We start from the raw sequence: 139,602 nt of genomic DNA on the forward strand, positions 1-139,602 counted from the left end.
CCATCCTCCCTGTATCCAACCATCCATTCACCCAAGCGTCCATCATCCACTCACCCTCCCAACCATCCATCGATTCCTGTGCCCCGCTCACCCATCCATGTATCCACCCACCCACCATCCGCCCAGCTATCTGCCTCCTCATCCCCACGTACAGAGATCCAGTGTTACACCTGTGCATATTCAGGCCCTTCCTCAACACGCAGCACCACCTGGGCAATCATTTCCCACTAAATGGCTAAATGTGCCCATGAATGAATCAGTTGACTTTGTCTGGATCATTCTGCAAACACGCTGCGAGGCTATTCTTAGTTTCACTGTGGAATAGATCCAAGGAGAGAGAATCATTTATTTGTCCGAGGCCTGCGTCCCCGGCTTCGCTGGGGGCTCGTGCTCCTCAGAGACAGAGCCAAGTTCTTGCTGCAGATAAATCACAGCCATAGTCTGTGGAGCCAGCACAGACCCTCGTCGTGTAGCTATCGGTTTCGGAGGAAAACAATTAGATTCCGTGAAGTATCCATGACTTCACGGGCCAGAGCTGCAGCGCCGGCCACATGTAATTATCACAGTGATGGGAAAGTTATGGCTCGTGAACAGCGCCCAGGAGCGGGAGGCTCTTCTCCCGGCGCGGTAGGAAATTGGAAATGGCGGGTTGCAATGCTGAGCACTATTCCTCGTTGCATCCCGGCCCAATTTCCAGCAATTACAGAACATTCCACCCTGGAAACTCAGAAAATAGAGCCGCGTTTACCCTGTCAGGCAGACAGACATTCGAGCGAGGCTGGGATTCTCTCTCTCCCACACGCTGCTCGTTTCAGGATGCCTGGAAGGGCTCCCGGCTTTCCGTTCCGTTTTCCATTTTCTTTATTTCAATACAAGGCAGCGCTAGATTCTCCTTGTTCTCAGGACGCCCACCGCATGCGCCTCCACCCAGGGCCATGCCCCGGCCCTCGGCTTGACCCCCTCCGCCCCTGGCCGCGTGGGCCGGGCCCGCCGCGGGGACTTTCCGGTCGTGTCTAGCGCCGGTGATGCGTTTCATCCGACCCAGCTGGAAACTCACGCCCTCCTCTTTGTGCCCAGTCGCCTGAATTCCTCCTGCAATTCCTGCTGAGGGTCGGCCTGTGCCTTTCCCGGGCCCCTCGCCTCGCCGAGTTCACCAGAGCACGGGCCCCCGGGTCTCTCTGCGCCGCTGCCTGCAGCCCGGGGGGTGTTCCGCGGTGTGTTTCTGCAGAGCATCCCCTGTGTTGTCAAGCCAGGACACTGCACTGCCTGGAGTGAGTCAGACGCGCGAATCTCAGACCCACCGAGGCTGAATCTGCCGGGAGCAGACGCCGCGTTGGCAGCGAGGGCCCTTCAGAGCGCGCGTCCACCTGGCAACGGGCACATGAAAGGGGCGAGCGTGTGGCTTCCTCACAGAGCCCCAGGCGCGCTTTGAAGAGCCGCCACAGAGCCGCGTTGTTCCTCCTGCCCCAGACCACCTTGGGGCTCGGGATGAGCAGAGAACAAAGGCAGGAGAAGGATAAGAACCGGCATCGCCTGGAGATCAAGAAGCGGGTTTCGAGCGCCCGCCGTGAATGCACGGGAAGGCGGACTCGGAATGAACACGCCTCGTCTCGCCTCTGAAGACCCGACACTCCGCGTGGACGCGGGGGTCCGTCGCACGCCCAGGAGGATACTCAGGGAACAAAAGCTCGGTCCTTGCAGGCGGCAAGTGCCGGCGGCTTTGAGGAATCTGCATCCCACGGCCCTCACCTGCCCCACCGGGAAGGGGCTCAGCTCAAAAGGGGGTGCATGTTACAGGCTTTGAGCCTTCCGGGAGCCCCGGCTACAGTCACCCTGGTGATCTACACCCTCTCCGTCCATGCCAAGTGCAACCAGCTTTGAGGAATCTGCATCCCACGGCCCTCACCTGCCCCACCGGGAAGGGGTTCAGCTCCAAAGGGGGTGCCCATTACAGGCTTTGAGCCTTCTGGGAGCCCCGGCTACTGTCACCCTGGTGACCTACACCCTCTCCGTCCGTGCCAAGTGCAGCCCAGTCTACATCCCGGACCCATCGGAGTCCCAGCTTATAGTATCTCGTAACAACGCCTGAGCCCGGGACCCAGAGGGTGAGGCCACGGTTGCAACTTTGCAATCGGAAACTCAATGAATAATCGGGCCCCTGAGCAGAAAAAGAACCCAACCTGCAAGCCATGAGGGGGAGCAGTGGACACAGAGGTGCAGTGAACTCTGGGGGGGCCTGGGTTTGCCTTGGCTCCGCATGAGGACCCGAGGGGGTTCTGCTTGTTGCCAATAGTTTCCACCTACAAGGCAGCGTGGCCAGTAGAACTCCCCGCGCGGCTGGAGTTTGCCTCCTACAAAAGAGAGGGGTGCAGGCTCAGGAGGACCACCGTCTTCGGGGACACACAGGAGGCCACCCCTCCGCAAGGTGGTCCCCGCACGCCGGCCCCGCTCTGTCTCATCAACCCGGCGGGCCGCGGAGCTCAGCGGTGCCGGAGCCTGGAGACGCATGGTGGGGAGACATGGAACGGGGTCCGGCAGCAGCTGAGCACGCGGGGGTGTTGGGGCCTGGATTCCAGCGATGCCAGCAAGGCTGGTCCTGGTGGCTTTGACTTGAGGACCCGAGGAACCCGGGGACAGTCTCCAGCTGGACATTCCGGCCGCGGAGGGCGGGGATTCTGCAGACACCTGCCGCCCACGGAGGCGCCGGTGCGTCTCCAACGTCTCCTTGGCCAGGAGCGCGTTGCAGGTAAGAGCAGCCGCCCCGGCTTGGGCGTTGGCCAACCAAGCAGCGTCTCGCTACCAAACTGCTCAGGGGCGGTTTGCAGAAACGAGACCTTTGTGCCTCGGACGTTCGGTTGGGAGGACGTTCACTACCCAGGGAGCTTGTCCACTGCGAGGGTGTGGGCCGGCCGGGCCTGCGGGCCGGGGAGGGCTGTCGTATCAACCCAGGCCAGAAGGAACGGGCGGGCGGCCGCTGTTGTAGTGACCTCCTGAGTGAGGGAGCCGCAGGGCTGTGGCTGAACACGCGGCGGCCGGCGTGGCTGTGGGCTGAATGGACGGGCGTGAGCCCACACGGGGTAGTGACCCACTAACGGCACGGCGGCTCCGGAAGCAGGTCAAAGACGGCACGACGGGCCTGGTGAGAAAATAGAGCACAGAGATGAAACTAGAGAGGCGGGCAGGATGGGGGTTGAGGAAGAGATGGCTCCCCTTTCAGGGGTGAACCCCGACTTTCAGAGACCCCCGCAAGGACAGCAATCACCTCCAAGAGGGACTGGCGAGCACACGTAGCGGCGTCCCGCAGGCGTCGGCCGCAGCAGGAGGGATCCTTGTCATGATCCATCAAGTGCACCGCTGCGGGGAGCAGCAGGGAGGCGGGAGCGTCTGCTGCGCCCTGGGGGTCACTCCCTGGCCGGCCGGGGATCGAGCTCAGGCCGTGGCAGCCGGAGACTCGGCCGCTGGGCCACCGGGGAGGCCTGAGAACGGCTTCCTCTGACTCACGACTGCGTTTTCTCGAAGGCCGTGGTGCCCGAATCCCCCCGAAGCGCCATTCTTCCAGTCTCGTGAAAGGCGGCGGTAAATAATTCAAAGGTCCGGCTGATAAAAACGTAGCCGCGTCCCTCGACCGCGGAGGCAGGACAGGGGATTGCGCGGGGCTCCCATTCAGGCGGCGTTTCAGCAGCTCTTGTCCGCGCCCAGCCGGCGTGACTAATTGTCCGGAGGACAAGCTGGCTCGGGAGACGATAAAGCCCGCAGTTCAATGGAAGGCACCGCCCGTGGCTAAGCCGGGAGGGCGGGTTCTTTGAGAGTCCGGGCTCCCTTTGTGCCCCTGCTTGGGGGGTCATCCGCGCACAGGGCTTGGGATTCAGCCACCAGACTCTCGGAGGCTTGTCCAGAAAGTGACCGCCGGCCTCGGGTGGGGTTTGGACGCCGCGTCCACCTGCAAGTCTGGTGCCGAATCCCTCCAGGGACAGAGAAGGTCAGCACAGCACAAACCACACGCTCGATGCTGAATAAATGCAGGCCAGGGGGTCCCAAGGGCGGGACGTCAGGACCTGACAGTATCTGTGCCCGGGGTGGCTGCCCAACAAGCTCTTGGGGTGACCCAGCACCCCCTGGGCCCTCTCCCGCCTTGCCTCTCCGCCCCACCCTTCCCCTCTGGCAAACTCAACCCAACAGTCAGATTTGTAGGGTCCGTTGTGGTTGCGTTTGGTCTGTGGCTTTGCTTGTTTCTCTTTCTTGCACGTGCAGTGACATCATCCCACCTTTGTTTTTCTCTTTCTGACTCGTTTCACTCAGCACCAGCCTCGCCAGCTCCATCCGTGTGGCAAACAGCAAGAGCTCGTCTTTTTCGGGGCTGCGTAGTATTCCACCGCGTGTGCATACCACAGCTTCTTCACCCGCTCCTCTGTCCGTGGACTTTGAGTTGGACTTTGAGGCTGTTTCCTTGACGTGGCTGCTGTGAATAAAGCTGCGGTGGACTTGGGGGTGCAGATGCCCCCTCAGGCTCGTGTTTTTGGAGCTCAGCCCTCTGGAAGGATGGGCAGGGTTAGCTGATGAACCCAGGGGGAGGCTGCGCAAGGGACTCTGTGCAAAACACAGAGTCATCAGGATGGAAGTCCACTGTGGAGGAAGTTTCCAGAAGGGCTGGGGGTTTCTGGCTGCAGTGGACACTACTCCTGCCTCTTCCTTCGGCCTCTTTTCTGGGCTGAATCACATTTCCCAGCTGCTCTGGGCCTCGTTGGCCGCCGTCCCAGAACTGGGCTGCATCGCGCGGGAGGTGCCCCTCAAGGGCTGGTCCCCAGCACGGCCGCCCGGAGCAGCCAAGAAAGAACCGTGTGTGATGATGATGGCCCCAAGGTGCACCCACAGTCCAGTGCCCCCCCTGGGGTCAGGCGAGGCGAGGCTCTTGCGGAGACCACCTCCTCTGAGCTCTTGCTCCTGCCCTGCTCCCTGGCTCCCTCCCTCCCCTGTCCTGAGAGCTCTCCCCATGACCCACCACGTCAGAACCCACCATCCCAGAACCCACCATCCCAGGACCCACCATCCCGGAACCTACCAGCTCAGAATCCACCATCCCAGAACCCACTATCCCAGGACCCGTCACCCCAGACTCCACCATCCCAGGACCCAAAAAACCAGAATCCACCATCCCAGAACCCATCACCCCAAAATCCACCACCCCAGAAACCACCACCCCAGAACCCACCATCCCAGGACCCACCATCCCAGAACCTACCAGCTCAGAATCCACCATCCCAGAACCCACTATCCCAGGACCCATCACCCCAGACTCCACCATCCCAGGACCCACCAAACCAGAATCCACCATCCCAGAACCCACCACCCCAAAATCCACCACCCCAAAATCCACCACCCCAGAAACCACCACCCCAGAACCCACCACCCCAGAACCCACCACCCCAGAACCCCATGAGCATAAAACAGAGATCAGAGAAGGAGCAGCCTTTGCACCCCCAGCTTGCTGCTGTTGGCATCTGGGTTCCAATCCCATGCCCTGCCCGGGGTGCATCCAGTGTAGACGGGCTGCTGCCTCCTGACCCGGGCGTGGGGTGCATCTGGCCCCACGTGGGCTGAGCTGAGACTTCACCGCGTCCCCAGATGCCCGTGGTTCACACACCGCGGTGCGTGTGTGAGTGAATATTTTCCCACTTGCAAAATACACCCTCTTCTGCACATTATTTTTTGCCAGTGACAACAAAAATCCCTTCCCGTGAGTGTTAATGAGATGACAAATTCAATTTTCCTGCTGTGTCTGCCCGGGCCCGGAGGGGAGAGGGGCCAGCACAGGCTGGTTGCCGTGGGCGCAATTCTCCATCACCGCAGCCCGGGTCAGCGCCGTCGGCGGCACCCCCATCTCGGGGTGTTGGGGGGTCAGGTTGCTAAAATCCAGAGGGAGGCATGATTTTGCGAGACTCGCTTTCAACAGACCCACACGGATGTAGTGGATGACGTGCTTTGGCCTCTGCGGTCAGCACCGTCCCCAAGGAATCTGGGGGTGCCGTGAGAACACCAGTGGGTGGGCTGACTCCAAGCTAAGCCCACCGGCTTGGACAGCCCACTCTTTGGGGAGGATTGAACACAGCAGAGACCACGTGGGGCCACATAACTAGCAGGAGACACTGAAACCCACAATCCTCCTTGCTGCACACTCACCACAGAGCAGGAGAACCAGCAACACGTCTGGACCTCGGTCTCCATGCCGAGCACCTCCCCTCGCCGGTGTGGACGGGGCTATTTACAACAGCCAAGCTATGGAAACACCCTAAAAGCCCAGGGCCGGATGAATAGATCAAGAAGATGTGGTCGATATACTCAGTGGAGTAGTATGCAGCCATGAAAAAGGATAAACCCAGGCCGTTTGCACAACCATGCATGGAGCTGCAAGGGATGATGCTCAGTGAAAGAAAGCTAAAAAAAAGGGGGGATGGTTTCAGTTTTCCGTGGACCCATCACCCCAGAACCCACCATCCCAGGACCCACCATCCTTTAGATTGGTCTGTTTCTTTGCTTGTTTTTCTTTATTCCACACGGGAGTGACATCATCCCCTCTTTATTTTTCTCTTTCTGACTAATTTCATTGAGCACCACCCTCTTCCCGCTCCATCCATGTTGCAAACGGCAAGCGCTCATCTTTTTCATGGCTGCATAGTATTCCACTGCGTATGCATACCACAGCTTCTTCACCCACTCCTCAGACCCACCAAAGCTTTTGCTTTCAGTTGGTTTTCTCTGGATTCTTTTTTTCTTACATCATTGATCATTTTTGTACAATATTTGATTTCTCCCCTCAGGTGTAGTGCATGTAAATCCCCCACCACAGCACTGTTTTGACCCTTCTCCCTTCTCCTCCCTGCTATAATCTATAATCAATAAAACTTCCTAGAAGTTTTCTCTTTTTTGTTTGGTTTCCTATACTCATTCCGTGGGTGAAACCATCCAATATTTTTCTTGCTCTTTCTGACTTATTTTCCTTAACAACTTATTTTGCTTAACAACTTATTTTGCTTCCAACTCCCCACACGTCCCCACAAATGGCCTGAGTATCATTTTTGACGGGCGAGTAGTATTCCACTGTGCATACAGACCCCCATCTTGATCCAGCCCTCTGTTTTGGGGCATTTAGGTTGCTTCCATACGTTGGCTGCTGTGAATAGTCCTGCAGTAAACACAGGAGTGCAGGTTTCTGGCAGTGACTTTTAATGGTCGACCTATTCATGAATGATCATTGCTTAATTCTCCTTGAGCGAGGCCGTGAGTCAGCAAAACAGCCTCGTCAGACCGGCGGCCAGCAGAGCAAACCAAGATGGCGGCAGGTGGGCGGATGCTGGACCGTCTCCAGCTCTTCCACCTCCCCAGAGCAAAGGAAAAAAAATGAATTCCCTGGGTGTAAAAATAGCCAGGAAGAGCCACACACATGTGCGCTTGTGTGGATTCAGGTCAAATATTTATACAGAGGTTGCCGGGCCCTGACTCCACCTGCCCTCGGCCTCTGCTGTGGCAAAGAGAGAAGAAAAGCTGAGCGGAAGCAAAGGTGTCACAGCAGCAAAACAGAAAACAAAGGGGGGCTGCGCACGATTGCAAGAGGAATAGCAGAGCAGATCTAAGGCACAGCCGGAGGCCGGGCGCGGGCACAAAGGCGGAGCTGCCAGGAGCCGCCGACGCCACCGGGCCGGCGGCCGCAGCTGGGCACCGAGAGAGGGGAGCCGGGCTTCAAAGGGAGAAGCCCGAATGGCACAGACATTCCTAAATGCTGAGGTCAATTAAATGTGAGGGAAGCACAGCCTGGAGGGGACATTGTCCCAGAGGGATGAAAAGACCAGAGGATGCTCGAGAGGACGCGGATTTCACTACGGGCAGATCCGAGGCCGAGGACATGAGACGTCCTCGGCAGGGTGCGTGTTAAGAAAAGAGGAGAAGGTAAACACGGAAACTCTCGTGTTTGGAGGAAAAGACACAGACAGATCCCGCCGGAGAATTCCCCTTTGTCTGAGGCGGCTGTCGGCCAGGCTTGGTGTTGTCCCGGGTTTGATGTTCCTCTGCGGCTGCGTTCCAGCAGGAAGGGACCCGTGGGTGGCTCGTCCACGGGGACCCAGGGCCGTTAGAACAGAGAATGAGTTAAATTAGCTTTTCAAGTAATGTTTTGCTCATTTCTTTTTCTTTCTGACTTATTGTGCATCACATAATCCGTCGAGCTCCATCCGTGTGGCTGCAAATGGCCCGCGTGTCCCTTTTGATGGCTGTGTAGTATTCCACCGTGCCTAGAGGCCGCATCTTGATCCATTCAACTGTTTGGGGCCATCTAGGTTGACTCTGCTGAAGTTGACTCGATTGATTTCGAGTGGGATAACTCGGGGAACACAAGTGTTTGCTGTTGTTGAAGGAATAAAATCAGAACAACTATGATCCAATCGGTATTATCTATAGGGGCCCCTATAGAAAGAAATCTGGGGAATCTTTAAAGGATTCAGAACGGATCTGTCACATCACCCCGTCCTGTGTTTCTTGCAGCTCTGTTCACAATACACAAGCAGTGGAGACAACCCCAATGCCCAAGGACAGATCAGTGGATCAAGAAGATTCGGTGTGTATACACAGTGGAATACTACGCAGCCATCAAAAAGGCACCTTGTGCCATTTGCAGTGACAAAGATGGAGCCGGAAGGGGTTCTATTAAGTGAAGGGGTTCTATTAAGGGGTTCTATTAAGTGAAGGGGTTATTTTAAGGGGTTCTATTAAGTGAAGGGGTTATTTTAAGGGGTTCTATTACGTGAACCAGGAGAAAGGTAAGTACCAGATGGTTTCGCTTTTGCGTGGGATCTGCAGAAACCAAACAAGGGGTCACACACACTGTAGGGACGACCCCTGAAATCAACGGTAGATTTGGGACACTTGGGAGGGAGACAAGAGAGAGGGTGGGAGGGAGAAACATAGGTTGGAAGGTCGGGTAATTTAAAATCTCGCTCCTACTTCTTGTAAGTCCTACAAAGACGCCATCTTCTCCACCCCTAGATGTCCTCAGGACGATGACAGGATGGTCAGAACGTAGCGGGAATAGTGTCCAAAATAATAAAAATTAAGCCTTTCTCCTCCTGGGTCACTTAACGTAATCCCGTCCAGCTCCATCCACGTCACTGCAAATGACATGAGTCTTTTTGACGGCTGTGTAGTATTCCACCGCGTATACAGACCACATCTTCTTGATTCACTCATCGGTCCTTTGGAATTTCTAACTGGTTTTCAGATCAAAGAACTTGGGGGACTCGTCAGCAGGCAGAGCATGACGCCCGTGGGTGCCTGGAACCGTGTGAGATGAGGGTCCCCGCTCTACCTTCCCTCCCACCGGGCTGATCAAAGCACGAACGGCAGGGATTCCCTGGGCTGAACCGTTGCTGAGGCCGCTTCAACGTGAGGTCAAATTTAGAGTCTGATACCCCCAGCGCAGAGGTTGCTTTGAAATGAGCGAGCTTGTCTGGGTGGAACACATTGGCCTGCTTGGCAACATGGCGGCCCCTTGGGGAGGTGCCAAAGCTTCCATGGCCCCCACACCCCAATAGCGTGGGGTCCCCCAAACCCAAGTTCTTTCTGCAGCTTCTCCCTCAAGTCCTGCCCGACTGCTTCCCCACTCCCTGAGCTTGCCCTCTGCTCCCACCCTGGATGGAGGCACAACCCCATTTCTGGGGAGCCCCTCTGCCCGTCCCCTTCATCCCGGAGCCGCTGGGGCGCCGGTCCCTGGGGTGAAGCTCCACAAACCCCGGATCACCCTGTGGGGAACACAAGGCACAGGTCGCGGACGTCCTTGAACCAAAATAAGAGCGCGCCCTGGGTGATGAGTCAGCGCGTCTCCCCTGGCCGGACGATGAATAATGCTCCCCAAAGCTGTTCTGTTTCTAAATCAGGGGTGGGTTTGAAGACAGACTCATGGTTTTCTTCCCTTTTTTGAACACAAGCAGACACACCGCCGGGGAGCAGCTTCCAGGATGTCAAAATATTTTCGCAGCTCCACTCTGAGCAAGAGAACCTCTTTGAAATCTCCATTCGGTGCCGGGAGCCGGAGGGGAAAACCACGGGGCACGCTTGACGAGAGACGCCTGCTGGCTGCCCCGAGGGTGCCTGCCTCCAGGCGCTCTCGAGGGTTTGGGGTGCCCAGGAGCCGGGCTCAAGGGCGAGCCTGGCAAACGGAGACATTGCAGTTCCTTGTTCCTTATTTTCTAACACATCCTCCTTTGGACACCAGACTTCCTTTTTCAAAAAAATCTTATTTTCTCCCTATTTTACATTGTTCCTCCTTTCTGTGCAATGTGCGCTTTCTCCTCCGAGGCGTAGTTCCCGTAAAATTCCCATCACCAAGTCACCCGTGACCAGCAAGAACACATTCCCCACCCTGTTTTGCGCTCCCTCCCTGCAGAGTGTCTCTGATTCATAGTTGCCTGTTCGTTTTGTTCTTTCATTTAAAATTATTTTTTTTCCTGGTCCCTTATTTGGTTCCCCTATATTCCCCTTATAAGCGAAACAGTCTGATATTTTTCTTTTTCCTTCTGGCTTATTTCACGGAGCAAGATCCCTCCCAGCTCCATCCAGGTTGCTGGGAATGGCCTCAATTTATCCTTTTTGATGGCTGCATAGTATTCCACTGTGTATCTAGACCACAGCTTCTTGATCCAGTCATCTGTTTGGGGGCGTTGGGGTTTCTATATCTTACATATTGTAAATAGATGCAATAAACATTGGGGGGGGGCAAGTAGCCTTTTGAATTTATGTCTTAGTAGACACAAGACTTCGGGGGGCAAGCCCGAGGCAAACCCCAACTTGGTTGCGAATCGGAAAGTGCCCATTAGACCGTCGGGTCGGCTGAATAAAGAGCCTTCATCTGTCTCCTTAAAGACACTCGGAACAGGAAATCAGCAAAGATGAATAATTTATTGGTTCAGTTATAAAAATTGGGCCCTTCACGCGCCTGCCCTGAGACAGAGCTTCCCTAATTAACGCGATGAAAAGGCAAGTTGGGCGGGATCGGCCGCGGTGGCGCAGCAGAAGCAGCTGCCGGGTTTGGAGCCTGGGGGTGAACATCTCGGTCCCTGCCGGGGTGTGTCGTCTCCGCTGCAGGCTGAGCGGCAGCCGTCCCCGCACATGCTTCGAAACCGAATTCTGCTTTTGCTTCTGGGGCACGTCTCTTGCCGATTCCCGTCCTGCTGTAAGCCGGGAAGGGACCACGGTTTTAACGCCTGCACAGACTTGGCCTGAGCACCCTGGAAGCCCCGTGCCAGCCCCTTCTGGGGGACCATGTTCTTGGGGACCATTTAGACCACAACACGTGGCTGGAGATGGGGGTCAGGAAAAGGTGGCCTGTGGCCTTCGGGGATTCCGGCCCAACACCTGTGCCCACGAGGCTGGCGTCCCCAGTGGAAGGCGCCGGAGGTATTAAGAGCTCGCTTCTGAGGCTGCCTTCTCGGGGGGCGGAGGGTCCTCAAGGGACATCTGGCAACGTTTGGAGCTACTTTGGGGCTACCTTGGATTGCAATGGCCCCCAGTGGTGAGCATGTGTGAGCCCCAGAGCTCAAAAACCACTCCCCAAGAGAAGTGCCTGAGCATAGTTACCCACAGGGCTGAGTTGGAGGCCCTGGTCATCCCTGCGCATCAGCTACGGGGCCCTCTATTACATTCCTGGGGTACACAGGACACCCCCACAAACTGGGGGATTTGAGACAACAGCCAGAGGATCCAGCAATCCCACTCCTAGGAATCTACCCAAAGGACACAAAAGCACTAATTCAAAAGGGCCCTTGTACCCCTATATGAAACAACCCACATGCCCCCAAACAGGTGACTGAAGCAAAGGGAGGTGGTCTGTGGACACAAGGGAATAGTACGCAGCCATCAAAAAGGATAAATTGAGGCCATTTGCTGCAACCTGGACGGAGCTGGAAGGGATCTTGCTCCGTGAAATAAGCCACAAGGAGAGAAACATGTCGATGGTTTCACTTATAGGAAGAGCGATGTAAAAAAAAAAAAATATATATATATATATATAATTGTGAATAAATGAAAAACCAAGACAACAGCCATGTCGTCCTTCTCGGCGCTGCCAGGCCGGGGTCAGTGACCGGGCGTAGCGGGTCAGGGGCTGTGACAGGCGGTTCCAGGGAACAAGAAGGGCGGCCGATCCCCAAAGTCCTCGGTCCGACCTGTCCCTCTGCAAATAAAAGCAGGGCCACCAAGGCCCCTGGCCTCTCCGGCGCGGTGGGTGGCTGTCCCCTGTCACCGGGCCCCTTGGCCCTCCCGGCACAGGTGCGATCCCGGGAAGGACACAGGAAACACCGCTGGGGCCGCAGAGTTTGGAATCTTCCTTCCCGCTGGTCTCTTTCAGCCGGCGGCTCTTAGAAAGCAGCTTTTGGACACTTGCAAGAGTTTCCTGATGCCAAACAGGTGCCAGCTTTTCCTTCCAAGCGGCAGCCCGCGTCTGCGGGAGGCTGTGTGCTCGCCGGGCTCACCGAGCGGCCGCCCAGCCCGCGGAGCCAGCACGGCGTGCTCTGGACACGGTCTCGGGGTGATGAGCCAGGCTAGGCCAGAGCCAGGGGGACCCTTCAGGCAGCTGAACACAGACCGGGCTCGCCCCGCACCGCCTGAAACGCGCCTGGAGAAAAACCCCGCCCGAAACACGACTTCTTTCCCTTATGGAGAAGCTCGTTCTTAGACTCAAACGCACACCCAGCTGTGGTGTTGTGACTTTCAGAAAACATCTGGTCACTCCCAGGAGCCCAACCCATGTTTCTTAGGCATCTCAGGCCTCCAGATGCTGGCTCAGGAACCCCAAAGTCTTGGGGTTTCTTGCCAGTTGAGAGCTCCCCGGGTGTCCTCTCATGTGAACGGCGGGGTGGCAGGAAGCCCCATGGCGCGGTGGGGGGTGGCCGGTGGGGGAGTGTCCCCGAGGCTAGAGGATGTGACCTTGGGTGTCACGTCCACGTGGAAGGGGGACAGAAGGGCTGGGGTTGAGCTCTGCAGCCACGGCTGTGGGGTCACCTGCCAGGCCCATGTGCTGACCTTGAAGACAAAAACAAGGGGCCTTTGGGCAGCTTCCAAGATGGGGGAGACCTGGGGAGGGGGGTGTCCGGGCGAGGACTCGGGGCTCACACCTCCTCCTGGACCCGCGGCCCGTTCATCTGCTCCTCCTGGCTGGTCCTCGGCTTTGGGGCAATAAATCAATGATCTGGGAAATGAACGAGTTTCCTGCGCTTATGGGTCCACCCCAAGGAGGGGAGTCCTGGGAACCTGGACTTAGAGCCAGAGGCCAGAAGCGCAGGCAGCCTCGGGGCTCGTGATCGGACCCCGGGGTGGGCACGGTCCCAGCAGTCTTCACCCCTGCAGCGTGGGGTGGCGCTGACGCCCCAGGTCTGCAGGGAACGGCGGGACACGGGTGCAGGGAATGACCTGGACGGCGAGTTTCCTCGGCTGTGGGGTCCTTCCCCAAAATGCCTGCCAGGGCCTGGGCATCCCTTTCCTGAGGAGCCGGCAGCACCTCATTCCTGCCGGGAGCGCACGGGCTGGCCCAGGCGGCCGACCCTCCTGGGCGCCCTCTGCAGAGTCAGCCCCACGCCGGCCCTGGACACGCCTCCCTCCCTGCTGCCCGTCCCCAGGGGGCCCCTCTCCGCACAAGCCATAAATAAAGGTGTTTGGCAGCCTTTGCCTGGGGCGACTGCACAGAACTCAGCTCTTCTTTTTTTAACTCCTGGCAAACACCAGCGAAGGCCGAGCAGGGCGCGCCCGGCCGCAGGTGCCCACGGGAAGCCCGGAGCCCGGCTCGTTCCGACCGCCTGGGTCCCGCAGGCAGGAGGAACGTGTTTCGCTGCCCCAGAGCCGGTTTCTGGGCGCCGGGCACTGGCCTACACCGTCTGGGGAGACAGTCCCCAAACGTGTGCCCGGGATCTTGGCCCTTCCGGTGACAGATGTGACGGAACCTCGGAGAGGCCCTTCGGGAAAGGCCGCAGCCGCGTCCCCCTGCTGTCCACGCCGTGGCCGTGTCGGAGGAAAGTAGGGCACGGGCTATTTGTGAGCAGGGCCGCAGACGAAGGCCTTCCGCGGTGTAGCCGCTGCAGCAAAAACACCTTCACGCCCGGCGCTGTCACCTTGGGGAGGCCGGGGTGGGTTCCTCCCTCCGTGCCCACATGCAGGAAGGAGCCGCCGCCTGCTGCGATGCTCCCAGAAAAGGTGAGAGCAAATTTAATTTACATAGAGATGAACACCCTGGGGGAAAGCCAACTCCTACCCCCCAAAACACAAGGGGAGCAGCTCTGACCGCCCGTGTGCAGAGCGACGAGGGCTCCCCGGCTCGTGGGGGAGGGAGACGATGCCTCACACACATGCTTCCCTTGCGAGCGCATCTCCGTACGATGCTCCACGCTGCCCTCGCAGCCACGGGGAAGCGTGTGATTTCGTGGCATTTTATTTTTATGGTGTGATCCGTTTCCCAGGATCCTGAACGGAGTCATCCAACAGGGAAAGCGTTTGGTTTCTAAAAATGTATTTGGACGCATGCTCTGAGGACAGATGCCAATTAATGTTTCCAAAAAGGATGAAATTGTTAGAGAGGGAGGGAGAAAAAAATGAGTGAAGGACGCGTGAGCGAAGCCGTGAGTGAATGAAGGGCGAGCAAACGCAGGCGTAAAACGGCAACAACCATGGGGGTCCAGCTCTTCGAAACACTTTTTACCACCTGCTCTGGGTATGTCCTTATTTTTTCCTTCATTGTCGTGGTGTGTACAGAGTCACCTTGTCCTCGAACATTGATTTTCCACACGTGCATCATGGTCAGCCAGCCACTCCATCAGGAAGACCATGCCCTTCACAACCGTATCAAAAATAGTTAACTACTTGGAAATAAATCCAACCAAAGACGGGAAAGACATGTACAGCGGCATCTGTAAGACGCTGCTGGGAGAAATAGAAGAGACATGAAGAGATAGACAGATGGTCAGTCGCCCGGGGTTGGAAGAACGAGCATCGTTAGAATCGTCACATCCCCTAAAGAATATATAGATTCCTTGCCGTGCACATAAAACCCCAGCCTCACCCTCACAGAAAGACAATAGGAAAGCATCACGAAACACACCTGGGGTGACGAAAGACCCTTTGTAGCAAAAGCAACTTGAGAAAAAGAACAAAAATGGTCCCATGCTCCCTGCCTGCACATCACAGACTAGAGTGACAGTGAGTGGATGAATGGATGGATGATGGATGGATGGATGGATGATGGATGGATGATGGATGGATGATGGATGGATGGATGATGGATGGATGATGGATGATGGATGGATGATGGATGGATGATGGATGGATGATGGATGGATGGAGGATGGATGATGGATGGATGATGGATGGATGATGGATGGATGGATGGATGATGGATGATGGATGGATGATGGATGGATGATGGATGGTGGATGATGGATGGATGATGGATGGATGATGGATGGATGATGGATGATGGATGGATGATGGATGGATTATGGTGGATGGATGGATGATGATGGATGATGGATGGATGATGGATGGATGGATGATGGATGGTGGATGATGGATGGATGATGGATGGATGATGGATACAGAATGGATGATGGATGGATGATGGAGGATGGATAGATGATGGATGGATGGTGGATGATGGATGATGGATGGATGATGGATGGATGGTGGATGATGGATGATGGATGGATGATGGATGATGGATGGATGATGGAGGATGGATAGATGATGGAAGGATGGATGGACGATGGATGAATGAACGTAAGGAAGAATGCGTGAATGAATAAATGGGTGAGTGAATGAATGAGTACAGACGCCGCGCCCCATTTCTGAGCATCTCGGAAGAGTTGGCAATGGAGAAACCCCGTGAGCCACCCACCCAACCTCACCATTGCTTTGCAATGGACACATCTTGAGGCCAGAACCAGCCTTGGGACCGGGAGACACACAAGCCCCCGGCGACAGTGTGGGCCTGGCCTCTCGCTGTGGAGTAGACCCTGGGGGTGGGGGAGCGGCTCCATCGCAGGCGGACGGCCACGTCCAGTAGAGTCACTCATCGGGATGGACATCAGACCCAGAACACGGGGGAGAAACTGGGGCCCAAACGGAATGTCCACTCATTCATGGCCGGGGCAGAGCCTGGACAAGAAAGCCCAGAGGTGGGCTTCCCAGGCGTCTCACGCCCCAGCCCCCGGCCCCTTCTCTCCACAGGGCGCCCGCAGGAAGACCCAGGGCGCCTGGACATGGCAGCTGCACCTGCCGCTCGCCCCCCGCTCCTCACAATGGCAGAATAAAACAGTCCCAGATTTAGAAACAGGCTTCAAAGCTGCCATCTCCTGCTCCCCCGACACGTCAGACACACACATTATTCTCCGGCGCCCACGTAGCCTCGACAGCTTCACAGCTGCTTCCAGAACCAAGACCAGGAAAACAAAAACAGGCCAAAAAAAAGAAAAAAAGAATCAAACAAAACAAAATCGCTCTGCAGGTCCATTGTCTGGGCTTTTCCAAGGCGCCTCGGGCAGAATGTCTCATCAGCCCTCCCAGAGCCCGGCCCCGCCTGCCCGGCTCACCGGCACGTGCCCACGGAGACTTGTCTCCAGCATCCAACATGCTGAAGTTGGGGTCCCCAGGCCGGTTCCTTCTGGAGTCTCCCCAGGAGAATCTTTCCAGGCCTCTGTCCTGGCTCCTACAAGCGGCCGGAATCTGGGGCGTCCTCCATGCTCCACCCACTTCTCCTCCGGCTCCCAGGACCTTGTCCCTCCGGGGCGGCCTCCGGAGCCTCAGTCCTCACCGGGACACCAAGCGCGGGGTAGCAGCCCCTGAGCGCCTCATCTGAGCTGGATTATATCCATGGAGACCCTAGTTCCACTCACAGCGCCATTCCCAGGACGCAAGGGGTAGGGCGCAGACCCATTTCTTCCGGGGTCACACGATTGAACCCACAGCAGCATCCAAGACTAGCACAGTAATGGGGGGGTGTGAAGACAAAGAATCCCCCAACGCCCACCTGACAAGCCCTCAGCACAGCGTTAGAACCCAGCGGGTCTGGCCCCAACCAGTGGTCTCTCGAGTCTGGGCCCCACGGACCAAGCATCTTTCTCTCCGGCCCTCTTCGGAGGATTAAAAGGAGACAAACAAAAGGGGAGAGGAGGGGTGCCCCGAGGGCTGGGCGTGCTGTTCCTCGGCCCACGTTCAGCATGATGCCAGGACGAGGACCCTGAGCAGAGCCGGCACGGCCATGCTGTCTTCACACACTCGGCGGGGTTTACAGGGATGGGTTTCCGAAAACAGGATCTGAAAACAGGCATCGGAGATCACTGCTAGGTGAGAGCTGTGCAGATAATGAGGTGCGGGGCTAGGACGAGCCCCGGGGAGGGGCGTCCACGGGGAATCCTCTGAGACTTCACTAGAAATGAGACTTTGCTAGAATAAGATTTCACTAGGAATGAGAGTTCGCTAGAGTGAGACTTGGCTAGAAATCTGAACACGAGGCTGGACCCATCAGAGGGGCCCCCTAGGGTATGGGGAGCAAAATGAAGACAGGGCGTAAGGAGGGCGACACAGGATGCTGGGGCGGGGGTGGTGGGCTCGGTGCACTGAAATCCATCACGAGGAGCTGTGGGCCATAACCCCTACGTCATGCACAGTGCCTAAGGCGACGTGACCACAATAAAAATATAACACCATAAAAAAAGACAAAACATTAAAAGGCTGGGCCACCGGCTGGGCCAACAAGACGGATTCCCGGGATGCCTCTGCTATCTGTGCTCATCGCTGTTGTGTTTGTTGGTTGTTAAGAGCAGCTCATGTGACAATAGCGCCAAGGTCTGCTCAAGGGCCGCAGAGGACGGTGCTGAGGACCGGGTTGACCAGTTGGCCGCTGTCGTGGTCACTCCCAGCTTGTCCTCCAGGGGGTGCTGTAGCCCCATGGGGTTTCCCGTAGGCCCCCACTGCACTGGCCCCTCTCCAGGTGGGATGTCCACCCTGCCTCTGAGGTGCAGGTGAGGCTGCCTTCACGCCAGAGCCCTAAAACTCTCCAAGGGCCTCGATGATCCTGAAGTGACCTGCAGGGTCCACTTTCACCTCCTGAAGCCCCGGGAGCAGGGACTCTGTAGGGCTGGAGGGGCCGCCCGGGCTGTGGCTGAGATGCAGGGACACCCCCCAGGCCAGAGAGAGGACCCCAGAAGCCAAGAGCTATTTCCCACTGATGTCCAAGGACTTGTAAATGGACACCTCGCGGAACTAGATTCTGGGGTGACTACGTTTGAGTTCCCTTATAGCATCCCCACAAAAGCCCTTGAGCTGGGGGCCCCATTATTGGGGCTTCTCCCCTACAAAAGACCATGCATGTGTCTGGTTTTGAGGTCCCACATTGGGGTGATTTATCACAGGTGCATTAGGAACAAAGTCACATGCATTGAGCAAGCGGGGGGTGGCCCCCCAACTACTGCTGGAGCCCTCAGCTCTCTGTACCCCAGACTGTGGCCCCACAAGCCACATTAAAGTAGGGACAGTTGGGCAGCTGTTCTGGCCAGCTGTGACCATGCAGGCCTCTCTAGGCATCTCCTCCTCCTAAGCCTTTTAATAATAGTTTGATTAAACATTGCAAATGTTACCTGTATAAACAGGTACAGAGTGGGGGACCCCTGGGAGGTGGGGCCTGCGTATCTCCTCGGGGTGCCAGTGGTCACTTTCACCCCCATGGACATGCCTGTCCACTGGCCTTTGCTTCTGGACAAACACCCTCCAATGCCGCCTCTCCCTGGGAGGGTGAGCCCAGACAGCTGTCTGCACCCCACAAACATGCAGAAACCCTTCTTTCTCATTGTGGGGCGACCACAAAGGGACAGCACCCCCTTGTTGGCCAGGAGGCCGGACACAGCCCACCTTCCTGCAGCCTTTTGACTGCGGACGCTTGCCAGCCAATCACAGCCCAGCAGTGCCCCTGACAACCAATCAGAGGCCAGTACACGCCCCTGACAACCAATCAGAGGCTGGTACCCGCCCCTGACAACCAATCGCTAAATTCAAGCAAGTGTCCCAGCCCCAAGGCCCCCTGATGGGGCGGGATGCTGCGTGGGCGACCCCCAACTCCTGGTTGGGGTTCCCACCCTGTCCCCCCAGCTCCCTGGTGCATTCTTGACTGTATCGCAGTGGGGGTGGGGGCTGGGGCGGCTCCCTGCCTCAGTTTCCCCATCTGCAGGGCAGACGGTGGCCACAGCCAGGACCCCGGCTTTGGGGGACCCCCCTTGGGTGCGCGCTGGAGCTGACCCAGAGGCGGAACTGGAGGGGTACCCCGCGAGCTGGGCGTGGGCGCCCCCAAGGCAGGCCTAGGGGATCCCCTTCTTGGGGGGTCCGGGTCTGATGCAGAGGGGGGTGCCCCTGTTCCATGCTGGATGTTGGGGGGTCTCTGCGGGTGTCGGTGGGAGGTGCTGGCGGATGCCGGCGGGGGTCTGCGCTGGTGACTGAGGTGGGGGTTCCACGAGGGGCGGCCCAGGTGGGGTGCATCGGTGGTGGCTCCAGTTTGGGGTGTATGTGCGTGGGGGGTGTGGTCTCCCTTCTGTGGGTTCGAGGTCCATAGCCTGGGTGGGCGTCTGCGTGATGCCTGAAGTTTTGGGGGATGCCCACTGGGGTTCCGTGGCCCAGGCGGGGTTCAGCTGGAGTTGGGGTGCAGGTGAGGGTCCCGCAGTCCTGGCTGGAGCCTGTGCTTGGGGCGCGGTGGGGTCTCTCAGTCTGGACACAGGTTCTGTGGGGTCCCGGCTTGGGGTGGGGCGAGGCCCTTGGGTGCGCACTGGAGCTGACCCAGAGGCTGGACTAACTGGAGGGGGACCCCTGGAGCTGGGCAGGGCGCCCCCAATCAGGCCTACGGGGTGCCCTTCCTGGGGTTGCACTGGGGTTCCGAGGCCCAGACGGGGGTCCGGCGGGGGTGCTGAGGCCCCGGCGCGGGCCAGGTTGGGGTGCCGCGGCACGCGCTGGGGCGCCTCGCCCCGGCCTGGGTGTGCGTCTGTGTCTCTCTCCGGGCCTCGGAGGGGTCCGGGTGGGGTTCCGGGGTCCGGGAGGCGCGGGCAGGGCCCCCCGGCCTGGAGGGGCGCAGGGGGTCCCGCGGGGTCCGCGGTCCAGGCCGGGCTCCCGGCCCGGGGAGGGCCGCGCGCGCGGGCGGGGGCGCGGGGGGGCCGGCGGCCGGGGCGGGGGTCGGGCGCGCGGGCCGGGCCGGGCCGGGCCGGGCGTGGGCGCGGGGGGCGGGCCGCGCGGTGCGTTTCCGCCGTCCGGCCGGGCTGGGCCTCGCGGGCGGCGCGGAAGCAGCGGGCCGGGCCGGGCGGCCATGTCGCCTTTGTCCGCGGCGCGGGCCTTCCTGCGGGTGTACGCGGCGGGCGCGCTGGTGATCCTGGCGCAGCTGCTGCGCCGCTGCCGCGGGGGCTACTCGGAGCCAGGTCAGCGCTGCGCGGGGCCGGCGGGGCGCGGGGGTGCGCCCGGGGAGGGGCGCCGGGCGGGACCCGGGCGCGGGGGCCGCGCGCCCCTGGGGAGTCCCGCGCGCCCCCGGCCCGGGCCCTGGGGCGCGCGGCTGGAGCGCGGCCGGCCCGTCTCCGGGGCGGGGGTCGCCCCCAGCCCCCCGCGTCGCGCCCATCTCGAGCTGGGGGCCCGGCCGTGAGCGCGCGCCACGCGCCGGCGGGACCCCCGGGCGCCGCGGGGAGGGGTCGGCGGGACCCCCGGGCGCGGCGGGGGCTGGGGGGTCGGGATCCCCGCGGCGCTCGTGCGCGCGCCCGTGCGCCGGTCCCCCGGGCGCCTCTAGGGGCGCGGGGCGCGGGGCGCGGGGAGGTGGGGGGAGGCGCTTCCGCCGCGCGGCAACTTTGGGCTCTGACCTTCGCCGACACCCTCCGGGGCGCGCCCCGCCGCGCTGGGGACACGCGGAGGCCCAGGCCGGCTCCTGCCGCGGGGCCCGGGTCTGCGCTCGGCACGGGGCGGGGCGGGGGGCGCGCACGCCCTGCCCCCCGGCGTGCCCGGGTGCAGAGCCGCGGCCTGAGCTCGCGTTGGGCCGAAAGTGGGCCCCCCACCCCGCGTCCAGCCCGCTGGCCAGCCGGCTGCTGCCCCTGGGGCTCTCGCGCCGCCTGGGAGCTCTGGAGAGCCCAGTGCGCCCGGGGGAGAAACCTTGTGACCCCGAGCGAGCGAGCCAGCGGCCTCCAGCCGCCATGGAGAATGGCCGCTCCTGTGGGTCCCTCCCTGGCCACTGGGGCCCGCTCCTCCCGCATGGACACCCCCAGCCAGGGACACGCACCCCGAGGTTTAGGCCAGGGCAGCCTCAGAGGCTGGGAAGCGGCATGGGCGCGTCCGCGGCGGGTTTGCAGGCCGCGAGGGCCTCCAGGGAGCAGGGCCTGCAGGGGCTGGACACTCCCAGGGCCCCAGGGTGTCAGAAGCGCCCCCACAAGGCTCCCCTGGACCCCGGGGCTGCAGAGCAGGGTCAGCTGGCTCTGCCACTTGGGGGCTTAAACCAGACAAGGTGTGAACACGGCCGCTGGGCGATTGGGGTGTCGGCCCGGCGGCCAGAAACGTGGCTGTGACCTTTGGAGGTGACCGGTGAGGGTTTCTTTGCCTGCAGCTGTGGCCTTGGCTGGGAAGCACCGGGTCGGAGCCCGGCCCTGGTCTGCAGGGGACGCAGGGACACAGGGACGCCAGCCCTGGACTTCAGGGGCGGCCACTCTGGTCCTTGGGCAGAGCTGTGACCCAGCTGTGTCCACCCAGCACCCCTCGTCCGAAAGCAAGCTGCTCAGGCTCCAGGTGGGCCGAGAGGGGCAGGCCCTGCCTGAAGGGCCAGCGCAAACCGGGGGTCCCCCGGGGGGCCTCACCAAGGTGCCGTTTGTCAGCCACGCTGTTTCTTGTTGCGTGATTTGGGGAGTTGCGTCCGGCAACGCGGCCTTCGGGGACACCGTCCGCACCTAGTCCAGCGGCTCAACCCACAAGCCCAGTCCCGGTCTTTGCCCCAGAACGTCTGTCCCCACCTCCGGACAGAGGGACCCCGTTAGAAAGGGGGTTTCTCTGGTGAATCCGAGAGCTAGAAAACCTGCAGGAGGACTGTCCCCGCGGAAGTGGGTCTCCCCTTGTGGGGAGTGGGGTGAGCAGGGTCCCCACGGAGGGGAGACCCCTCAAGGTTGTGCAGGAAGGACGCCCCACTCTGCAGAGAGGGCTGGTGGGGTGCTGGTGGCTTCGGCGCCTCGTTTTCAAACCTTTTAAAGGCCCAAGAAAGAGCGACTGGTAAAGGGTCATTTGCAACTTGAGGATCTCAGAGTCTCTTCACCCCGTCAAAACGCGAACCCCAAAACCTTTGCTCTGCTGTCCATATGCAAACCGGACTGGAAACTTAAGGACCAATGTGCTTAAAGGAAGCAGCAGCCCCAGCACCCGGTTCCCGAACCGTATTTTTCCAAACAAAAGACCCCAACATTCAGCAAAATCAGGGGTGTCCCTGGTGGAGGCCGCATCCCCACCTCCCCTGGGTGTCTCCTGTCCCTTCCGAGGACGCTGACCGGGATGGGGTCCTCCTGAGTCCCGCACGCGTCACCCTGCAGGGACTCCGCTTCCAAATAAAGGACATTCCTAGGTTCCTGAGGAATTTGGGGGCGCGGCACCAGTCCCCCACCCTGGTTATTGCGAGTTCCCCAAGCAGGTGTCCCCTGGAAGAGGCCTGGGGACGCGCTTGGCTATGTAACATGGGGTGGAAAACTTGCAGACACAGCAGACGTCTCCAGGGAACTCCGGTGCCTTATGGGGTGACCCAGTCACAGAGGTGACCCCTAAATGATGCTCCCTGGGGCAGGATGTCCTGGCTGTCTGTGGCCCTCGCGCCAGCCCCGGTGATCTGAGCCAGCCCAGGTGGTCTGCGCCATGCACCAAGGGCTGGGAATTGTGCGCCCAGGAAGAGCGCGCGGGGGGGGGGGGGGGGGCATCTGGAGTTGGGGTGTAGGGAGGCATCTGTCTGGCGATGCGCAGGATCTGTTACGCCCTCATGCGCCCTGGCCGGCCTCAGAGGGGCGCCTGGGCCAGCCAAGAGCCTGGATTTTATTCTGGTTTGGCGTCTCCATGCGCGCATGTTGCCCGCGGAAGGCGGTTCTTGCTTACCCGCGCCTCGCGGCCGATTCGGGGCCTTCCAGGGTGGGCAGGCGCCTGTGCCCAAGCCCCGGCCGCTTCCCCAGAGCCTGGGGGCTCTCCCAACCGAGTGCCCGGCTCCCCAAGACTTGCATGTTGGAGACGCGAGGAAGCCCCGCCTCCCGGGACCTGCCTGCACGCACCAGCGCGCCCCTGCGCTGCGCCCTGCGCCCCGGCCGCCCCTCCTCCGCCGGCCCCTGCGCTCCGGCCCGGGTCTCACGCTCTTTGTCTCGCTGCTTCTCAGCAGGTGCCCGCGAATGAGCGGCGGCGAGGGCAGGCCCCGGCGCCGGAGCCATGGAGACTAAGGGGCTGGAGGGCGCGGCCGACCTGAAGCTGGTGGCGCACCCGCGCGCCAAGAGCAAGGTGTGGAAGTACTTCGGCTTCGACACCAACGCCGAGGGCTGCATCCTGCAGTGGAAGAAGATCTACTGCCGCATCTGCATGGCGCAGATCGCCTACTCGGGCAACACCTCCAACCTCTCCTACCACCTGGAGAAAAACCACCCCGAGGAGTTCTGCGAGCTGGTCAAGAGCAACACGGAGCAGATGCGCGAGGCCTTCGCCAGCGCCTTCTCCAAGCTCAAGCCCGACGCCGCGGCCGCTGCGCAGCCCGGCGGCACCGCGCCCGAGGCGCTGGGGGCCGCGCCCGCCGCCAAGGCGCACGCCCACGAGGGTAAGCGGCAGCAGGAGCTCACGGCCGCCGTGCTGGGCCTCATCTGCGACGGGCTGTACCCCGCGTCCATCGTGGACGAGCCCACGTTCCGCGCGCTCCTGAAGACGGCCGAGCCGCGCTACGAGCTGCCCAGCCGCAAGTTCTTCTGCGCCAAGGCGCTGCCGGAGAAGTACGGCGCGGTGCGCGAGCTGGTGCTCAAGGAACTGGCCGACGCGCCCTGGTGCGGCGTCTCCACCGACCTGTGGACCAGCCCGAACCAGAACCGCGCGTACGTGACGCTGGCCGCGCACTTTCTGGGCGCGGGACCCCCGCCCGGGCTGGCGCTCGGCTCGCGCTGCCTCAAGACCTTCGAGGTGCCCGAGGAGAAGGCGGCGGAGACCATCACGCGCGTGCTGTACGAGGCGTTCATCGAGTGGGGCATCGGCGCCAAGGTCTTCGGCGCCACGACGGACGGCGGCAAGGACATCGCCAAGGCCTGCTCGCTGCTGGACATCCCGGTGCACATGCCGTGCCTTGGGCAGACCTTCAACGCGGGCATCCAGCAGGCCTTTCAGCTGCCCAAGCTGGGCGCGCTGCTGGCACGCTGCCGCAAGCTGGTGGAGTACTTCCAGCAGTCCAGCGTGGCCATGTACATGCTGTACGAGAAGCAGAAGCAGCAGCACCTGGCGCACTGCATGCTGCTGAGCAACCGCGTGGCCTGGTGGGGCAGCACGCTGGCCATGCTGCGGCGCCTGCGCGAGCAGCAGTTCGCCATCGCCGGCGTCCTGCTGGAGGACAGCAACAACCACCACCTCATGCTGGAGGCCGCCGAGTGGGCCACCATCGAGGGCCTGGTGGACCTGCTGCAGCCCTTCAAGGAGGTGGCGGACATGCTGTCGGCGTCCAGGCGCCCGGCCATCAGCATGGTCAAGCCGCTGCTGCACATGCTGCTGAACACCACGCTCAGCGTCAAGGAGACGGACGCCAAGGAGATCAGCATGGCCAAAGAGGTCATCGCCAAGGAGCTGGCGCGCACCTACCAGGAGACCCCCGAGGTGGACATGTTCCTCAACGTGGCCACCTTCCTGGACCCGCGCTACAAGCGGCTGCCCTTCCTGTCCGCCTTCGAGCGCCAGCAGGTGGAGGACCGCGTGGTGGAGGAGGCCAAGGGGCTGCTGGATAAATGCAAGGACGCCGTGGGCGCCCCAGACGGTGCCGGCGGCGGCTACCGCGCCGGGGAGGACAAGCTTTACGCGCTGGCTGACGAGCCTCCGGCCAAGAAGCTGGCGCTGCCGCCCACACCGCCGCCCAGCAGCGTGGTCAACTCCATGCTGGCGGAGATCTTCTGCCCCACGGGCGGCGGCGACGACCAGGAGGAGTGCCACGCGCAGGTGGTGGAGGAGCTCAGCAACTTCAAGTCGCAGAAGGTGCTGGGGCTGAACGAGGACCCGCTCAAGTGGTGGTCGGACCGCCTGGCGCTCTTCCCCGTGCTGCCCAAGGTGCTGCAGAAGTACTGGTGTGTGGCGGCCACGCGCGTGTGCCCGCAGCGCCTCTTCGGCTCCTCGGCCAATGTGGTGAGTGCCAAGCGCAACCGCCTGGCGCCGGCGCACGTGGATGAGCAGGTGTTCCTCTACGAGAACGCACGCTGGGGCGGCGGCCCGGGCGCCGAGGCGGAGCCGGAGGACGAAGACGAGGGCGAGTGGGGGCTGGAGCAGGCCTTCCCGCTGGGGGACGCCATGCCCGCGGGCTTCTTTGGCGTCGGGGGCTTGGTGTAGTGCCTGCCAGGGTGGGCGCAGGGCACCGCAGGGTGCCCGGGGCGCCACGGAGGCTTTGCTGGTAATGCCAGGCGGAAAGGCCGCGCCAAGCCAGGGTACGGGAGGACATGGACATGCGGAAAGGCATCTGCTTTGCGCGCGCACGCAAGCGCCACCGCCTTTTTCGGGGAGCTGCCACCTGCATCCTTTTCTTCTCGGCGGAGGGATAAGAAGCATCTGGAAAGACAGAGTCCGTGCAAGGCGAACACCGGACAGTCGGACAGAAGCAGAGCTGGGAGGGCGGGCGCGCCCCACAGCAGTAGCGACTCCGCGGTGCCATCTGCGTCCTCCCGCGACGCTTTGGGGTGATCCTAGAAGAATCCACGCCGCGGAGGCCGATGTCCACTGACCGCTCGGCTTGTGCCCTCACCAGACTTGCTGCGTTGTCACTCCGGGGGGCCCAGCCGAGTGCCAGGGGGAGAGTGGCGCGCGCCGAGGGCGCAGGCACTTGCAGGAGCGCAGCCAGCGGCGGGGTCTGTTTTCATCCCCACGAGGGACCCCCCCCAGCTTGCTCTCTGAGCCCCTAAACCCATTTTCCAGGGCTGGGACCTAGTGCCTGCCTGGAAACCCGGCCCCCGCGTGCGCCCAGGCTCAAGGAGCGGCTGTGAGTTTGGTGCCGGGGAGGAGGCGCCTTTGGGGATTTCGAGGCTGACGTGAGACCAGGACTACGGGGCGCGTTCTCTTGGGGCTCAGCGGCGGTTGTCGGGGCGCTTTGAGGGGAGACAGGAAGACAGTTTCCAACATTAAATTCTTGATCTAGATTTTTTTTTTCATCAGAGGCTTTTCTTGGGGGGCTGGGCCGGCGGCTTCAGCCCTGCCCGGGCGCACAGGGCACCGCCGCGGGGACCTCCCCCTGGCTCGAGGCGGCCCCGCTGGGGCCTGTCCAGAGGGCGCCACCCACACCGACATCTGGGGCGCAGCTTTGGGGAGGAAGCTTCTCGGCCCTCACGGCTGGGGACTTGGGGACACTTTCATCTTCTCACGGACCTTGTGTGTTTGGGGGGCTGCGGGGTGGCCAAGGGCAGCCCTGGTGGCTTGTATTTGAAGGCACGAGACTCCCTGGCCACTAGGGCCCCCCCAGGGCAGCCTGAAGGACCCCAGCTCCTGCTTTTTCCCCTGCTGAGGCCGAGCACCCCCAGGAGCACCCCGGCTGCCTCTTGTCTGCGCTTGGCCTTGCATTTTCCTTTGGGGATCCCTGGCCCCCAGGGGTGCCTTGTGTGTCTCTTACTGACTCTGTGGATATGGATCCCCCCACGATAAAGCCCACGGGCTGCCCGTCCAGTGTCCATGGGGGTGGTGCAGCCCAAGGAACACTTAGGAGTGGGGCTTCAGAGACGCCCCCAACCACGGGTGCGCCCCACACCCTGCGCCTTATGCTCGGACCTTGCAGGAGTGCACACGGGGTGGCCCGGGGCCTTTAGCAGCTCAGGGAGGCCTCATGAGCACAGGGATGGAGACTTTTCCTGGGGTGATGGCTCACCCCACTCCCAACGGGCCCTCCCTCCCTCCTGCACCCCTGTGGGCCCCTCTGGGGCTGGTGGAGCCACCGAGGTCACATCCTGCAGGTGAGCGGGAGACCCCGGTTTCACCCCATGTGCGGAGAATCCACAGTGAGCACAGGAATTAGGGGTCCCCCACCTGGGTGAGGAGGGGTGGGGCTTCCTGGAGAGAGGGGGGCTTATGGGGTGGGGGGCTCGCAGGAGGGGGGCTCGCCCCCAAGACCAGGTGCTCTGGGGTGAGATACTTCCCTGCTGTAGGAAGAGGTTCCCCACAGAAGGGCTGTTTCTGGTGCAAACCCCAATTCTGGGGGAGCCCCCAATTTCCTTCTATGAAGCCCTTGAATGATCTCACTCAAAATAATGCAAGTGCCCAGGTGACATGTCTTGGGGGACCTATTCTGAGCGTCTTGGGGGGCCTGTATTGAGCATCTCGGGGGCCTGTTTTGAGCATCTTGGGGGTATGTTGTAAACATCTTGGGGGGCCTGTTCTGAACATCTTGGGGGCCTGTTCTGCATATCTTGGAGGGCCTATTCTGAGCATTTTGGGGGGTCTGTTCTGAGAGTCTTGGGGAGCCTATCCTGAGCATCTCGGGGCCTGTTCTGAGCATCTTGGGAGCCTGGTCTGAGCATCTTGGGGGTCTATTGTGAACATCTTAGGGGACCTGTTCTGAGCTTCTTGGGGGGCCTATTCTGAGCATCTTGGGTGGTCTGTTGTGAGCATCTTGGGGGAATCTGTTCTGAGCATCTTGGGGAGCGTGTTCTGAGCATCTTGGGGGCCTGTTCTGAGCTTTGGGGGCCTATTCTGAGCATCTTGGGGGGTCTGTTCTGAGCATCTCAGAAATCTGTTCTCAGCATCTTGGGGGGCCTGTTCTGAGCATCTCGGAGCAGCCAACTTATTGCGGGGAGCCCAGCAGGATGAGCAGGTGTACCTGGGAGCGGCACCCCCCACCCCCCCAGTCCTCACACCTCTGCCAGTTATTGCACAGACACAGATTTGTTGGTGACTCAGGTCTGGGCACTGTGATTGTGTAGAGGTGGGAGGAGATACCGATGGATGGACAGACGGGTGGATGGACAGACGGGTGGATGGGCAGAGGGAGATTACATTAGCACCCCTCACTGCAGCGTCCATCGTTTATAGCTCATGAACACCTTTTTCAGGGCTGAATACTATTCCACCCCACTCAGTGTTCCTCTACCCACTGCTGATGGGCCTGTGGTTTGACCCACTTTTCCGCCTGCTGTGCATCACACAGACCCTTTGAGTGGACCCGTCGTCCCTTCCCCTGACTGGGAGGTGCCCAGGAGGGAACCGGCAGCCCCCTGTGGTGTCACCGTGTCCAACCCTTGAGTAACCCCATTGGTTTCTGAAGTGGCTGCACCCCAGGAGGCCACGAGGGTCCTCACGTCTGTCTCCTCACCCACATTTGGTCTCTTCTGCCTTCGCCCTCCAGGTGGTGGCCACCCCAGCAGATGTGAGTGGGTCTCACTGACTAAGAGTCTTTTAGGGGGAGGGGACTTACTTTAAAAGGGGGGCGGGTGCCAAGCTCCCTTGTCATTTCCCGACAGGGCCGCGAACGGATGGTTTCAGCGTGAGGGATTGCGCCCCCCACCTCACGGGCTCAGCGGCACGCAGGCAGCTGGCCAGTGTTTGCTTTAGGAGGACAGGTCAGCAGAACTCAGTGTCCAGCAGCCCAGGAGGTCAAGGCCAGGCAGCCGTGCTGGCCCTGGGCTTGGACGGCACAGCCGCTGGCACCGTGTCCCTCCTGACCATGGCGACCACGTGCTCAGCCCTCGGAGGAGACAGGCCCCGGGTGGCGGGCACCGGCCTGTTTCCAGAGCAACTGGACAGGGGCCAGCAGGGCAGGCCGGTTTTCTCTTTCTTCTTTATCAAGGTGACGTGGGTTTGGGACTCTGTATGTGATTCTGGGGCATAGGGTCACATGTGTGTTACCGTCTGACCCCCCAACACAGCCCATGGTCCTTCGCCGTAGACCACTGTGTCCCCGACCCTCCAGCCCCCTCTGGTGGCCTCAGTTCTGCATGCAGATTTCTGGGTTTGTTTTGCATTAGGGTGAGGGTTACGGCTTAGAATTTAGGGTTTAGGGCTAGGGTTAGGGTCATGGTTGGGGTCTGTTCCTTTGCTTAATTTCTCTAAACTCGACACGAGTGAAACTATCCACCTGACTTCGCCTCGCCCCTTCTGTTCCTCTCCATGGCGCAGCCAATGGCAAGAGGCATCTTTTTCACGGCTGCGTAGTATTCCACCATGTGAAAACCACCCCATCTTTTTTTGCTTTTTCCTTTTTGGAAGAAGGTGGTATTCGATGGCATGAAATTGACATTTTTTAAGTTTTTCAGATGCTTGTAGGTGGACCCGCAGCTGTAAGCATGACTGTGAAGACAGCCTGGGTCTCCCCCACAGCTTCTCTCTCTCCCTGCCCCCCTCCACTCCCCTCTGGTCCTTAACCCTCAGCACCCCTGATCCTTTCTCAATTTTTATGGTGTGGTCGTTTCAACAGTGCCCTCTGCTGGGGGTCATGCCCCGGGGAACCCTTGTGAACCTGCTTAGCAGAATTCCCTGCAGACTCATCCAAGCTGTTGCCGCCACGATGGGCTTTTCTTTGTAATAACACCTGTGAAAAGTCCTGCGGAAAATCACCGCGGGATGAGCCCGCTCCCCCTCGTACACCAGCCGCAGCGAACGTTTCTGCTCCTTTCTCCTCGCGGTGGGAGTGTAACTGTGGCGCCGACGCCTCGAGGTGGAGTTTCTGGGTCAAAGAGAATATGCGTGTCACGGTTTCCTGGCCACGTCCTCCCGCCCCCTCCCGAGAAGACACAGTCCCGGTCGGGAGGAAACTGTGTCAGCGCCCAATTAGGTGTTCTGGGGAGGACTGATCCCAAAGAAGGCTCTTCCTTGTGACCTGTTCTGCTCGGTAAAAGCGAGCAACGGCCCTGCCTTCTACTTTATTTAATGGAGTCCCTGGACCATGTCCATCTGCATTGATTTCTCGGCACCTGCCAGTGCCTGCTTCACCTCTTTTGTCTACCTTGGGGGAGTTGTTAGGTTCTTGTCTTTTTTAACAGTGTAGACACTTCTCCACGGAAGAAGGCAACAGATCCAGTGTCAGCTTCGATTTCAAGCCACATACATGACCGGGACTTGGGGTGGGGGGGAGCGGGGGGCGGTTTTGCCAGCTTCTGAGCCGTCCGCCAGGCAGTGACCCACACCATGGAGTCTGTATCCTGTCCACATCCTGGTCTGGGCGGTGACACCCTGGAGGTCGATATTTCTGTTCCCAGCACAGGATCTGGTGCCCTCTGGGGTTGGGGCCTCGGCCAGCTGACCCATGACCCTTCCTCCGTGACCTGAGACAGCCCCGGGGAGGGGTGGAGCCTGTTGGGAAGGCGGGTTTCACGGCTCGAGTGGCATAAACAACAGCTGAGCACGCTCCGTTCCAAGCCGAGGGCCCCTGTCTCAGCAGAGCCCCCGAACAGTGCCCACAGGCGAGTCCTCCATGTCTGCTCACGTTTGGGGGAACCCTGAATGACCACTGACTTTGTGGACACCCAGGGAATTTCCCAACAGCGTCCAGGGAAGGCTGGGACAATGCACTAGGCAAAAACAGAGCCCGAGCCGGGGCGGTCAGCCAGCTGCCTGGAGAAATACTGTGGGGCCTTGCCTCTGACATGGGTCATCCCAGGAGGCCTTTCCCTGCACCCACTGAGAGCCCCCGGCTGCCCCGGGAGGTCTTCGTGGAGTAGACAGAAGAGGAGCAGTAGTTGGCACCTGGTGGCCCCATCTTCTGTGTCTTCCCAGGAGGGAAGTGGTGTGGGATGCCCCCTGGGGTCTTTCTTACAAAATTCCAATCTCTTCAATTTGTCTTTTGTTGGTTTAATTTGAAGGCGTCTCAGCATCAACCCCAGAGACCCCTCCGCTGGTGAAGCCGTCGCATTGCTGGTTAGGATTTAACGTGTGAATTTTATGGGGTGGGGGACGGGAGAATTATGAAATCCGCGTCCTATACCGCCCGCTCAAACTCAAGTAGAAATGGCGTTTGCGTGAAATGGGCTTGTTTTGAGGGTCACAGAGAGACAACTTAGGAGAAGTGAATCTGGCCGTAGTAGTTCCAGGTCAAGTTAGTAGTCGCCTACAGATCTAGGAGCCCCTTATGACTCGGGAATAGCCGGGTGGTTTATTCCGGTCAGAACCAGGCCAGAAAACACCAGTGCGACTTTTTATTAAATTCAGCCTTTTCTCGGTTTCGTTTTCCCCGGCATGGCTTTAAATAACCCAAAGGGTTGCTTTTTAAAAGATACTCGTTCACGCTCTGTTGTCCCCGAGGTCTGCAGGAGTTCCTCGTGCAATTAATATGAAATATCTTGTTTACACAGGCGAATTAAAATATGTGTGTTTAAGGCTTTGCTCGCTGACAAGATGATTAATTGTAAAAGGAAGTCATTTGTTTCCCTAGATTCAGAAACACACAGAGCCACAAATAAAGGAAATTAAAGTCAAGCTCGGCATTCCTATGTCCTTTCTCCTGCGGAATTGGTTCCTCTCGCTCCTTCTGGGGCCCGGTTTGGTGGCCACTGGCCCATCGGGTGAGGGCCACACGACTGGAAACTTTATTTTTGCCCCCATCCCTTAACATTTTTTATTTTCTCTGTGTTTAGCTTGTTCATTTCTCTCCATCTGTGACATTGTGAGTTCCAGCCGCCCTGGGGTCTGGGAACCCCTAGTTGCCTGGACCCTGGACCTGAGCTGACCAGAGGATCTAGGGGGACAGTGGCCTGGGCATGAGACCCCCAAGGAGAGTGGGGCAGCTTTTTCTTCCTCAATCGCGTGGGGACCACCGATGAGGTGTCGAAAGGTTTCTTCTCTGGATTGAGTTATGTTCTGCATATAACACTGTGTGTATTTGATGCTTCCGTGAGGTGAAATGGCTGTTAATGAGGTTGTTCGTTGGCCACCGGGTGACTTAACCCGTTCTACACCCCACCTAGTGAATCCCCACCCATTTCAGAATAATCGTGACCCCTACTCAGGGCAGCGGGCGCTTTGCCTTGTCCTGGTGGGGGACAGCCAGCTGGGAGCACTTGCCCTGGGCATGGTGAGGATTCCGGTGAATCATGCCAGTTCATTTTCTGTGGTGAACCCCCCGAAAATATCCCGTGGGAGAAGATACACAGAACGGGGAGCTGGGGTGCAAGAAGCCACGTGGGAGATGTAATAACTTGACCAGTTTTGTTGCCAAAAAGTAGCCTGGAAATCAAAGACCAGTTGTAAAAGTCGGGGGGCTCTGTTTCCATCGAGCACTCTGCAAATGCGAGGGGCTGCTGCTGCTGCTGCTGAGGGAGGCTCTGATGGGGCTGCGGGTGGGGCCAGGACTGTCCCCCAGCATCTAGGGGGGGATGACACTCAGGAAAGAGGACAAGTTAAGGGGCCGAGGAGACCGTGGTGGACGGGATAGATCTGTTGCATCATTGGCCACCAGGTGCCCAGTCAAGTGGCCAGACCACCTTTCCTCTCCACTCTCCCCAACCCCAGCAGACACCCCCGTCCCAGCACCCCATTTTGACTCGTAGTCCCATCCACCCACCTGTGGCTCCTGGGGACCCTGCCGGACACCCTGGGGGTGGGGGTGAGATGACCCCGTGCCCCCACCCTCTGCCCTGCCTCTCACCTCTCAGCTGCACCCTGCTTTGTCACGGCCATTCCTGACCCCCATAGAGAGCCCCCGGCCACCCCAGTGCCCTCTCTGCTACAGCCTGGGTCTGCTGGCGTGGACGTCCATGCCGCACAAAGCAAGCTTACTCTCGCCTTTCCAAGGCCACATGCTGACCCCGGACACCGGGGCTGGCTGACCCCGCAGGGCTGGCTTCTCCTGGCCGCCATGTGTAAGATCGTCAATAGGAACAGCCGTGGGGTCTTTCCAGATGCAACCGGCAGCCCAGGCCCCGTCCCCACTCTCCTTGGGGGTCTCACGCCCAGGCCACTGTCCCCCTAGATCCTCCGGTCAGCTCAGGTCCAGGGTCCAGGCAACTAGGGTTCCCGGACCCCAGGGCGGCTGCAACTCACAATGTCGCAGTGCCCCGTCCCCTGTGCCGGAGCCCGGTGTCCCCTCCCGGGTCAAGGGTCTCCTTCGCCTTCCCTCCGTGCTGTCCACGGCCTGGATGGAGCTGCCCATGACTTTATTGGGGGGTTATTAGCGCCGCACCCCAGGGACATGAATTCCAGAATCCCACAAATGCTCACGTGCTCCCTTTACCATGTCCTTGGGGAGCCAGTGCGTCCGCGCTTCCGAGACACCCACCTGTTCAGGGGCACCCTCCCGGACGTGGGGGTGCCTCTTTGCCCCCCAATAATAATAAAACTTGCACTTGAAGCCTCGAAGCCACCATCTCCGGCCACAGGGGGTGCTGCTGAGCCGGGACAGCTGACCCTGCGGGGCGCAGATTGCTGCAGCGAATCCAGGGACGCCGCCCTTGGTCCTCAGCCCAGAGGAGCCCCCCGACTTTGCTTTTTTTTTTCCCCTCTCTGCAGTTTTCCCGCCACAACCGGGACGTGTCGCCATAGTGACCGGAGGGACAGTTGGCATCGGCTATGCCACGGCCAAGCACCTGGCGAGGCTCGGGATGCACGTGATCATAGGTGAGGGCCCCGCTCGGCCGGCCACTGGCTCCTGGGCTTGTGGTCACCAACTCGCTGCCCTTTCAAGACATCTCAGTCCCCTCAGCGGCCCCACCCCACGCTGATAACAGGGCGAGTTAATTTGCAGGGGCGGCCACAGCAGACCCCAGCCTGGGGACTCACACCCCACAAGGGTCTCCCGTCCAGGCCCGGGTGGGGCAGGCCGTCCCTCCTGACCGCCCTCCCGGGGCCCCCACGGGGTCGTCTCTCTGGGGGTGTCTGTGTCCTCACCTTCTTAGAGGGACCCCGTCCCATGGAGTCTAGTTGCTTTAGGTCATGATGGCATGGTTGGGAAGACCTGGGAGGGCAGGTGGGTGGACAGGAGGGGTCAGGTGGGTGGACAGGAGGGGTCAGGTGGGTGGACAGGAGAGGGAGGTGGGTGGACAGGAGGGGTCAGGTGGGTGGACAGGAGGAGTCAGGTGGGTGGACAGGAGGGGTCAGGTGTGTGGACAGGAGGGGTCAGGTATGTGGACAGGAGAGGGAGGTGGGTGGACAGGAGGGGTCAGGTGGGTGGACATGAGAGGGAAGTGGGTGGACAGGAGGGGTCAGGTGGGTGGACAGCAGAGGGAGGTGAGTGGACAGGAGGGGTCAGGTGGGTGGACAGCAGAGGGAGGTGGGTGGACAGGAGGGGTCAGGTGGGTGGACAGCAGAGGGAGGTGGGTGGACAGGAGGGGTTCAGGTGGTGGACATGGGAGGCGGGTGGGTGGACAGGAGAGATGACCGTCCTTGCTGGCCGGGGTCCCCCGCTGTGTCCTTGTGGGGACGTCTCCCCAGGACTACAGGAGCTGTAGGCCCGGCTCAGCCCACCATGGGGTTCCAGCCTCATGGGTCACGGCACCCCACAGGGGTCAGCGGCTGAGAGCCCTGGACCTTTAGTGCCCCCTGCTGCTCACGGGCACTTGAGCCCCAGCACCGCCCCTTCTGTTGTCGCCATGCACCTCATTAGCAACCTCGGCAATTGCATCTCACCCCACATTTCCTCGCGTGTGTCTGAACCCCGAGTGCCTCGCCCAGCACACACCACACGTCAGGGCCCCCCGACCGCGTCCATGCAGACCTGGACAGTCTCCGGTACGGGATAAAGAATCATCACCCCGGAGAAGCCCTGGGGGTTTGAGGACTTTGGGGTGTTGGGAGCAAAAGGGGGATCCATGGACAGCAGGGGAGGACAGTGAGCGCCGGCGGGTGAGAGAGCGGGGGCCACATGCCGCAGAGGAGGGAGAAGCTGCACCCCTAAATCACACAGCAAGTGGGGTTTCCGGCTCCAGCGCGCATGAGTGGGTGGGTGTGCCCCCCACATGGCCCCTCAGAGGCTTCTACTCCCAGACGCCGCCTGCCAGCAGGACAACGCGGGGCTGTTCTCGGCTTCTCCCCGTTCATTGTGCCATGGGGTGACCGGCTTGCCCGCCACGGCTGAAGAGCAAATGTCAAAAATACCCGCTTTCGGGGCCAGTCAGGTGGCACAAAATGCGCCGGGTGGAGGCCGCCGAGAGACGCCAGCACCCCATCTCGCGTCCGCCCTGTGGAAAGCACTTGGGCCGCGAGCGTCCGGCCCCGAGGCCCCGGGTGCCCCCGAGTGACCGCGCCTGTCCCTTCTCCTCGCAGCGGCCAACGACGACGCCAGAGCCCAGGACGCGGTGAGCCGGATACGCCGGGAGACGCTGAACCAGAAAGGTGAGCCCCGGGCACCCTCCGGCTCCCGTCCCCGTGGCCCGCGCTGGGGTGCGCCCGGCGGTGCTGGCGCTGCAGGTGGCGCTGCCGCTGCTCCTTGTGCTTTTGGGGGGCAGTTTCCGGTGCTCAGGGGCACCGCGTTGCAAGCTTGGGGCGCCGGGCGGGGCCGGGCCGCCGTGGCCTTGCCGCAGGGGTTGCGGAGCCAGGACGGGGTTTGCCACCCGGCGCGCCGAGGCCGACGCCCTGACGACGGGGTCCGAGAAGGGAAGCCGGGTGGTGGCAGGCGGAGTGGACGCAGGACACGGACTCAGACCTGCCTCTCCAGTGTTAATTAATTAAAGGGAGTTAATTCTCTTCTGTGGGTTCTGAGAACTGGGGTTCAGGCAAAAGAGGCTGAGTTTAGCGGCCTGGACGGCGGGCGCGGTTGGCGTTGGTGGGCCGGGGACAGGGCGGTCGGCGCCCGGAGCAGCGGGACAGGCTGCTCTGCAGGGGGCTGGAGTTTAGGGTTTCTGTTGGGGGACTCCCGGGTCTGGGGAGCCCCCACCCCGCACCCCCACCCCTCTGTATCTGTGTTTCTGGCTCCGACCGGCCTGGGAGCTGAGCGCGCGGTCAGTGCACGGTCAGTGCACACACCTCCGGGCTCTGCGGTGCCCGCACAACAAGCCTCCGAGGAAACTTTTTCTGCTTCGGAGCTTGGAGCCCCTCGGCCCCCAGCACGATCTCGAAACCCGTCTTGGCTCCTGGTCCAAACCCGGGCCCAGGGTCCTGGGTCATGCCAGGGGCAGGCGCGACCCTCGCCTGTGAGTTCGTGGCTTCCGATCAGACCGACGGCTGAAGCCAGGGCTCGGGTGCTGCTGTGCCCGACCCAGACGCCCGTCCCCCCGCACTGTGCCGACTCCCCGCGTGCTGTCGGGTCTGGTTCTGCCGTTCGCGCTGCGGCTCCTTCTGGAGACAGCAGAGAGAGCAGATGGGAGAGCCGCGTGGGAAGCCGCTGAGGGGGTTTGGGGCACCCCAGCAGCTGGGGGCTCTCTCGGCATTGAGTAGGAAACTCACAACCAGGGAGAGGCTGTCCCGATGGGTCCTCGGGCTCCCCCCAGGGCAGCCGCTCACTCTGCTTCCTCCGAGGCCGACGCCCCACTGCGCACCCCACCTGCCCGTCTGCCCTGGGGGGTGTCAGAGGGAGACGCATCCCCAGACCCTGCCCCTGCGGGTCGAGGCGTGGCCACACGGCTGCACCCCCATCTCCCGGATCACCTCCCGGAAGCCGGCGCCTGTGGTCCTTTGTTCTATAATTTCTGAATTAATTTTTCCGATGCTGATGTAAAGGATTCTCAGGGGATGACGCTCACCAAAAAGCTGGGACAGGGAGGTTCCGGCGACAAAAACTTGACAGTCTTTTGCCCAAACTTCCCTGATTTCAATCAGTAAAAGTAGCTCGTCTGGTGCCGAAATCCCCTGAAATAAATTCATAAGGATGTTCTGCTCCCCGCTCTGGCTCTGGTGGATCCTCTCCCCGTCCTGCGCTGCTGACTGCACCCAGTGCTTGTATAAATAAATAGATAAATCTTAAAAAAAAAAAAAAAAAAGAACTTTCTGGAATGATCTAGAACTTTCTAGAACATTCTAGAACTTTCTAGTTCTGTAGGTTGCGCCTCAGGGAGGATCCGAGGGTGTCACTGGGTGTCAGGCTTAGTCTCGGGGGACGAACCGGCCGTCTACGAACCCTGAGGTCTACCACACAGGGACCCCTAGGGGACCCCCATTCGCGGAGGAGACGACCGGGTCACCCCCAGTTACCCAACTCAACCGCAGGCCAGGGAGGCTCCTGTTCACTGGTTTTGAGCAGAAAATGTCGCCCAACAGCAGCTCACGAGGAGCAGAAATCATGGCCGCGTGCAGCTGACTCGAGTGGGGACGACATTTCTGTCCCCTCCCAGGGATGAGAGAGAGGGGGGCGATCCTGCGCCCCCATGTCACCTGCGGGCCAGGTGTGTATTCTTTGCCCCTCCTTGTGTCACCTGCCACTCTCATCCCCAGGTTCCCAGCTGGGAGACGCACTTCCCAAGGCCACGTGGTCAGCACCAGCGTGTCCACCTGTGCCGGCCCCAGGGGCTGGCTCTCGGCCTCCGGTTACTTCACTGGGGCTTCCTTCCTCTTTGCTTTCACGGAAAGGGGAGTTCTGGACCCCCCCGTGCTGGGTCAGGTCAAGGAAGGCCCCAGGTGCTCTTACCTGCCAGTGATTTTCATTGGAAAATCCATCTTGGGAACCACAAGCTTTGCAGCTGGCCACGTGCAGAAGCTGCAGTCACCACGGCCAGAGCTCCATCCCGTACCCCCTCCTGCCTCCTTCCCTGCGTGAACAGCCTTTTCCAGAGTCTCCTTCTGACTTATTTCAGTCGGCATCACCCCCTCCAGTCCGGCCATGGCATCACAAACGGCGAGCGCTCGCCTTTTTCATGGCTGCGTAGTACTCCATAATGTGTATCAGCTGCAGCTTCTCTATCCGGTTGTCTGTGGATGTGTATTCAGGGTGATTCCACATCGTGGCTATTGGGAACTCTTCATCCGGGCTCCCCCCACCCCCAATTGCTTTATAAAGAAATGATGTTGCATGAAATGGGCCTATTAGACAACATCTGTGCCGTCTGAGAGAGGATTCCGGTGTTGCACGGAGATGGCCCTCCAGGGGCGCAGACTTATAGGGTTTTCCTTGAACCCCTAGACTCTGATTGTGTAGTACGAGCCTTATGGGTGGGGCACTTGTGGGGAGACTTGAGTGACTGCTGGTTGTGTGGTCTCTCCCCACCCATGTCTCAGCCGCACACACCGGGGAGGCCCCTCGGATCCAGGCTGCAGTTTCGGCTTCTCGGCCCAGGCGCCCGTGTCTGGGGTCAGTCTGCCCGTCTTCACAGCGCCCACCCCGTCTCCGTGGCCTCCTCAGGACGAGCTGGGCCCTGTGTCTGCTGCAGGGCACGGGATTCAGGTTGGGGGGCGTCGTCCCCGGAGCACAGGCCAGCAATGGCGTTGAAAATGCACGGGCCCCTGTTCCCATCTCATTCTACTGATTCCAGCTGGAATTTGCAAACACCCACAGGCGTGTTCGTTTTTGAAGCTGCCCTTGCAAAGCACGAAGGCAAAGAGCAGACGCACAGGCAGGGGCACGAGGTTATAAACCGCGGAAGTGGAATTATCCCGCGTCACGGCCGCGGGCCGCAGCCAAGACATTAGGAGAATTTATAGGACGCTGCGTTCCCGAGCTGGTGAGAAATGAAAAATAAAAATCTGTGACCCGGCAATCGGGATGCAGCGACAATGAGACAGTAGGGGGAGAAAAAAATAAGGTGCAGAGATCGCACGCCAGGTGGAAGGGAGGTGCCACAAGCACAATCAATGGTGGCGTCCTGAGGAATAAGAAAGCATCATTAGTCACCAAACAATTATTCGTCTTTCACCCCAATTTTTTAAAAAAGGCAAGAACGCTCATCCTGCGTGTTTTTCCACCCTAAGGACGCTGTAGATCACGGGCTCTGCAAACGACAGGCCCAGGATTACCTCTGGCCCTCCACTTGTTTTTGCTAATAAAGTTTTATCGAAACACAGCCACCCCCATTCCTTCACCCACTGTCTGTGGCTGCGTTTGTCCTACGTCAACAGGGTCAAAGAGTTGCCACTGGTGCCATATGCGGCTGAAAATATGCACGTTCTGGGCTCAGTGGTGGACCCCCTACCCCTGGTGGGTGCACCGATAAGCAAAATGTCCATCTGCACCGTGGGATACTATTCGGCCACGAAAAGGAAGAAGCTCTGGCACCTGCCTACACATGGAAGAACGTTGGCGCCGTGGAATACTATTCAGCCACGAAAAGGAAGAAGCTCCGGCACCTGCTAACACATGGAAGAACGTTGGCGCCGTGGAATACTATTCAGCCACGAAAAGGAAGAAGCGCCGGCACCTGCTAACACATGGAAGAACGTTGGCGCCGTGGAATACTATTCAGCCACGAAAAGGAAGAAGCGCCGGCACCTGCTAACACATGGAAGAACGTTGGCACCGTGGAATACTATTCAGCCATGAAAAGGAAGAAGCTCCGGCACCTGCTAACACATGGAAGAACGTTGGCACCGTGGAATACTATTCAGCCACGAAAAGGAAGACGCTCTGGCACCTGCTAACACATGGAAGAACATCAGCACCGTGGAATACTATTCAGCCATGAAAAGGAAGAAGCTCTGGCACCTGCTAACACATGGAAGAACGTTGGGGGCATCCCCGGACTGTGTGAATCCACTTACAGGAGCCCCGGAGTCGTCAGACTCACAGAGACAAGAAGCGGACTGGTGTGTGCCAGGGCCGGGGCATTGAGTGTTGGACGGGGCGGAGTTTCAGGCGGGGCAGAGAGAGTGTCTGGCTTAGCTACTGAATAGACTTCCAGGTGGACAAACACCGTCGGCCGTGCTACTCTGTCCTCACTTGCAGGGAAAAGCGTATTTTCTTCTGAATTAATCGTAAAGCCCTCAGGGTGATTCCATGTCCTTCAGCTAACAAACAGCTGTGGAGATGGGTTGTGGAGCAGCAGCTGCAAGCTGGTGGAGGCTCTGTCTACACCCCACAGTGGGATTGAGTGGAGAACTAATGAGTTTGAAGTCCTGGTCTGCTCGATTGGTTCGGGCTGCCTGGCACCCTGAGATGGGGTGGTTCTGCAGCCAGGGACAGGTTGATGAAGCTGGCGGTGATGATGGTGGTGATGGTGGTGATGATGGTGATGGTGATGGTCGTGGTGATGGTGATGAAGCTTGTGGTGATGGTGGTGACGATGGTGATGATGGTGTTGATGGTGATGAAGCTGGTGGTGATGGTGGTGATGGTGGTGATGATGGTGATGGTGATGGTCGTGGTGATGGTGATGAAGCTTGTGGTGATGGTGGTGACGATGGTGATGATGGTGTTGATGGTGATGAAGCTGGTGGTGATGGTGGTGATGGTGGTGGTGATGTTGGTGAAGCTGGTGGTGATGGTGGTGATGGTGGTGATGATGGTGATGATGGTGTTGATGGTGATGAAGCTGGTGGTGATGATGGTGATGATGGTGATGAAGCTGGTGGTGATGATGGTGATGATGGTGATGAAGCTGGTGGTGATGATGGTGAAGGTGGTGATGGTGGTTGTGATGATGGTGATGAAGCTGGTGGTGATGATGGTGATGATGGTGATGAAGCTGGTGGTGATGATGGTGATGATGGTGATGAAGCTGGTGGTGATGATGGTGAAGGTGGTGATGGTGGTTGTGATGGTGGTGGTGATGGTGGTGGTGATGATGGTAGTGATGATGGTGGTGGTGATGATGGTGATGGTCGTGGTGATGGTGATGAAGCTGGTGGTGATGATGGTGAAGGTGGTGATGATGGTGGTGGTGATGATGGTAGTGATGATGGTGGTGGTGATGATGGTGGTAGTGATGATGATGATGGCGATGATGGTGATGAAGCTGGTGGTGATGATGGTGATGGTTGTGGTCATGGTGATGAAGCTGGTGGTGATGATGGTGATGGTCTTGGTCATGGTGATGAAGCTGGTGGTGATGATGGTGATGGTCGTGGTCATGGTGATGAAGCTGGTGGTGATGATGGTGATGGTCGTGGTCATGGTGATGAAGCTGGTGGTGATGATGGTGATGGTGGTGATGATGGTGATGAAGCTGGTGATGATGATGGTGATGGTGATGGTGATGGTGATGGTGATGGTGATGAAGATTGTGGTCCCTCCCCTGCTCCCTCTCCCTCTGGATGCCTCAGATCTATGCCCCAGCAACTGCACTCCTAGGCATTTACCCAATGAACCCCAAAACACTGATTCAAAAGGAAACCTATACCCTCCTGTTCACTGCAGCACTATTTACAGTCGCCAGGCTGTGCAAACCACCTGGGTTCCCCAGAACAGATGAGAGGACCAGAAAGATGGGGTCTGTACACAGAGTGGAATACTATGCAGCCATCAAAAGGTAGCCCCATGCCAGTTACACAGCCTAGGTTCCACAAAACAGGTGAGCAGATCGGGAAGATGTGGTCTCTAGACACTGTGGAATACTATGCAGCCATCAAAAAGGTATATTCATGCCATTTACAGGAACATGGATGGAGCCAGAAGGGATGATGCAAAACAAAATAAGCCAGAAGGAGAAAGATCAAGATCAAGATGACGTCACTTAGAAGTGGACTATAGGGACACCAGACAAAGGGGCAGACGTTTTCTAACTTGGTGGAACCTCTTTGTGTTGAGTTAACATTTGCCTCTGCTGGTGGGTCCACTGCTCGGCAACTCAGGGCCCACCTTCTTCTGGAGCCTGATGCCACTTTCCTGTCCCTACTGCATGTCTCATTGAAGTGGACGGTGGACGGACCAAGTTGGCTTGCCCAGGGACGGGTCAGAGGAAGAGCCTGTGTCGCCACTGGCAGCTGTGACGAGGGGGGCCGTGAGCCTGCGGGTGACAGAGACTCTGAGCGAGCGGCAGGGTGTCCGCCAGGGGCCATCTGTGCCGTCCAGGGGACTGAGCATTTGCAGGAGGGACACGGCTCATGTGCTTCTCACCTGGTGACTGGACGCAGGGACTGTTTTCATGCCCGGGGACGAGTCAGAGGAAGAGCAGGCTGAGCCCAGAGGCAAACAGGGGCCAGCCAGATGGACACCACCAGACACTTGGTCACCTGCCCACGCGCAGGGGAGCTCGAAATAGAAGCAGCCCCAGGCGAGCTGGGCTGCTCAGAGCTGGGAAGGTGAGTCAGTGTCAAGGGTGGTTGGCTGTGGCCCAGGAGGCAGCCCGGGACTCGGGCTGGTGGGGATGAGCCGTCCGGGCTCTGAACACGGTGCCGCCATCTTAGCCCCCAGCGTTGGCTTTGTCGGCATCCACTGTCTGGGTCCGGGGCCAGTCGAAACGGCACCTCCCCTCGCAACGCCAACGGTGAGGACGCAGGCTGGGGAGCAGCCCTCCCTGCCCACAGAGAGGATGTAAACTCCAGCTGGATGTGCATCAGTGGATGCATGGACGAAGCCACGGTGTAGACAAGTAGTAATGAAGCTGGGGTGTAAACAAGTGAATGAAGCCAGGATACGGACAGATAGGGATGAAGCATGGTGTAGACAAGCGAATGAAGCCGTTGTGCAGACAAGTGGATGAAGCAGCCATGGTGTAGATAGGTAAGGATGAAGCTGGGGTGTAGACGGGTAGGGATGAAGCCGGGGTGTCGAAAAGTGGATGAAGCCATGATATAAACAGGTAGGGATGACGCCAGGGTGTAGACAGGTAGGGATTAAGCCATTGTGTAGACAAGTGGTTGAAGTGAGGGTATAGACAGGTAGGGATGAACCTAGGGTGTAGACAAGTGGATGAAACCATGATGTAAACAGGTAGGGATAAAGCCAGGGTGTAGGCAGGTAGGGATTAAGCCAGGGTGTAGACAAGTGAATGAAGCCAGGGTATAGACAGGCAGGGATGAAGCCAGGGTGTAGACACATAGGGATGAAGCCAGGTGTAGACAGGTAGGGGTGAAGCCGGGGTGTAGACAAGTAGAGATGAAGCCAAGGTGTAGACAGGTAGGTATGAAGCATGGTGTAGACAAGTGGTTGAAGCCATGGTGTAGACAGGTAGAGATGAAACCAGGGTATAGACAGGTAGGATGAAGCCATGGTGTAGACAGGAAGGGATGAAGCCGGGGTGTAGCTGGGGTCACCTGTTGTGCCCCCATCATGGCCCCCGCACCGTCCACACCCCACCCTGCAGGAACCCTTTTCTCCTTTCTGTGCCTCCATCTCCGCTGGCCTGATTAGCCCCAATTATCATGATGAGGTTGTTCTAATCAGTATTTTCTGACAATTTCCATTTCCTTGAGATTTTCATCCTCCAGGTAGAAGCCGCGCCCCGGCTCAGGGAGGGCGGGAGCCAGACCCTGTAGTTTAACACTCTTCCTGGTGGGACGGACCGTGCCTCTTGGGGAATCTGCATTTTCCGCCCCGCCTGGGGTTCTGCGCAGGGCCCGGTGCCTCCCGCTCACCCTCGGAGCCCCGCGGCCGCCACGGTCCTGCCCACTGCCCCCCGCACCTCGGAGAGATCCGCTTGACCCTGGAGATGTCCGCGCCGGGAGTGACCTCCCCGCTGTGGCGGCGGGGCCAACCCCACTTGGTCTCGCCCTTGCAGACATTTGATCAGCTCTTCTTATTGATGCAACCGGCTTGTGACATCATCCCGGTGTGCGGTGTTGTAATTCCACCCCCGTAGCAAGCACCGTTTTCTTGTAATTATCTGGTCACAACCATTTCCTTATAATTCAAGCTTTTTTCCCCCATATGATTTTTAATTTCCCACATGACTACAACCATCTGGTGTTTGTCTTTCTCCATCTGACAAATTTCACACAGAATCACGTTCTCCAGTTCCATCCGCATTGTGGCAAATGGCAGGGTGGCGTCCTTTTACACAGCTGCATAGTATTCCACCACGGAGTCATCTTGCTTGCCACTCTCCTGCAAATGGCAGGGTGGCGTCCTTTTACACAGCTGCGTAGTATTCCGCCACAGGGTCATCTATTCATCTCCTGCAAATGGCAGGGTGGCGTCCTTTTACACAGCTGCGTAATATTCCACCACGGCATCGTCTTATTTGTGCACCTCCTGCAAATGGCAGGGTGGTGTCCTTTTACACAGCTACGTAGTATTCCACCACGGAGTCATCTTACTTGTCCACTCTTCTGCGAATGGCAGGGTGGCGTCCTTTTACACAGCTGCGTAGTATTCCGCCACAGAGTCATCTTACTTGTCACTCTCCTGCAAATGTCAGGGTGGCGTCCTTTTCCACAGCTGCGTAGTATTCCACCACGGAGTCATCTTATCTGTCCATCTTCTGCAGATGGCAGGATGGAGTCCTTTTACACAGCTGCATAGTATTCCACCACGGAGTCATCTATCCATCTCCTGCAAATGGCAGGGTGGCGTCCTTTTATACAGCTGTGTAATATTCCACCATGGCATCGTCTTATTTGTGCACCTCCTGCAAATGGCAGGGTGGCGTCATTTTACACAGCTGCGTAGTATTCCGCCACGGAGTCGTCTTATTTGTCCATCTCCTGCAAATGGCAGGGTGGCGTCCTTTTACACAGCTGCGTAGTATTCCACCACAGAGTCATCTTACTTGTCCATTCTTCTGCAAATGGCAGGGTGGCGTCCTTTTACACAGCTGCGTAGTATTCCGCCACGGAGTCGTCTTATCTGTCCACCTCCTGCAAATGGCAGGGTGGTGTCCTTTTACACAGCTGCGTAGTATTCCATCACAGAGTCGTCTTATTTGCCCACTCTTCTGCGAATGGCAGGGTGGTGTGCTTTTACACAGCTGTGTAGTATTCCACCACAGAGTCATCTTACTTATTCACCCTTCTGCTAATGGCAGGGTGGTGTCCTTTTACACAGCTGCATAGTATTCCGCCAGAGTCATCTTACTTGTCCACTCTCCTGCGAATGGCGGGGTGGTGGCCTTTTACACAGCTGTGTAGTATTCTGCCACGGAGTCATCTTATTTGTCCATCTCCTGCAAATGTCAGGGTGCCGTCCATTTACACAGCTGCATAGTATTCCACCACAGAGTCATCTTATCTATCCATCTCCTGCAAATGGCAGGGTGGCGTCCTTTTACACAGCTGCATACTATTCCGCCATGGAGTCATCTTATTTGTCCATCTTCTGCCCGTGGACACTGAAGCCCCGGGCTCTTATGACTGGGGCTACCGTGGGCACAGGCGTGTAGAAATCCTTTCCAGTGAGAGTTTCCGTGTTCTCTAGATAAACACCCCGGAGTCAGACACCTGGATAAGGTGTTTCTGTGCGTCCACTCCTGGGGGCCCCTCGTAGTGGTTCTCACACCGGCCGCACCGCCTGACGGCCCCATCACAGTCCATAAGTTGTCCTTTTGTCCACCCCGTGGCCACGGCTTATGGCTGTGTCCCTGACAAGGGCTGTCCACACTGGCGCCGCTTTTTTTGGCTGCTCTGGACCAGCCCTGACAAGTGTTCTCAGATGGAGGCTCTGCAAGAGCCGACCGCCTGCTGTCCGGCGCGGAGGACGTGGGCGTCGGGGACGCTTGACCAGCTCACCACGCATGTCCCGCCCCAGGCACCGTGTCCGTGTCTTCCTGCTTCTGGGCTCCTGCCTGCCTGGGTGGTCCTCGGGTGGCTCCCTGCTGCCCCGGGCCTCTCCCGAGCTCCCGCGTCGTTGCGCGTGGCCGAGGGCTCATGTCCAGGCTCTTGTCCGCCCTGGGAGCGGCTCTCAGCGGGCAGCTGTGCCCACTCTTGCCCTAGTCCTGTCACCAGCCAGCTCAGCCGTCCCGGGGCCGGGTCCACGCTGTGGCCTGTTCCTGCGGCCGCAAGAGCCTGAGGTACAAGGACACTCTTGGGATGGACAGCAGTGCTGGACACTCCTGGGATGGACGCTGGTGCTGCTCCATTGCATGCTCACTCAGGGCCCCCCACTCAGGGGTGATGCGGGCCCAGCCCCCGCTTTATGCTGAGCTGGGAGGGGGTGCCCTGGCCACGTGGCCGAGGCTCCAAGCATGCAGGATGCTGACCTCATGTGTCCCCCACAGTGGAGTTCCTCTACTGCGACCTGGCGTCCATGAGGTCCATCCGGCAGTTTGTGCAGAAGTTCAAGAAGAAGGGGCTGCCCTTGCACGTGCTGGTCAACAACGGTGAGTGGCCAAGCGCCTGGCACCCTCCTGCTGGACGCGCTGACCCTGGCTGGGACACTGCAGTGTCCAGGCGTGACGCTTCACACCTGAGTCCGCAGGATGTCCCTGCCTCACCCATGGACCTGGTTTCCCCGCCCACCCCCATCCATTCCCTGCCTTTTGTGTCCAGTGTCCATCCAGAAAATCCTTGTGGATGTCCAAGGTCTCGGATTAAAGGTCCAGGGGACGGTCTTGTGGGCAATTTGGGGACATTCTGTGTCCTACATGGGGTTGAGGATGTGCACATCTTGGGGATGTCATCCCTACCCCCGCACGGCGCTGCAGATGTGGTCACTCGGGGACACTTGGGGGGGCAGCCTGCTGAGGACACCTCAGGCATCTGCCTTCCCGACCCCTCTAATTCTCCCCGAACTCTCCGTCCAGCGGGGGTCATGATGGTGCCTGAGAGGAAAACCAGGGACGGCTTCGAAGAGCACTTCGGCCTCAACTACCTGGGCCACTTCCTGCTGACCAACCTGCTGCTGGACACCCTCAAGGCGTCGGGCTCGCCAGGCCGCAGCGCCAGGGTGGTGTCGGTGTCCTCGGCCACGCACTACGTGGGCGAGCTGAACATGGCCGACCTGCAGGGCAGGTGCGTTGGCGCGCGCGGCCTGTGGGGGTCCCAGGCCTGGGGCAGTGGCCTGGACGTGGACACAAGCACAGGCAGAGCAGAGGGGCCCATGGAGAGCAGAGTAGGGCCCGGGGGGCATCTGCCCTTGCTGCCCACTGACCGTGTCCCCTCTTTGCCCGCAGCCTCGACTACTCCTCGCACGGTGCCTACGCGCAGAGCAAGCTGGCCCTGGTCTTCTTCAGCTACCACCTGCAGAGGCTGCTGGCCGCGCAGGGCAGCCCGGTCACCGCCAACGTGGCCGACCCGGGCGTGGTGGACACGGAGCTCTACAAGCATGTGTTCTGGGGCAGCAGCATCCTCAAGAAGATGCTCGCCTGGTGGGTGTTCAAGGTGAGCCGCGGCTGTGCCTGGGGTCTCACGCACGCGTGTTTATTTATTTATTCATCGTTCTTTGGCGCCAAGTTTTCTTTTATGGCACCGCACGGGCAGCGCTGGACAGTTGAGCTGGCCGCTGCGGAAGGTGTCGGTAGGAACGTCTTTCACAGTTTGCAATCCCGGAGCTCCCTTCCGAGCGCGGAGCCCCATGTTGATTTTCACGGGGCTCTGAGATTCCAGACCTGGATTTAGCTGTGTGACAGAGTATTTGGGTTTTCCGTAAGCGACAAGCCCCCGTTCCGACAGGTGCCATGTAGGGAGACGTCCGAGTCTTTTTCAGTTTTCAAAAAAGTCGCAGTTTCTGGCTTTTGTGGCCGACTGGAATACTACGCAGCACTGAAAAAGGAGGATGTCTGGAATACTACGCAGCACCGAGAAGGGAGGGTGTCTGGAATACTACGCGGCACTGAAAAAGGAGGGACTCCTTGCCATTTGCAAGGCAAGGGTGGGGCTGGAGGGGATGCCACAAGGCAGGGGAGCGACACATAGATGGTTTCACTCAGAAGTGGGGGGAAAAGAAAGCAAATCAAATCAAAACAGACCCTAGAAATCTGACTGCAGAGCACCAGAGGGCAGAGGGGTGGGAGAAAGGGAGGAGGGAGCCCGGGGTCTCGGGGAAAGGCCCACGGGGCTTTGGCGGGGGGTGAGCCTTCCTGACAATGCACCTGAGCTGGCCTGAACCTGCTCCCTAAATCGTGACGTGCTGAGGGAAGCACGTGGCATGACGAAACGTTCAGGGTGTGCAGTGGTCAGGGCCAGCAGGTGAGCTCCCGGAGGCACAGGGAGGCTGAGACTTTCCGGTATCTTGCTTCGGGGTGATGGCCCCTCTATTGGGGTGTCTGGAGTGGAACCCTGATGTTCCCCGGTGTGTCTGTGGACAGTCCAGCGCCAAGGAGTGGACTTCTCTTCCCAGGGGAGGCACATTTCTGGCTCCCTGGACCCCCTCAACGCCTGTCCTTTCCAGTCTCCGTGCACCAGTATCTTGCTTCGGGGTGATAGCCCCTCTATCGCGGTGTCTGGAGTGGAACCCCGATGTGCAACGGTGTGTCTGTGGACAGTCCAGCGCCAAGGAGTGGACTTCTCATCCCAGGGGAGGCACATTTCTGGCTCCCTAGACCCCCTCAACGCCTGTGCTTTCCAGTCTCCATGCACCAGCATTGGGGGGCCCCCCGGGAACCCAGTTCTCAGAAACAGGGATGATGTCCAGCAGGTGTCCCCAAGAGTCCAGGTCTATCCCTTTTCCCAGATTGACCCACCGCCCTTTTGTGTTCCTTCCGGAGACCACGGAGTGGCCTGAAATTTTATTATTTTTCTATTTATTCATTCCCTGGTTGTGTTTATTGGCCACACACCAGTGAAACCAGCGGCCGTTTCCGTTTGTCCCCCTGATGTATGTCACGAGACATCACCCCTCTCGATGGACGGACACGGCCTGACACCCCAGAGAATACTCAACCGTAAAAATTCCCCGGAAGACGAAATTCCTGCCTTGGTGACAACTGGCTCTTTGCTGTTTTCTGCAGCTTGTCGATTCCCTTTGCTAAATCTGCAGAATTTGTAAAAAAGAAAAAAAAAAAATCAAGAAAAAGCGAGAGAGAAAGAACCAAGAGGCCTTTTTCCCCCACGTTCCTCGTTCATGTTGCAAAATATTTCAATTGTGGAAAGTCCGTATTTTTGCAAATTGGCATAACCGGTCTCTGGCCGGGGGGTTTCCGGAAGGACGCCCCGGGTCGAGGCTTTCCACCTCTTCCGGGGTCAGTTTTGACGCTTTCTGCCCCAGCTAATCGCCGTCCTCGGCGAGCTGTGGGATTAACGCGCGCGGCTGCCAGTTCCCGGTCTCTGGGTCGCCCCTTCCCTCCCCCTGACTGTCTCCGTGCCGTCAGCCGCCCCCCTGGGGTTCCCTGAGATCTCCGTTACCCCCTCACGTTCCCTTTGGGTTTTTCTACCGGAGGCAACGGCTCTTCTCTGCTGCCTCCAAGGAATTTCAGAATCTCCTTCCAGATGATCTCAAGTTTGGTTCTCACCAGCGAGCTGGGGACGGCTCCCTCTTTGGGCGTCAATCCCGCTCTGGCCCCCCGCTGGTGGCCGCGGTGACCCCAGAGGACTCGCAACACTTGTCTGTCTTGCTTCAAATCATCCCGTCCAGCTGCTTCCAGGAACCATTTTTTTATAGATTTATTTATAGATGCAGACAAGAGCTGGGGTGCAGGCCAGAGGTGTGGGGGAGAGAGGAACCCCCAGAGACAGAGTGGGGAGCAGAACAGGTGCATCCACTGAGGCCCACTGCTGAGGGGAGCAGCGGGGAGACAGGAGGGGTCTGCTGTGCCCTGTGGGTAGCTCCCCGGCCAGCCGGGGATGGACCTCGTGCTGCAGAGGCTGCGGACAGCTTCACAGTGCTGTGCTCAACCCCTTGCGCCCCCAGGGACGCCCTCTGGGAACCATTTTTGAAAAACCTTCCGGTCGGGGTCTCCCTGCTGGCCTAGGGTTCCGTCTCAGGCTGTCCCCCGCGGCCAGAGTTCGAGCCCCAGCCAGCGATCTCTGCTCACGCTGTTGTCTTGTGCTTTGGTCTGTTTGCCAGCTGTGCCTCCAGGAGACAGGTGGGCAGGCCCCCAGGTGGGTCGGCAAGATCAAGCCGGGATTCTGAGGAGGCGTGGGGTGGACGGCCGCCTGGCTTGAGCTCCCAAGGCAGGACCTGGACACCTGGTTTCCACCGCTGGACCAGGGCTCCGGGAATTCCAGCACTCACGGCCCCGTCTGTTCTTCCGCCAGTGACGTGGCGCTGGAAGGAGACCCTCGTGCTGGGGATGGAGGCTTTGTCGGGGTGAAGGCCGGCCGCGTCCGGGCAGCTTGAGCAGGGCTGGGCCACGTGCAGTGCAGAGAGGACCCAAGATGCGGGTGGGCAGACGGCCCGTCGGCCCCTCGCACGGGCTCAGAGTTGAGACGTGCTCAGCAGGAGGCGGGTCTGGCTGCTCCTGGCGTGTTCTGAGCTCTGGGCACGAGCTCGGGATGGGCCTGGGGAGCTGGTGGACACTCTCGCTGATGGACTGGCGGGCGGGAGGGGGCCTGGGGGCTCGCCGGAGGCCGTGGAGCTGGTGGGGAGTGGACAGGCAGAAGATGGTTTTGCAAACTCGCCCTGAGACCATCCCGCGTGGCCTGGACCTGTCGACTTTGGGACGTGAAAGGAGATGCATCGGCGAGTTCCGGGACCCCCAAGTCAGGAAATTGGGGTTGCTAAGCAAGAAACGCAGGGAACAGGCCCCCGGCGGGTGGGGTTTGGGGTGGCTGCCCTTGAGGCATGTGGGTAGAATCTACTGACTGACTTGCTGGGGGTTTTGTCTGCAGCTCTGAGGAGGTTGAGGTCGCAGAGACGAGGCAGGCAGGGATGACGGGTCAGATTGGGGGGCTGGACGGCGGGTCTGTGGGGTGCAGGCGCTGAGGAGTGTAAATCCCCAAGCAATTAGCTAATTACAGGCCTTTGCCTCCTGCAACCACGCGTGGCTCCGTTTGCACTTTCACACGCCCCTTCGTGCATTTTCAGCCGGTCCCTCACCCCGAGAGCCAGCCGAGGGGGTGGGGCTGCCTGGAGCTCCCGCCCCAGCACAGCCGCGGGCAGAGAAATCTGAAACTGGGCATCCGGGTGGAGCTGCCTGTCCCTTCCCCCCGGGGGCGCCTGGTGTCCAGAGACTCCCCGACACCCCACAAAGCTGAGTCATCGTGCTCTGGGCTCGCGCTGAGCCGTGCGGGTGTTTTCTGCCTCCCCCGGCTGAGGGGGACACTGGTGTGAAGCTGCAGGGGACTCGGGATCTGCAGCTCCTGGTACCCGGGGACCCACTCAGTCCGGGGAGGGCAGCTCCTGCCAGCGACACCCCCACCGAGGCAAGCTGAGTGCAGGCGGGCGTGTGTGCATGCAAGTGGGAGTGTGTGTGAGTGTGTGTGTGTGCATGTGAGCATTGTGATTGTGTGCATGCAAGTGTGTGGACCAGTGTGCCTTGTGCAGTGGTATATGTGCTTGTGCAAGTGTGTCTGCAAGTATGCGTATGAGTGTGTGCATGCAAGTGTGAGTGTGTGGGAGTCTGTACTGCAAGTGTGTGTGCACTAGTGTGCCTGTGATGTGTGTGCATGATTCTGTGCATGCAAGTGTGAGCTTGTGTGTGTGATTGTGTGTGGCATGTGTGTTCACGCAGGTATACATGTGATTGTGTGCATGCAAGTGTGTGTGATTGTGTGTGCATGTGCTGTGTGTGTGCTTGTGCATGCAAGTGTGAGCGTGTGTGTGATTGTGTGTGTGGGTGCATGTTGTGTGTGCATGTGAGCTTGTGTGATTGTGTGCTGTGTGTGGCATGTGTGTTCACACAATTATGCATGATTGTGTGCATGCACGTGTGAGTTTGTGTGTGGTTGTGCCTGTGTAAATGTGATATGTGTGCATGTGGTGTTTGTGTGTGTGTGCTGCACATGGCCTGCGTGTTCACACGAGTATGCCTATGGTGGTGTACATGCAAGTGTGACGTGTGTGTGATTATGTGTATGCACGTGAGCATGTGTGATTGTGTTTTGCATGTGCCATGTGTGTTCACAACTATGCCTGTGATGGTGTGTGTGCAAATGTGTGCATGTGTGTATGTTGTGCCTATAGCATGTGTCTGTGTGAGTGTGAGTGTGCTGGTGTCCTGTGTGCCTGCAGCATCTGTGCGGGTCCTCATGTGCATGTGTGTATGTGCGTGTGCTTGTGTGCCTGTGCTGAGTGTGAGCACACGTGTGTGGTCTTTCTGGAGACCGGTAGGCAGCACGCGTGGGCGATCGAGCAGGAGGCGTGTCTCCTCCACGGCCCCCGGGAGGGCGGCCTCTCTGCGCCGTGCGCTGAGGGCCACAGCTGCTGCGCGACTCCCTTCCCTCCCTCACGCCGCTCGCCTGGTCCCAAGTGGGGGTCCCCCTTAGAGGGCGACCGGGGCTCCCTGCCTGCCCCGGCCGTGTCCCCTGAAGTCCGGGATTATCGACCTTCAGAGGCGCACGCCAGGGGCCGCCCGGGGCAGCTGAGCGGATTTCCAGGCGTGAGCTGCACGAGATAAGCTCCTGCAAAGCCGCGCGGGCGATAAGAGGCTGAGAGGGATCTCTGGGCTTCTGGATGTTGAGTCCTGACCCCGAAGGCCCTTCGTTCAGATCCCGCCATTTCTAATCCCGTGAGCTTCTCCGCGGGCGCCCAGGTCCGGGCTCATCCTGCTGAGCACCCAGCTGGCTCCAGCCCCGCAAGGGCGGGAGGTCCCTGCAGCGCCGCCTCCCCGGAGCCAGGCTGGTGGCAGGTCACAGCCCGCAGAGCCCCAGCCTCACCCGCAAGCTGCGTCGAAGCCGAGACGCCCCTGTTGCCATGATGCCTCATCTGATTGTTCACGTGGTAACATGGGGGTGCAGCCGGCAGCGGGGTTTGGGTTTCATCATAAAGACTTGGGGAGTTAAGTGTCTGCGTCAGACTTTAATACGCTTGTCGAATGTGTCCCTGGTGGAAGGAGGACCCGCTCGGGCACGTGTGCCAGTGGGGATGTGGGCGTGACCCAGTCGGCCATGTTGGGTGTGAGCCAGTCAGGGATGTGGGTGTGATCCAGTCAGGGATATTGAGTGTGATCCAGTCGGCCATCTTGGGTGTGACCCAGTCAGCCATGATGGGTTTGACCCAGTTGGGAATGTTGGTGTGACCCAGTTGGCCATCTTGAGTGTGACCCAGTTGGGAATGTTGGATGTGTCCCAGTCGGCCCTATTGTGTGTGATCCAGTCAGGGATGTTGGGTGTGACCCAGTTGGCCATCTAGGGTGTGACCCAGTTGGGAATGTTGGATGTGGTGCAGTCGGCCCTATTGTGTGTGATCCAGTCAGGGATGTTGGGTGTGACCCAGTTGGCCATCTTGGGTGTGGCCCAGTCAGCCATGTTGGGTGTGATCCAGTCAGGATGTTGGATGTGATCCAGTCAGGGATGTGGATATGATCCAGTCAGACATGTAGAGTGTGATCCAGTTGGCCATCTTGGGTGTGACCCAGTTGGGAATGTTGGGTGTGGCCCAGTAAGCCATATTGTGTGTGATCCAGTCAGGGATGTTGGGTGTGACCCAGTTGGGAATCTTGGGTGTGGCCCAGTCAGCCATGTTGGGTGTGAGCCAGTCAGCCACTTTGGATGTGATCCAGTCAGGGATGTGGATATGATCCAGTCAGCCATGTAGAGTGTGATCCAGTTGGCCATCTTGGGTGTGACCTGTTAGGAATGTTGGGTGTGACAAAGTCGCCCCTATTGTGTGTGATCCAGTCAGGGATGTTGGGTGTGACCCAGTTGGGAATGTTGGGTGTGGCCCAATCAGCCATATTGGGTATGACCCAGTCGGCCATGTTGGGTGTGAGCCAGTCAGGGATGTTGTGTGTGATCCAGTCAGGGATGTGGATATGATCCAGTCCGCCATGTAGAGTGTGAGCCAGTCGGCCACCTTGGGTGTGACTCAGTTGGGAATGTTGGGTGTGGCCCAGTTAGCCATATTGTGTGTGATCCAGTCAGGGATGTTGGGTGTGATCCAGTCAGGGAAGTGGGTATGATCCAATCAGGAATATGGGTATGATCCAGTCAGGGATGTTGGGTGTGACCCAGTTGGGAATGTTAGATGTGGCCCAGTCAGCCCTATTGTGTGTGATCCAGTCAGGGATATTGAGTGTGATCCAGTCGGCCATCTTGGGTGTGACCCAGTCAGCCATGTTGGGTGTGACCCAATCAGCCATGTTGGGTGTGATCCAGTCCGGATATTGGATGTGATCCAGTCAGGGATGTGGATATGATCCAGTCAGCCATGTAGGGTGTGATCCAGTCAGCCATATTGGGTGTGACCCAGTTGGGAATGTTGGGTATGGCCAAGCAGGCCAGGTTGTTTGTGACCCAGTGAGGGATGTTAGGTGTGATCCAGTCAGGGATGTTGGGTGTGATCCAGTCAGGGATGTTGGGTGTGATCCCCAGATGGGAATGTTGGGTGTGGCCCAGTCGGCCATATTGTGTGTGGTCCAGTCAAGATGTTGGATGTGATCCAGTCAGGGATATGAATATGATCCAGTCAGCCACGTAGAGTATGATCCAGTCGGCCAGCTTGGGTGTGGCCCAGTTGGGAATGTTGTGTGTGACCCAGTCAGCCATATTGGGTGTTATCCAGTCGGCCATGTTGGTTGTGATCCAGTCGGCCATGTTGGTCGTGATCCAGTCGGCCATGTTGGTTATGATCCAGTCGGCCATGTTGGTTGTGATCCAGTTGGCCATGTTGGTTGTGATCCAGTCAGCCATCCTTCCTGCCCACCCCCTAAATGCACCATGAAGGGGCCATGCTGTCTCCCCGACAGCACCTGTGTGCCTGCAACAGCCCTATGACCTCTGCACACTGACCCGTCTCCCCTTCCCCCTGCAGACCCCGGATGAAGGCGCCTGGACCTCCATCTATGCAGCAGTCACCCCCACTCTGGAAGGGGTCGGCGGCCGCTATCTGTACAACGAGAAGGAGACCAAGTCCCAGAAGACCACGTATGACCTGAAGCTGCAGCGAGAGCTGTGGGCCAGGAGCTGCCAGATGACGGGCATCCGTGACGTGACCAAGGACATCCTCTCAGAGTAGCCGCCGTGCCCGGACGGCCTTGCGTCCCCGCCGCCACTCACAGGTCTGTGGAGGACCCCGCGTCCAGTGTTCATGTCCGCCTGCCTCGGGGCTCTGTCCCAGCCCCTGGCGGGAGGTCCAAGGGCAAGAGGTGTCCCTTGCGATGCATCCCGTAGCTCGTAGTGTTCTACGGGTGCCACGAATGATTAAATCCTGCCGTCTGAGTGTGTGGCGTCCCTTCCTTAGGGCCGATGCGTAGGTGCGGGTAGAAACCTTCTGGAAGCGAGTCCTGTCCCTGGGCCATCGTCCACCACCACATGTGGGCCCTGGTCATTGTGAGGGTCCTGGGCCCTTGGTGCTCACACGCACTCATCACGCTGGAGAGCCGGCTTTGGCAGGGGTCCCACATGGAGCCTCCCAGCAGCAGCCACCACCACACCCGACACCCAACTCCACCCTGTTCACTCAGGCCACCCCATGGGCACTGCCGTCAGCCTCCAGGTCTCTCACCAGGCACTGGACAGTCTGTAGGGGAGAGAATGAACAGTTCAGAAACACCACTGCCCGTGGGAATCTGTGCACAGGGACAACGTTGGGCCAGAGACACCAGGGGTCTGTGGGACAGGAGACTGGGCTGGACATCACTTGTCTGGGGTCTACGAGACAGAGACAGGGAGACAGGGCTGAACATCGTCCATCTGGGGTGTATGGGACAGAGACAAGGAGATGGAGCAGCTGGACATCCCCTATCTGGGGTCTGCGGGACAGGGACAAGGAGACAGGGCTGGACATCACCCATCTGGGGTCTACGGGACAGAGACGAGGAGATGGAGCAGCTGGACATCCCCCATCTGGGGTCTACGGGACAAAGACAAGGAGACAGGGCTGGACATCACCCATCTGGGGTCTACGGGACAGAGACAAGGAGACCGGGCTGGACATCACTCATCTGGGGACTATGGGACAGAGACAAGAATGGGTTGTACATCACCCATCTGGGGTCTACGGGACAGAGACAAGGAGATGGGGTGGCTGGACATCCCCTCTCTGGTGTCTACAGGACAGAGACAAGGAGACCAGGCTGGACATCACCCATCTGTGGTCTACAGGACAGAGACAAGAACGGGCTGGACATCATCCATTTGGGGTCTACGGGACAGAGACAAGGAGACAGGACTGGGCACCACTCACCACGGAACTTTATAGACAGGGAGAAGTAAGGCGCGAACATCAGTCACCATGGAGTTGTTGGGACCAGGAAAGTGACCAGACGGTGCTCACCTGGCTATGGCTGGTGACTGAACAGGGCCTCGCCCCAGGCAGAGCCTCACGGGACCATCTCTGCCCATTCATTTGCTCCTCTCTCGGACACACACCGCAGGTCTGGGTAAATTCCAGACGGGCCACTGGGATGTTCTTCTCCGTATTGTTCCTAAACGCCTGCCCGTCTCCTCGCCTGAGCTCAGCACTCACTGCCCACCAGTGCGCGCGGAGCTGCGTCTCCTGGCGGCCCCTCCTGCGTCTTCAGGCACAAGACTCTGGCCCCCAGGAGCATGAAGGTCACACCCCATGGCGTGGAAGGGGTGACCGGCTGGACTTCCCTGTGGGTATCATTCACGTGGCGCCTCTGTTTGGTTGAACATGGCCCCCCAAAGATGTGAGCACGTGCTAATCGATCTCAGGAGATGGTGGCCGTCACCCTATTTGGAAAAAGGATTTGTGCAGATGGAGTGAGACATGATGATGAGGCCATCATTGACTTACCCAGGTGGAAGCGTGATATAAAGGCAAGTTGTTCTTTTTAAATTAAAAACAGACACAAGAGATCTGACTCCAGACTGGAAGGGGGCCTTGTAACCATGGACACAGACAGTGTAGCAGCCACCAGCCCAATGACATGGGGACCCCCCAGAAGAGGCGGAGAGGAGCCATCCCTGGAGGCTGCAGAAGGATCTGGAAAATTAAGTGGAGTGGCTGGTGGCTGCACAAAAGATGTTTCCACCTCCTGGTGCGGAATCTGAGGAGCCCGTCCTGGGTCAGGGCCTTGCACCCCAAGACAGCGTCTTCGGAAGGGGCAGAAGAGGAAACACAGACAGAGATGGGGGTACGGGAGGAGCATGTTCCTGGGACTCCCTCACGTCAGATTTGGGGGCTTCAGCCTGTGGGGGGCCATGCGTCCCTGTCATCTTCCAACACCGACAAACCGACAATTATGTGTTCTGGGAAAGACACAGTCTCCAGCGAACATCTCCAGCGGCGTGGATGTCCCGGTCCCAGGAATCAGAGCCCGTCCTTGGTCGCCAACCAGCAGGCAAGGAAGGCTCAACCCCCCGTCTGGAAGCGGCGCTTGAGTCCGCAGATTCCAGCACCCACAGACTAGCCATTTGGGATTGTCTCCTGCCCGACGTGCACCAGGATCCTCTGAGTTACCCCTCATTCCTCAGCCGAGAAGATCCCGCAAGGACCCCCGCTCCATGCCGCACACACGGCCTGCGGCGGGTTCTCCCAGCGTGAGCTCCAACCAGCTGCAGCGGTGGCGTCTAAACGCAGCTCGCTGCTTCTCCGATGGCTCCGATTGCTGTTATTAAGCAATTTAATAATCAGCCGCCCGGCCGTGGAGTGTGGCTCTATGGCCACTTAATAAAATGAAGGAATGTCGTTGAGAAAACCCATAATGGCTTCTCCTGCGGTATCCGCCTCTGGGCACGTCTCTGCTCTCCATCCGCCCTGAACCCAGCAGCTCTGCCTGTCACAGAAGGAGCTGCCTGCTTCTCCCGTGGGGATGGGGTGATCTGGGTTTCTAAATCGGGTCGATGGACCCTGCCATGGTCCTCATTGACCAGTAGCTGCCCCTGGAGACCCACAGCTGCGTGTGCGGGAGCTCAGCCCCGTCCCAGGTCACCTGAGGGCAGTGTCCTCCTGTGTCCTCTCACTCCACACAAAAACGTGGTGTTCCTGAGCCGTTCTGGCTGCGATTCAGCTCTGGAGAATCTTGTTCTGCTGAAGAAGTACGGCCGGACCCTTCACCATCAGTATCAGCTCATTTCGTGTCACCTGTTCATCCGTCTGTGTGTCCTAAAAGGGTGTCACACCCCGCCAGGCCAGGGGCTGTTAGGATGGGGTTGACAGGTGTCAGGCAGACAGGGGATGAGTGACAGATGGTCAATGACCGTAGACATACAGGGGGACACATAAACGTGGACATACACGTCGTGATCGTGGACTGTGGGAGACCAGCTCTCGTGAGCAGGGCTGAGGAGCGGAATCTGACAGACCCAAGAAACAAAGAAATGAGACACGGGACTCCCTGGGGGCGCGAGGGGTTAAGACACAGCTGTGTGAGGCTGTCCGCAGCCGCTGCAGCACGAGTTCGATCCCTGGGTGGCCAGGGCGCTGCCCACAGGGCGCAGCAGACCTCTCCGGTCTCCCGGCTGCTCCCCTCGGCAGTGGATCTCAGTGGATCCGCCTGTTCTGCTCCCCACTCTGTCTCTGGGGAGTCTTCCCACCGCCCCCCACATCTCTGGCCTGCACCCCAGCTCTTGCCTGCATCGATAAATAAATCTTTAAAGAAAAAATGACAGACACAAAATAGAGCTTAAGAGAAGCAGGACCCAGGGGGCGCGAGGCCTCTCATTGGGGCTCACGCATCCCGAGTGAGGGTGCAGCTCATATCAGGGGTCTCCAAACTAGACAGACACTCCCAGACACTTGTGGATATTTGGGGACGGCTCCGTGGGGGGACTTGGAAGACAGGGGACTGGTAGGTGCCTACACGGTGCTCGACAGAGACGTCAGATAACTTATCTCTCGTTGATGATTAAGAAACCCTCATTCTAGACAAGTTCTGTCTCTAACGATAAGTTCTGTGTCTCATGGAGATAAATCGAGATAAGTGACATCTGAGTTAGATGTGACAGACGGAAAGTGACAGCTACCGGGGCAAGGTGAGGTTAGAGGCAGACAGACGGACACATACGTGACCAGCAAATGCCCAAAGGGCAAAGAAGCATCGTCTCTGCACCGTGGGATCCGTGACGGCTCAGCTCCGCCCATTCGGCCCGAAGCTGCCCCGGAAGGGCTGCCACGGGGCCGTGGGGCTTCGTCCTGGGAAACCTTTATTTGCAAAAACCAGGCAGTGGCCGCGTGTGGTGTGGTCAGCTGGGAAGCTGTGGTTGCGCCCCTGCAGGGTGGCGGCTTCCGGGACCCTCGTGGACGGGGGATGCACCCCCAGGAGGATGCTCCGGGCTCCCGCAGGCCCCCGAGGCGTGTCTCACGGAGAACGTGTCTCTTTGCAGATGGACAGGGCGGTGCAGGTTGTGCGTCTCGGCGGCCTGAAGGACGGGGGCCCCTTCTGCAGAGCTGCAGGCGGCGGGAGGAGCTGCTGAAATGGTGGACGCACGCAGAGCCGAGTCTGGACATGGCCGGCGGGACAGTGGACACAGCCCGAAGGCTGCACATGGCTGCTTCCCTGCACCCCGGGGGTGCCCTGGGGAGGTGGTGCTGGAGTGCTCGAACCCACAAGACCGTCGTGGGTCCTCAGCGGCCCCTCTGTTCTCTCCGCATGATCTAGGGGATCTTACAAGGACAGGCGAGTGGAGTCCACTTGCTGGTGCCCAGCCCGAGAGACCTGGAGGGCAGGAAACATGGGTTCCTTTCCTGGGGACGCAGAAACCTGGCATCTTCACCCAGGGCGGGTGGCATGGACCATGTCTGCTGCCTCACGCCCCGCCCTGGCTGTCTGGGGGCCGCCCTCGGTGACCCCAGAGCCACATCTCTCGTCTCAGGACCTGAAAGGCGGCAGCATCTTCCTCCATCTTCCTCCAGGCCTCCAAGCTGCCCACTCGAAGCTGCCCGTCTCCTGCAAAGACAGCTGGTCCCCACCTCCTGCCCCCCAGATTCTGGGCCTGCTTCCGCTGAGGACAGACCTCCCCAAGCTTGGAAACAGTCAAGACCCCCAGCTCAGCCAGGGCCGCCAGCCGCATGACCCCCACGTCCTGCACAGTCCTTGAGTCCAGCGGGGCGGCCTCAGCACCAGGCCCCCTCCCCACATTCACCCCAGTGTCCTCAGACGGCCAGGCCCACACGCCAGAAGAGCAGGAGTCGGCTGTAGGGGACAGTGACAGCTGCGTCCGTGCACAGGGGCCCGGCTTGGCCACCACCGTCCACTCCCAGGACAGGCTCATTGTCCTGCGAGCTGCTGGCCCAGCGGGACCTTCAGCAAGTCCACCAGGGCTGACCAGTGCCACGAAGGCAAGCGAGACCTAGGAAGAGCCCGTCCATGGCACGCGATGGACCCCACAGCCCTCGTCGCCGCGGGGGAGTGACTGCACTGTCCTGGAGGGGCCACAGTCCTCATGCTGGACACCTCTGGAGCGCCGCCAGGTGAGCAAGGCTGGACCCGGGCGTGGGCCCGCTGGGGGCTGTGGGGTGGAGCCTGCCGCTGATGCTTGGGGCAGGGAGGGTCTCTGTGCAGAGATGAGCTGCGTCCCCGCAGGGCTAGACTCCGGGGCTGCCTGGTGCTGGGTCCAGGAGCTCCTGGTCCCAAAGATGCTGGGTCCTGCTCTTGGGGGCCTTGGGGTGCTGCTGGGTGATCACAGGACTCTCAGCCGGGCATTGGGGTCCTCCAGGCTGGGCGATCTCTGCAGCACACGCGACCTTTACGCTCCTGTTGCGAATGCAGCCGCAATTCGGGGGCTTCTGCGTCGTGCGGACGTGGGCGGGGTTGTCCTCACCGTGGCGATTAGGGGATACAGCGCGTGGGCAGCTTGGAAGTCTGGGTTGGGGACGCGTCGACCAGGGGCACAGGGCTAGTGAGCGTCTGGCCATCTTGGGCACTGCGGTGCCTGATCCTCATGATGTCGTCCACTGAGGGATCGTCTTAACACGCATCCTGTGTGTGCCTGAGAAGACAGGAGGCTGGGCGTGCGCCGAGCACCCTTAGGGACACACACAAACACACACGTACCCTCACACACACACACACACACACATGAGGTGGGTGAGATCCTCCCTGGTTCTGCTTCCAAGCTCTGCTGTCATGTGTCATTGAAGTGGAGGAAACCCTGCGGCTGGTCTTCCGTTGTCCACACGGCCACCTCCTAGGACCGGCTTCACATCTGTAGCCGGTTCACCGAAGGCCACAGTGACACAGGCGGGAACCCGGACATGCATCACGGTTGGTTCCCATGAAGCCCCACAGGACAGAGGGGAATTCTGTGTGGAGGGAGAGCTTGGAACCTCTCCCATCCCAGGGGCTCCTTGATGAAAGCGGCCTCTCAGATTTAGGGCAGAACGTCAGCCATCTTTGTTTTTGTTGCTAAGCAGATGGATGGATGATGGGGGTCACTGCCTGGGTGGGTGGGTGGATGGATGGAGTGATGGATGGATGGAGGATGGATGGATGACGGATGATGGATGGATGATGGATGGAGGATGGATAGATGATGGAAGATGGATGACGGATGGATGATGGATGGATGATGGATGATGGATGGAGGATGGATGACGGATGATGGATGGATGATGGATGGAGGATGGATGGATGATGGAGGATGGATGATGGATGGATGATGGATGATGGATGGATGATGATGGATGAATGGATGATGGATGATGGATGGATGGATGGATGGATGACGGATGATGGATGGATGGATGGATGACGGATGATAGATGATGGATGGAGGATGGATGATGATGGATGATGGATGATGGATGGATGGATGATGGATGGATGATGGATGGATGATGATGGATGGATGGATGATGGATCATTGATGGATGGATGGATGATGGATGGATGGATGACGGATGATGGATGGAGGATGGATGGATGATGGATAATAGATGATGGATGGATGATGGATGGATGACGGATGATGGCTGGATGATGGAAGGAAGGAAGGAAGGATGGATGGATGGACAGTGGCCTCATGGACACCTCTAATGCATTTTCTTAACCAGGATGTTGACCCAGGGCCACCTGCCCCTCACACCCCCCTTTTCTCTCCATTTCTGTCCCCTGTGTGTGCTCACGGAGCCAGAACCCCCACCCCAGGACGTTTCCACATGGCCAGGGTCCTGCATATTGTTGTAAACACACCCCCTCCCTCCTGCCCCACCCCCCCCCATCCCTGGTCGCTCAAAAAGTCCCGTAATCCGAAACTTTGTCACGTCACACATATTCCATAGAGAAGGACTTTTCTGGACTCCCATGCGGCGACAGAGTAGCTCAAGTTCCCGAGGGCGCTTCTGCGTGGGGATGCGGGTCCCGTCCTGAGGCGCAATATTGTGAGACTCCCCCACGCTGCTTTCCACAGAGGCTGGACCCGTCTGTGCCCCCCACAATGCATGAGGACCCCTTTATCTGTGCACGTCTGCATTACCCCTTGCAAGACAAGGGCCTGTCCACCCCTCTCCGCGTCCCCAAAGGTCATCCGTGTCCACTCACTGCAGTAACCACATCAGGCTAATTACAGCCTCCGTTCCTTCTGCTGCGTAAACAGCCGTGTCCTGGGATGCCCACGGGCCTCTCAGGAAGAGTTACGCAAACTCCGCCAGCGCCGTCAAGCCAGACCCGTGTCCTCTGAAGGTCATGCCGGGACGTGTCTGTCAAAGCCAGAGGCCGTGGGAACTTTCCGTGACCTCCTGCGGCGTAGGGAGCAGGCCCCGGGCTCTGCCAAGTTACCCGTCCGATGGCGGACGATGGATACGTGGTAAAAGGTCTATGCCTGGGAGCAGAGTGACTCAGAGGGGAGGGGTGCCTTGCTCTGCGAGACGCTCCCCTGGTTTGCACCTGGGTTTCAGCCCCCTCCAGCCTTTGACGGTCCACCAGCCTCTCCCCACCGTCCACTGTCGCGCGGCAGCCCCCTTCTTAGTGGACGACTCTCTAAGCAATCGGGACGGGATGTGCAGGGCATCTGCAGGGAAAGCTGGTTCGAAACTTTGTGCAAGTGGCACCTGGACAGCAGATGCCCACAGGGCCTGGCCGGGCGGCGCCCATTTTGCTCCAGAGTCCAGCAAACACGCGCTCCTCAGATGCTGGTGTCTCCTTGCTGCGGCTGGTGACCAGCGGCCGCACCAAGATGTCAGTCAAAGGTCTGAACACGTTGCTTCTGCGGCCGAAGGGCCCATGTGGGGGGAGGTGAGCTGAGGGTGTGGAGCCGGGGGGTGATCCCGGGGGTCCTCTGACCCCAGGGGGAGCCGATACGGACCCGGAGACCCGGCGGGCCAGCGCCTTCCCTTGAACGCTTGCAAATGGCCGTCGGCAGCAAATGCCTCCTGACCCTGCACGAGTCTCGCACTTTCCTCGGCGTGACCCCCAGTCGGGGGTGATGACAGCCGAGACAGCAGACCCACCGCGAGGCGGAACAGCACACGCTGTCCCCCACCTCCGAGCCAGCCCAGAGGACGGCCGCGTCCTGCTCTCCCTCCCGGCTGACCCGCCTCCCTCCCTCCGCCCTCGCGTCCTGTCTCGCCCCTCGCGTCTCCATTTCCGATTCCTTCCAATTTAGCAGCAGCTGCAGCGCGGTGCCCCGTCCCTGGGAAATTAATTCACTGGCCTCCAAATGGACGCGTCGTGCCTTCCTGCGAATTGCCGGGCTGGGCCGAGTCCCAGAGCGAGGGCAGCGCCCCAAGGGCGCGAGGGGGCCGGCCCAGCTGTGCCGCAGAGCACATTAGCACCCCACGCGCCGTCCTCAGCCGGCGCTTGTGCTCGGGCAATTCTGCAAGTCACCGGGCTGGGCATGCGGTCAGCAGGAGGAGGCATCGGCGCCGTGGAAACAGGAGGGACGGTGTCTGCTCAGATGGAAATAAGTGGGAGGATGCGGATGCGGCAGCTGCGGGGACACGCGCCTGTGGTGGGGACCGGCCCTCCCGCTCGGTCTCCCTATAAAGACCACCTGGGGGTGAGGAGCCTCCCCCCGGCCCCCACCACGCCCAGAAGCAGAGGCCCGAGCTGGAAATCGTGGGTTTCTGTCAAAGGTCCGCGTCCTTCCGTGCTGCTGAGTGACAGTCCACACGGGGGCCTCCTGGTTCCGGAGCAAAACCCTGCCCAGGGGCCCGGTGACCCCGAGGTCGTGACCTTCCTAATTTTAGCTTTCAACACACAGACTGACTCAGAGACTGTTTTGTGCAAGAATGTGGACTTCCCGGAAGTGGGGGTCAGCGTCCCCAAGTCGCTCTTTTTGCATCAAAAATTCCTTCTCTTAAGATGCTTCTCGACCAGGGCTTCTCAGCCTCAGCTCTGGGGACATGGGGGGCTTCACAGGCCTCTGAGTGGGAGTGTCCAGGGTAGGTGGGGTGCTGGGCGACATCACTGGTCTCCACCTGGCTGATGCCAGGAGCACCCCCTCTCCAGGGTGACACCTCAGAATGTCTGCAGACGTTGTTACAAATCCCCACAGGGGAGAATCTTTCTCACTTGCAAACAGTTGTCCTAGGTATGTAAATTATTGACAGGTGGATGGATGGAGGGAACACTGGGTGGATGGATGGAGGATGGAGGATGGATGGATGGAGGATGATGGATGGATGATGGATGATGGATGATGGATGGATGATGGATGGGTGATGGATGGATGATGTATGATGGATGGATGATCGATGGATGATAGAGGATGGATGATGGATGATGGATGATGGGTGGATGATGGGTGGATGATGGGTGGATGATGGATGGATGATGGATGGATGATGGATGATGATGGAGGATGGATGATGATGGAGGATGGATGGAGGATGGATGGAGGATGGATGATGGATGGGTGATGGATGGGTGATGGATGGATGATGCATGATGGATGGATGATCGATGGATGATAGAGGATGGATGATGGATGATGGGTGGATGATGGGTGGATGATGGATGGATGGAGGATGATGGGTGGATGATGGATGATGGATGGATGATGGATGGATGATAGAGGAATGATGATGGATGGATGATGGGTAGATGATGGATGATGGATGGATCATGGATGGATCATGGATGGATGATGGAGGATGGATGGATGATGGAGGATGGTTGGATGATGGATGGATGGATGATGATGGATGGATGATGATCGATGGATGATGGAGGATGGATGGATGATGGATGGATGATGGGTGGATGATGGATGGATGATGGAGGATGGATGGATGATGGATGATGGATGGATGGAGGATGATGGATGATGGATGGATGATGGGTGGATGATGGATGATGGATGGATGATGGATGGATGATAGAGGATGGATGATGGATGGATGATGGGTAGATGATGGATGATGGATGGATGATGGATGGATCATGGATGGATGATGAAGGATGGATGGATGATGGAGGATGGTTGGATGATGGATGGATGGATGATGATGGATGGATGATGATCGATGGATGATGGAGGATGGATGGATGATGGATGGATGATGGGTGGATGATGGATGGATGATGGAGGATGGATGGATGATGGATGATGGATGGATGGAGGATGATGGATGATGGATGGATGATGGGTGGATGATGGATGATGGATGGATGATGGATGATGGATGGAGGATGGATGGATGATGGATGGATGGAGGATGATGGATGGATGATGGGTGGATGATGGATGATGGATGGATGATGGAGGTTGGATAGAGGATGGATGGATGATGATGGATGGATGATGGGTGGATGATGGATGGATGATTGATGATGGATGGATGGAGGATGATGGGTGGATGGTGGATGATGGATGATGGATGGGTGATGGATGATGGATGGATGAAGGGTGGATGATGGAGGATGGATGGATGATGAAGGTTGGATAGATGGAGGATGGATGGATGATGGATGGATGATGGAGGTTGGATAGAGGATGGATGGATGATGATGGATGGATGATGGGTGGATGATGGATGGATGATTGATGATGGATGGATGGAGGATGATGGGTGGATGGTGGATGATGGATGGGTGATGGGTGATGGATGATGGATGGATGAAGGGTGGATGATGGAGGATGGATGGATGATGAAGGTTGGATAGATGGAGGATGGATGGATGATGGAGGATGGATGGATGATGAAGGTTGGATAGATGGAGGATGGATGGATGATGGATGGATGATGGAGGATGGATGATGGATGGATGATGGATGGATGATGGAGGTTGGATAGAGGATGGAGGATGGATGGATGATGATGGACGGATGATGGATGGGTGATGGATGATGATGGATGGATGGATGATGGATGGCTGTGGAAATACAGACGAGCACATGGACACAGGGTAGATGTGAGTGTGCACCTCTAGACTAGTGTCCGGGCAACAGGTGTGGGTGTGACTGCGGGCACAGGCGTGAACAGAGAAGCACAAAAGCCCAGGAGAAGCATGACGGGAGGTGAGGACAGAAGGACCACCGGAGAGCAATGACCTTCAGGTCGAAGCATCTCTGCGAGGGGGTGGGGGGTCATGCATGTGAGTGTCCGGAAGGTGCTCCATTGAGGGGAACAGAAACTGCAGAGGCCCCGAGGCAGGGGTTGCAGAAGCACCTCACACAGAGCTGCTGGGTGTGAGCTTGTGGGGAGCACCCGGAGGGGCCCAGATCCCCAGACCGACGACGAGATGACCTATTAGAACGCGCAGCCGTGTTAGGCTCAGGGGCTTCCACTCTGCTGCCCCGGAGGACACGTGACTTCTGAGTGAGGCTGCCCACGATCAGCACGGGCCCACATGTCAAGGAATCAAAATCCAGAAACTCAGAAATGTGCTTATTACGGCTCCCACGACCCCCCGTATTAAAGGACACTCACAGTTCCTGGTGTCCTCGAAGGAAGGGCTCCGAGGAGGTGGGGCATCGTCTCCCACGTTCCTTTCCAGCCTCCTTTCCAAATTTAAAAGGATGTCTTGCCCCAAGTGGCAACATGGTGCCTTTTTCACAGCTGCGTAGTACTCCACTGTGTATGTATCTACATCTCCTTAACCCTCTGCCTGACGTAGCTACTGTCGATAGTGTTGCTGTGAAGCCTGCAGAGCAGGGAGCCCTGTGAGCTACTCTGCCTTCTCTGGGGAGACGCCCAGGAGTGGGATTTTCCACTAGGGCCAGGCCCCTCACAGTCCCACCAGCGGTGTCCAGGGTGCCTTTTGGCCAACACCCTTGTTTCTGGCCTTTTTGGAGCTGAGCCTTCAATGGCGTCCCCCCGATGATCAGGCCTGGGGAGTGTTTTCCCACGTGCCCGTTGCAAGTCTTCTTTGGACCCGTGTCTATTTAGGATTTCTGCCCATTTTGGGCTGAGGTTCCTTGTTTTCTGGCTCGTTGTACATTCCCCGGAGCTCCTGCAGCTGGAGGGCGGGATGCTAAGTGAGAAAAGCCAGAAAGAGAAGAAATCCCCGACCCCGGCGGGCCGTGCAGAAACCAAGCAAAACGAAACCGAAACCAGCCCAGAGGTCTGGCCGCAGAGCTGAGGTCACCTGAGCAGGGGGTGTGGGGCAGAAGCAGAGGGGCGCGTGGCCAGCGTGAGGACGCCGGGGGCCACCAGCTGCCCAGTGTGGGTCTCGGGTGGGCAGGCAGCAGCCCCCAGGGCGTCCGGTCCAGTCCTGGACCTGGCAGGTGCCGCACGTGACGTGACTTGGCAGATGAGGCTGAGGATTGACGGGGGCGTCCAGGGGCTCCTCCAGGCGGGCCCCTGCGGGGAGGGCCAGCGGGCAGACTCGTGGAGACAGGACTCTGGGGTGGTGCCGCCACACAGCAGGGGACACGGAGGCCCCCAGGGGCAGGACACACAGAAGGACACGCCCTAGACCCTCCTGTGGCTCCAGTCCCCAGCCCAGGAGTTGGCTTCAGGGATCCCAGGGCCGCGCCCGCCCCCTCCCCGGGCTCCAGGGAGGCCCCTCCTGCCTCTGCAGCTCCCCGCAGGCGACCTGGGTGGTGGCAGAGCCCCCATCCCTGGCTGTGCCTCCTCCTCTGTCCCCTCCGAGGACGCAGTCCTGGGTGACCCAGGACGACGTCCACTGGATCACCGTCAAGGTCCCTGTTTCAAAGCGAGGTCACCTCCCCCCGCGCCGCCGTGGGTAAGGCAGCATCGCCCGCGGGAAAACAGAAAAAAGAACAAGAAAGGGGCTGGTGTTTGGGGGGACTCGAACTTGGGAGCCCCTCCCTTGGCCTTGACCGAGCCAGATGGACCCTCCCTAACTCTCAGAAGGGAGATGGACGACGGAGCTCAGCCGCGCCGTGGACGCGACGGCCTCTTGCTCCAGCAGCTCCACGACCAGGCGGCCAGCTCTGGGCTCCACCCTCAGCTCTGCCACGTCTGCAGCCACAGCCCGGACCCCGGACAGGGCGACTCTGCACGGGCGTCCCGAGCTGCTTCCTCCACAAGCCGGGTTTGGCGCCCACGTCCGCCGGGCGCCGAGCGAGTGGACGCGCTGAGCCTTTCTCGCCAGCCGGCCCCGCGGCGAGACTCTCGGGAGGACACTCGTCCTTGTTCCTCCTGGGCGCCCCAGGGCCCCGCCCTGCCCGCCGGGGATCGGGCTCCTGGGGACGGCTGTGCTGCCGCGGGCATGAGCACCGTCAGGCTCCAGGAATGTGCCCGAGAGGTTGCCCGGTCCCGCCTGGGAGTGTCCGCCGAGAGGCACAAACAACGCCGGCGGCCGACACCCCTGGGTTTCCGCGTTTGGGGTGAGCGGTGAGACCTTCTAATGAAATGTCTGGGCTTCCCCAGGCTGGTGACTAAGCAGCAGGGGCCTGGGCTGAGATGGTCCGGGCAGACGAGGCGCAGGTAGCAATCTGACCTCCGCCGTCTCCTCTGCCCACTCAGCGCCCAGCGGCCGTGGGGCTGTGGCCTGCGGGATTCCCAGCGGGACGCGGAGGGAGGGGCTCCGGGCTCTGGGTTAGGCTGATCCTGACGGTGTCGGGGCTGCTTCTCACGTCCACCAGCAGATGCAGAACCATGCGGGTCCCAGAGGACTGGACCCCACTGCTGGGGGTGCTGCCTCCGTCCCCTCCCAGCTCAGCTCCTGCTCTTGGGACGATGCAAAGGAGAAAGTGGACATTTTTAAAAATTCGCCTCTTTGGGGGAGGTCACCTTGGTGCACAGCATTGTGATTTAGGGTTACAGGTTCACAGCTCCCAGAATATACGTCCCCACACCACCCACCAGCCCCCTCAGCTATTTCCTCGCCAGCCTCACCCTCTAGAAGCCTGAGTTCTGCAGTCAGGTTTCAGTGGGTTGGCTTAGTTTTCTCTGTTCTGTTTCTTTTTAATGCCTCGGCCCTCCGTAGAGGAATAAAATAATCCAATATTTGCTTTTTCCTTGTGACTTATTTCACTCTGCATCACCCCCTGCGGCACCAACCATGTCGTCACAACCAGCCAGCGAGCATCATTTTTCATGGCTGCGTAGTATTCCACCGTGCATAGCACGTCTTCCCGATCCACTGCCCTGTCCACACGCTGTGTCCATAACGACTGGGACTAGGGCTGTGTGGACATAGGGGTGTCCCTTCAAATTAGTGATTTTTGCGCCCTTTGGGCAGAGACCGAGGAGCGGAATTGCTGGATCATCGGATAACCTGATGTTCCGTGTTTTGAGAAGCGTCCACGCTGTTTTCCGCGGGGGGGCTGGATTGAGCGAGGCCCCTGCACGGTGCCCCTCAGCAGCCCTTCTGGCCTCCCACCTTCTTGATTCCCACGGGACCGAGGTGGTGACTCATTGTGACTCGGATTTGCGTGTCCCCGACTGTCATCGGCGCCTCTCCTGTGTTTTCCTTGGCCGTCTGCACGTCTGCTTTGGCGAAGGCTGTTTTGCTGGAGGCAGCAGCTTTGCCCAACGCCGGGTAATTAGATGTGCAGAGACAGACACCCCACAGGGTGCTGGGGGCGACTGGTCAGCAGGTGGGGGGCTCTGCGCTGAGTCTCGTTGACTTATCCCCAAGTCCCGTCTGCCTCACCCTCGCCCCCCTCAATGCCACTTTGAAGAAATCATCGGGGTCAGACCCTCCAGGAGGGTCCCCAAGACTGGGGGACGGGGCAAAGCAGACCAGCAGACGTGATGACGGACACAGGGATGAGAGATGGAGACAGAAGAAGGGGGACCAGCACCCACAGGGTGGGTTTTTGTGGTGAGTCAGGAGGAGGGAGGACCCCAGCAGAGAAACGAGGCTGAAGGAACGAGCAGAAGCTCTTCTCTGGCCTCCTCGCCCGAGTGGAGCCCCCAACGGGCTTCCCCGGTGAGTCACGCGGACACGGGTGTGGTCTGCACAGACAGCAGCCCGGGCAACGCTGGCTCCCGTCCCGCAGTCACTCCCGGGGCCTGCACGGGCTGCAGGTGTGAGCATCCCAAAGGGCGATGCCAGCCTTCTGGGGAACTTGGGGAGACAGACACACCCCGTCCCCGCCAGGGGCACCGAATCCACCCTTTCGCCACGTCCAAGTTTGTTTTCTGTTGGGCAGTGGGACGAGGCCAGGGGAGCCTGACTCTGCCCCCCGGGTGAGCCCCAAAAAGGACCCTATGCTTCTGCCCACAAAGAACCAGAGTCTGCCTCTGGCTTCCTCGCCCTTGGGCAACCGGCCTGGTCACTCACCACCGTGGGTGTTTCCGGGGTACCCCAGCAGGCGCCCTCACACCGTGTCTGCGGGGGACGGAGCTGGTTCCCCCCAAGCGGCCCCCTGCACTCGTGTATTTTGGGAGAAGTGGATGGTCCAGAGGCTAAAATAAGCCTTCGCGACGCGCAGAGAAGCGACAGCAGCTGCCTGCCAGATCTTTGGCAGCCGAGAGCGACGGAGCTGGGGCTGCTGTGCCGAGCTCCGTCTCCCGAGGAGGATCGAACTCACGCACAGCTGGAGGGAAGCGGCTGCTGCTTCAGACTCCGCCTGGCGCCGCCGAGGAACCTGAGATGCCCTCGGGGGCTCACGGAGAGGCTGGCTAGTCTCCAAATGGAGCCATCTGTGCAGCCGCCGCTCGCGATGCCTGAAGACGGGACTCTTTTCTGGGGTGCACTGGTAGCCCAGGTCTCCCCACGCCGTCTCTGTGATGCATTTTGACAGCCTCTGCGCCCCCCGTGTGTGTCCGCACCCGAGCAGAGGGCGGTTGTGAGGACTGAGAGGTCCTGAACTGGCCTGTGGCCAGGCCTGACCCCGTCCAGGGTCTCGGGACCTCAACCCCTTTTTCCTTCTGGCTTATTTCACTCTGCATCACCCCCTGCAGCACCAACCATATTGTCACAGCCAGCCAGAGTGCGTCATTTTTCATGGCTGTGTAGTATTCCACTGTGTGTTTATAGCACGTCTTCCTGATCCACTGCCCTGTCCATGTGTTGTGTCCATAGCTATTGGGAATAGGGCTGTGTGGACATAGAGGTGTCCCTGCAAATTAGGGACCCCGAGTACACCCCACTGCAGGCTGAACTGCAGGGTGGGCCAGCCCTTATCAGAAGACGCTGCCTGTTAAGCTAGAAGTGACATTACTGCTGGTGCCTGGTGGACTCTGGGGGTCCGGTCATGAGTCCCCGCAGGACAGGCCTGCCGGGTTAGACCCCCCAGCAGTGACCGTATGGGCCCAAGCTGCCCGCCACAGTGGGGCTCGTGCCGAGATGGAGACTCCTCCAGATGCCGTCGGCGCCGCGGGAGGTGACGCCCCTTGTGTGACCGTGTCCCGGGCCATGTCACCGTCGCTTGTGCCTCTGAAGACACAGATTCACCCCTGGACTCAGCGCCCTCCCCAAGGGGGGTCAGCCTGTCCTCAACACGCCCAGCTCATCCGCGAGGCTCATCAGCCGTCTCTGCGTGGCCGGTGGTCACCTGCGGGCGATGGCAGAGCCCCCTTCCCATCTGCCTGCCGGGGCCAGAGCCAGGGCAATGAGCTGGACTTTGGGGGTGTCCCCAACTCTGATAAACAGCCACAGAGACCCTCGGGTGTGTTCAGTGGCCGTGACCCCAAAGACCTAGAGCTTTTGCAGCCGCCCTCATGTCTAGAGCGTGAAACTCAGCCCCCCAGAAGCTGCTTTCTGCAGTTGTGCCCCCCCACGCCCACCCCAGGCACCCACAATCCAGATCCCGGTGTACGGTGACCCCCCCACTCTATCCCCCTCCCTCCCCTGCCACCTTCAGTCCCACAGTCACATTCCAGGGCGTGTCGCCGGTCTGGCTTGTTGGTTCTTTGTTCCTCTGACTCCACATGCAAGCGACACCATCTGGTCTCTGTCTGTCTCCTTCTGTCTCGTTCCGCCCGGCGTCCGCCCCTCCGGCTGCGTCCGTGGCGCCGCGCATGGCAGAGATCAGCTCTTCTATTGCCCAACATACAAGACGCATCTGCGGGGCTGTGTGTCCTCCGGCGCTCGTTCACGGCAGCCGAGGCGCAGCCACACGCCCCGGGACGGAGCAGCGGGTCGGGGACACGCTGGGATCCGCTCAGCTCAGGGCACCTTCACGGACGCTATTTCCCTCGGCTGCACCTTGGCGGCTCAGTCTCACGGCCGCAGCGAAGCTTCTTTCTCTCACCCACACGCTGATACACACACTGGCGTCTGCGCCTGCTGTGCGGTTTATAGCGTGTTCTAAACACGGGGATTTCTTCGGAGGAAGCCGGTAAGAGCCGGAGGACACAAAAGCACGACTCGGAAGGCAGGCCTGCAGCCCCGGGGTCCCTGTAGCGTGATGCGCAGCAGCCATGCTCTGCAGACAACCCCGGGGCCCAGGGACAGAGGAGTGAGCCAGGAACACAGGGTCTGTACACACAGTGGAATACTACGCAGCCATGAAAAAGATGGGCTCTTGCCATTTGGGTCCCCTGCAGCGCAATCAACAGCAGCCACACTCTGCAGACGACCCTGGTCCCAGGGACAGAGGAGCGGGCCAGGAACACAGGGTTTGTGTACACGGTGGAATACTACGCAGCCGTGAAAAAGGCGGCGGTGCTGGTGATGCTGCTGGGAATGACGGTCACTCCGCCTCCGAATCCAAGAGTTATGAGGCGTGGGGAACACGCAGCCGGCTTGAATCTTCCCGGGCCACGAGGGGTTTTGTGAGCTTATCCAAGCCCTTGCCGGCTCTTCCGTGCTCCATTTCTCATCTCCGCTGCACTTCACTCTCCCAACTCACTCATCTCCCTTCCATCTGATCCACTTTTTAGGATTTATTGGTGCATCCAAGAGCTGGGGCGCAGGCCAGAAGTGTGGGGGTGAGAGGATGCACCAGAGACAGAGTGGGGAGCAGAACAGGTGGATCGACTGAAATCCTCTGCTGAGGGGAGCAGCGGGGAGACAGGAGGGGTCTGCTGTGCCCTGTGGGTCACTCCCTGGCCAGCCCTGGTCACTCCCTGGCCGCCGTGGCTGCGGAGAGCTGGCTAGCGCTGTCTTTAACCCCTGCGCCCCCAGGGAGGGCCTCTGACCCACCTTTAACCCCGCTCCTGGGGCTGAACCCCAGTGTTGGCCTCTTCCATCTCCAGCAGTTCCTTCTGCTCTTTGCAAACCCAGTTTGCTTCGCTTCCTCCAGGGCGGTTCCCACACAGTCCTCACCACGCACACGCGGGTGCCATCCACACCCCTGGCTCCCTCACCAGCGTCTGCCGCGCCCGGTGCCCACCCGCTCCAGCTCCCGGACGTGCGTCCTCATGGGTTTGATGCCACTGTCGAGCCTCTTATTTTCCTTGTGCCGAGCGAAGCCGCCACCCTGCAGAGAGGGGTGCCTGTGCGTGTCGGGGTGCAGGGCCTGGAGGCTCACTCTGCAGTAACATTCAAGTTTCAAAGCTGTGCGGGAGACGCTGTAGGTCTCCACCGTGCACAGCTAGCGCCAGAGCTGGGGGCGCTGGGGGGTCTGTGGGGGTCCTCGCGCCAGCAAGAGGCAGGTTGGGGGCGCACACCTCAAGGGCTTCCTGTGCCCTTGTTAGCTTGGTGCTCAGGGATCTGCCCCCCGGGGATCACGCGGGGGTAGAGGGGGGTTGTCCCGTCCAGCGTCCTCCAGGGAGTGTCTTGGGTGGAGGCTGGAGATGGCTGAGCGAGGGCCAGGGCGGCCGTGAGGGTCTCCCTGCGCCCGCGTCTCCCTCCGCGCACGAACCTGCGGGGTCTGCGCTGTCTGTGCGCCCTCGGGGCTGGGTTATTACTTGAGCTGTGCGCTCTCGTCCTCATGGACACAACAGTGGCGCACGCATCCAAGGGAGGCACTTTCCGGGCGCGATCAAGAGGAAATCGTGTTCTGTGACGCACGGACCCCGCTCTCCCCGCGAGCGCGCTAATTACGGGCTGCTGCTGCTGATGGACGCGCGCCTGGTCCTGCTCTCCAGAGGAGAAAAGACGGCACGAAGCCAGGGCTCGACAGGCCGTAATTTGGGCTGTCAGCGCTGCCTCCCGCCCGGGGCGCAGGGGCCTGGAGCCAGGACTCGCGAGCGTGGAGCTGTGGTGTCCTCTGCGGCCAGGACGCGCGTCCAGCTCCCCGGGCCTGGCGCTTCCCCAGCGCGCGGCCAAGTCCGCTTACCTCGATGGTTACAAACTCCTTGTCTGCGTTTGCAAAAGTTTGGGGTCAAAATAACCAGTTGTGTGGCGCGCGGCACCGCGTTCGCATCTGGCTCCGTGCGCAAGGTGGGGAGGCCGGGTTGGGGAGCCGTTGTGCGCGTGCCCATGCAGCTGGCTGCCGGACCGCTTCACCTGCCCGCTCTGGCCCTCTGCGCCCCGACTCTCCACCAGGGAACCCCATCTCACCACTCGGGAGGCCCCATCTCTCCACCCAGGAGGCCCCATCTCTCCACCCGGGAGCCTCCATCTCTCCACCTGGGAACCCCCATCCCTCCACCTCAGAGCCCCCATCCTGCACTTCCGAGCTGTATGTCTGGGGAGCCCCGTCTTCTGCACAGAGCTGGACGGTAATGGACTGAGAGGACAGGGGAGGGGCCACGTGAGAACAGAAGGCAGATGCCAAGTGGCCGGGGTTGGAGCTGGAGGGAGCCGAGGCCTTGGGCACCAGGGACACGTATCTGCGGGGAAACCACCTCCCCTGACAGAGCCCCCACGCCAGGCCGCCGAAGCCCAGGGTGCAGACACACCGTGGAATACTACACAGCCATGAAAAGTGAAATCTCGCCATATGTCCAGGGAGCGTGGACGTGCCCGTGTTTGAGGCCGCTGTTAGCCGACAGCTTCCAGGGCTGCATCCATGTGGACACCAGGGCCCCCCCGGGGGTGGCAGGAGCAGCGGCTCCGTGCCCCATCCCCACCCCGCCCTGTGAACTGCATCGGTGACAACTGCGTGGACGTGTGGCGCCTGCCGGGAGAGCAACCGGCATCCTGCAAGGGTCTGGAGGCGCCAGCATCTGCTTCTGGACCCAGATCTGGGCAATCACAGGGCACCCCGGCCCTGTGCACCCCGCGAGGCGGGCGGCTTCTGGCCCAGCTCCCTGGAACGCTGCCGCGTGGCGCTGGCTTAATAGACGGGGCCACCAGCCAGCCTGTGACTCAGGCTCTGTCAGGGCGTGACGCGCCTGGCCCAGTGCGCCCCAAACTTAACAAGCACCTCAGGACCACTTCCCGAGCTCCCCAAGAGCTGGGTCCTGTTACAATTGTCTGCTCAACGCCGACAGCCGTGTCTTCGCCTCGATGGCCGGGGAAGGACGTGTGGGCAGGTCTGTCCTCGCTGGGTACGTCGGCTGGACGGTGCCGCTCTGTTCAAAGGAGAGAAACCGCTGGACGTGGGGAGCCCAGGGCCGGTCACTGCAGGGTGGACGAGATTCCTTGCAAGCCCCCAGGGGCCGGGCACGCCAGCTGCAAGTGCCGAGAGCTCGTGAGAGCAGGAGTCACTGACCAGGCCAGCGGGCATCAGCCGGGGAGGAGGCCACCCCGTGTTCTGCATTTCCTTTGTGGGTGTGACCCAAGGGACTCCTCGGATGTCCTGCCTTGACCTCCGGTGACAAACGTGACCACAACTTTCCCTGTGCCCGCACAACCTCCTCTGTCCCCAAGTGAGCCTGGCCTCAGCCTCTGGTGACAAAGGTGACCCCAGGACAGGCAAAGCGCAGGACCGTCCCCCTTGGGGGGACGACACGCTTCAAGACGACAGAGCAGCAAGCCGGGGCTCTCCGCAGCAGGGGGGCCGCCGTCGCGCCACAGAGGGCAAATCCCACTTTTCTCGACGGAACCCCCCTTCCTGGCCGGTTAATGACAAGAGACCCGGCTTCCAGGGACAGCTGCGGCCGGGACATGTGCCCAGAGGCCACCGTCTCCTCTCCGGGGCCGGAAATTCCACCCCGGAGGGCGGTCGGCCCCACGGCCTCTGCACCAAGAAGGCTCAGCCTTTTCTATTCCTATTTCTCGACCCCCGGGTGCTCGGACGTCACCATTCCCAAGACCGGGGAGATGTGCACGAGACGGTTGCGCGTTTCGGCACCAGCGCTCGGGGCACCTGGAGTCTCGCAAACCCCCCATTAGGACATCGGTCAGTCTGTCCTCGCCTCTGGGGTTCCGTCCATGCCTCCACGATCCCCTAATTGACAAGCATCGTTGCTTGGGGTTTCAATCCCAGGCCCGGAGCAGAAGCCAAGCTGGGAAACTTTCTTGTCCTGCCGTGGGGAGCAGGGTGCATTCGGGAGGAGGGTGCCCTCGGGAGCAGGGTGCATTCGGGAGGAGGGTGCCCTTGGGAAGAGGGTGCATTCGGGAGGAGGGTGCCCTCGGGGGGAGGGTGCATTCAGGAGGAGGGTGCCCTTGGGAGCAGGGTGCATTCGGGAGGAGGGTGCCCTTGGGAGCAGGGTGCATTCGGGAGGAGGGTGCCCTCGGGGGGAGGGTGCATTCGGGAGGAGGGTGCCCTTGGGAGCAGGGTGCATTCGGGAGGAGGGTGCCCTCGGGGGGAGGGTGCATTCGGGAGGAGGGTGCCCTTGGGAGCAGGGTGCATTCGGGAGGAGGGTGCCCTCGGGGGGAGGGTGCATTCAGGAGGAGGGTGCCCTCGGGGGGAGGGTGCATTCAGGAGGAGGGTGCCCTCGGGGGGAGGGTGCATTCAGGAGGAGGGTGCCCTCGGGGGGAGGGTGCATTCAGGAGGAGGGTGCCCTTGGGAGCAGGGTGCATTCGGGAGGAGGGTGCCCTTGGGAGGAGGGTGCATTCGGGGGGAGGGTGCATTCGGGAGGAGGGTGCCCTTGGGAGCAGGGTGCATTCGGGAGGAGGGTGCCCTTGGGAGCAGGGTGCATTGAGGAGGAGGGTGCCCTCGGGGGGAGGGTGCATTCGGGAGGAGGGTGCCCTTGGGAGCAGGGTGCATTCGGGAGGAGGGTGCCCTTGGGAGCAGGGTGCATTCAGGAGGAGGGTGCCCTCGGGGGGAGGGTGCATTCAGGAGGAGGGTGCCCTCGGGGGGAGGGTGCATTCAGGAGGAGGGTGCCCTCGGGGGGAGGGTGCATTCAGGAGGAGGGTGCCCTTGGGAGCAGGGTGCATTCGGGAGGAGGGTGCCCTTGGGAGGAGGGTGCATTCGGGGGGAGGGTGCATTCGGGAGGAGGGTGCCCTTGGGAAGAGGGTGCATTCAGGAGGAGGGTGCCCTTGGGAGCAGGGTGCATTCAGGAGGAGGGTGCCCTCGGGGGGAGGGTGCATTCGGGAGGAGGGTGTCCTGGGGGGGGAGGGTGCACTCATGCAGCACCAGGGGTGAACAGATCAGCCCCCAAAGAGCGAGGTGCTGGTTACGAGGCGGAGTATAAAGACCTGAGCCTCGGGGACCCCCGATGGAGAAAAACCCAGCAGGCGCGGAGCAGGCTACACGTCTGTGCCGGAGAAGTGGGTGGTCGACACTCCCCTTGGCTTGGGGTCCCCCTCAGACACGTGGCTCCCGCGTCCCCGAGCAGCAGCCCCCTCCCCCCGCCTGCTGCCCTGAGCCCCGCAGGAGCTAAAACCTTCTTTCAGCCTCAGCGGGTCCACCCACCCCCTTTCTGTAAGACAAAATAAAACCCCTGAGACACGCCCCGTGCTCCCCCCTCGTCTCGGGGCCCTCGCCAGCCCGCAGCTGCGCCTCCCTCTCCACCGTGGCCCCCGCCCCATCTGTGCCGCCAGAAGTGGGCCGCCCCTCGCCCACCCTCCCCGCGGGCTCCCAGGCCTGCGCGCCTCGATGCAGCTGGGACAGATGGGCCCTCGCTGGCTCTCCGGGGCGCCCGCCCCGGACCAGGGGCTCCTGTCGTGCAGACCGCGGTCCGGAGAGCCAGCTCTGGCCGCAGCCCGCTCTCTCGGGCTTGCCCCGCAGAAGGAAACTCAGCCGTCCACTGAGTCAGAGCACGAGCTGGGTTTGGCCCCTGGCAGCCGCAGGTGCATCCGGAGGGGCTGACTCTTGCCGAGACAGCCACGGCCTCCGCCACAACCCACAGAAGCGGGGGTCGCGGTGCAGGAGGGGACCCCGCGGACAGTCGCGTGACTGCACTGGGAAGCCGGCCGGGGCGTCCTGCAGCATCCGCTGCTGACCCGTCTCCCTCGGGCGCCCCGGAGTCTGGCGAGCGGGCAGCGCAGACCCTCGTGGCGCGAGGAGGGGCGACGGGAAGCGCAGGGCAGCGAGCATCATGTGAGTCTGCACAACTCCTGCTCTCCCCGCAGCGAGCAAGTGGCAGGTCTTATGAAAATGTTTACCCCAGAGACTTCTCAGCCTCACCACGCGGGGATGTTTTATGACAACAAAGAGAATGTGACTCACGCCCGGGGACTCTGTCGGCAGCACGCAGCCCATGTTTTATTCATCTTCTGGAAAATTCGCACCCACCGTGAGGCCTCAGTGAGAAAGAGCTGCAGCCCGAGCGGTGCCTTGTGCGCGGCTGTTACAACCTTGTTGCCGGCTGCCGGGTGGAGCTCCACCGCGCGGGGGAGTGTTTCTGGGATTCGCAGTGAATTCAGGAGGAAGAAAATCAAGCTCTTGTGCTGTCCGCTGCCTGCTGCCCTGGTCGGCGGCGGCTCAGCCTTTGGGCACGTGTTACAGATGCAGAGAGGAGGCTGCCCCGGGGTGACTCCCCAGCAGCATCCCCAGCCTCAGGTCATCGGCCATTGAAATGCAGAGTCCTGAGCTCAGGACCTCGCGGGAGGGCAGTGGTGCTGGTCAAGAGATAAAGCCGAGGGGCCTCCCTGGTGGTGCCAGGGGTTAAGATGCAACCTGTGAAGCTGTCGGCAGCCTCTGCAGCACGAGTTCGATCCCCGGCCGGCCAGGGAGCTACCCACAGGGTGCAGCAGACCCCTCCTGACTCGCCCGCTGCTCCCCTCAGCAGTGGGTTTCAGTGGATCTGCCTGTTTGCTCCGTTGGAGCTAAAACCAGCCAGAAGCTTGAGCACATCCAAGGTCTTAATTGCACAGATAACGGGGTGCTGGGCAGCTGCAGTGAGAGCGAGAGTCTGCTGGTTGGCCTCGTCCGACGCTCTGGGGCAGATGCCGAAGGCACGAGACGCAGAAGGCACTTGGCCGAGGCCCTGGGCCTGCAGAAAGACAAAAGATCTTCACCGAGAATCTGCCTCCTGAGCTCTGTGAGGTGCAGAGGCCAGGGGGAGGGTCAAATAAACACATCAAGATGCCCAGAAAATCATGCAGCGATTTGACTATAGAAAAGCAAATTTTAATGAAGAAAAAAAAAAAAAAGCATCAAGGGGAAAAATATTCTCAGCGTGCAGAGGAAACGGTAAAATGCTGGGCATTCGGGAAAGACCAGTTTAGAGGCATCAAGAGGAGGCCCCCAAGGTGGACTTGTGAGCAGTAGGAGTTCCCGCCTCCGTGGGGCGCAGGCACTAGAAGTCATCGCTGCAGAAGCACTAGAAGAAACTCCGATCCGGCGACTTCCGACAGTGCAGCAAGGACTCTGCGATCGAGTCCAGTCAAATTAAAATCCATCCAGGGATATAATTTACAGATGGCAAATCTGGGGTCAGAGTGAGAAAAGCCACGGAAGCTGCTTTTGTCCCGACTCACGACGGGACAGACTGGCCTGGATTTTAGCCAGACTTCGAAGAGCACAGACTCTTTTGCCTTTGGGTTTTTGATGGTTTCTGAAAATTGGATACAGAAGCAAACCCTCCTTTTTTTTTTAAGATTTATTTATTTGTGCATCCAAGAGCTGGGGTGCAGGCCCGAGGTGTGGGGGTGAGAGGAGGCACCAGAGACAGAGTGGGGAGCAGAACAGGTGCATCCACTGAAATGCACTGCTGAGGGGAACCGCGGGGAGACAGGAGAGGTCTGATGCGCCCTGTGGGTAGCCCCCTGGTCAACTGGGGATCGAACTGATGCCGCAGTGGCTGCCGATAGCTTCATGGTGCCGAGCCTTAACCCCTGCGCCACCAGGGAGCCCCATAAGCAAACCCTCTTTACCCTTTTAACTGGTCCAAACGCAACCATCAACCGTGACGAAAACTGTCTGATTTCGAGGCTCACCTTCTTTCCTGCAGGATCAGAAGGTGTTTCCCGCCCGCCGCATCACAGGCCGGCACGGGGGGATTCCCGAGTGAGCTACGGCCGATGCTACTAACCGGACGGCTTCTCCCCCCGTCAATCCCACATCTTGGCATCATGGATGAAATGGAAACAGACCAATGTCGGCTTCTCTGCTCTTTCTGTCTCCCCGTGCAGAGCGGCAGGGTGACCTCTTCATCGTGCTTGAGCGGGGCATCGTCATGTGCTGGGTGGAGGCTCTTTGTGTTTGCGCTGAGAAGTCAGCTGTGGCTGTTCCTGCTGATTAGCTCTTCGGTGCACAATAGCTTGAGGGGCAGCATCGGCCAAATCCCCACGCTTGGGTCCTGCTTCCTATTTCCGTGTACGTGCGTGCCTGCCGAGACGGACACGCAGCCAAGGGGGGGCATTTTAAGAAGCAGGAATCTGCTGAAGTGCTTTTCTCTTGTGACTTCGGAAAGACACAGAGAGAGAGACAGAGAGACAGAGAGAGAGAGACAGAGAGACAGAGAGAGAGAGACAGAGAGACAGAGAGAGAGAGACCGACGGGTCCCATAAGCTGCTTAGTGGGGGAAATATTCTTCCTTTCCCTATGGGTGTCTGGGGGATGCGTTGGGGGCCCCCCGCCCTGTTGACGGCCCCGTCCGTGGGGTGTTCTGTCCCAGAAACTCAGCAGGTGGGTCTTGAGCTGTGCCGGCCCATCTCCGGTGCCCAGGCAGGAGGATAAGCGACGGTTGAGCCCCCCAAACCCGCTCGAGTCTCAGCCACAGCTGCATGGGCTTGAGGCCTTCCGGCCTCTCCTGGGAGCTGTGCGGGGCGCGCGCCTGCGGTGAGGAGCAGGGGTGGGTGAGGCCCGTGAAAACAACGAGAGCAGATGCTTCCCCGCGCCTGCCCTCGCGTGCCTGAGCCTGCTCCTTCGCAGCAGCCTCCAGGAAACACACCCTTCCTGTGGGTATTTTTAAAGAAAACAGAGGCCGAGGACTCGGGGAAAGTCCCACACGCTCACGTGACAAGTCGAGATGCCAGTTCAGGTGGTATCAGCGCCAGGAGGAGGCAGAGGCGTTGGCGTTGGGGCGGACGGGCCAGGGAGAACCATCTTCATGGTCCAGGGGCGGCCGTCAAGCCGGAATTCAGAGGCAGAATCCTGGGGGGGGACTTCCACTGGCTTCTGCTCACACACGCCCAAGGGTGATGCTGCGGAGCTCTGCGTGGTCTCAAGCTCTGGGTGTCTCCACGGAAGTGTCCTGGGTGGTCGTCGGGCTTGGGCGAGCGCCGTCAGGGGCCTCATCGTGGTCACAAGACGAGCTCCTCCCTCAGACTCAAGAGGCCCCTGAACTCTCCATGATGAGCCCTTGACACCAGGCCTCCAAGTGCACGTAGGCATCGCCAGGTTTAGCACGAATCCTGCTCAGTGAGCTCAGCCAGAACCCCCTCTGTTTCTGGTCACCCCGATGTCTGATCGGGGCCCTTATACCCCCACCACCTCACGGGGGGTCTGACCACCCACCCACCTTCAGCAAGAATCCCATGAGCCACAACCCCCGGATACCAATGTTGCCTCTTAGGAGCTCCTGCCCTGTCCCCACCTTGTTTCTCAGATCTAAACCCCACGGCCCATGTCCTAGCTGGGCCGGACCCAGAAACCCGTGGAATCTGGTTTCTTCTGCTTTAATTACTATCCGGGTCTGACTTTCTTGCACAGTTGTACTCGTGGCAGTGGGAGCAGTGGCTGTGCAGCATTAATTATAGTGAAGGTGGTGTCGCGTGCATCGTAGTAGTAATCATGGTAGCACGAATCAGGGTAGAGGTTTGGTAGCAGTAATCGTAGTAGAGGCTTGGTGGCATTAATCATAGTAGAGGTTTGGTGGCATTAATCATAGTAGTAGTCGTCGTAGCATTAATCATAGTAGTAGCCGTAGCATTAATCATAGTAGTAGTTGTTGTAGCATTAATCATGGTAGAATTTGGTGTAGCATAAATCATAGTAGTAGTACCTGGTGTTGCATTAATCATAATGGAAATTGGTGTAGCATTAATCATAGTAGTAGTTGTAGCATTAATCAGAGTAGAAGTTTATGCAGCACCAATTATAGTAGTAGTTGTTGTAGCATGAATCGTAGTTACAGTAGTTGTGGCATTAATCATAGTAGTAGGAGTAGTTGTGGCATTAATCATAGTAGTAGTTGTTGTAACATGAATCATAGTCATAGTAGTTGTGGCATTAATCATAGTAGTAGGAGTAGTTGTGGCCTTAATCATAGTAGTAGGAGTAGTTGTGGCCTTAATCATAGTAGTAGGAGTAGTTGTGGCATTAATCATAGTAGTAGGAGTAGTTGTGGCATTAATCATAGTAGTAGCAGTATTGCTGTAGCCTTAATCATAACAGTAGTTGGTATAGCATTAATCATAATAGTAGTTGGTGTAGCTTAATCATAGTAGTAGTAGTTGGTGTGGCATTAATTATACTAGTAGTTGTAGTTGATGTGGCATTAATTATAGCAGTAGCTGTAGTTGGTGTAGCATTAATCATAGTAGAAGTTGGTGTAGCTTGATCACAGTAGTAGGTGTAGCATTAATCAGAGTAGTAGTAGGAGTTGTTGTTGTTGAGCATGAAGCCCAGTGGAAGTTGGTGTAGCATTAATCATAGTAGTAGCAGTATTGCTGTAGCCTTAATCATAATAGTAGTTGGTATAGCATTAATCGTAGTAGTAGTTGGTGTAGCTTAATCATAGTAGTAGTTGGTGTAGCATTAATCATCGCAGAAGTTGGTGTAGTTTAATGAGAGTAGTAGTTGTAGCATTAATCAGAGTAGTAGTAGTAGTTGTTGTTGAGTGTGAAACCTAGTGGAAGTAGGTGTAGCATTAATCATATAGTAGCTGTTGAGCGTGAAGCCCAGTGGAAGTTGGTGTAGCATTAATCATAGTAGTAGTTGTAGCATTAATCATAGTAGTAGTTGTAGCATTAATCGTAGTAGTAGTAGTAGTAGTGGTAGTAGTAGTTGGCGTAGCATTAATCATAATGGAAGCTGGTGTAACATTAATCATAATGGAAGTTGGTGTAGCATTAATCATAGTAGAAGTTTATGTAGCATTAATTATAGTACTAATTGCTGTAGCATGAATCATAGTCACAGTAGTTGTGGCATTAATCATAGTAGTAGGAGTAGTTGTGGCATTAATCATAGTAGTAGCAGTATTGCTATAGCCTTAATCTTAACAGCAGTTGGTATAGCATTAATCATAATAGTAGTTGGTGTAGCTTAATCATAGTAGTAGTAGTTGGTGTGGCAATAATTATACTAGTAGTTGTAGTAGGTGTGGCATTAATCATAGTAGAAGTTGCTGTAGCTTGATCACAGTTGTAGTTGTAGCATTAATCAGAGTAGTAGTAGGAGTTGTTGTTGAGCATGAAGCCCAGTGGAAGCTGGTGTAGCATTAATCATAGTAGTAGCAGTATTGCTATAGCCTTAATCATAATAGTAGTTGGTATAGCATTAATCGTAGTAGTAGTTGGTGTAGCTTAATCACAGTAGTAGTTGGTGTAGCATTAATCATCGCAGAAGTTGGTGCAGGTTAATGAGAGTAGTAGTTGTAGCATTAATCAGAGTAGTAGTAGTAGTAGTTGTTGAGTGTGGAACCTAGTGGAAGTTGGTGTAGCATTAATCATAGTAGTAGTTGTAGCATTAATCATAGTAGTAGTTGTAGTAGTAGTAGTAGTAGTAAAGTAGTAGTAGTGGTAGTAGTAGTAGTAAAGTAGTAGTAGTAGTGGTAGTAGTAAAGTAGTAGTAGTAGTTGTTGTTGTTGTTGTTGTTGAGTGTGAAACCTAGTGGAAGTAGGTGTAGCATTAATCATAGTAATAGTTGTTGAGCATGAATCCTACTTGGTGTAGCACTAACCATCGTAGTAGGTGTTGAGCGTGAATCCTAGTGGAAGTTGGTGTAGCATCGCTCATCGCCGTAGTAGTTGCTGTGGCATCACCCATAGCAGCTGTTGTAGCAGAATTACAGTCACGGCAGTGGTCCTGGCAGCCCGGTCCCTGGAGGAGCCGCAGTGTGACTGCAGTGGCCGCAAAGCGGGTGTTACTCTGGCCGCAGCGACACCTGTAGCCGCAGCCGGGAACTAGCGGTGTTCACGAGGAGGAGCTGTGGTGTCGCCGCGGGGAATGGCAGCCGTGGCCGCGCTGCAGCAGGGCCGACACGGGGCAAGGCGGGGCCGTGATGACTTGGTAGCGACAGTGACCAGCAGCCGTGGGAGCAGCAGGAGGACTTGTAGGTGTGGGAGTGGTCCCTGCAGTGATCCCACGGTCGGGGAGCTGTACACGGAGAGCAAGTGGGGCGTCTGGACCCCACGCTGGCGATTTAAACGCCCCGTCTGCTCAGACACACAAGCCCCCCAAGTCTTGGCACCACGTGGCCTCTGAGCCTCTGCCCAGCTGTGTCCCCGGAGCCGCCCGCCCAGCAGAGCGGCGGAGGAGGGGACGCGTCCAGGCAGGTTGGCTTCGGGAGAGATTCTGGGGAACGTTGCCAGCACCTGATGAGGCTGCCCAGCCCGTCGCGGGTGCCGGGAGAGAAGCTGGATCGTGGATGGCGCCCAGCGCCTCGGGTCTCTCCCGGTCACTGCTGGACTCGGAGGAGGGACGAGGCCCGACAGGAGCTGGCTGGCTCGGCCCAGGAGTCCAGGACCCCGCGCCGGGTGGGGCGCAGCCTCTGCCGCCCTCAGTTCTGAGTGTGTCCCTGCCAGAGCCCAGGCCCGGCCCAGCGGGAGACGCAGGCGTGGACAGAGATGCAGACAAGGGTCGAGGGCCAGAATCTGCTTCTGTGTGGCCAGCGCGTCCCTCTGGGACTCGCACAAGGAGCCCAGGGAGCTGGCCCCGTGGGGGAGGCCAGGGAGCTCCGGCCAGGGGCCGAGCGTGCGCTAGGACAAGAGCCGTGGCTGCAGGGAGTGGGCCGTGGGCAGGAGGCCAGCGGCCAGAGGCCAGTGTGTCCGCAAGCAGGAAGCAGGTCTCAGTCCAGGGCACTGGGGCCACTGAGGGTTGGATCCGGCAGACCCCACAGCTCCGGGACTCCCGGCCTTTGCCACAGAGACCACGGGGATGTCAGTGGCTGTCGCTGGAGGACTGTCCACTGTGCCGTCCGGGTGAGAGTCTGCAGGACCGGAGCTCACCCCTTGGCTTTCTGAAGAGCCGACATGATAAGCACCCCGAGTTCCTCAACTGTGGGCCGGAATAATTCCCCAATGCTGGTGTTTGCTGTCCCCCCACCGGGATCAGAGCGGGGCCAGGGGTGGGCTGGGGCCAGGCACCACACAGGGGGCGAGACCTGCCTGCTTTCCTCTGCAGCAGCTGCGCCCTCCCTGCGCCTCGCCGTGGCGCCGCCCCACGTCTGTCACCTCGCCTGACGGGCGTTAGCAGCACCGGCGCCTAACGACTGGGTGCCGTGCTGCTCCATGCTGCTCGTGCTGCTCCGGGCTGCTCCGGGCCGCTCCAGGGTGCTCTGGCCGCTCCGTGCCGCTTCGGGCTGCTCCGAGCTGCTCCGAGCTGCTCCGTGCTGCTCGTGCTGCTCCGGGCTCCTCCATGCTCCTCCATGCTGCCCCGTGCTGCTCCGGGCTGCTCTGTGCTCCTCCGTGCTGCCCCGTGCTGCTCCGTGCTGCTCCGGGCCACTCCGTGCTCCCCGTGCTCCTCCGTGCTGCTCCAGGCTGCTCCGGGCTGCTCCGGGCCACTCTGTGCACCGCCAGACTCCACGCGGGCGCCCGAGCCGGGACCCCGCACGCGTCCCGGGGGTGCAGGCACGAGGGGCGGAAATCAGACCCGGCGTGAAAATGCACCGCGTGTGCGTGACGGAGGGACCGCGGGGGAGGGACTTGCCGGTCGTCCTGGGGGCCGCAGCACAAGGCATGCTGTGGACTCCGCTGGACGTAGATCCCGGCAGGCCGCGCCACGCTCACGCCCGCAGACGCGTCCGTAGTAAACACCCGCCTCCCGAGCAGTAAACGGGGCAGGAGACCCTGCTGGGGGGCAGCCCCCTCTGGGTGATTTGTTGCAGCAGCCGCAGCAGCCACAGCCGCGTCCCTCCCCGGAGCCCCTGCGGGCACGGAGCACGCGTCCATGGGCTGGACGCCTGAGCAGGGATGGACGCGGTCACTGCCCGGGGGTGCTCTGGGCTCTGACCGGGGTCCCCACCTGCCGGGCCCTCAAATGCTGTGTCTGAAGGGCTTGGTTTTGAGCCCCCAAATGAGTCGGGTCGTGCCGGGTTCTGAGCTGAAGCTGGTGCTGAGCATTGGGGCGCAGCCGATAGGAGCAGCGGGGAGTTGGGGGGCTGCCGAGAATCGGGGTCAGCAGGAGCGGGGGACGGACACACACTCAGGCTGGGGCGTCCCGCTGCTCCGTGCTTGGAGCTTCGCAAAGGGACGCAGACGGGGGAGGGTGGCCAGCACGTGCGGCTTCGTGTCCGCAATCCGGGGCTCCCCGATAGGCCCGCGCGGGTGCCGGGACCCAGCCACGGTCCATCCCCCTCAGACCCGCTTCCTTGAGTGACTTCATCCCCGACGTAGCTCGTAGATGCGCGAGGCGGGCGGGAAAGCTGCCGTGGAAATGAACAAGCTCATGGGTGACTAGATGGACCTTGGGGAGCCCCAGGAACACGCCAAGGTGGCAGAAGAGCCCCAAGTCATCGGAGAGTGACCAACCAGCATCCCACGCGCCCTCGGCACGGGCTGACACGCTTCTGCGGCTCCGAGCCCCTCCTGCGTGGATTCGGGGTGTCTTGTTTGCTTTTGAACACCCGAAGTCAGACGGCCGGGCCCCCCCGGACTCGGGCTTGGAATTCCCAGCTCAGCTGCGGTGCAGGCACCTCGGAAAGCTCGAGTCGGGGTGACTCAGGGTGCGGCCGACTCCACAAGCATCTCTGTCCCCGCCGGTGGCCTGGCAGGGGTGGCTTGATGTGTGGGGGACACGTCTGCCCCCCGACATCTGCTCCTGACCCAGGCCCAGGGCGGGCTTGTGCTGTGGGGGGTTCATGAACAGACCCGGGTCGGAGAGGCTCAGCCCCGTCTTCGCGCCTCTGTGGGGTCTGCTTGGTCCGGGCCGGGGCTCTGCAGGGCTTGTGTGCAGGTGAGGGAACCCTGGGCTGCACCCCTCAGCTGACTGCACTTGGGATTCCCTCGAGGCTCCTTTCTCTTCCTCCGGATGTCCCTCCGGAGCCTCTTGGGGTTGCTGAAATCTCACACACACACCCCAGAGCAGCAGCTGCCAGCGTCGTCACAGCCCCGGGAACACCTGAGGTCTTTGAAAAAAAACAGTGTCGCCCTCGGAGATGCCCAGTTCCCTCCGTCCCGCCCAGCCCGAGGCGCGTCCTGACATCTCCAGGCTCTGCCCACGGACGTCGTAAAACCCACATCGTCTGAGACGAGACAAGCTGGTGGGACGGAACCCGCCTCTGCTCCCTCTGGGAAGGACAGGAATGTCCAGCGAGCTGACCCTTTGGAGTCTGGCTGTAGGCGTGGTGGCCTCAGGGCACCCAGAGCCCCAAAGCTGCCCTCTGGGGAGGACAAGGCACAGTTGACCACCCACAGGGGCCCTCATTGTACCAGGACGCGTTGCTCTAAATCGCCCAGGTGTCCGTCCTTCCCGATGACCTGATGGCAGCAGCTCCCCGCCCGCGGCTGCTGCGTCTCACAGCTCCAGGGAGCAGTGGAGATATTGCTGCTGGGCCTCCCTGGTGGTGCAGGGGCGACGTCTCAGCACTGGGAAGCTATCAGCAGCCTCTGCAGCACGAGTTCGATCCCCGGCCGGCCAGGGAGCTACCCACATGGCGCAGCAGACCCCTCCTGTCTCCCCGCTGCTCCCCTCAGCAGTGGATTTCAGTGGATCTGCCTGTTCTGCTCCCCACTCTGTCTCTGGGGAGGCCTCTCACCCCCCACCCCGCACCTCTGGCCTGCACCCCAGCTCTTGTATGCATCAATAAATAAGTCTTTAAAAAATTAAATTAGAAAATAATATTATTAAATTGGTCCCTATTTAGGAGTGAAAGAAAAAGAGAAAATCACGGGGAAGGGCCGGGAACAGAAGCTCAGACCACCCGTTTCTAAAGCTCACGTTACATCAGAGCTTTGAAGCTCTCCACGCCGGCTTTCAGCCCCCGTTATGGGTCCTCGACATCAGGATCTCTTTCCTTGAGATGTAGAATCCCAGGTGGGAGACTCTGGAGACACCCCCGGGGGACGGGGCGGGGTGGGAAACTCGCAGAAAGTCACTGTCGGGCGCTGGGGCCAGCCCCGCCGTCCACACACACATAACAGCACTTGAACGTTGGTTGGACCACCGAGCCCTTCGGATCGCACAGCCTGCTTGGCGGTCCTGGACGCCATTTTCACGTCTGCCCTCCGAGTCTACCTGCCTTTTGTTGACTTCTCTGCTCTGGCCGGTTCCCAGAGGCCGGGCAAGGGCCGTGACCAGACCAGGCATCCCCTCCCACATCCAGGCACGGCAGGAGAGACTCAGTCTCCCGAGCCAGGAGGAACAAGCTTGCATCCCAGCTGAGGGCCCTGGGGGGTGGGGTGTGGTTTTGTGCAAATGGACACGTGGATTTTTTCTTCTCTGTCCACCCGGTGTGGTCACTTGCATGGCCATAAAGGGGCTTCGGATGCCCAGCAGAAACCACGGCTGGCCGGGAGCTGGCCTCCTGGTCCCACAGCCTGGAGTGTCCCAGGGGTATTTTGTGGAGGATGCGTGCATTGACGTCCCGATGGGTCTCCAGCCATAGCCCTGGACTCCACTCTCCCCACGACTGGATTCTCTGCACCCCAAGATTGTCCTTGCTGACTCCCGGTCGGATTCCAGGGTGGCTCACAGAGTGTGGGAGCCACGATCTCTCTTCCCTTCTGACAACCGCACGTGATTTATCGGCCAGCAGCCACGTCTACGTCTCCTTGGGGAAGTAATGAGGGGGGTATCGCGTGTTGCTTCACGGAGAGCCTTTAACTCTAAATCACAGGCGTGAAGGTGGCAGCTCTGTGATTATTGTAATGACGATGATTATGGTCCTCAGCACCCTGACATCCCCGTCACGGATGGCGTCACCGCCCGGGAGCTTCGTGGTTGCCGTGGTAACCTCAGGATCCACCCGGTGGCGGGATCTTTATAATCACTGCGACGACGACGGCTGGGAGCATCACAGCAGCGCCGGGACCACGATCACTCCCGGGTCTCGGCGTTGTTATCAGCATGACCACCGTTGTCCCGGCAGCCGTGTCGTCAGGACCGTGTCACCCACACGGCCGCGGTGGTATCACAGTTATGCCTCCGTGTAGCGGCGTGAACATTCCTGTTCCTGTGGCCACAGCAGTCGTTATTTTGACTCCCACCACTCATGGCGGCCGTGCCGTTACTGCTCTTAGGGCTCACCCGGCAGCACCGTTATCACAATTATTACTCCGTCGTAGCAGCTGTAGTAGGATGACTCCCAAGGCAGCAGCAGCAGCAACAGCAACAGCGTTATTATCACCACCACCATCATGGCGGCCATGTCATCACCACCGTTATTACACACACGGCAGCAACATCATCACGGTTACTTCTCTGTCATAGCAGTAGTAGTGGTATTACTACTCCCACCACTCACGGCGGCCATGTCATCACCACTGTTACTACTCACACGGCACTACAATTATTACTTTACTCTGTCGTAGCAGTAGTAGTAGTATTACCACTCCCACCACTGAAGGCAGCTGTGTCATCAACACCGTTATTACTGCCATCGCAGCAATGTCATCACAATTATTACTCTGTCGTAGCAGTAGTAGTAGTATTACCCCCAAGGCAGCAGGATTATCACCACCACCACTCACGGTGGCCATGTCATCACCACCGTTATTACGCAAACGGCAACAACATCATCACGGTTACTACTCTGTAGTAGCAGCAGTAGTGGTATTACTACTCCCACTACTCACGGCGGCCATGTCGTCACCACTGTTACTACTCACATGGCACTACAATTATTACTTTACTCTGTCGTAGCAGTAGGAGTAGTATTACTACTCTCACCACTCAAGGCAGCTGTGTCATCAACACTGTCATTACTGCCATGGCAGCAATGTCATCACAATTATTACTCTGTCATAGCAGTAGTAGTAGTATTACCCCCAAGGCAGCAGGATTATCACCACCACCACCACTCACGGCGGCCATGTCATCAGTGCTACTACTACTCACAGCAGCAATATCATCACAATCATTAGTCTGGTGTAGCAGTAGTAGTAGTATTACTCCCAAGGCAGCAGCATTAGTATCACCACCACCACTCACGGCAGCCATGTCAACACCACTGTTATTACTCACATGATGCTACAATAATTACTTTCTGTCGTAGCAGTAGTAGTAGTAGTACCCTCAAGGCAGCAGGATTATCATCACCACCACCACTCACGGCGGCCATGTCATCAGTGCTATCACTACTCACAGCAGCAATATCATCACAAGCATTACTCTGGTGTAGCAGTAGTAGTGTTACTACTCCCAAGGCAGCAGCATGAGTATCACCACCACCACTCACGGCAGCCATGTCAACACCCCTGTTATTACTCATACGGCAGCAACATCATCACGATTACTACTCTGTCATAGCAGTAGTAGTGGTATTACTACTCCCACCACTCACGGCAGCTCTGTCATCACCCCTGTTACTACTCACACGGCAACAACATCATCACGATTACTACTCTGTAGTAGTAGCAGTAGTAGTATTACCACTCCCACCACTCACGGTGGCCATGTCATCAGTGCTATTACTACTCACACAGCAGCAATATCATCTCAATCATTACTCTGGTGTAGCAGCAGTAGTATTACTACTCCCGAGGCAGCAGTATTATCACCACCCCCACCACTTATGGTGGCCATGTCATCACCACTGTTATTACTCATACGGCAGCAACATCATCACAATTACTACTCTGTAGTAGCAGTAGTAGTGGTATTACTGCTCATGGTGGCCACTCACGGTGGCCATGTCAGCACCACTGTTATTACTCACATGCCATTACAATTATTACTTCACTCTGTAGTATCAGTAGTAGCATTATTACTACTGCCACCACTCACAGTGGCCATGTCATCACCACTGTTATTACTCACATGGCAGCAACATCATCACAATTACTACTCTGTCATAGTAGCAGTAGTAGTGGTATTACTACTCCCACCACTCACGGTGGCCATGTCATCACCACTGTTATTACTCACATGGCACTACAATTATTAATTTACTGTGTAGTAGCACTAGTAGTATTATTACTACTCCCCCCACTCACGGCAGCTGTGTCATCAACACCGTTATTACTCCCACGGCAGCAATGTTATCACAATTACTACTCTGCCGTAGCAGTAGTAGTGGTATTACTACTCCCACCACTCTCGGTGGCCATGTCACCCCACTGTTACTACTCACATGGCACTACAATTATTACTTTACTCTGTCGTAGCAGTAGTAGTAGTAGTATTACCTCCAAGGTAGGGGTATTGTCACCACCACCACCACTCACGGCAGCCATGTCATCACCACTGTTTTTACACAGCAGCAATTTCATCACAATCACTTCGGTGCCGTAGCAGTGTTGTTATTATTACTCCCAAGACAGCAGCATTATAGTTGTCGTTATTATTGCTCCCGTTACTGTTACTCCCAGCATTACTCTCACGGTGCCACCAGCATAGAGTGTTATCCCCCAACTGTCACGTTGGCCCTGTTACAGGGCAGGGAGAGGAGCACCTCAGAACCCCCAAACCTGCCTGCTCTAAATAGGTTCTGCTATAAAAATAGAACCCTAAGGCCTCCCTGGTGGTGCCCCAGGGGTTAAGACGCAACCTATGAAGCTGTCTGCAGTTTCTGCAGCACGAGTTCAATTCCCGGCCAGCCAGGGAGCTACCCACAGGGTGCAGCAGACCCCTCCTGTCTCCCTGCTGCTCCCCTCAGCAGTGTGTCTCAGTGGATCCACCTGCTCTGCTCCCCACTCTGTTTCTGGGGGCTCTTCTCACCCCGCACACCTCTGGCCTGCGCCCCGGCTCTTGTATGAATCAGTAAATACATCTTTCAAAAACATATAACCCTAAACACAATCCACAAAGAAGCCACCCCATTCCTGGATAGACTGAAGTCGCGGACGGTAATTCCACCTCCCCCGTCTCCGGGAGCCGTGCCACAGTCCCCACCCTTCCCAAATGCCCACCCCATCATGTGCATTTTATCCGTCGAAAGAAAACCAGGCTGAATTGACCACGACATGCGTTTTCGTGGGGCCAATCGGAGGCTTTTATTTCTCCCAAACTGCTAATCATTTGACTCTGGAGCCAACATCTTTTCCAAAATGATGTTTTTCCTGCTCAACCCAAACTCGCACTAATTAAAAGCAAACAAGAGGCTTGATTTAGATGCTGACGCCATCAGATCCGAGTGCGCCGCGCGGCTGTTTGTGTTTGACTTGCTGGATATTTGGATGAAGAAATGAGAAGTTGCGAAAATAAACCCTGTCGCCCGCATTTATAATTAAGCTCGGGAGAAACACGTTGGTAAATCGGATTTAAACACCCGCTGCCTTCAGAGAACCCGGCGCCACACGCATGTGACACAGAACGTCGTCCAGGCCCGAGACCACCCTCCAGGGTGCTCCCGAGAGAGAGGGTCCCTCCAGCGGTGACAGACGACCCTGAAGAGTGACCCCCAGACCCCGCCTGGCTCTCTCCCCTCACCTTTCTCTGCTCCCGTCCAGCGGAAAAGGTCTTGGTGCTTTCGCACTTTGCTTTGCGTAGCCGGGCAGGAGGCGTGCACCCCCCAATTACCCTCCCTGGTCACGGGGCTCGGTGTCACGTCAACTGGTGCTTCTCCACGTTGTCTCGCTACAGACAGAAAGAGCCAACTGCCCGTGTCCTCCCCCGAGGGCTCTGAGATGGTGACTCTCCAGCGCCGGCACCGCCTGCTCGGGCTGTGCTGGGAACGGTGCCTGCTCCCCACAAGGAGCGTGTGCACAGACAGGAAGAGCAGACAGCTCAACGGGCTCAGCCGTGCCCCCGATTCACAGCCTGGAGCCCCAACCCCAGGACTCCAGGGCCCCAAGACTCCAGGATCACAGGAACCCAGAACTGCAGGAACCTGGAATCCTAGGACCCCAGAACCCTGCAGCCCCAGAAATCCAGGCCCCTGTGACCTTACGACACCAGAACCCAGAAACCCAGTATCCCAGGATCTTAGGACCGCAGAACCCCAGCACCTTAGGACCCCAGGACCCAAGAAACATGAATCCCAGGACTCCAGGAACCCCAGGACCCCAGAAATCCAGCACCTTAGGACCCCAGGAACCCCAGAAACTTAGGACTCCCAGGACTCCATAATTCCCACCTTTGGGAAATGCATCTGTTTGCTGTAAGCTCACAGCCTGGCGCACACCCCGGGGCTCTGATTGGCTCCCAGATGGAAAAGCTTCTTTGCTAGGACCTGGAGCCATTGTTCTGAGAACATCTGCCAAGGGGTTGCCCAGACGTCTGGTCTCAGCTCCGGGCCAACAGTTCTCGGGTGGGGCAGGATTTATCCCCCAGGGACAGTGGCTGCATTTGGGGTCATTTACCGTAGGCGGAGAGGCTCCTGCAGCTGGACACTGGGGGCAGGGATGCTGTGCAACCCCCACGTGCACAGGGCCTGAGCTGTGTTACCTACAGGCGCGCTGCGGCTTGAGGGCTCCATGCAGGAGCTTTTCTCTCCCCCTCTCCAAACGCCCCGCAGAGACGCACGGGTTGGGGCCCCAATGTTCCGTCTTATTTTAATCTGGAAAGATGAATGTGCACCTTTGGGTGGCGGAGATGGAGCCTGTGAAGATGTTTGTTGTCTGCCTGCCAGACCAGCCCCAGGGTACCTGGGAAATCAGACATATGTCCACACTTCACCCCGGCCACTGATCCGTGTAGTTGTCTAGTCTAGATTTCTATCCACCCATCCATCCATCTATTGTCACTCTAGCCATCCAGTCTTCCATCCATCATCCAACCTTTTATCCATCCATCCATCCATCCATCCATCCATCATCCACCATCTCCCATCCATCATCCATCACCCATCCATCATCCATCACCCATCCATCATCCATCATCCATCCACCATCACCCATCCATCATCCATCATCCATCCATCCTCCATCCATCCTCCATGCATCATCCACTCATCATCCATTCAGCCTGCTTGTCTGTCTACGCATCCATCATGCAGCTCCCAAGCTCCCCCTAGCCTACACATGAGTACATGAATGTCTGTATCCATCATGTCTCTCTGTCATCTATCAATCCACCCTCTAACCCATCACAGTGTCTTCAGTTGCATTTGACTCTGCCCCAGAGGTCATGTGACAAATCTGAAGACATTCTGGCATCACCCTAGGGACACTGCTCACCCCCCCACATGCACAGATGCCCCCTTCAAAAGCATCCCGAGCCCCACAGGCCCACAGTGCCCAGGCAGACACAGCCAGTTACCCAAATTTCCCCTTAACGCGAAGCAGCAAGCCGTGGCTGTGAGGACAGCTCTGAGGTCCTGGGCAGATGAGGACCACGGCCAATGGAGACGTTGGCTTCTCCAGACAAATGGATGGAGCATGAAGGGCCCCTGGGGTGGCTGATCCCCGGGTCTCTCTCTCCCCATTGCTGCTTCTTCCTCCAAGTTGGGTCCCAGGACCCTGCGGGAGTCCATTCCTCAGGACTCAGAACGAGCTGACCCGCCTCTCCCGCAGCCAGCAGGCACATCCTCCTGGGGCGGCGGAGCTGGGGCCGCTGGGCCCACCTGCTTCACCCTGTCCATGTACAGAAATGGGGCTGGTCCTGCCTGGAGAAGGCCCCTCCTTGTGGGGACGCAGCGGGCTCGGTGTTGTCCCACAGGGGAACACGAAGTACAGGGCCTCCCCAGGACATGTCCCCCCCAGGAGGGCAGCCTGACCGGGGTCTCACAGGCGAACCAGGTGGGAGCAGCAGGAAAGGTGCAGCCCCAAGACACGGTGAACAGTGGGCAGCAGCAGGTGGGGTGGCCGGGGGCGGCAGGATGTGGGCTTCCCGCTGAGGCTGTAGGCGCAGGGGCCGCGCGGGCCGGGAGAGAAGGGCCGTGCGCGTCTGGCCCTGGTGAGGATCCGAGTGGTTCGCGCCCAGAGCCTCCATATGTTGAGGGGGACACACGTTTGCCTGAAGCCGTGGAGAAGGCTTTCTGTTGCCAGCAGGATGAGGGACGCACAGAGCTGTTCTCCGCCGGCCTCTCCGTGCGCTGCCGCCTCTGGGGGGCGGATGGGAAGCTGGGATTTGCAAACACGCTCCGTGGTGAGAGCGAAACGTTGAACAGACCCGGCGGGCCTGGGCCGAATGGTTCTTTGCCGGCTGTTGAGTCTCCGGTGATGAGAAAGTGACATCCCGAGCTCTGTCTCAGCTGCTGTGCCCCGGGGCGGCTTGGGGTTCTGGGTTAGAAACGGGGGTGTCGCCTTCCAAGTGTGCTTTGCAGAAAACCGCCAAGAAAGACACTTCCCCTGAGGTCTGTGTCGGTAAATGGCTGATCCGTGCTGGAAGAACCCGGACACCCCACGTAAGGGAAACCAGAGCATCCTGTTTACGGGCGAGCTTGGCCTCCAAGCCACGTCTAATTATGGGGAGCGGACAGAGGAGGCTGCATCCCAGAATATAGTGTTGGGGACCGGAGCCCGGGAGGAAGTCCTCAGGGAGTTTCCGCATGAGGAGACACCGCAGCTGGGTATAAAAGCCGCCGGGAGGGAGCCCCAGACATCACCTCCTCCTCCACCGTCCAGTCCTCCACCGTCCACTCCTGCACCATGAGCTGCTCCTCCAGCTGCCAGCCCTCCTGCCCGCCCGCCAGCTGCAAGCCCGTCGTGTGCCTGATGTCCTGCAGCCAGCCCTCCTGTCCGCCCTGCGGGGGCTCCCAGCCCATGATGCTCTGCAAGCCCGCGCCCAGCTGCAAGCCCGTCGTGTGCCTGGTGCCCTCTCCGCCCTCGGGGTGCTCCCAGCCCATGATGATCTGCCAGCCTGCTGGGGGCTGCCCACCACCCTGCCCACCCCCCTGTCCACCATCAGGAGGACAGACCATGATGATCTGCCAGCCTGCCGGGGGCTGCCCACCACCCTGCCCACCACCCTGCCCACCATCAGGGGGACAGATGATGATGATGTGCCAGCCTGCCGGGGGCTGCCCACCACCCTGCCCACCACCCTGCCCACCACCCTGCCAACCATCAGGGGGACAGATGATGATGATCTGCCAGCCTGCCGGGGGCTGCCCACCACCCTGCCCACCACCCTGCCCACCCCCTGTCCACCATCAGGAGGACAGACCATGATGATCTGCCAGCCTGCCGGGGGCTGCCCACCACCCTGCCCACCACCCTGCCCACCATCAGGGGGACATGATGATGATGATCTGCCAGCCTGCCGGGGGCTGCCCGCCACCCTGCCCACCACCCTGCCCGCCATCGGGGGGACAGCCCATGATGATCTGCCAGCCTGCCAGGGGCTGCCCACCACCCTGCCCGCCCTGCAGTAGCCCTTCCTGCTGCTGAGCCAGCATCTCCAGCCCGGCGGCTCCCCGTGAGGACAGATCAGCTCCGGCACCCCAGGCTCTGCCCATGGTCGTGACAAGACCACCCCTCGCCCCCCTGAAGTCTAGGAGAGATGGTGTGTGGGGGATCTGGACCCCACATGCCCCTGCGACCCCCTCTGGGGGGCCCTGGTGGCAGGGTGCTTCTCTGTCCCCAGCGGGATCCCCGCTGTGAGCAAATAAAGTGAAGTTGCCAGCCCAACTGCCCTGACTCTGTCATCCTGCGCCGTGAGGGCCCCCAAGAGGGAGCCAAGGGTCAGTGGGGCAGTGGGCGGGGGTCCTGGCCACTGGGGAGGGTGCTGGGCAGGGGAGCAGCCTCTGTTCTCTGCTGGACGCCTGCCTGGGGGCCACACCTGAGTCCTTCTGCCTCTGGAGTGACCTCTATGTCTGGGGTTCACTCTGCAAATAAAAACAAAGCTCGCGGGTCGGGGCGCTCGGCCTTCAGGAAAGGGCCCCCCTCGGAATTCCTCGAAGGGTTTTTCTGCTTCACTGCAAAGGCCACAGCCCCTCTGGGTGCCCCTCTGCGCCCCTGAACCCTCGTTCCTCCAGCTTCCAGGCATCACACACCCCAGAATCTGAGCTCTGAATGGCAAAGTGGCCCCCGACCTTCAGGCCCCCAGGATGGGTGATGTGGTTCAGGATTCAGACCTGGGGAGCCAGCAGGAGCCTGGGCAGCTCGTGGGGGGCAGGCTGGGGAGGGGTATGCAAAGGCAACACAGCGCCGACTTAGATTCACTTAAGAGAAAACCAGACACTGAGACCCAAAGCCCATAAACTGCCCCCCAAGTCTCATCCTGATCCCAGGGGTGCACACCAGGGGTCCCACGGCTGCCCCCCAGGCTCCAGGGGGGCCCTTCCTGCGTTCTCCAGCTCCTGGGGTGTCCCTGGGTGGCAGCGGCGTCCCAATCACCCCTCCAGTCCCCGAGGCGCCTCCTCCGAGCTCTGTCTCAGCCGCTGTGCCCCGGGGCGGCTTGGGGTTCTGGGTTAGAAACGGGGGTGTCGCCTCCCAAGTGTGCTTTGCAGAAAACCGCCAAGAGAGACACTTCCCCTGAGGTCCGTGTCGGTAAATGGCTGATCCGTGCTTCTTGCAGGCCCGGCGTTTGGGAGCTGGGCTCCCCGAGGTCCCCGCAGACGGGCGTGCGTCGGCAGCTGGTGCTGCAAGTCGGGGAGTCCACGCCGAGGCCACGCGTGCTTGGTTTCTGCTGAGAGATCGCCGCGCGTCTTTGATGGTGTCTGTCCTCCACGGCTTCCGCGTGAGTGTGCGCGGGGAGGGAGGGAGACAGACGGAGGGAGAGAGAGGGATGGAGAGATGGAGGCAGAAAGAAGGGGCGTCAGGAGGTGCAGAGATGGACGGGCAGACAGAGATGTTGCGTCGGGCAGCACCGCACTGGTAAAGACACGGGCGTCGTGGGGCGGGGTGCACAGTGCATGACGCTGTGGAAGAGCCAGATCCTGGCCTTTTTATTGATAGAAGAATCACCCCGCATCTGTTGCGAGGGGCGGGAGGACAGAGAGAAAAGGGTGGGTGAAGCCAGCAAACCTGCTCTGTCCTCCACGGTGTCGGGGGGCGTGAGTCTGCCCCCAGGCACCTCCCATCTGCTTGACGACTCGGGACTGTCATTGAGTTCAAGCTCCAGATCCAGCCAGGGTTTCAACCTCATCAACAGGCGTCCACTGAGCAGCCTCTGGGGTCCCTGGTCATACATCAGTCCTCACCCCCCAGGAATTCCCAGTCATACCTCGCGGCGCCCGCCCTTCCTGGAGGGCGTGATCCAGCTTTAAACCCTTGGTGGATTTGAAAGGCACCTTGCAAGGTTCCCCTCCAAAGACTGACGGGGCAGTTCTGACCTTGTACGGGAACGCTGACCTGCAGGTAACAAAATGGCGCCCACACGGGCTGCTCAGGGTTAGCAAACCCACAGAGAGAGACGGGGAGATGGGGTGCAGCGATGGAAGGGGAGACAGAGTAGAGACAGACAGAGGGAGAGGCAGAGACATGAGGGGGGCAGAGAGACAGGTGGAGAGAAGCCGGGGCAGCAGACACGGAGACACGGGCAGAGGGAAAGTGGACTTGGGGTCCAGCTTTGATTGGGGCTGAAGCCTGGGGTCTTGCGGGGTGACCGTCTGTGGGTGGATTTAAAACCTTGAAGGGGTGATGCAGAGTGACAGCAGCGAGACGAAACCCGGTTCTTTTTTGACCCCAATACAGAGGATGTCAAGGTGCGCGTTTCATATTACGGTTGTTTTTTATCTGCTCGTGTAGATGTTGCTGGAGAAGGAATTTCTTCTCTTCCACCCCTGCCCTACTGTGCGCCTGGGGTCTGCTGCTGTTCCTCTCACGGTCACTTTCATGCCCTGTTCCCACTCCCCGTCCTTACATCTTCTTTGCTGCAGTCCCCACCTCTCCCCAGTGACCTCCCATGCAGGGCCTGCTGTGTCTCTGACTCCCCAGACCGAGCTGTGTGGTTGAGCAGGCTGGAGGGGTGTAAGGCTCACACCTGGGCCTCATCTGCATGCACCCCCAAACCCCTCCTTCCTCTGAGCCGTACTCTTGCTAAGCGCCATCTAGCCCAGCACTTTTGCAACAACCCTAGCAGCCAGTTTGACTTAATCGCTATCAACCACACACGGCACCCACCCAGGAGCGCGAAATAAACGCAATAAACACACCCTTCCAGTCCCCGTGAAGACGCGAACACGTCACCGAGGCTGACGGAGTCTGGGCCACAACAGAACCAAATCCAGCAAGCTCTCAAGAATGGAACTTTTGCCATCTATGCTGAACGGTGTTAGGGGGAAGGGATGCACTCAGCAGACCCCACGCGGGTTTTGTGGACTCCGCCCCCGCTCCAGACCAAAGCCATCAAGAACTGGGAGCTATAAATCCCACTGTCATGAAAGAGGAGGTTGCTGTGTTTGCATTTTCACCCAGTTGGTGGAGTTAAGCAGCCAGGGTTGGTATAAAAGCAGACACGTGGGCCTTGGGGGGTCTGTCTCTTGGCCTCACGGCGCTTGGCTTTTCACCAGCTCCCAGCGAGCCTTTGGGATTCCAGGTCAGCAGAATTTATCTCCCTGTTTTCCTGCCTGAGGTCTTCATTTCCCTTTCTTTTGTAAATAATCCCTTTATGAACCTTTTGCATGTGCCTGCAGTGGAGTATTCATAAGTCCCTTGTAAGCGCGCGGGTGAGGACCCACAGTCCGGCTGCCCCATTTCATATCGGGGTTGCCCTGGAACACGGCCACTTTGGGGCTGAACCCCAAGTCCGTAACAGGGCAAAATCCCCAAATATTGCCTAATTGAACAGCACGCTTCAAAGGAAGTTGAGCCATTGGATGAAAATGCAAATGCCGCATGGCAAAATTTGGGGTGTGCAGCTTAAGCAGTGCTGAAAGGAAGACGCGTCACGTTGTGTGTTTGTGCAGGAAGGAGAAGGGCTCTGAATTGACATTTTGTGATCTCTCCTTCAGAAATTCAAGCCAAAGCACGTCGGAGGGATGGCGTGGAGAACAGCAAAGCAAGAGAAACCCGCAGTCGAATCCAGTGCGGGTTTGCTGACTCCGTGAAATGTGTCCGCCTCGAGACATGCAACCGGGATCCTAAAGGAGAGAATGAATAGTTTCCCGTTATCGGAAAGGAGGCCAGAGGCTCCCTGAGGCCCTAAGATGGATGAGGGGAGCCACATAAACAAGTCAGAGCAAGTTCCAATTGTTAGGGGGAAAAGGCTGTCCTGAAGCTGATCCCATACAGGCTTTGTGGACTCCACCCCCACCCCAGGCCAAAGCCAAAGACACTGGGGACTCCAGATCCCATCCCCACCCAAGGGCAGGTGGCTGGGACCTGAGGGTGGGGTTCAGCAGCCAGGTGGGTATAAAGCCAGATATGTTGGCTTTGGGGGTCCCCCATTTTGGCTCCCCGCCAGCTCGCAGCATCCAGCCAGCTCGGAGAGGGCCTTTGGGTTTCCAGGTCGGCGGATCGGGTAGGGCGCATGAAAGACTTTATTTCCCTATTTTCTCCCTGAGTTGTACATTTTCCTTCTTTCCTTTTCCCTTGTAAATAAACCTTTTATGAACCTGTTGTGTGTTTCTGCAGTGGAGTATTCATAAGTCCCTTGTAAGCGCGGGTGAGGACCCACAGCCAGGCACCCCCGTTTTATATCGGGCTGCTCCATAACAGTTTGGCGCCCAACGTGGTTTCCAAGCCACACCCGTGGTTGACCAGCCCAAAGTAACTTTCCTTGCGTCGGTCACCATAAGCGCACTAGGTCTGCGGCTGCTCCGTACCACCATCACGGCCCTTCTTAGATCTGAGGTCACGTTCCCCCAGAGACAAGGACACGGCTTCACCCAACAATGCAGGGAGGACCTGAATTTGCATTTAAACGCTCCAGACAAAGGAAATCCGAAGCCCAGATGGCTTCACCGGCAAAGTCTAGCAAATATTTCAAGGAAAAGTCCCGATTCTGTACAAACACTTCCAGAAAACGGAATGGGGGAAGCATTTGTCGACTCATTATGGTAAAGATTTTGGCTTATTTGCTGATGAGCAACATTTGCCAACCGTTTGACTTTTCTAGTAATGCCTGCGGCTGTTTTTGGAGTCGGGGTAGGGATGGATTCGTGAGATCTTGGGGAGGAGACCGATTGGACGGCTGAGGTCGAAGGAGGCGGAGGGAAGCGTATTTGACAAAAGTCAGCATTTCTTGTTATGTGGTTGCAAAGCCCTCGTTCCTGCAACTCTAACGGGGGGCCCCAGAGAAGGGGGGGTTCCAGGTTCCCTGCCCCACTAATGGAGCGGGGAGCTGAGCAGGAAGGAGGAGAAGCTGGAGAGACTGGAAGGAGGCAGGATGGGGAGTCAGGAGGAGGCCCATGGGGCAGAGACGGGGTGGGGGCGGCTATGCTGGCTTCTCGGCCTCAGCCTTGCCCAGGGATTCGGGGACACTTGGCAGAGACAGAAACGGGTGAGAGGCCTGTGAGGAGGTGACCTCGGCCGCCTTTGTCTTGACTCCAGTTGGATTTTGCTCTTGGCTCCCAGCCCTGCCTGGCCCCTCCTGCCCCTGCCCTGTGGGCTCCCCAGAAGGAGCCTTAGATGTGGGGGCACTCTTGGGCCTCAGGGCCCCTGCTTTGGGGCACCCCTGCTTGGCTGGACACTGACCCACGAGGGGGCGGGTGACTTGGGTGCTGGATTTGGAAAGTATGTTCTTTGTCTGGTGTGTATTGCACACTGATTGTATTAAAGTTCCTTTCCATTGAAGGTCCACTGGGCAGGTTTGGGGGTTCTGGGGTGCACCTCTCCCTGCCCTGTAACAAAACCAGGGGTAGAGGAAACTTCTGGATGATATGAAGATTCTCACAGCCACTGACTCAGTGTGAAAGTGAAGTCACCCTCCTGAGAGGCTCCCAGGAAATCTGCTGTCCTGCGGCCTGACCATAAACCTGGACGGCACCTGCAGGGCCACAAGGCCAGAGCAAGCAAGGATACCCCTGCAGGTCAGCAAGGACGAGACAGACCTTCCTTATTTAAAAAATATATTTGGGGGTCTCTCTGGGGGCGCAGGGGTTAAGTCTCAGCACCATGAATCTGTCCTCAGCCCCTGCAGCAGAGTTCCACCCCCGGCCAGGGAGCTACCCACCTCTCCTGTCTCGCCCGCTGCTCCCCTCAGCAGTGCATTTCAGTCAGTCTGCCTGTTCTGCTCCCCACTCTGTCTCTGGGGAGTCCTCTCACCCCCGCACCTCTTGCCTGCACCCCAGCTCTTGTTTGCATCAATAAATAAAAATAAATCTTTATTTAAAAAAAGAAGTGTTTACCTACATAAGCCACCTAAGGGCCTCTAACCGCAATGAGCGTTCAGCCAGACCGTGCAGCCGAGACCCCCTCATGCCGGTCAGCTCTGCTTCTCATGGCACCAACGAACAAGTGAAAATCTGACAACATCACAAATGTGACGATTTAGGGTCAAATCTAAACCACCATGGACACCCAGGGCGGCAGCCTCCAAGGTCAGAACAGAAGAGGAAAATGCCTGGAGGGCTGAGGGCGGCTCCGGAGATAAAGCAGCAGATTCCAAAGGGGATTAGCCAAGCGCCACCCTCACCGAGAAACCGGGACACTCCCGGCCAGAGGCGGGCAGGAACAGGACTTAAGGGGAGGGCTGGGCACAGGCAGAGTCTGGGCACAGACTTGAGCCAGAGGGTCAGTGAGACCCGCGGGCACCCCAAGGGTCACCTTTCCATGCATCTATTTCTCTGAACAAATCGGCCTCCTCCCTGCTGGCCGGAGCTGCCGAGGTGGCCCGAGCCTGGAGTGGACTCCTGGCCCGGGAAGCTGAGCTGAAAACCGGACAATCCGGTCACTCCAGGTCTAAACATTTGCATCAAAGACTCCTGGCCCCAAGCAGAGCTGAAAACCTGACATTCCGGTCACTCTGGCTCTAAATATTTGACTCTGGCTCTAAATAGTTGCATAAAATGCCGAGTTTTTTAAAAAGCAACTCGTGGCACCTCCTACTGCTGGTGTCCGTGGTTACTAAGTTGCCAGCTCCCCCCACCCCCCAGCTATGTATCCTTGTAGCACAAAGACGCAGCAGCCAACTGCGCAGAGGGAAAGTGATTCTCACAGGACGATGGAAATCAAAGTTGTTGAGCATCCACAGCTTTAGGAAAGGCAAGCCCCGGGGAGACTGGACCCCCTTAGTTTCAAACCACAGTCACCAAGGAGCTGCTGTTCACACAGGCCAGGCCACACCTCATCTCCCAGGTACATGCGAAGCCACAAGGCCGGACGCCACAGGTGACACAGCGGGGAAGCCGTTCATGGGACACTGGAGAAAGTCCTGGCCCCTCCGGAACCACAGGGAGTGAGTGAAATTTGCCCCAGGCCAGGGGGTGGCGAGGACCAGGCGGTCCCAGAAGGGGGAGGCCTGCCAGCGTGTTTAAAAATAACCAAGCCAGCTCCTGCGAAGATTCAAGTGAAACCATCATTAAAGAGATTTCAGGGTCCCCACCCCTGCCTCTCGCCAAAACTACTAAGCGGGAGGGGAGCCAAGAACCCACTTAATTTGCAGCTGAAAAGCCTTTGAGGACCAGGTTTGCATGAGAATAGGAAAGAAATGTCAGTGGCTCCAAGGGAGAAGCCATCAGGGCCGTGAATGAGGCAGGTGTTGAGGAGGCTGCGCAGGTTTAAATAAAAAGGTTATTGATAGTTCACGTCTAATAAGCCTTCCAGCTGCCCTGCCCAACCGGGGAGCTGCTGGGGGTGGGCCAGCCCCTCAAAGTGGGGGGCTGTGTCACCCCGGGTGAGAAGTCCTGGCTTTCAAGAAATATTTTGAGCAGAAATCGGTCAATCTTTCAGCTGCATCACCCAAGCCCCCTCAATCCCTCCACAGTCCTCGGGGTTCTCCCCACATGGACTCCCCCCCACTGGATGCCTCTGGTCTGTGACCAGCTCTGTGGGGTTGGTTTTAAAGTTAATCTTTGTCTGACCCTTTGTTTTGTCTCTCTGTGTCCCACATAGAACTGATACCACCCAAAACGACGGAAAACCAGACTTCAAACAAAAATTACGGGTCCAACCACTAGGGAAAGCTGTGTGGAGGCTCCTCAGTCTACGAAAAATGGGGTTTGCATATGACCTGGCTATTCGACAACTAGGTCTACCCAAAGGTCACAAAAACATTGATGCAGAAGGACCTCTGCACCCCTATATTTCTTGCAACACTATTTACAATAAAATTTGGAAACAACCCAAATGCCCCAAAATAAATGAGTGGATCAAGGAGATGTGGGAGGGATACGCAGCGGAATATTACTCGGCCATCAAAAAGGGTAAACTCATGCCATTCGCAGCAACGTGGATGGAGCTGGAAGGGACCATGCTCAGCGAGATAAGTCAGAAAGAAAAAGAAAAATATCAGATGGTTTCACTAATAGGAGGAAAGTAGGGGGACAAAATAAGGGATCAGGAAAAAAACTATTAAAAAAATATAATAAAGTAAAAATCACAATCAACAGGCAACCAGAGACCAGAGATATTCTGTAGAGGGGGAGGCGGGACAGGGCTGGGAAGAGCCCAACGGACTGTGGTGATGGTGCACGGGTGGATGGCGCTGGGAACTTCACGGGGAGATCATACATGGCACAAGAATGACAGATGATGTAATAATAAATGAAAAAATACGGTATTAGTGTTCACGGCAGCACCATTCACCGAGGCCCCACGTGGAAGAACCCAGACGTTGTTTTGCGTGCCCACGTGGGTGAGCAAAACGTGCTGCAGCCACACGGTGGAATATTACTCGGCCAGGAAAAGGAGGCCCGTTCTGAGAGTCGGTGCCACATGGGTAAACCTGGAAAAAACATGATGTCCAGGCAGAGACGCAGGCTCAGGAGGACGCCCGGTGTCCTCTTCATTCACCGAGGCCCCACGTGGAAGAACCCAGACGTTGTCTTGCGTGCCCACGTGGGTGAGCAAAACGTGTTGCAGCCACACGGTGGAATATTACTCAGCCAGGAAAAGGAGGCCTGGTCTGAGAGTCGGTGCCACACGGGTAAACCTGGAAAAAACATGATGTCCAGGCAGAGACGCAGGCTCAAGAGGACGCCCGGTGTCCTCTTCATTCACCGAGGCCCCACGTGGAAGAACCCAGACGTTGTCTTGCGTGCCCACGTGGGTGAGCAAAACGTGTTGCAGCCACACGGTGGAATATTACTCAGCCAGGAAAAGGAGGCCCGTTCTGAGAGTCGGTGCCACACGGGTAAACCTGGAAAAAACACGATGTCCAGGCAGAGACGCAGGCTCAAGAGGACGCCCGGTGTGGGATTCATTCACGTGAGGTGTCCAGACACGCACACGGGAGGCACAATCATGACGAAGCGTCTACACTCGGCCCTTAATTCTGTGCTGAACTTGGCAGGAACGAGCTAAACTTTGTCTTTTTTCCAAGCGCATCCCCAGGCGGATGAAGATGTCAGCAATTTCGAGGGGGATTAGCCTGGCGCTGGCTGTTCTTATGTAAATGAGGAGGCTGGCCGCGCTGCTTAGAGTCGCAGAAGGAGAACAGGCTCTTCCTCGCTGAGAAAAAACAGGTGTTTTCAGAGTTTTTTCCTTTTCTGGGATTTTCAGAATCCCCCCTGCTTTTGTGCTCTCGCCGTCAGCAAGCGAACGTCTCCGGAAAACAGCGACTGTCGGTAAAACACGCCGGGCAGACCCGGGATGACGCACGTCGCGCCTCACTGGAGCCGCGTGGTGGCCGAAGAGGTGTCGCTGTCCACCGTCCTCTTCGGGGTGAGAAGCTGAGCTTCGCCGGCGTCCACGTCTTCGCCCCAAGTCCAAGCTCTCGGTCAACGCTCAGGTTGGGGCAGAGATGGACCGGGGTGCCCTGACGCTCTTGTCCTGTTTCTGCTTCTCTTGCAAGACCAGCAGGGGAGTCTCTCACCCCCTGCACCCCAGTTCTTCTGTGCAATAAATAAATCTTTAAAAAAAAACAAAAAGGGGGCCAGTTTGGTGGCAGTTCTGGACCCACAGTGCAGTCCAGCAGGATTCAGGCCCCAGCACCCCCAGCAGACTATGAACGTCCAGTTTCTTATTCTTCCTCCCCCCGACCCCGCCCTGAAGTGACCCAAACTGCCCCCTCAGGGAGGCAAAGTCCAAGTCCTCTTGCAGGTCAAGGTGCAAAAAAGCTCTTTCCTCAGATCCCGCTGTCCTCCCACTGACCAGCCCCTACGCACGCCGGGCACCTGTGCACCTGTTAACACCCTCCTGGGCTTCCCCGTCCTGCAGGGGCTGCACACGCGGATGCCGGGTCCCGGCTGGAGCAGGAGTCAGGAACCCGCCCTCTCCAGTCCCCTCGGACAGTCGTGTCTGTCCGTGACGCGTCCTGGGCGGGCGGACGTCCCAGCTTCCCGGGGGGCAGGGTTATCTCTGCTGGCCCAGGCTCTGCGGTGGACACACAGCCCCGCGTGAACTAAGTATCTGGTGTCAGCTCCCCAAGTGCTGCAAGCTGAGGGCCGCAGCGCTGGACGGCGCCCGGGCGAGGTCTTCTGGGGACTCACGTGAGGGTGTCGCCGCTTCTGGTGGCTCTAGTGCGTCCCCCCAACCTGCTCCAGCACCCCCGGCCACCATCTGCCTGGCTGCGTCCATCGCCCCCCAGGACAAGCGCAGTCCGAGCCGCCCGCGCGAGTCTATTTACGCCCAAGGTCGCATGGAGAGGTGCCGACGTCCACATGTCTTCACGGGTGACACCCCACGCCCTCCCAACGCGCGTCCCCGGCACGTGGCTGCTCCAGGGCCACCTCCTGGCCACCGGGAAGCGCCAGCTGGGACAATGTCACCTTGAGTCTGCTCTCCAGATGTGGGGAGCCGTGGGGGACGCCTCCCTCCTCACGTGCGGCTCCAGAACGGGAAGTCGTCCCGTCGCCGCCAGACAGATTGACAACGGCGGACGCAGACAGAGGAGTTATTAATAATTCGTGCGCCCCTGCAGGCGCCGGAGCCGCTCGGGAGGGGCGGGCGGAGCAGCTGGCTCAGTTGCCACCTCGGGTACCTGCAGCCGGAGACACGTGTCGGCACAGGGCAGGGAGGGCAGGGGTGGAGATCGAGGCACCCCCCCATCTCGGCACAGCACCGGGGACATGGTCTTGGAGAGGCCCGTGGCTCAGCAGCCCAGCCCCGCGGGCTGCTCTGGGCACTCTCCAGCCATCCAGGAGCCTGCAGATATGTGGGGAGCTCCTGAGTGGACGCTGAACCCCGACATTGCTGTTGCTCTCCGTCTGCACGGTGCAGCCGACAAGGACGACGGGCATGAGTCTGGCTGCCCCCCAAGCAGAGCCCAAGACTGGAGAACGTGGTCCCTACACCCAGCCCAGGGGTGCCGCCCTCTGGCCCAGCTCCGCGGGGCTCTGCTGGGCCTGCCGTGGGCTGGGGCGCGGGCACCCAGGGTCACCACGGGCCAGCGCGTCCACCAGGCAGCTCCGCCCCGGCAGAAGGTGGCCCTGGAGGCGGCTGTGGCCGGAAGCAGACGGCGCCCAGGCTGGACCCAGCGGCTCCGCTCGCTCCCAGATGCCCTCGGGGGCGGCCGGAGGAACCGGATTTGTGGGCGCACCGAAGGAGGAAGGGCAGAGGGTCACCCTCTGGGCAGTGTCTCCCCTCAAGGTGTGCCGGCTGCACCCCGTCTCTCCCACATACGCCAACCATTGCATGGACGCCCCAACCCCCCCATCAGGAGCTGGTGACTATTCTTGTGTGGGATGACTTGATGCTGCTCCGAGGGGCCCCCCCAAATGCTGCAGGGCCGGTCGCTGCGGGACGCGGCTGGGGGGCTAAATTTATACCTGTCACCGCGATCGCCGTGTGGCTTTTGCCTGGAGCCGCAATTCCAAGATTCCGCACGAAACCGAGGCGCCCATCTGCCGCCAGCGTGAAACTTGGCTGAACCCGACTTCTTCCTTGGCAGGGTAGAGCGAACCGGGGTCCCCCCCCCGGACACGGGGAGGCAGGCTGTCTGCTGAAATGAGGGTGTGACCGTGGAGCTGAGCTGGGGCTCCGAGGCCTTCGGGGGGGGCGGAGGAAGGCGGAGGGAGCTTCTCCCCGCACGGGCGGGGGGCGCGAGGCAGCCGCTCCCCCTGACGAATGCGCTGCACCTCCAAATCTGACATTTCCAGGGGGACAGCAGCATCAGCTGTGCCGTCTGCGCCCGGCGGAGCCGCCTGAAGGGCCCGGCTGCCTCCGGGAGGCGCCAGCAGCACGGCCGGGCTGAAGACACCCCTGGGTGCGGGTTTAGGGGCCCCCACTGAGCCGAATCCGGTTCTCCGTAAAGCTCAGGGCCCCTCCTCTCACTGCCCCCCGGGGACACCCCCGTGGCCGCCCCCCAAAGACCCAAGTGGAAATGCCAGGGCCGGGTCCCACGTGCCGGGCGCCGCCGCCACGGAAGCACGCGCCACGCCCGCCCGCGCTGGGTCGGCTCCGGGGACAGACGGGGCGCCCGTTGTGGAGAAGACGCTATAAAATTAAATGAGGTGGTGCACCTCGGGGTGTCCCTTCCCACACAGCGAGAGCCTGGTCCTTGCCGGCACCCCGCTATTATCTCCCTTTTATTACCCAGGTCAGAGTCTCCGCCTCTTGCCCCAGCTCCTGGGAACTGTCTCCGGTCGCAAAGGCAGTTGCTGGGGAAACTGAGGCACAGACACCCCGGGGGCGGCCCTGCCTGTCCCCGCTCTGTCGTGGGGCCCCCCTGGAACATCGGGGCCTGAATCCTGTTGGACGCTGGGCTGTGTGGCCCCGATAGACCTCACGGCGGTCACTGTTGCAACATGCACAGGAAACGCACCTTGCAGGATGACCTCGCCCGGTCATTCGCTGGGCCCCGGGCCTTCTGCGTCCAGAGCAGCCGGGCAGGCGGCTGGGGAGCAGGAGCAGAACCGCGCTGATGCCTCGGTCCGCGGAGATGTGTCTGCGGGACGAGCGGTCGGGCTGTCGGGGGCAGGGGGCGTCCCCCTGCTGAGCCTTCTCCAAGGAGACACTCTCGTGCGTTCGTGTCCAGGAACCGCGCAGAGTGGCTGAGTGTGTGGACACCGTCCACTGTCCACTGTCTCCATGGTCTCAGGCTGCATGAGGAAAGAGACGAGCATCTCACCGTGGAGCAGAAGAGGCCACGTGGAGCCCCGTGCATGTGGCGTCCACGTCACTGAAGGCTCCAGAGTGGACAGCACGGCCGGGGCGTCCACTTGAGCCAGGGGCTGGGAAGGGTCGGGCATCCTGGAGAGCAGAGGGGCTCCCGGGACAGGCGGAGAGGACGTCACGGCACCAACCCTGCCCGTGACCGCTGCCCTGCCTGCCGGGGGTGTCTGGACGGGACCCTGCCCGTGGGTCCGCTGCGTCCTTTCCGTGACGGCGAGGACACCCCACGGCGCAGGCCACGGGGACACGTGCTGGGGAAGCCTGTCCGGGCGCGCGGGGTCGGGCTCTTCCCACAGCTGGGCTGAGTCACCCACGGGCGAGCGTGTTTATCAGCAGAAACCAAGCGCGTCTGCGTGACGAACTGCCCCCCAGTCCCGGTCACCCCCACACAAGCGCCTCGTGGCACCCGCCCATCACAGGAGCGTCCTCTCCACGTCCCCCTGAGAGCACGTCCTGGAGGGTGGGTCGGCCACACCCCAATCTCAGGGCCGAGGGAGGATGGAACAGGGGTCCGAGGGGGGATCAGGTGCAGAGGCTCAGGTCCAGCTCTCTGAGTTCCCAGCAGGCGGCCACACTGCCTGGCGTGGCCGCGTCCAGCCCACAGTCTTCCTCACCCAGACCCGTCCTCTCGGCAGTGATGGAGGAGGCGTGACACCCCGGGACCCCAGGGGTGACGCCCCAGCACCGCCGTGCATTCTGCCAGCGGACAGCGAAGGACTCCGGCCTCCGGGTCGGACCCGAGTCATTCAGAAACGTCCCCGGAACAGGATGGCCGTTGGCCCGCGTGTCCAGGGCGACAATGCGTCTGGAAGGAGCCGTGAAAACTCAGCTGCTGACTTGTGTGGGGTTTGGGGGTGAAAACACGGCCCCGTGCAGATGCCATAATAATAAACGGGTCCCGGGAAGTCCCCGCTCGGTCGTGCCATGAAGAACAAGGCGGCTCCGCACCAAGCAGCTGTCGGAGGCGCCAGACACACACGCCCGCCTCGAGGGCCCCAGGGAGACCCCAGAGCCCCACGCCTCAACGCGCGTGTGCTAAAAATGTCACGGTGCCTGTGGATCTTCACTGAAAGGGGCGTCGTGAAGTGCGTGTTGGCACGACGTTTGCTCAGTGCCGGGACACGGGTCTCCCGCCAAGCAGCGCGGGGCGTCTTCCCGGAAACAGAAATCTACAGGGAGCCGGTCAGTTTCCAGGGGCCCCCCCAAAGTATCCAAAAGAGCGTAGGTTCAAGGATTTAAGGAGCTGTGTTTCTGGGTGCACCTGGGGTCCCCAGGAAGTGGAAGAGGCAGGGAGGAGCCTCCTTGGAGTGTGGGGCACAGCCCTGGGACCTGTGGGGTGGACATCTGGGCTCATGAGAGAACTCACCAGACACAAAACGGGGAGGGGAACAGGCAGGCGGATGAAAACAGGATGGAACAGAGCAGGGGCGCACCCTCCGGCTCTACCCACGTTGTCACAGATGCCAAGGGCTCGCCTTTTTCACAGCTGCATAGTATTCCCCGGTGTATCTACGCCACAAGTGGCTGATCCACTCTCCTCGGCTGTTCAATAACTTGGCGGCTGTTAGTGCTGCGGTGAGAAGGGGGTGCACAGCGGACAGCTGGACCCCACCTGCCCCCGGACCTCCCCTCCTGGGTCTCCCCCCCAGAGGGCAAGAGTGATTTGCAGCTGGCACCTGCAACATCTACAACACACCTTCTCCCCACGTGCCGCTTGCAAGCTCAGTCTGCGGCCGCCTGCCCGCCGCCACCCGCCCGCCGCCCACATTTCCCCAGGAGACAGATGAGGACACTGAGCATTTCATCCTCTTCTCGCACCGGGGTGACCCTCTCCTCGTGCGGCCACCAGCCTCCTTCTGTTACCTCATTAGCTGTGGCCCCAAGGGTGTCATCGGTCGTGGAGTTTTCCCGTGCCCAGACTGCGCGTCACACGCACCCCGTAAGGAGGGTGTTAGCACCCCATTTGTACACACGAGAAGACAAGTCACTGCCAAGCAGGGCCCGGCTGGGGTGAGCCTTGGGCAGCGCCCGCAAAGAGGTGCCCAGACGGAAAAAATACCAGCAACGAGACAATGTGTGTGTGTTTCGTTCTAAACACTCGAAAGCCCCTGGAAATCTCCTAAAATACCGTTTAGACTGGTGGCTGCCCCGCCAGGGTGTGCCTTCTCCCCCACAGGCAGAGTCGCCCCCTTTTGAAGGTGAGAAAATGTGTTGCCAGTTGGTGAGAGCGCTTGGCACCTCCCCAGGGTCTACCCTCCCCATCAAGTTACAGCCCCAGATTGTCCAAAGCGCAGGAAGCCGCGAAGGCGGAGAAATGAGCCAGTCGGTGCCGCCGCCCACCGCCGGGAGGGAGCAGGCCGGGGGGCCCAGATGGCCGCTCCGGGGAAGGGCTGTGCGCCCAGCGCGGGCACCAAGACGCGCCGGCACCGGGGCTGTCCCAGCGGCCTTGCGCTTGGCTCCACCCTCCGCAGAGGGTCCGGGCACGGGAGAGGCATCGCGGGTGCGCACAAGGCTCCGTGCGGGGCGCTGGGGAAACCTACTCAGCGCGCGCCCCACCAACGCGCTCTGCGCCCCTTCGCGCTCCGGTCCCGGCGAGCTGAATGGCCCCTCCAGCGCCAGCGCGCGCTGCCCCGGACCCCCGCGCGGGGTCCCTGATCACCCCGACTGTAGACCTGCCCGCAAGCCCCGAGCTTTTGCGCCCCCAGGCCCGCCCGCGTCCCTCCCTCCGCATTAATATTCAGCGCTCTGGGGTGGCCTCGGCCCACAGAGCCACAGCACAAAGGCGCGGGCTTCGGACCCGCTGGGGGCGGAGCTGCCCGGCCTGTTCCCTCCTCACCACCCCCAGATCCGAGCGCCTGCAGCTGGCGCTCCCTCGCCGCCCAGCGCCCAGCCCTGTTATTAGTTCCTCCAAATGATCTCCCTGGGTCGCAAATAGGTTTCCAAATGCCAGCCCCCAGGCTAGTCACTCAGCTTGGATTCACGCGATGGGCTATTTACGCACACAAGACTCCCCAAACCCATCTGCCAGACCCCCGAGGGGGATTAGTCACGGCGCTGCAGAGAAGCAGAACTCGAGGAAGCCGAGCGAGGCGCTGGGGGGAGATTGGAAGGAATCCTGTGGGGAAAGGGAGGACCAGCCAGTTTTGTGATTTTCAGGGCAGGCTGGAGCCCCAGGAACGCTTGGTCTATGTGGCACTTGCCCTCTGGCCACAGCCTGTGGGCAAAGCCCCCCTTCCTGGGAAGGGGTCAGGGGTCGTCCGCTTACACCTTCGCCTGATTAGATGAGACCCACCGCGCTCCAGCAGGCAATTGTTTTGCTCCATGTCTGCGGCCGGGAAAGGTGGGGTTACTCCAAGGACGTTAAATTCCTGGCTTCATCTCATATAAAAATACTTTCATACCCAAGATGCTTAGAACAGGTCCCCCAAGATGTTCAGAACAGGCCCCTCAAGATGCTAAAACACATCCCCCAACATGTTCAGAACAGGCCCCCAAACTTGTTCAGAACAGGCCCCCAAGATACTCAGAACAGGTCCCCAAGATGCTCATGCAGCCCCCAAAATGCTCAGAACAGACCCCCCAACGTGCTCAGAACAGGCCCCCAAGATGTTCAGAACAGGCCCCCCAAAATGCTCAGAACAGACCCCCCAACGTGCTCAGAACAGGCCCCCAACATGTTCAGAACAGGCCCCCCAAAATGCTCAGAACAGACCCCCCAAGATGTGTGTTTGGCAGGTAGACTGTTCTGAGCTCAAGTCAGGGACCCCACTCTTCTTCTGCCCACAGTGGGGTCTCACCCCTTCCCCCCACAGGGCACTGGCCTCTTGTCCCTGAGTCTCCCTGGGTGAACCCCGGTTTAGCCCTGCAGAGACAAGCGTCTGCTCCTTTCTCCTACTGGGTGACGCCAGTGTGACTCGCACGGGTAGGACACCCTCCCGGCCCCTCAGCGCCACCCTCCTGGACTCAGAGCTCCCAGGACCCGAGGTGGGGCCACATGAAGGTCACTGCCCCCATGTCCCACCGATGCCACGAGACAAGAGGGGGTGGAAGGAGACAGGACGAGTCCGCCCAGGGGTCTCCAAGCCCCACTATGCCCTGGAAGAACCCCGACACCCCACGTAAGGGAAACCAGGGCATCCTGTTTACGGGCGAGCTTGGCCTCCAAGCCACGTCTAATTATGGGGAGCGGACAGAGGAGGCTGCATCCCGGATACGGTGTTGGGGACCGGAGCCCGGGAGGAAGTCCTCGGGGAGTTTCCGCATGAGGGGACGCCGCAGCTGGGTATAAAAGCCGCCGGGAGGGAGCCCCAGACATCACCTCCTCCTCCTCCACATCCACTCCTCCACTGTCCACTCCTGCACCGTCCACTCCTGCACCATGAGCTGCTCCTCCGGCTGCCAGCCCTCCTGCCCGCCCGCCAGCTGCAAGCCCGTCGTGTGCCTGATGTCCTGCAGCCAGCCCTCCTGTCCGCCCTGCGGGGGCTCCCAGCCCATGATGCTCTGCAAGCCCGCGCCCAGCTGCAAGCCCGTCGTGTGCCTGATGTCCTGCAGCCAGCCCTCCTGTCCGCCCTGTGGGGGCTCCCAGCCCATGATGATCTGCCAGCCTTCCGGGTGCCCCCAGCCCATGATGATCTGCCAGCCTTCTGGGGGCTGCCCACCCCCCTGCCCACCCCCCTGCCCACCATCAGGGGGACAGATGATGATGATCTGCCAGCCTGCCGGGGGCTGCCCACCACCCTGCCCACCACCCTGCCCACCCCCCTGTCCACCATCAGGAGGACAGACCATGATGATCTGCCAGCCTGCCGGGGGCTGCCCACCACCCTGCCCACCACCCTGCCCACCATGCGGGGGACAGACCATGATGATCTGCCAGCCTGCTGGGGGCTGCCCGCCACCCTGCCCACCACCCTGCCCACCATCAGGGGGACAGATGATGATGATCTGCCAGCCTGCCGGGGGCTGCCCGCCACCCTGCCCACCACCCTGCCCGCCATCGGGGGGACAGCCCATGATGATCTGCCAGCCTGCCGGGGGCTGCCCACCACCCTGCCCGCCCTGCAGTAGCCCTTCCTGCTGCTGAGCCAGCATCTCCAGCCCGGTGGCTCCCTGTGGGGACGGATCAGCTCCGGCACCCCAGGCTCTGCCCATGGTCGTGACACGACCACCCCTCGGCCCCCCTGAAGTCTAGGAGAGATGGTGTGGGGGGATCTGGACCCCACATGCCCCTGCGACCCCCTCTGGGGGGCCCTGGTGGCAGGGTGCTTCTCTGTCCCCAGCGGGATCCCCGCTGTGAGCAAATAAAGTGAAGTTGCCAGCCCAGCTGCCCTGACTCTGTCGTCCTGCGCCGTGAGGGCCCCCAAGAGGGAGCCAAGGGTCAGTGGGGCAGTGGGCGGGGGTCCTGGCCACTGGGGAGGGTGCTGGGCAGGGGAGCAGCCTCTGTTCTCTGCTGGACGCCTACCTGGGGGCCACACCTGAGTCCTTCTGCCTCTGGAGTGACCTCTGTGTCTGGGGTTCACTCCGCAAATGAAAACAGAGCTCGCGGGTGGGGGCGCTCAGCCTTCAGGAAAGGGCCCCCCTCAGAATTCCTCGAAGGGTTTTTCTGCTTCACTGCAAAGGCCACAGCCCCTCTGTGCATCCATCATGCATCATCCATCCATCATCCATCCATCATCCATCCATCATCCATCCATCATCCATTATCATCCATCCATCATCCATCCACCATCGATCCATCATCCATCATCTTCCATCCATCATCCATCATCATCCATCCATCATCATCCATCATCCATCATCATCCATCCATCATCCATCATCATCCATCCATCATCCATCATCATCCATCATCCATCATCATCCATCCATCATCCATCATCATCCATCCATCATCCATCATCCATCCATCATCCATCATCATCCATCATCATGCATCCATCATCCATCATCCATCATCATCCATCCATCATCCATCATCATCCATCCATCATCCATCATCCATCATCCATCCATCATCCATCATCATCCATCATCATCCATCCATCATCCATCATCATCCATCATCCATCATCATCCATCCATCATCCATCATCATCCATCCATCATCCATCATCCATCCATCATCCATCATCATCCATCATCATGCATCCATCATCCATCATCCATCATCATCCATCCATCATCCATCCATCATCATCCATCCATCATCCATCCATCCTCCATCCATCATCGATCCATCATCCATCCATCATGCACCCACCATCCATCCATACATCCATCCACCATCCACCCATCCATCCATCTACCTGATGATCCATCATCCTATGACTTCAACTCCATGTTGTCATTGGCTCAAACTCAACAGCAGGGGTGGCCTTGGGGTTTCCTGACGCCCCATGCAAATCCAGACCCCCTTCCCAGCTGCTAATGAAGGCTCAACCTGCAGAGCCCCGGTCCTGCCCTTGCCAGGTGGGGGGGGGTGTGTCTCCGACCTGCACGAGCCCCCGGTCCTCCCTGCTCCCCAGCGAGGCCTCTGCCCCCAAGACCTGCCTCCAGTCTCGCCGCCCGCGCCCCCTTCTTGATGCGCTATTCCGCATCTTTCCTCCAACTCCTAAACTGTGGAACCCGCGTATTTCGGGTCTCATGAGTTTTTCTGTTTCGCCCATTCCATCGCCGCTGCAATATTTTACCCCAGAATAAGCCAAGTTGTTTCCGCGCCCGCGTGCTGAAGCAGCGCGTCCCGGCAGGGACATCCACCACCTCGGGGACAGGTTGGAGAGTTTATTAACGAAGCCGAGTGAATCCCGAGCCCCTGATTGCAGGCACAGGGGCTCGCAGGAGGCCCCCCACGTTCTGTTCTGCGGCTCCCTGGTGTGACGGACTGAGAGGAGCCCGTCGTGGTTGGGGCCCGGCCCCCCAGGACACGGGTGGGGCCTCTGGGAAGCCCTCGCGCCCGCCCCTTGGGTGTGAACGGCGGGCCGGGATTTTAAATAAGAAGCCGGTCTCCAAGCTGGCGAGCACCCCGGGCGGAAGCTCAGCTCACACCCCATTCCCCACACGAACGGGACGCCTGTGCCTCGGTTTCCCCTCCTGGAAGGTGCAGAGACGGCTGCCCGCCCCGGCGAGCCTGACCACCGCATCCCTGTGGCCCGATGGAGAGTTCCCGGCCAGATGCCGGCGGTTATTATTATTCTTGTTGTTTTCATTGTCACAGTCGGTGCGAGACTCCCCCAGGGGAGGCGGCCCCCGGGGTTTCTCCGCCGGCTTCTGCGTGCACCTTGTGTGTGTTCCCAGATGGCCGCAGAGTCAGCACGGAGGGGACAGGAGACCCTGGGGGCTTTCTCAGGAGGTGCAGGGCCGAGCGCAGGCGTGGGCGTGGGCGGCCTCGGCCAAGAGGCCATGCCCTGGGTCCTGAGCGTCTGTGGATGCCAGCGCCCCCACCCTCTTAGCCCCCAGTGTCTCCCCGATGCCAGAGGCCGCTGGGTCTCCTCCCCTGGGTGCCGCCAGGCCATCCTGCGGACACTGCGCAGCACAGAATCACCCAGGCCTAAGTGGACGCCCCCCAGGCGGGCACCCTGGTCACACAGCAGCCAGGGGGCGGGATTGTCCCCATCGCCAGCGAGGGGAGCAGCAGGGAGGGCTCCCCGAGGTGGGAGGCAGCTGTGGTTCCACCAGGTTGAACCAGGGAGCGCCCCAAGCCCCCTCACCATGACCCACAGAGCCCCCCATATCCCCCACTTTGCATAAGCACAAACAGGGGCCCCCCCATGCACCCCTTTCCGAACCAGGGACGCCTCCTGTGCGTTTCCACGGCAAAGCCTCAGCTTGTCTGGAGGCACCCTGGGGAGCCTCGCCGTGAAGGCAGGGAAGCTGGCCTGGCGAGCATCAAGCGGAGCCGCAGGCTGGGTGGAGACGGAGGCCCCCCGGGGCGCCCTGGGCTGCAAATTCTGAGCTCGCGGGAGCTCGCCCAGGGGCCGGACGTGCGGGGGCTGCAGGCGGCTCTGTTTAAACAGCCGAGTCCTTTCCCCGCGGGCGGGATTTGCCGGCTGCCGAGCGCGGGTTGAAGACACGCGGGGCAAGAGCGACCTCTTCTGTCCAGGGGCCGAGCGCGCACGGCTGCTCCAGGCGGGGAGGCCCCGGCTGGGCAGAACCAGCCCCCAGGCCCCCGGCTGCCTGGTCCCCTGACCCCCGGCCTCTGCCCCCGCCCAGGTGCCGGCTCAGCTCACCCGCAGTGTCCTCGCTGACTCTGCAGAAGGTTCCCCAGGTCCAGCACAGCGAGCCCAGATGACCAGGGCCAAGAGGCCCTGTCTGCATGGCGACACCCCACCCTGTGTGTAGACCCCCGTGGAAGGCAGTGTGGACATTCTCCTAAAAAACCACGGGATGCAGCTGTGCCACTTGTGAGCAGGTACCAGGAGGACAAAATCACTGATGTGGAGAGACAGCAGCTCACACCCCACCCCACCGGGCCACAAGGAGACACGAGTGGGCCAGGGAGATGTGGTCTGGACGTGCGGTGGAGTACTACGCAGCCCCGAAAAGGATGACGTCTCATTGACAGAGCTGGAACTAGAGGGGGTGCTCAGTGACGTGAGTCTGCTGGGCAAAGGCAAATCTGCACAAAGCAGAGGCCGCAGAAGCGGACAGTGGAACGTGGTGACCGGTGGCTGTGGGCGGGGCAGGGTGGACACGCTGGTCAGAGGCACCGACACCCAGCGGTCAGCTGAGTGCGGCCCTCGTGAGCCGCAGGCCAGTGAAGACTAGTGAGGGGTGTGCTTGCGGCCAGGCGCTAAGCGAGGGGGGTCTGTTGCTCTCCGCGCGAAGACGTACGAGCCGATTCGGGGAGTCAGCTCGGTGGGGTGCATCCGGGACATGGACGCCTCTCCTTGTTCCCCTTGAATACACACTCTGTGGGTCGAGAATTCCCCCTCCGCGGAGCACGGAGGGTGCACAGAACGGCAAAGGACAGAAGACAGAAGAGAATAGACGGGTGTGGGGTGGGACATGGCAGCACGGACCCCAGCGGCACGGCCTTGGATAAACACAACCAAGGGGGTGTGGACAGACGGACCGGAACGCGGCACAACAGCTACACGACAATATGGCGGCAGGGGGTGGGGTGGGATGGGATGGAATAGCCTGGAATAGAGGGTCTCCCCGGCGGCGCAGCAGGTGGGGGTCCCCACTCTGCCTCTGGGGAATCCTCTCACCCCCACACCTCTGGCCTGCACCCCAGCTCTTGAATAAATCAATAAATCTTCCCCCCAAATGATAGGAATAGAGCAGAATGGGGTGGGGTGGGGTCGGGCGGGTGGGACGGGATAGAACAGAATCGCCCCAGACCACCCTCGGGCGCGGAATCCAGACCCCCGACAGACGCCGTCACTTCCTCGCCAAGATGGCGTCATAAAGGCCCCGGGTGCCCCCGTCCTGGATGTCCCGGAAGCCCGCGGCGGCCAGCAGCGCGTGGTACTGGGCGGGCGTCCGCTCGCGCCCCTCGGTCTGCACCAGCATGTTCAGGGAGTAGAGCTGCGTGGGGAGGGGGCCCCGCCCGTCGCTGTCCAGCAGGCTCTCGACGACCAGGACTCCGCCTCCTGCAACGGGGAGGGGCGTGAGGGGCTGCCCTGGCGCCCCTCCTGGTCACCATGCGAGACCCGGGGTTTCTCCCTAACGGTCCACCCTGAACCCCTCATGGCATTGTCCCCCGACACCGGCTGGACAGACCTAAGCGCAACGATCCTTGGGCGCTTTCAGGCACAGCAAGGAGGTGCGGGATGACCGGGGTGCGGACCCAGCGCTGGACGAGGGGCCGGAGGGACTAAGCAAAGGTCCCCACCTCTCCCAGAGAGGACACGGCCCCCACTGCACACCCAGGCTTCGTCCGTGTCCCCGGGGGCCAGACCAAGGACGTGTTTCTCTGGGGTGTCGTGGACATGGAGGCCATCTCCGTTCTGATTCCGTTCCTGCATGATGCTGACCACCAGAGGACCCTGCGCTTGCTTGTGATGGGGATGCAGTGCCCAACCGCCACCCCTCCCGGGGCCACTGGGCTGCACTGCCCAGGCCCACGCCCCCCACCTGCACGGCAGGCCTGATGGACCCTGGCCAGCAGCTGTGAGCACGCCTGGTCCGTCCAGTCGTGCAGGACACGGGCCAGGATGTACAGGTCGGCTTCCGGAAGGGGGTCTTTAAAGAAGTCGCCTGGAACACAGGGCAGGCGCCCGGGTCAGCCGGGGAGGAGGTTCTGGGGTGAGCAGAGCGCCCAGGTCTTGCCAGACCTCGTCCCCCCACAAAAGGGTTTTTTTTTTCTCTTTTCTCTCATGTCCCGAAAACTCAGGGGCCCCAGGGCAGGGGCTTCGGGGGACCCAGGGCCGTCGGTCAAGGCGCCAAAGGAAACCAAGTGTGGCCTTCAGGGTGGAGGCTTCTCAGGATCTCGAGAAAGAGCCACCATCCCAAGCAGCAATTCCGCTCCTAGGTGTGGACCCAAAAGACGCGAAAATGCGAATTCAAAGGGTCCCGTGCACGGCTGTGCTCCCCGCAGCGCTATTTACACGACGGTCATGCCGTGGAGACAACCTACGTGGCCCAGGACAGGGAGTGGAGCAGCAAGATGTGTGTCATAGGCCGAATGGAATACTACGCAGCTATGAAAAAGGTTAGGTCCCGCCATTCGTGACAACGTGGAGGCAACCGGTTGGGATGATGCTGAGTGGAATAAGCCAGGAGGAGAAAGACAATACCTGACGACAGATTGAGGTGGTCAGAGGGGGACAGTGGGGAGAGGCCGTAGGGACCGTGAGGGTGGTGGGTGGACCTGCCCCCTCGATTACAGACAGAAGCTGTGAACCAACCAGACGGGAGGGGCCGTCTGGTGTCCCTGATGTCCTCCCGGTGCCCACGGGCAGGAGCCCACCTGCCAGGAAGCCGATCGGTCCTCCCTCGGGGGGTGAGAAGTGCGTCTTGGCCGCCAGCACCACCTCAGGGAGGTCGAAGACGGTGACCTGGCACCCGGGGTACAGAGAAAGGCACTCCCTGGCCAGCGCCCCGGAGCAGCCTGGAACAGACAGAGCAGGCCGGCGGGGAGGGGCTTGACACTGACCCCGTGATGGGTGGGGGTCCAGGCTGGTCCCCGGGGCAAGACCTTGGCTCGAGCTGGCCTTGCTGCTGGGCAGAGCTGGACCCAGCGTGGCTGGCAAACCTTCCAGTCCGAGGCTGTGGTCTGGGGCTGGGTCCCCTGTCCACCTCTTGTGAGGACGGCCAGCAAGGAGGAGGAGGCCGCCCGGGGAGCTGACCCTTGAGATCCCAGGAGGGAACCGTCCCCCTCTTATCCACCCGGTACCAGGGGGTCATTCCGGGTCCAGCACCAGGGCCACAGGGGAGGGGAGAGGCTGGACACTTTGGGGGGCTGGGGGAGGACTGGTGGGTTAGGCAGTCTCGGGAACTCTGGGACCCAGGGGCCCCTCCTGGTCTGCACCTGGACCTCGGGTGATAGGGCAGGTGGGTGGACAGTGGTCCAGAGCAAGACAGCGGGCAGCGAAGCAGGGTGTGGGCTGCGGGGTGGGCTGCAGAGCCAGGGAGCAGCGCCCCCTCCAGGAGTGGCTGATCCTGGCCGCGGGGTCCCTCTGGAGTGAGCCCTGGAAGCTCGCGCCACCGGCAGATACTCACCGCCAAGGTCGCAGATGACCGGGAATGTGGACAGGTCGAAGGTAGCCATCAGCCGTCTCCCGTGGACGCGCCACACGTCCTGCAGCGCCCGCATGAAGCGCAGGCGCTCGCCCTCCGACCTGGCGGGGAGCCCTGGGGTCGATGGTGATGGTCCCGCCACCCTGCGCCCCACGCACAGCCCCACCGCCCTGCGCCCCGCCCACCCTGGCAGCCTGGGGCTGTGCGCCCAGGACCCCGCAGTCTACGCGCCCTAGGGGACACCTGGATGGCCCCCAGGGAACACCCGGATGGCCCCCAGGGGACGCGCACGTTGCGCTCAGCCCTCCCAGCGCGCACCCTCCCGCAGGGCGGCACCTGTACACGGCAGCGAAGAGGTCTCCGGAGGGCACCCCGAACGCCTGCCCGTACTGGTTCCTCCCTTGCCTGAAAGCGGGAGGAGGGCTGGACCATCGCTGCGCTCCGCTCTGAGCCTCGCGCGCTGGGGGACGGCGCGCCCCCTCCCCCCAAGCCGAGCCCAGGCTGCGCCTCCCGGAGCGCACAGTCCAGTGTCCCCAGCTCAGGCGCGTCGTCGGGCACGGGGTGGGCTTTAATGACCGCTGGCAGGTGCCAGACTCGGACCCAGCCTGGTGTGTGGGTGCTCGGGCGCCCTGGCACCAGCCCCCCACCAACCCCTCCATATCCCCGCCCCCGGCCCACCTCACGGCCTCCGCCAGGTGCGCCCAGCACAGGTAGGTGGTGCGACCCAGGTACCGCAGCATGTCCAGCTGGCTGGTGGGGCTGGCGCTGACCAGGTAGGCGGCCGACAGCGCCGTGTTGGCGTAGGCGGCTGAAACGCGCGCGGGGTAAGGAGGGGCAGCGCCAGCGGCGGGCCAGGGGGTGCGTCGGGGGCCTCGCCGCTGGGGGAGCGAGCGCACAGGGGGTCTGGAGCCAGAGGGCAGGAGAGCGCAGCATGCGCACTTGGGGAACTCACGGAGACGCTCAGAGGTGGGGGAGCGGGTGGAAGGGGCGCGCGGAGACGGACGCGCTGGGCAAGAGGACATGGTGGACAGAAGGGTGGACAGAAGGAGCCGGGAGGCGACTCCGCAGATGCTCGCCGGCCCGAGCGGAAAAGCGTGGGCAGGTGGACGGACCCGGGGGTGCTAAAGGGCCCCCCCAGACACCGCGCCTCACCCTGCCCCGCCTGTGTCTCCACCGCGAGCAGCCGCAGCGACGCGCAGGCGTCCAGCAGCAACTCCGTCCCGTGGCCGCTGGTGCCCAGACGAGCGGCCACTGCCGCCGCGCCCAGGGGCTCTGGGGCCTGCGCCAGGAGGTCAAACACCCCCAGGTCGCAGGCGGCGAACAGAACCTCGGGAAAGGCAGAGACAAAGCGCAGATTTCAGGGAGGGGCGCTGGGGAAATCAGGGGAGGCCAGCCCTGAGACCCCCGCAATTCCACTCCTGGGTGGACACCCCCAAGAATGGACAGCAGGGGCTGGAAGAGATGTTTCCACGAGGAAATTCACAGCCACGGGAGCCACAGTCCTCAGAATGCAAATATGCCCGTGTGGAGAAGCAGGGAAACAAAATCGCATCCGGTTGGAATATTATGCAGCCCCGAAAAAGGAAGGCAAAGGAAGGCGCAGCTGACCCCTGCTACAGGACACAGATGGACCTCGGGAACATGATGCTGGTGATGTGAGACACAGCCGGGGAGGACCCCGGAGCTGGCAGAGACAGGAAGTGGACGGTGGGGCTGGGGCCAGGGGTGGGCAGTGAGTGACCGGCTGTTTCTGTGGGGACACTGAATGCGTGTCGAGCCCGCGCTGGCACACGCTTGCCACAGTAAAATAAAACACACACACGAACGTCTCCGTTTGTGCTCGGAAAACCTCACCAGTGTGGTCACCGGGCCGCGCAACACACCCTCATCCAATTCGCAAACCATCTGGTCCCCCAAAGGAGACCCTGGCCCCACGGGCAGCGCCTGCCCGCGCCCCCCAACCTGGGGACCCTCTAATCAGCTGCCTGTTGCCACGAGTCCCTTTCCTTGTGTCACAGCATTGCTGTCCCCAGACGGCCTCGCCCCTCTGTCATGGCCAAGGAGACTCCGGACGCGTTCAGTGACCCCCCAGGTCCTGCCCGTTGGCCCCCAAAGGCCCGGGGGCCCTCCTTGACGGCTTCCTACCTGGGAGACCATGAAGCCGTTGGCGTATTCGCTCAGGAGGCCGAAAGCCTGGTCCTCCGGGGACCCCATGATCCGCCACACCCTGGGCTTGGAGACCTGGTGGCCGCGCTCAGGCGCGCGCCTATTATTACGCGGGGGCGGGGACGGGGGCGCGGGTTGGCAGCTGCCGCGAGCAGGTGCCAGAAGGTTCCAGAAGGAGCTCCCGGCGGATCATCTAGAGAATTCCATTAGGCTTATTAAGGGCGGCCCTCGGCTTAAGGCGTCCCCCGGGGCGCGCGCACACGGCCCTGCACGGGCAGCGGCGCCCCTGACCTGCGCCCACGCACGGCCACTCCGTGTGGGTGTGAGCAGGCTGGGGGACGTGGGGGCAGAGGGGGTACTTCGGGGTGGCCCATTTCTGCACACTTGGGGCGCGCGTCCACACCCGTGCGTCAGGACCCGCCTTGGTTGAGCGCACAGCCATCGCCAAGGTCACCCTGCCATGCAGGGGCGCACCCCACGTGAGCTGGGGTGGACACCCCCCTTCCGGTGCGCTCCTCGGGTGGATTTGAACCCGAACTCCCCGGGTGTTTGCGCTGAGACGACCTCGGTGCGGGGAGCACCGGCGGCGCCGTGGGGCGCGCTTCCCGGCGAAGAGCCACAGTTGGGGTTTGGACTGGGGTTGGGTGAGGAGTTAGGGGGGCGCCTTCCCTGCCCAGCGCCCCGCAGCCTCTCTGCCCAGGGACATCCCGCTCCTACCTCCCTCCGCCGCGCCACCGTTGGGGTCACCACCCCGGCCTGCCCCGTTGCTGGGGCTGAGCCAGCAGCCCGGGGAGCCGGGCGTCCAAAGGGCGGGTGGAGGGCCCTGCGCGCTCGGGGGGCGGGACGGCCCGCACGTGGACAGAACCCGCGGGCAGCGAGCCCGGCCCTCCGCGGGGCGCAGGATCACCTCGGGGATTAAGAGGGAGGCGGCCCCGGGGAGGCCAAGTCCGGCCGGCGCGGGCAGTTAAGGCGATGACGCGAGTCCGGGGCCTGGAGACGCGCGAAGGCGCGGTGGGTCACGGCCTCGGGGGAGCCGGAGCTGGGTCTGGGAGGGCAGGGCTGGGGGCGTGGGGCGGTCCCGCTGGGACGCTGGGGGGCCGCCCTGCCACGTGTGGGGGCCCCGAGGGGCGCGCCCCGCTCCGCGTCCCTGCAAGGGGTCCGGGAGGCCACCTGCACACGCGGCCCCGGGTGAGGTGGGGTGGGGTGGGGGTCCCGCCTGCTCCCGCCCGCCTCCCGGGCCCCGCCCCACCCCCCAAAAAACCGCAGCCGACACGCGGGGGCCTGGAAAAGAATTTTATTTCACCATAAAAATGCAAACCGGGGCGAACACATCGTTCCTAACGCAAACGGGCCGGCGGGTCCCTCGGCGCCCGCGGACAAGCGGATCGTACAACCCGGCGAGGCCGCAGCGGCTCCGGGAACGGCCCGAGTAGAAATAATTTAGCAAAACCGCGTCCTAAAAGAGCGCGCGCCCGGCCGGACAGGGGGCGGGCGCGCCTGGGGCGAGCGGAGCCCGTACAAAGAGAACGTTTCTGGGGGAGGCTCGGGCGCACCTGCCGCGCCCAGGCCGGGCGGCGCCCCGGGGCGCACGTTAAAGCTGCTTCCCAGTCTGCGGGGCCGGGCGCGGGGCCGGCGGAGGTGCTGGGCGCGGGGCCCGGGGTCCTGAGGCCCGCCGGGCGCGCGGCGGCTCCCGCGCGCGCGGCCATTACCTGTTCCAGGCGCTGCGGTGCCGGCCGGCCGAGCCCGAGCGGGAGCGCTCCCCGCGGCGGTGGCGGCTGCGCTGGCGGCCGAGCCCGCGCGGCGCTCCCGGCTGCGCTCCCTCCGGCCGTGCCGGTCCCGGCTGCGGGAGCCGCGCGCGCGGGCGCGCTCGGGGCTGGCGCTGCGCCGCCGGGGGCTGTCGTCCGCGCGCGCGCGCTTCTTGTGCGCCCGCCGCTCCTTGCGCGGGGCGCGCCCGTCCTCGCGGCTGCCCGCGCGGCGCGCCCGGCTGCGCTCGCGCGCGGCCCGCTCCGGCTCGCGCTCGCGGTCCTGGTCGGCGCGGTCCCCGCTGGCGCGGCCCCGGCCCCGGCTGGGCTCGCGGTTGCACTTGTCTTGCTCGGAGCGCGCGTCCTTGCGCGGCGGCGCGGCGGGCTCGCAGGCGGCGCCCTTGGGCTGCTGCGCGTTGTCGGGGATGCAGGCCAGCACGCCCGGGCAGCGCTTCTCGGCCGGGGAGCCGCCGGCGGGCGAGGCCGGGCGCGCGGGCCGCGCCTCGGGGCCCGGGGTGTCCTCGGCCAGGCCGCCGTTCACGCCGTGCTGCGCGGGGTCGGCGCGCGCCGCGGCCTCCGCGGGGGCGCCCGGGCGCGGGCCCCGCCAGGGCGGGCAGCGAGGCCGACACGGTCTGCAGGATGTCCAGCACCGGCTGCAGCAGGTCCGCGTGCGCCGCGCCCAGCTCGGCGGGCGCGCGCGGGGTCGTCGGGCCGCTTGCTCAGCAGGATGCTCAGCAGGCGGCGGCGCAGCTCGCGCTCCTTGCGCTGCAGCCCCAGCGCGCGCTGCTTCTCCTCCTCCACGCGCCGCAGCTCGGCCTCCTGCAGGCGCCGCCGCTCCTCGCGCTGCTGCAGCCGCTGGCGCGCCTCCTTCTGCTCCTGCTCCTGCAGCTTGGCGGCCTGCGGGAGGGAGGGGCGCCTGAGACGCGGCCCGCGCCGCGGGAAGGCCGGCCGGGCGGCCAGGCCGCCCGCCGGGCCCGGGGCTGGGCATGCGTCCGAGCAGGCGGCGCCCAGGCGAAGCGGCTGGGCGGGGCCCGGGCCGGGCCGCCTGGAGGCGCGGGCTGGCCGCGGCCAGCGCGGAGCCGAGATTACAGCGCAGACAGACACGCCGGCCGCCGCGGCCCGGCCTCGCCGGGGTTAGTGTCTTCAATATTCACCATGAAGCAAACTGGCGGCGCGCGTCGCAGCACCCCTGCCAGCGCCTTCCCGGGCTATCCCAACTGTAATCAGACAACAGGTTATGGGGGCGCCGTCGCGCAGCGCGGGCCGGGGGGCAGCGCGCCCGCCAGGCTCGCGAGTCCCCGGCGGCGCTCACCGGCCAGCGCGGCAGGAGCGAGGGCGGCTCCGGGCGCCGCGGGCGTCCGCGCCGCCGGGCCTGTGGGATCCACGGCGGCGGAGCAGGGGCGCGCCCCGCCGCCCACGGGCCGCGGCCTGCAGGGGCCGGAGTCGGGCGCGGGGAGGTAGGTGGCCGCGGGGGCCTCCAGCGGGAGGAGCCCGGGTGAGGCCTGGACCCGCGTCGCCGTCCAACCCTCCGTGCGAAGAGTGCGCGCCTGGGAGGGCGCCGAGGCCGCGCCCCGGGCCGGCCCCCGCCCAAGCCCCGGCCCAGGGCGCCCCCAGGCCGGAGCCCCTCAGGCCCGCCCCAGCCCCAGCCCCAGCCCAGCCGCCCCAGGCCGCCCCCGGGCCGCGCGCGCACCTTGGCCCTGCTCAGCAGCTCGGCCACCAGGCGGAGGGACTGCAGGTTGCGCTGCGCCAGCAGCAGCTTGCGCTCCTCCAGCCGGATCTTCTCCTGCAGCTGCTTCTGCTCCTGCGCCTGCAGCTTCTCCAGCTTCTTCTGGCTGCGGCGCAGCGCGCGGTCCCGCTGCTTCTGCTCGCGCCGGCGCAGCTTCTCCTCGCGCCGGCGCTCCCGCTCCTGCTGCTCCAGCTCCTTCTGCTTCCTGCGGGCACCGGGCGGCGCTGAGCAAGGGGGGCGGCCCGCAGGAACCCCGGGAGCGCAGGGCGCCGGAGCGCAGCGCGCGGGGGAGGCGAGGCCCCCAGCTCCCCCGCGCAGGGACCCCGAGGGAGCAGGCTCGCGCTCTGGGCAGGATGCCGCGCCCCGAGGCGGAAACCGCAGACGGCGCCGGGGCCGACGCGGGGTCAGTCCTGGGGAGGACGCGCGGCCAGGAGCGCGGGCCGGGCAGCGGGCGGCCCCTGACCCGCGGCCACAGGCGCAGCCCGACTCAAGGAGACGCCCCGCGGCTCAGGGCGCGCCCGAAGGTCCCGCTGGGGCAGAGGCCCGGCCCCGGGCCCGGAGAGTGTCCCCCCTGCCCCCAGGGCCGGACAGAAGGGCGCGCCCGGCACAGGCGAGATCGGGCCGGAGGGCACTGGTCACCACCGGGGCACAGCCCGGGGCAGCCGGCCGCCCCCAGACAGGCGGCAGAAAGAGGGAGCCTGCTCTGGAAGGTTCTAGGCAGCCACAGCTGCCCCCGGGCTGGCCCGCGAGCTCAGCTCCCCGGTTGCCATACGGGGCTCGAGGCCCCGCAGCGCAGCCCAGGACGCCCCGCCCTAGCTGGACACCCCCGCAGGACACCAGGTCCCTGTGGGCACTCGGGGGTTCGCTCTGCTCCGTTGGAGCTGACGGCCCGAAGGGGCGCCCCCCGCCGCCCGCCCCGGCCCCCGCGGTGCTCACTGCCCGGACAGGCCGCGCCCACGCAGGGACAGGCTGTCCCTGGCCGGGGCGCCTCTGAGTCTGGCGCTGGGGGGCTCCTGGGCGAGCTGGGTGGTGGGCGGGGCCCTCCCCAAGGTCTGCGCCGCGCGTCCGACCGCCCTCGGGGAGGTCAGCAGCGGGGCCCGCAGGGCGCGCACACAGGAGACGGGGGCGCACCGTGGGCTTGGCGCCGCTGGCTCCCGTCTCCCCAGGGCACAGCGGGTGTGGCCAGGAGGCGCACAACACGGGGCGCGGGAGCCCTCCGGGGTCTGCGCCCCCTCGGCGCCCCGGGCGTCCCGCCGCTCTCAAGTCCCGCGAGGCTCCTCGCGCGGCGCCTGGCCACGCCCACCGCCCTCACGGCCAGCAGGAGCGGCCAGCAGGAGCCCAGGCGCAGCCGCAGGAAGGCGCCCGCCCCGCGCCCCCGCCCCCCGCGCCCCGCGCCCCGCGCCCGCACCTCTCCTCCGCGCGCTGCCGCTCCTCCGCCTCCTTCTCGCGCCGCTTCTGCTCCTCGCGCTGCTGCTCCAGCTCCTGCAGCTTCTGCCGCTCCAGCTGCCGCTTCCGGATGGACGCGTCGCTCAGGTGTTTGGTGGAGTCGAAGGACACCTGGGGGGAGACGCGCGCTCAGGGCCGGCCGCGCGCGGAACCCGCCGCCGACGCGGGGCGCGCACCCCGGGGCCGCTGAGCTGCCCGGACGGGACGCCCCGCGGTGCCCGGACCGCGCCCTGCGCCCACCGCGGCGCCGCCCGCCCCCAGGGCCGCCAGGGCGCGCGCCCCCGGCCCTGCCCGGCCCGCCGCCGCCCGGCGCGCCCACCTTGATGTTGCAGGCCACGGCCTTGCCGTCCTCTCCCTTGAACATGAGCTTCATGCCGCGCAGCGCGCTCATGGCCTGGATGAAGCCCGCGTACTCGCGGTACTGCACGTAGGCCTCGAAGTTGAGGTGCCCCCCGAAGCTGAAGGTGTGGAAGTTGCGGCCCGTCATCTCCTCGCGGTAGGGGTCCAGCATGGGGATGTCCACGTTGCGGATCTCGCCGAAGCGCTCGAACACGCGCACCAGCACCTCCTCGCTCGGCTTCTCCGAGCCCGAGCCGCGCGGCGCGAACCACTTGCAGGGCAGCCCGGCCAGGTGCACCGTGTCCGGCCGCTCCCCGGGCAGCGTCTCGTTCATGTCCTCGGCGTCGCGGAAGAACGAGTCCCAGTCGTGCCGCGTGGGGAAGTCGATCTTGAACTCGGCCGCGCGCACCTTGAGGATGTCGGAGAAGCCGCTGAGCTTGATGGTCTTGCCGTCCAGGCAGGCCAGGAAGGACTTGACCAGGCTGCGGTTCTCCACCTCGCCCTCGAAGCGGATGAAGTCCATGGTGCTCTTGGAGATGCGCAGCGTGGAGAACTGGTGGCTGGGCACCATGCCCTTCAGGCGCTCCATCACCTCCCAGTTGGAGATGGACTTGCCCGGCTGCTTCAGCTGCGGCAGCGCCACGCTGATGGTCATCTTGGTGATGGGCTTCAGGTACAGGCCGTGCGCCGGGCACAGCTCCACCGCCTCAGACGTGTCGTGCACGATGGTGGCCGCGGCCATAGCAGGGACTCGGGCCTGCAAGGCAAGTGCGGGGTCAGGGCGCGGGGTCCGGGCGCGAGGGGCACGGGGAGGGCGCGCGCAGACGCGGGGCCAGGCTGGGGGTCGGGGCGCGAGGGGCTCACGGGGAGGGCGCGCGCGCAGACGCGGGGGTCAGGCGCGGGGTCCGGGCGCGAGGGGCGCACGGGGAGGGCGCGCGCGCAGACACGGGGCCAGGCTGGGGGTCCGGGTGCGAGGGGCGCACGGGGAGGGCGCGCGCGCAGACGCGGGTTTCAGGCGCGGGGTCCGGGCGCGAGGGGCGCACGGGGAAGGCGCGCGCGCAGACGCGGGGCCAGGCGCGGGGTCCGGGTGCAAGGGGCGCACGGGGAGGGCGCGCGCAGACGCGGGGCCAGGCTGAGGGTCCAGGCGCAGGCGACCAGGCCCGCGGGGAGGCGCAGAGCGGCGCGGGGAGGGGCGCGCGGCGCCGGTGCGCACGGGTCCGGGCGGGAGGCCGGTCCAGCCGGGTGGACGTCCAGCGCCGCCGCGTCCTCTGGGCACCCGGGGCCCCCGCACCTCGGCCCCCTGTCCCCCCGGAGGCCACTGTCCCCACTGGTTGGACAGGTCTGTGGTTCCGAGCGCCCCGGGCTGTCCACCCGCCCGCCGCGGGCACCGGCCCCTGCCAGGCCCGCAGCCGCGAGGCCCGACCCACTGCGCAGCCGAGGGGGCTGGGCCGGAGTGAGGGGCTCCCCTGGCGCCCCACCTGCCTGGGGGCCGGTCCCCCGGCTTGGGCACCTGGCTGTCCCTGGCACCCCGATGGCCCCTCCGAGCCCCTCAACTGCCCAGACCGGCCCTGGCCTCCCAGCACCCCCGGGACCCGCCCCTTCCCTGCCCCCACCCCGTGTCCACGCCCCTGACGCGCGCGTCCGGCAGCCCCGCCCCACGGTGCACCCCTCACCCACCCCGACCCCCGGGGCCCCCAGACCCCGCCCCACCAGGACGTGCTCCCCAAGACGCGGACGCCCCTGGGGCTCAGTAGACACCCCACATCCAGGCTTCCTGGCGGGGGCTGGGGGCCCTCCAGCCTTCCCCCAACCCGGACCCTGCGCCCCAAACCCGCGGGGAGCCGGGTGCAAAAGCCCACGCACCCCGGCCCCCCAATATTCACGCGGCCGCCATTCCTGGATCCCCGGGTCCCCACACCCTGGGCCGGCCCTGGGTTCGCGCCCACAGACCCCGGCCGGGGACCCCCAGAGCCCCCCAGACCCCGGCCCGGATCCGGACGCCGTAGACCCGGCCCCGCGGACCCCCAGAGTCCCCCAGACCCGGATCCGGACCCGGTACTCGGCCCCGCGGACCCCCAGAGTCCCTGTAAACCCGGCCCCGCGGACCCCCAAAGTCCCTGTAGACCCGGCCCCGGATCCGGACCCTCTAGACCCGGCCCCGGCCCCGCGGACCCCCAGAGCCCCCTAGACCCGGATCCGGCCCCGCGGCCCCCAGAGTCTCCCTAGACCCGGATCCGGCCCCCCTAGACCGGGCCCCGCGGCCCCCCAGAGTCCCCTAGACCCGGATCCTGCCCCCCTAGACCCGGCCCCCCCAGCCCCCCAGAGCCCCCCAGACCCCGGCCCGGACCCGGCCCCTGTAGACCCGGCCCCGCGGCCCCCCAGAGTCCCCTAGACCCGGATCCGGACCCCCTAGATCCGGCCCCGCGGCCCCCCAGAGTCCCCTAGACCCGGATCCGGACCCCCTAGACCCGGCCCCCCCAGCCCCCCAGGCCCCGCCCCGGATCCGGCCCCCGTAGACCCGGCGCCGGGGCCTCCGGACCCCCCGGGCCCCGCCCCGGCCCCGGCCGACCCGCCCCGCGGACCCCGATCCCCGCCCCGGCCCCGGGGCCCCGCGCCCCCGACCCCGCGGACTCACCGGGGGGTGCGCGGTCCCGGCGCCGCGCTGGCCCCGCTCGCCCGACCCCCGACGACCCCGCCGCGCCCGCCCCGCCCGTGACGCGCTTCCGCTTCCGGCCGGGCGCCGCGGCCCCGCCGGCCCCGCCCCGGGGCGGGACTTCCGGCCGCCCCCCGCCGGCGCACCGCGCCTGCGCGCGCCCGCCCCCCCCCCCCCCCGACGCCGCTGCCGCGCCGCTGGGGCCGGGTCTGCGCGTGCGCGCAGGGGCCGCGGATGCGGGGGTCGTGGCGCGCGCGGTGGCGGGCTCACCTGCCGCAGGTGCTGGTTGCTGGTGCTTGCGCGTTGTTAACTGGGCCAGAGCGTGTGAGGTGCCTGTCGTCAACATGCTCTTACTGCGTGTAGATAAAGGACATGGCGTTTAATATCATCTAATTAAACGTCTAATAGGTAATATATGTACATATTACCTATTCCATGTATTATGTATTAAGGTTAATCCCATATTGCTGCTTACATGTACATGTTACCCCAAACATCTCACCATCTCTACTGATAGAGGCTCTATCGTTCAAATACACGATATAGCCATTGCATATGTATTTAATATATTTTAAATATATTAAATATTAAATATATTTTAATGTATATTAAATATATTTTTAATATATATTAAATATATTTTATATATAGTCCATACTATCGACGTGCACGTCTGTGTATTGGTAGTGACATTGAGTAGAGGATCTATGATGGTAGTGGGGCCTGTGTGTTATGCGTGATGTGTTGTAGGCGTTCTTAGAGTGTTCTGTGTTATTATGCATTCATCATAGGTATTAATTATTAGGTATTCATTATATATTATGGGGGGGTGTTGTAAGGATGTGGAGATTACCAGTAGGCGCTTCATCTTGCATATTGATCAGTGACGTGTCGTTCAAGTCATATGTACTACACTAGGGTCCGTGTAATATGTGCATCGATATGTTATCGTCTGTATTATTCCGTAGAGTGTATATTATGGTGTGTCTGTGGCATTTACGGGTATATTAGCGAGAGACACGTCGTCATGTTGCCTCATAAGTGACATAATCAAATACAGGTTCTGCTATGGCCTCTATAATATGTGTATTGATATGTTGATATTGATATCATATGCTCTAGTCCATCTACTATCTGTTTCTAGTGCATATTATTAATCGTACATTATTATGTATCTATTATCAATATATATGTTGTACATCGATCATGCATGTTGATAAATATACATGTATATCGATAAATCATGTATATTGATAAATCACATATCATCAAGTACATGCTATGCATGTTACACTATGGCCTGTACAACATCTGTATCGATATGTTACATCTGTTATTGCAGATGTAACATATATAACATATATCTATTAGCGTTAATCACATATCATGTACATACTGCATATACGCACATATGACCTATTCCATATATTACATATTAGCGTTAATCACATATTGTTATGTTCATACTCCATATATGCACGTATTACCCATAAACATCTCACCATCTATACTGATAGAGGATCAGTCGTTCAAATACACGGTATAGCCATTGTCTGCAGAGCATACATAGCAAGATGGCATCATATGATTCCGTGAATTGTACATTATGTATTATACATGCTATTATTGTGAGTTATGTGTTGCATATCTGTGCAGATTACCAACAGACCCTTCATCCTGTATGTTGATAAATGAGGGGTCACTCAAGTCTTAGATGTATTCCCTACAGTATATATATTTATTTATTTGGTTTTTTAGATTTATTTATTTATTTATACAGCACTGGGTACAGTCAGAAGCATGGGAGGGTGAGAGAATTCACCCGAGCCAGAGGGGGGAACAGAACAGGCAGAAGGACCGAAGGACACTGCTGAGGGGAGCAGTGGGTACGGCAGGAGGGGTCTGCGCCCCATGTGGGACCCTCGCCCGGTGGGCGGGGATCAAACCGGTGCTGCAGAGGCTGCAGGCAGCTTCGCAACCCAGCACTCAACCGCTGCGCCACCGGGGAGGCCCGCCTACGGTGTATATATTGACATATTGCTTAGTTGTAACCTGATATATTTGCTGTAGGTCACATGCATTTTCACACACGTGTTATGTGTGTCTATATCGTACACATGTCTCTCACCAGCACACACATCGTCCTACATGTGGACAAATGCCGTGGTCTGAAACTATTATTCATCCCAACCACGTGCACCACATGTGCTGGTGGTCTGTCCTATACTCCACGTCATACAACCCTGACATTCCAGGACCTCACAGGTGATCCGCAGCACACACGACACGGGAACAGTGCCACACGACACGCCTATCCCCACGTGTCATTTCAGAGTCGTGCGAGACATCGACAGCACACGCCTCCTGCTTCTCAACCCAAGTGTTTTGTGTTTCCCACCATGTGCACTGACTGGATAGCACCTCAGACTTGACCGCGTGCGAGTATTCTCCATGGATGACACATGTGACGCATTACAGATTTGTCTGCAGTCACACATGAGCAAACTAGAAGGTCCTAGATCCCCACACGTGCTCTGAGACCCCCCAATAGGTCACAAGCCCCCAGTGTCAAGTTCCAGGCAGGGAGGCCTAGAACAGGGCCCTGGTGTTTGACGTGAGGTGCAACCGTTAGCTCAGAGGGGGTGCAGGGGGCCGAGGGGCCCGAGAGCGTTAGAAACGGGGGTTTCCGCACCCATTTTACTGGCTTCATGCACCCCCTCTTCCCTGGAGACTTGCCTACTGGGTTCTCTTTAAACCTTTCTCCCAAACATAGGTTCACAAGAGGGGGGCGGGTCCCCAGGGAACTGTTAAATTTGGAACCTTCCTGACTCTGCTCTCAGGAGCATTTGCAAAGCAAATGAAGAAATGACTCTTGATCTCCGGCACCAGCCACCCCAGAGATGCCCGTGATCGCCGAGGAAAATCCTTGTGGGTTTTTCAATAGAACATCCCTCTTCCGGGGGCATCGCAGAGGCAGAAAAGCAAACGCCCCCCCTGTCGGCAGGTAGCCCCAATTCTTTTATTTATTTATTTGTTTATTTATTTTTGTTCATGCAGGACAGGGCTGTGAGGACGCAGCTCAGGCATCTGAGCCTAGAGTTGGATTTATTTAATAAATCCAGCCTGTTCTGCTCCCCACTCTGTCTCTGGGGAGTCCTCTCGCCCCCCGCACCTCTGGCCTGCACCCCAGCTCTTGTGTGCATCAATAAATAAATCTTAAAACAAACAAAAAATCCAAAGCCACTGCTTCCCAGCAGCAAAGTTCTCGCCTTGAGTCATGTCTTGTCCTCCTGTCTCGCCCTTGCTAACCAGATGGGGTTCAGTCCTTGCTCCCCACCATCTCACCTTCCTCTCGAATCGCATCACATGATCAAGCTTTCCCCTAAAGTGGTGTCTTTTTGCCCAAAGAAGAGGAGAAAGTCGTACAGAGCAGCAGGAAAATTTGCAGCAGCACCTGCCAGACAATGCAGCCCAAGCTCACCCCCCAGAACGGGGTTTCTATTCCATTGAATCCAGCGCAGCAAAGAAAAGCAAAATGCAGCAGCTGCTGGCAGGAGGCCGAGAAACCGGACTCCGCGGGTGTGGATGTAAAGCGGCGCGCCGTGGTGACCAAGGAAGGGCAGTTCCTCAAAAAATTTAAATCCGAATTACCGTATGACCAGCAATTCCACTTCTGGGAGCCGGCCCCGGGGAAATGAAAGCGGGGGCCGGGAAAGTCATTTGCACTCTTGGTTCTGAGCAGCGGGACTCACCTTTCCAAAAAGCGGAAGCAACCCGAGCGTCTGTTGACAAATGAATGGGTGCACAGAAAGGAGCCGGGCCACTCGGTGGAATATTACTCAGGTGTGAAGAAGGAAGGACCTTGTGCTACATGTTCCAGGAAGGATGAACCTTGAGGATATTATATTAAGTGAAATAAACCAATCACAGTAGGACAAATCCTATAAGATTCCACTTTTGCAATGTCCCTAGAGCGGCAGGCACACTACGGACTATTACTCGGGCAAGAAAAAGGAAGGACTTTGCGCCACCTGGTCCAGGAAGGATGAACCTTGAGGATATTATATTAAGTGAAATAAATCAATCACACTAGTACAAATCCTACAAGATTCCACTTGTGCAATGTCCCTAGAGTGGCGGCCACACGATGGAATATTAATCCGCCAAATATTCGTGCCACCTGTTCCAGGAAGAATGAACCTTGAGGATGTTGTATTAAGTGAAATAAATGAATCACACTAGGACAAATCCTACAAGACTCCACTTGTGCAATGTCCCTAGAGCGGCAGGCACACTGTGGACTATTACTCAGGCAAGAAAAAGGAAGAACTTTCTGCCACCTGGTCCAGGAATGATGAACCTTGAGGATATTATATTAAGTGAAATAAATGAATCACAATAGGACAAATCCTGTAAGATTCTGCTTCTGCAATGTCCCTAGAATGCCAGCCACACAGTGGAATATTACTCAGGCATGAAAAAGGAAGGACTTTGTGCCACCTGGTCCAGGAAGAATGAACCTTGAGGATATTGTATTAAGTGAAATAAACCAATCACAGTAGGATAAGTCCTGTAAGTTTCCACTTGTGCACTGTCCCTAGAGTGGCAGCCACACGATGGAATATTAATCGGCCAAATATTTATGCCACCTGTTCCAGGAAGAATGAACCTTCAGGATATTGTATTAAGTGAAACAAATGAATCACAATAGGACAAATCCTATAAGATTCTGCTTCTGCAATGTCCCTAGAGTGCCAGCCACATGGTGGAATATTACTCAGGCATGAAAAAGGAAGGACTTTGTGCCACCTGGTCCAGGAACGATGAACCTTGAGGATATTGTATTAAGTGAAATAAATCATCACACTAGGACAAATCCTACAAGACTCCATTGTGCAATGTCCCTAGAGTGGCGGCCACACGATGGAATATTAATCCGCCAAATATTTGTGCCACGTGTTCCAGGAAGAATGAACCTTGAGGATGTTGTATTAAGTGAAATGAATAAATCACAATAGGACAAATCCTATAAGATTCTGCTTCTGCAATGTCCCTAGAGTGCCAGCCACACGGTGGAATATTACTCAGGCATGAAAAAGGAAGGACTTTGTGCCACCTGGTCCAGGAATGATGAACCTTGAGGATATTGTATTAAGTGAAATAAATGAATCACAATAGAACAAATCCTATAAGATTCCACTTTTGCAATGTCCCTAGAGTGCCAGCCACACGGTGGAATATTACTCAGGCATGAAAAAGGAAGGACTTTGTGCCACCTGGTCCAGGAACGATGAACCGTGAGGATATTGTATTAAGTGAAATAAATCATCACACTAGGACAAATCCTACAAGACTCCATTGTGCAATGTCCCTAGAGTGGCGGCCACACGATGGAATATTAATCGGCCAAATATTTGTGCCACGTGTTCCAGGAAGAATGAACCTTGAGGATGTTGTATTAAGTGAAATGAATGAATCACAATAGGACAAATCCTATAAGATTCTGCTTCTGCATTGTCCCTAGAGTGCCAGCCACGCGGTGGAATATTACTCAGGCATGAAAAAGGAAGGACTTTGTGCCACCTGGTCCAGGAATGATGAACCTTGAGGATATTGTATTAAGTGAAATAAATGAATCACACTAGGACAAATCCTATAAGATTCTGCTTCTGCAATGTCCCTGGAGTGCCAGCCACATGGTGGAATATTACTCAGGCAAGAAAACGGAAGGACTTTGTGCCACCTGGTCCAGGAAGGATGAACCTTGAGGATATTGTATTAAGTGAAATAAATCATCACACTAGGACAAATCCTACAAGACTCCATTGTGCAATGTCCCTAGAGTGGCGGCCACACGATGGAATATTAATCGGCCAAATATTTGTGCCACCTGTTCCAGGAAGAATGAACCTTGAGGATGTTGTATTAAGTGAAATGAATGAATCACAATAGGACAAATCCTATAAGATTCTGCTTCTGCAATGTCCCTAGAGTGCCAGCCACATGGTGGAATATTACTCAGGCACGAAGAAGGAAGGACTTTGTGCCACCTGGTCCAGGAAGAATGAACTTTGAGGATATTGTATTAAGTGAAATAAACCAATCACACTAGGACAAATCCTATAAGATTCTGCTTCTGCAATGTCCCTAGAGTGTGAAATTCCTAGAAACAGTAGATGGTGGACTCAGGGCGGGGAGTGTTTGCTGGACAGTGAGCTTCAGTTGGAGAAGATAGAAGAGCTCTGGGGGTCAGGCAGCTGAGTTTCGGGGACCTAAAACAGGATGACCGAGAATGTGCCGTGTCCCCACAGTAAACACACAAAACATGTCCCACTTAGGCCCAAGAGGCACTTGAAAGTGGGTCTTTGCACCAGCACCGTCACCCCCGACACCCCCACAGTGACTAGAGGTGCCCGTGGTCGGAATCCTTCTGGGGGTCACCTGGAAGGGCCTTGGGTCAGACCCGGAGAGAATGCCCCAGTGGCCAGGTCTCGTCCTCTCGCAAGCCCCGGCACCGAGTCCTCAATCCCCCGATTTCAATACAGGCCAAAGTGCTGCCCCTTTAGAACACAGCGGGTGGCAGACCCTCCCCCTGGCTGGGGGTGTCCTGGCTGGCATGGTGGCCCCCAGTCCGTGCTGCGTGTTGGTGTCGTGACATGCTGCGAGGCCCGGTCCAGCCAGCTGGACGCTAGCCTCCAGACCCCCGCCAATACAGCGCTGGCCCCTCTCCACGTAGACGCCTCCCTCCTGTTTAGTCTCCTGCCCTCCCATGCAAGGATCCTTTCCCTCTGGCCCAGATTCACACTCCAGCCATCCAGCCCTACAACAATATGAGGGTGTATGTGGATCTGGAAAAGTGCAGCATATGGGTGAAACCATCTATCTATCTATCTATCTATCTATCTATCTATCTATCTATCTATCACCCCCTAATCTAATTATTCATCCATCTATGCAGCCATCCATCCACCTATTCACCCGCTTACCTATCCATCCCTCTACTTATCCATCCATCCATCCACCATCCATCTGTCCTCCATCCATCCTCCATCCATCATCATCCATCCATCATCCATCCACCATCCATCCTCCATCCATCATCATCCATCCATCATCCACCCATCATCCATCATCCATCCATCCTCCATCCATCCTCCATCCATCCATCATCCATCCATCATCCATCATCATCCATCCATCATCCATCCATCCTCCATCCATCCTCCATCCATCCATCATCCATGCATCATCCATCCTCCATCCATCATCATCCATCCATCATCCACCCATCATCTATCCTCCATCCATCCTCCATCCATCCATCATCCATCCATCATCCACCATCATCAATCATCCATCATCATCTATCCATCATCCATCCTCCATCCATCATCATCCATCATCATCCACCCATCATCCATCCATCCATCCTCCATCCATCATCATCCATCCTCCATCCATCATCATCCATCCATCATCCATCATCATCCATCCATCATCCATCCATTCTCCATCCTCCATCCATCCTCCATCCACCACCCACCCACAGGCGTAATCATCTCATCATCCTCTCCGCCATATTCATGCCTCCCTCATTCAAAACCGCTCCTTTCCAGCAGGGGGAGCTCCCAGCCCCCTTCTGGAGGGAGCGCCCCTGTGTTCCTCCTCCAGCCTTGAAGCCCAGTCCCCAGGGTCAGCTGTTCCATCATCACCCTTCAGCACACACATCAGTGGGTATTTCCCCCTGAACGTTCACCTACTTATGAAATCAGCCACGTGCAACTCATCCGTTTTCAGAAAACTGTTTATTCTGGAACTTTTACTGAGACACATGCCTGGCGGGTGCTGAGTCAGGAGCACAGAAATCATGGCGTGGGAGATGGTCTCTCAGCTGCGGGGTGCGTGGATTCAGTCGCCTGATTTTTAAAGGAAATTTGACCAGGTCTAGGAAGTATTAGTTTCCATCCACCATCCATCATCTGTCCACCATCCATCCATCATCTATTCTCCAACCATCATCCATCCAGTACCCATCATCCATCATCCCTCATCCATCCATCATCCATCCAGTATCCATCATCCATCATCCATCCTCCATCCATCATCCATCCTCCATCCATCCATCATCCCAAATGGTTCAGTGACCAAGCCCCTGGCAAACAGACACACACACCAGGCCCCCTATCAGGCAGGACCCTCTGGGGACACCTCCTCCTAGGAGCCAGGGCCAATCTGGCCCTCCGCTAGGGGTCACGTGAAGTCTCCACTACACAAAACACAGCAGAAGAGCCTCAATTGGTGACAGGGCTTTGCGGGCAGATGAGAAAGTCTGATACGAAGGAGG

General features: G+C 59.9%; 4 protein-coding genes across 9 annotated transcripts; 2 read left to right on the plus strand and 2 right to left on the minus strand.

The window, feature by feature from the left end:
• The first annotated feature begins 20,365 nt into the window (after positions 1-20,365).
• Positions 20,366-100,902, plus strand: DHRSX (dehydrogenase/reductase X-linked). 4 transcript variants are annotated; one of them, XR_008552065.1, is made up of 10 exons: positions 20,366-20,474; positions 33,694-33,801; positions 35,446-35,514; positions 46,134-46,235; positions 46,659-46,866; positions 47,028-47,235; positions 54,704-54,950; positions 59,182-60,268; positions 97,926-98,087; positions 100,303-100,902. XR_008552065.1 is itself a non-coding variant. In XM_037512755.2 (7 exons), exons 1-7 carry the CDS (start codon positions 20,366-20,368, stop codon positions 54,905-54,907), a joined length of 1,008 nt encoding a protein of 335 aa, XP_037368652.1. In that variant the 3' UTR covers positions 54,908-56,124. The 4 variants fall into 4 exon arrangements, 2 of the variants coding, with proteins under 2 accessions (XP_037368652.1, XP_037368653.1); XR_005125498.2 differs by lacking the exon at positions 97,926-98,087; XM_037512755.2 differs by lacking the exons at positions 59,182-60,268; positions 97,926-98,087; positions 100,303-100,902 and having other exon boundaries at positions 54,704-56,124.
• On the plus strand, positions 20,439-27,313 carry ZBED1 (zinc finger BED-type containing 1). Its single transcript, XM_037512754.2, has 2 exons — positions 20,439-20,474; positions 23,426-27,313. Exon 2 carries the CDS (start codon positions 23,476-23,478, stop codon positions 25,606-25,608), a length of 2,133 nt encoding a protein of 710 aa, XP_037368651.1. The 5' UTR covers positions 20,439-20,474; positions 23,426-23,475; the 3' UTR covers positions 25,609-27,313.
• Positions 100,903-118,885: 17,983 nt separating the features above from the next.
• ASMT (acetylserotonin O-methyltransferase) lies at positions 118,886-123,400 on the minus strand. Of its 3 annotated transcripts, none has more exons than XM_054695875.1 (8): positions 123,332-123,400; positions 122,339-122,513; positions 121,865-121,994; positions 121,523-121,591; positions 121,169-121,287; positions 120,417-120,557; positions 119,582-119,704; positions 118,886-119,097 (listed from the first exon to the last, which is right to left on the minus strand). In XM_054695875.1, exons 1-8 carry the CDS (start codon positions 123,398-123,400, stop codon positions 118,886-118,888), a joined length of 1,038 nt encoding a protein of 345 aa, XP_054551850.1. The 3 variants fall into 3 exon arrangements, with proteins under 3 accessions (XP_054551850.1, XP_037369037.1, XP_037369038.1); XM_037513140.1 differs by having other exon boundaries at positions 120,417-120,597; positions 121,137-121,287; XM_037513141.1 differs by lacking the exon at positions 120,417-120,557.
• A 1,657-nt stretch (positions 123,401-125,057) lies between these two features.
• Positions 125,058-131,274, minus strand: AKAP17A (A-kinase anchoring protein 17A). Its single transcript, XM_037513142.2, is given in 8 exon segments — positions 125,058-125,140; positions 125,143-125,684; positions 125,686-125,795; positions 125,797-125,991; positions 126,785-127,025; positions 128,229-128,377; positions 128,586-129,362; positions 131,241-131,274. Coding segments are annotated over 7 exon segments (2,082 nt in total). The 5' UTR covers positions 129,348-129,362; positions 131,241-131,274.
• Between the last annotated feature and the right edge of the window lie 8,328 nt (positions 131,275-139,602).

This window comes from Talpa occidentalis, unplaced genomic scaffold (assembly GCF_014898055.3).
Source record: "Talpa occidentalis isolate TD23 unplaced genomic scaffold, MPIMG_talOcc4v2.1 talOcc4.15, whole genome shotgun sequence".
NCBI lineage: Eukaryota > Metazoa > Chordata > Mammalia > Eulipotyphla > Talpidae > Talpa > Talpa occidentalis.

What these genes read in the sequence shown, in the direction of transcription:
- DHRSX (XM_037512755.2), top strand. Translation starts at nt 20,366, where the DNA reads ATGTCGCCTTTGTCCGCGGCGCGGGCCTTCCTGCGGGTGTACGCGGCG. An exon ending in CGGGATGCACGTGATCATAG is followed by an intron (nt 33,802 to 35,445) that starts GTGAGGGCCCCG and finishes TTCTCCTCGCAG; the next exon opens with CGGCCAACGACGACGCCAGA. An exon ending in GGAGACGCTGAACCAGAAAG is followed by an intron (nt 35,515 to 46,133) that starts GTGAGCCCCGGG and finishes TGTCCCCCACAG; the next exon opens with TGGAGTTCCTCTACTGCGAC.
- ZBED1 (XM_037512754.2), top strand. Translation starts at nt 23,476, where the DNA reads ATGGAGACTAAGGGGCTGGAGGGCGCGGCCGACCTGAAGCTGGTGGCG.
- ASMT (XM_037513140.1), bottom strand. Translation starts at nt 123,400, where the DNA reads ATGGGGTCCCCGGAGGACCAGGCTTTCGGCCTCCTGAGCGAATACGCC. An exon ending in ACGGCTTCATGGTCTCCCAG is followed by an intron (nt 122,514 to 123,331) that starts GTAGGAAGCCGT and finishes GCCTTTCCCGAG; the next exon opens with GTTCTGTTCGCCGCCTGCGA. An exon ending in GGAGACACAGGCGGGGCAGG is followed by an intron (nt 121,995 to 122,338) that starts GTGAGGCGCGGT and finishes CGCGCGTTTCAG; the next exon opens with CCGCCTACGCCAACACGGCG.